Source organism: Mauremys reevesii, linkage group 9 (assembly GCF_016161935.1).
Source record: "Mauremys reevesii isolate NIE-2019 linkage group 9, ASM1616193v1, whole genome shotgun sequence".
Classification (NCBI taxonomy): domain Eukaryota; kingdom Metazoa; phylum Chordata; order Testudines; family Geoemydidae; genus Mauremys; species Mauremys reevesii.
The window spans coordinates 45,565,300-45,709,478 of record NC_052631.1 but is presented as its reverse complement, the minus strand read 5'-3'; the positions used below and the strand labels follow the sequence as shown (position 1 = coordinate 45,709,478).

At 43.8% G+C, this 144,179-nt stretch overlaps 1 protein-coding gene across 4 annotated transcripts; it reads left to right on the top strand.

Annotated features, from left to right (window-relative positions):
- Positions 1–75,056: 75,056 nt before the first annotated feature.
- Positions 75,057–141,635, top strand: LOC120372461. Of its 4 annotated transcripts, none has more exons than XM_039489612.1 (5): positions 75,057–75,139; positions 117,314–117,438; positions 120,404–120,511; positions 123,817–123,966; positions 133,537–134,016. In XM_039489612.1, the coding sequence occupies exons 2-5, from the start codon at positions 117,316–117,318 to the stop codon at positions 133,846–133,848; spliced, it is 693 nt and encodes a 230-aa protein (XP_039345546.1). In that variant the 5' UTR covers positions 75,057–75,139; positions 117,314–117,315; the 3' UTR covers positions 133,849–134,016. The 4 variants fall into 4 exon arrangements, with proteins under 4 accessions (XP_039345546.1, XP_039345547.1, XP_039345545.1 ...); XM_039489613.1 differs by having other exon boundaries at positions 75,087–75,194; XM_039489611.1 differs by lacking the exon at positions 75,057–75,139 and adding an exon at positions 103,187–103,304.
- Positions 141,636–144,179: the final 2,544 nt, after the last annotated feature.

The following is a 144,179-nucleotide window of genomic DNA, read 5'->3' as shown; positions in this document are numbered from 1 at the left end:
CTGGCTAATCAGGGCACCTGAGTTAAAAAGGACCTCACTGCAGGTTGTAGTGTGTATGTGAGGAGCTGGAAGCAAGAGGCACTAGGAGCTGAGAGTGAGAAAACATATTGCTGGAAGACTGAGGAGAACAAGCATTATCAGACGTCAGGAGGAAGGTCCTGTGGTGAGGATAAAGAAGGTGTTGGGAGGAGGCCATGGGGAAGTAACCCAGGGAGCTGTAGCTGTTGCACAGCTGTACCAGGAGGCACTCTAGACAGCTGCAGTCCACAGGGCCCTGGGCTGGAACCCGGAGTAGAGGGCAGGCCCAGGTTTCCCACCCCCCTAACCTCTCAACTCCTGATCAGACACAGGAGGAATTGACTTAGACTGTGGGTTCTACCAGAGGAGTAGGTCTCTGGGCTGTTTCCTGACCCACATGGTGAATCTCTGAGGCGAGCAAATCTGCCAATTAGTGCAGGACCCACCAAGGTAGAGGAGGAACTTTGTCACAGTACTTATGTACTTCTACATTTAGAAAGGAAGGAAAGAGTATTCCTAACAGGGCTGCCCAGAGGATTCAGGGGGCCTGGGGCAAAGTGGGGGAGCTGCGGCGCTTGTACTCACCTGGTGGCGGTCTGGGTCTTCGGAGGCATTTCGGCAGTGGGGTCTCTGCGTCTTCAGCAGCACTGAAGGGCCTCTCGCTGCCGAAATGCCGCTGAAGACCCGGACTGCTGCTGGGCCAGGGTTTGCGGGGCATTTCGGCAGTGGGGGGCCTTTCAGTCGCTCTGCATCTTCGGCTGCATTGAAGGGCCCCCTGCCGCTGAAACGCTGCTGAAGACCCGGACCGCCGCCAGGCCAGGGCTTGCAGGGGCCCGGGGCCTAGGGCAAATTGCCCCACTTGCCGCCCCCCCCCCTTGGTGGCCCTGATTCCCAAATTTGTGAGAGATTTACAGCTGAGGGATGGTCTCGTGGAGAAGTCACTGGACTGTGACTTGAAAAAATTGCATTAAGTTCCTGGCTCTGCCATTGATTCCCAGGGTGATCTTAGGAAGCTCATTTAATCTCTCTCTTTCCAGTCCCCCATGTCTGTTTGTCTTGTGTATGAATGGGCATGTGCACAACCAAGCCTAAGGGGTTCCGCATCTTGATTGGGGTACAGGGCTTAAGGCAGGGGCCTGGGGTGTGTGCAGGGTGTAGGGCTCAGGGCATATACAAATAGTAAAACAATTAAAAACAAACTGAGAGTAAACAAAATGTGTCTGGACAGGCCTTACGCTCAAAGGAATGGCAGGACTGTGGTTATGGTAGGCCAAAGTGTTCCACTAGAGGAAATGCCCCTCGCCTCTTTTATATGCCACCCACTCTATCATGTATCTTGTTATGTTTTACTTAAGCTGAGTCCCCATGACTTTGGTAGCTTGAGCTTCAGTGGCATTCAAGCTCTTCTCTCTTGACCCCTTGCACTGCCTTTCTAACGAGCTAGCTACCCTGAGCTTATAGACTTACTTACCTCAAGGTAGAAATGTTTGGATGTAGTCAGGCATTGGGGTAGGGGTAAAACTTGAGTTGTCCCCTGAACAATGAATGCAGTTAAGACATACCCCTAAACTTTTTTGGCTTCTGCTGTTCATGCCATTTTCAGATGGTTCAGGATCCATATAGTACCCATAATCTTTGTAATTCCCCCTCTAGTAGATTTTCTGGGCACTAATCAACTTAATGAATCAGCAGTCCCCAAAGTGTACTTTTACTGCATGCAGTACTTTCCTTCTGACACTTGCTCTCATCAGCATTTAAAACACTGATATGATGATGATTATTCAACCGTGGATGCTCTCCAGATTTTTCTGGTGATTTAATCATACTTTGTGCTTTTTATGAACCTCCACTCTGAATAGCAACATCCTTACAGGTCGTCCACAAGCCATATAAAGGCAAGGACAAGCCATCTCTCACCTTCAGGCATTTTCTTCTTCCTTGTAGTTAGTGAATAAAAAGCAAAGCTTTATGCTTTGAGTGTTGGATTCCTCTTCAGCTATGTGACTGATAGAGTAGAATGGAAAACCTCAGGGGGTTCCATTATGTAAACATCTCAAACAAGAAAAGTTTTAAGCAATGCAATTCCTCTGTTACAGTGAAAATTCTCCCTGGTTGCCTATGAACAGGCTTTCTGCATAGCAGAGAATTTGAGTCTATCTTTCATGACTCTATTCATATAATGTTGGACAGTTTATGTGCATTTTTCAGCTCTGCTCTTTAATTTTTGCTACTGTGTTAATTTTCATTTGGACCCTCATGACAGTGGTTGGTGAGTGGAGAGGGCTAGAGTTGCCTGTCTTACAATAATGTAACTGTTCACACCTATTTTCAGAGTTTGGGCCAGATTCAGCCCTGGTGTAAGCAGGTGCAATTTCCACTGACACATCTGAATTTTGTGGCTATATCTATCTAAACAGGGAAGGTCTTTATATAATGCCTCTTCCCCTGGTATCTAAGCCCTATATGAACAATCTTTCCTCCTAAAGTGGCATCATTAGCTAAAATACAACACAGCAAACTGGAATACAAAGAGCTTTCCTTGTGCATTTGCTGCTTTATTTTATTTTTACAATTCTCCTTTCTTTATGTGATGGCTGTTTACCAAAGTTCTCTGGGACCCCCACAAAGATAAGTTCAGCTCTCCCGCATCCCAAACTCCAATATATACCCTTTGAGTATAGCATAACCTTGTGTTTTCAAAGGCTTCAAACTGAGAACATGTATATCTGTCACATATTTAACCAATTTTAAAATAATTCACAAAGTGGAAAACATACTCCAAGACCAAAGTCCAATCCCTAATTGTTATTTTGTTACTAGATAAGCTGCATCATTTTAAATGAAGAGATGCAGTTGGCTTAGGATATGTAAATACTGCTTAAAATTTGTTTAGAGCAAAGTAGAGAGGCAGGTTTTGCTACCATGCTTTGACCTTCCTCTGCAAACATGCCAATCAAACTCAGCTAGAAGAAGCCAGCCCCTTCCATTATTTCTACATAACCGCAGGGAATGTTAACTTAACAATGCTACTCGACATGAGAAAATAACATGTCTTCTACAGCTCTATTTTCAAAGTGAATGTATGCAACAACATATGACTCTTGTACAGAATACGGTGCCTCCAGGTTCAATTGATATTTACAGCTATTGTCTGTAATGCAGGAAATGGTGCATATGGTTGAGCTGGGAAAAACAGGCAATTTAAATTTTTACTATCCCCAAGGTGCAAGTAGGGCAGTGAACTTGGAGTCAGGAGCCCTGTCTTCTAGTCCTGGCCCTGTCACTTATTTTTGTGTGAACCTGGGAAAATTGCTTCACCGCTCTGTGCCTCAGTTACCCCTTTGTCTCGTTTGTTTCAGTTTTAAGCTCCATATAGCAGGGCCTGTCTCATATGTGCCCATACAATGCTTAGCATGATGAGGCCCTGATCTCAGTGAGGTGCTACCATAATGCAAATAATAGATGGGAGAGGGATAATCACAGGAGTTCTTTGATATAGTACTGCATTCCTTTTATTATCAGCCAGTGTTGTTTAACATTTTATTGATGCATACGTACAATTCATATTACTTTGAAACAAATACATATTGCAGATGCCTAGATGAAACACATACATCAAATCCTTAACTGTGAAAGAGGCTCAAGCCTGGTATGGTTGGTGGTAGCAAAGAATTCAGGTGCAAATATCCAGCCAGTCTTCATCAGAAAATCATTTCCCTTCCAGTCTTGTTCAAAACTATTTCTTTTGATGGCATTACTCTAGGCATCACCCAAGCATTCCTTTCTACTGAGGCAGCGAACCCAAGATCAGAAGGCTAGACCCAAATTTTCAAATATCCACTAATTTAGAGTGCTCATCCTCCTACCTTGTTTGCTCAGCAGTTCTGAGCACTGACACCTCCAGCTGACTTTACAATGAACTGCAAGATGCTGAGCTCTGAATATCAGTCCCAAAATGTCTCAAGTTGAGCATCCCCAATCGGAAGCACACAAAATTACCAGACCCCTTAGAAAATTACCATACCCCATGCTATACTGTATAATAGTAAATGACACACAGCTAGTATGGCTGATGTTTGTATTAGAGATCAGCCCAAACCAAAGCCCCAGACTTTGGAAAACTGAGACTCTCTCTAGCACAGTATGAATAAGGGGCTTGATCCTGCAAGGTGCTGAGGGCTCTCAGTGAAATCAGTGGGAGGAGGTAAGAGTGCTCAGCACAGCACAGGAGTGTTGAGCACCTGGCAGGAGCCTCAGAACACCTTTTGGAATTTGCTTCCCCTAAATGTCCATTGCAATAAATATGGCCTTTTCTTTTCATGGCCTCAGATTTCTACAGGTCCTATCTATGCAAGACCTTAGCACAGGGAGAACCGTGCTACAAATACAAAGAAACCTTGATCTTGGCATCATGGTGCATCACTGTAGTTAAATGGATTGTTGTCACCCTTTTTAAAGTGATGACTTTCTTACCAATCACGTGACTGGTTGGAGTAGGGGGTATATCCTCTGTAAGTATTGTAGGTAGTTCTGAACGTTTTCAGGTACTTCCAAGAATGGACTCTGCTTAAATATCTTGACAACTATGACATCTGGGGAAAAATCCATCACTTTTTAGATATATAGCTCAAATGCCTCAGCTCTTTTGATTTTGTTTCTGATATATTGCCAGGCATAAGACATATCCCAGATCTGAGCTGAAAAGAACACTTTTCATCTATGTTAATGGAAGAAATTATTTTAGTGTGAAGTACAAGCAAGGAGTTGGTGTCTGTGGGTTGTCTTGAGCTAAACAAGGTCAGTGAAGTTAAATTATACAGCATGTGAGTAATCTGAAAAGTTAAGGAAATCAGAAAATCTGCAGATTCTATTAATGTGAGCTATTCTAGATGCTCTCAGCATACAAAATTAGCAAGAACAAAAAAGGCTTTTTGGGAAGAGATGTGCTGCCTCAATGCAAAAACATAAACAGACTAAAACAAGCAGAGATTACCCAGATAATAGTCTCAGCTGAGAATAGCTAATTGGGCCAAATTAGCCATTATGGCGTAACGGCTGTATGACTAATTTGAGCAGTCTATGGTGGGTGATGATTATCTTATGGCACTTGTACATGTATAACAAGCAAGTGTGAGCGAGTCACAATCTGCTAGAGGAGAAGAAAACAGTCTAATGGGGAAAATCAGCTGCAGTATGGAACTTTCCAAATAAATAAGGATTTTGATGGTAGAGAGTGGACGTTTCTAGGCTTGATTCCCAATTACACTAAGGCCCATCTATACCACTGTGGTCGTGTAAAAGGGCATTAAAGTTGGCATAAATTTTAAGGCTCCTTTTTATTGCTAGAACAAGCTAGAGGGGTTTAGTATAAATGGAATCAGTCTCTCCTTTCTCTAAGTATTTTATAAGGGCCCTATCTTAAGCTTCTCTTTACAGTAAGGTTTGAAATTAACCTGGAGAAATTGTTTGCTTTTGTGTAAGGTTCATGTCCTTTTTAATGCCTTGCAGAGCATGGTCCACATTAGACAATTCTCTGCTGTGTACTGTCTCCAAGCAATCAGCCAAATAGAGAAGGTGACCTTTAACCGTCCTCCAGCCTTTCGGATCTTTTTATGTACTGTAGATGTGACGTTTTCCCCAGGTAGACAGCTTTATGCTTTAATTCCTATCTATAGATTTTTGTTTCCATTTCTTCTAAATACAAATACAGGTAAATGGGTATATAGAGCTGTAGCTGTATTCAGTGCTTTGTAAACACACAGGGATGGCACCTGACTCTGATTTACACTGAGATCACTTTACACTGCTCTGGCAGTGGGGTGAAAGGGCCCGTCACAGAGTGACACTGGCTCTTTTAAAATGTACCTACACTGCAATTAAACATCCACAGCTGGCCCATGCCAGCTGACTCAGCCCAAGCTCTGCAAGCCTAAGGGCTGTTTAATTGTGGTGCAGACATTCTGGCTAGGGCTGCTGCCTGAGCTCTAGGACCCTCCTACCTCACAGAACCCTAGAGCCCGAGCCAGCCCAGCCCAGACATCTACACTGCAATTAAACAGCCCCTTAGCCCAAGCCACACGAGCCTGAGTCAGCTGGCATGGGCCAGCCATGGATTTTTAATTGCACTGTATATGTACCCTAAGAGGGAGCAGGTCCAGTGCACCTGTGACTCATCAGCTACCTCCCAATTTGGCTTGAAAGAGGGCACCTGGAACTGAAAGGGGGCAGAGAGACCTGGTGAGTTAGGGCTTCCTACGGGCACAGAAAGGGGCAGGTGAGAGCTACCTACAAGAGATGGAATCTGCAGAGAGCAGATGTCCCTTCCTGGGAATCAGGAAGAGATAGCTAGGAGACCAACAGAGGGGTTCGCATGGTAACCTTCCTGAATCGGAAAGCCAGTGCTGGGAGACTGAAAAGGCTGAATTGTTGGGCTGTGTTTGAGGTAGGAGTCATGACTTGGTCACTCAGGTGCATGGCATGGAGAGTGGAGGCCCCAGAACAAGGGCAGACAGGAACTGGGAGCAGAGAGTGGGTGGCCTCATGCCTGAGTGACCTGGAAGTGGTGTCCCTAGAGAGGGGAATGAAAACCATTGTACCTTCACAAGTTTACTGTGGGTTTGTTGAGAATGGCTTTACTCCAAGGTTTTGGGGGAGGGGAGGCTCATACACTGGTGGGCGTGAATACATTATGCCCAGAGGTGGGACTTTGTGTTGAATGCTGAGGGAGTGTTCCTTTTGTGGTGAAACAGAAGGGGAAACTGAAATAGGCACACCTGTCATGCCATGGCCTGCCACAGGAGGCTGCCCCAGGTGGGGCCACCTTCTTACAGGGCCATAGCATGAATATAATGTATGCTCACTTCCAGGTTCCTTTATGCTGCCTAAGTGTTGTAAAGGGGCCAGAGTGGGGCTGCGGATCATGCTTATGGTCCCTCGCTTGAAGCACTTATCCATATAACACAGATAAAACAAAAGATAATAGTTCAGGTATGGAAGGTGTTGGATGGAATAAATGGTCCCAAAGAGTCAAAGGTGTTAAAATGACCCTGTGACTGACTATAAAACTGTTTTAAACAAGGTTCAGGGTTTGGTATGCCGAGGCCTCAGCCTGCTTAGTCCCATGGCAAACATACCATTACAAATTTCTCTTTAATTTTTTTATTAAAGATACAGAAAATGAGGGAAACACAGCTGAAGCATTTGAAATGAAAGCAGTACAGAATACTTTACATTTTGATGACATCCTTTGTTCTCTTTCTCTTTAGCTGCAGTGTTGCTAGAAAGAAACCCCACTTAGCTGACAGGAGATGGCAATAACTGTCCTTTTTGGGGAAAACAGAATAAGTTAGTTGAGATGGGTGGAGCTGCCGTTGTGGTTGGAGTCTGATCCCATTTCCTAGAAGACAACAAGACAAACACACACAAGAGGGGAGGGGAAAGAATAGCAAAGGGAAAATATAGAACTTCTGTCTCTGGTGCAGACTTTTACTTGCCATCTCCCTGCTGGAAAAACACAGGCCTGGCATGAGTCTTATCAGCCACTTCAAGACCTAGCAAACTTGTACCGTGCCAGGCTGTTTAGGGATTGCTCTAGCTGCCTCTTTCTGGTTGCAGCTGACAGCAGTGTTTTAAAATATTCTGTCTTGGCCAGCAAAGCCAGACTCGTATTAGACAGAAGGCAAAAGGAGAGGAATAGGAAAGAGAAGAAATAAGGTAAGGAAGGATGGGCTCCCACGAAGAGGGACAAAGTCTCTCACATCCCAGGTGGTGGTTGGGATTGAGCCAGAGTTGGCGATGTCATCTGGGGCCCACTCTATAGCCAAATGTGGTCAGGATATCTCTGGGGATCAGGATGGCAAAGGCACAGTGGTGTCTCTCTGGATCCTTAGGAGAAGTTGGGGGTGGGGGGGTTACATCCATGAGGTGAAATTTGTTCATTCCCCATCTCTTGGCTTTGTCAGCCAGTTGTAATCTCCCGGGTCTTGAGCCCAGAGCTGGGAGTTCCTAGACAGCTATTGTTGCCGTCTGGCCTCCACCCAAAGTTTGCTGAAACCTTGAGGGCCAAGAAGGTAGTAGCGCTACAGCAGGGGTCGGCAACCTTTCAGAAGTGGTGTGCCAAGTCTTCATTTATTCACTCTGATTTAAGGTTTCGCGTGCCAGTAATACATTTTAACGTTTTTAGAAGTTCTCTTTCTATGTCTATAATATATAACCAAACTATTGTTGTATGTAAAGTAAATCAGGGTTTAAAAATGTTTAAGAAGCTTCATTTAAAATTAAATTAAAATGCAGAGCCCCCTGGACTGGTGGCCAGGACCCAGGCAGTGTGAGTGCCACTGAAAATCAGCTCAAGTGCCGCCTTTAGCATGTCTGCCATAGGTTGCCTACCCCTGGGCTACAGCTTCAGCCAAAGCACCACCCACAGGACCCCTGATTGGAGGATTGCTCAGGCTCCACCAATTGGTCCAACTATGCATTTAAGCCAGAAGGAGGCACAGGAAGCTATTGGAGGAGCAGGGTCATTTCCTGTTGTCACTGTATTGCACCCTGCTTGTTCCTGCTTTGTGCACCCAACTCTGTTTGTGACCAGGGGCGGCTCCAGGCCCAAGCACGCCAAGTGCGTGCTTGGGGTGACAAGCCGCAGGGGGCGCTCTGCCAGGCTGTGACTCCTGCTCTGCTCCTGCCTCACCCCTCCCTTCGTTTCTGCTTCAGTTCCTGAGTCTGACTCTAGCTTGACTCCTGGCTCTGGAAATTGTTAGTTGACTCTAGTGCTGAGCCTCAGACTCATTTTCCCCAACCTGGACTCCTGCTCTGTCTACTAGGCCAGACCACCTACATCCCATCAATAACACTAGTGTTCGCAACCACCCCCAAAAGTCTCCTTGAAGAGTCATGGGTGGAATAGCTTGTCCTGTCATTGTTTTGCCTACCAATTAGGCCTAATTACCAACCCACCAATTTTGGTTCATTGACTTCCCGTTTCACACTTATTTACTAGGCATGATCCTAACAGTCCTTAAGTTATAACCATAGGCCTTTTTGTTTAGGCTACTTCACTCTGACTTCCTTTTGCATCTTTTTCCATCATTTGTTGTTCTAGGTTATTGTGACATTTAATGAACTGCTAACAATAAAGGTAAATTTGTAAATCCAATTGTCATAACATAATGTGAGGAGAGATTGGTGAGGAGGCTGGTGTAGGAAGGATTTCTGGAAGAATTGGATTGTAGGAAGGCATTTGACAAGGGAGAGGGTGTGTGGTGGACAGGCAAAGATACAAGACTGGAACGAGGGGTGGAGATAAGTACATTTGAGATTCATGAGCACAGAATGATGTGGGAGTGAATGTCAGTGTGTATAGAGAGTGAGGAGGAGAGGATCAAGGACAAACCTGAGGGATGCCTATAGAGGGGTGTGGGGAGGGGAAGAAGATTTATGCTTAATGCAATATGTAGAGTCTTGTTTTCCTTTTAATAAGAGACATTTCAAAGATCTATTCTTTAGCAATGCAGGCTTATTCATTGCAGAGGAGGAGATATGAAACGGGAGTATAGCATTGTCTGACAATATTCTCAGCCCTAGCTAAAAAAAAATTGTCACATAATCAAGCAGAACTTTTCAAGTTCAACTGCAATTTTTGTATGAAAAGCAAGAGAACTGTAATTGCTGACAATGTAGTTTTCTGGGGCTTAGTTGTTAAAGTGTTAGGAACCTTAGAAATATGTTAGACTAAATTTTTTTTGTGCAAAAATTTTTTCTTCAAAAAGTAATTCTTCCCCTCACCCCCCCCCCCGCTTCGGCAAATTTTAAAACATCTAGTTTTGCCCAAGTGGGTATAACTGTGGTATTTCAGAGGAGGGGATTCTGTGTTTGGTGGGATGAAATGGCAAAATTTTGCCTTAAATCAATTAATGGCTTGACTATTTGAAAAGTATCACTTGTGGAAACTTTAATGGAGTAAAAATGAGCAGACGTGCACAGCTCTCCAGTATGGGGGAAGGTTAGATAGCAATAGTGGGATTCATTTATGCAGAGCGTGCTATGAAATCAGGGCTCTGAGACTTGGGTGATTTTGCGGTGTAGAGGGGCAAGGAAGAGGTAGACTGTCTGAATCCAGTCATGAAAAATAAGTCCTGAAATGAATCTTCACTTCAAATTTGCATTGAAACCACAAACACTTCTGAGGTTTGACAAGCTTAAGAATAGAACTGGTTGACAAATGCAGTTAAAAAAATGAAACCTCAATTCCACAATTCTCAGCCTCTTCCGTACTAAGCCTCTTCTCCATCCCTGATTCCCATCTATTGAGCTGGAGTCCCCTTCCCAGTTAGCAGTTTTGAGAACCCCTGGTGTGAAAGGTGGTGGGATAGAACCCTATTATTGGAATTGTATCCAGGGAGATGGACTGGGGCTTGCTCCAGCCACTCCATGCATCGACCTGGTATTGCAGTATCCATGTAGGCATAGCCTGTATCTGCATGGAACCCAACTGATGTTAATTCACTGCTTCAACAGTGCTCTGCATGGGTGCAGGGGGCCTACCTGCATGAATCCAATTGCAGGATTGGGGTCTAGCAGGGTTTTAGTTTGGAGGGAGCCTGGAAATGACTTTTGAGTGGAGATACATAAAAACTCCTGTGAAAGGGATTACTGTTGTTGGGAGAAGATTAAATAACTGTGGAGTTTAAACTGGCTGGGTATAGTAACTGGACAGGAATGCAGGAAGGCAAATGCAGATGATGGAAAATGGGAGAAATTAAGAGAATTTTCTATACAGAACAGACTAAAATAGGGAAAATAAACAAGTTTCCAAGTGATTTTGCTAGTGGTGGGTTATTAGTGTGCATGCAATGTTAATATTTTGCACATTGTCTGAGACCTGAAAACAATGAATGCCTAATTAAAGATTAGTCTCTTTCAATGTGTCTCACTTACACTGGATTGGTTGTCATCTTCCAATAAACTGCTGGCTATAAATTCAAAACCTACAGTAGGAGGATGAATATAATTAAGGAAAATACATAAAAGATGAGTAAAACATTAAGAAATCTGATGATACTGCAACTGAACTATAGTGAGCCAAAGAACTAAGACTAAACCATGGGAAATGTTAAGTACTCTCCAGTTTTACAAGCAGCACAGAGGATAGGCAAAGTGTCAATATAAGCCGTGATGTAGTGAGACTAAAAATGTTAATAAGGAAGACTACACAAAACCTCAAAGAGTATGTTGCCTCAGTATTCATAAAAAGAAAATGATGGTTGAACTCTAGCATCTGTGTGTGTGATGCTGGCGGGCCAGATGCCAGCTCTTGCCCAGGCTGCAGGAATTAGCTAAGAACTGACAAACTCATAGACGGAGACCAGAGTAGATCACCGGTGTGTTAGTTTTGCTGAAGATAGATATTTGTCTTATAAGAATGTAGTTAGTGTCTAGACTCTCAGAAATGCTTGTAAGTTTCTGCATGTATTAATCCCACCTGTAATGTCAGTATTCTGTGACATAAGAAAATATGAAAAGTTTTGCTCTGAACTTGTGAACTCGGGCACAAGAATCATCCCTCTGCCCCCACCTATCCAGAAGGACTATCAAAATCAGATGGGCCGTCAAGAGTCATCGCAATACAAAAGATTGGTTAATGGCCCTATCACACTTGGGAAATGCTACAGACAAGGAAGCTGAATGAAGGAAATAAAAACAAAGCCACAGGAAAATTTTCCATCTTTTTGGCTCTTTGAACTCTGAAGAGTCAGACTCTAAACTGAAACCAGAGCTCCCCAGGGCCTGCCTCATGGGTTCTCCCTGAAGGACACTTTGAATTGACAACTCACTACAACTTTGTCACTCTTCGGATTTAGATGGTAACTCATTGTGTATATATACTTGTACACTTTAACCTGTAAATAAATTGTTTCTTTTTCCTAGTTAATAAATCCAGATTGGCTACAGACTTGGTCTTTGGTGTAGAATCTAGGTACCAATTAATCTGAGGTCAGTGACTGGTTACTTGGAACTGGAAGTGTGTGTGTGTGTGTGTGCGCGCGCCCAGTTTGTCTGGATGGCAAGATAGACTGGAGAGTTTGTCTGTAACTCCTTGGTAAGACTGTTATAGTGATTCAGGAGTTCATATTTGTTACTGCCTTGGTAAAATCGAATTATAGAACACATCCCAAGCGCTGACTCTGCAGCTCACGTGGCCGTGGTTCCCAGCCAATGGGAGCTGCAGAGGCAGCGCCTACTGGTGCGGGCATTGCGCAGAACCGCCTGGCCACTCCTGCACCTAAGAGACGGACATGGCAGCCATTTTCAGGAGTCGCACAAAGCCAGGGCAGACAGGGAGCCTGCCTTAGCCCCACTGTGCTGCTAACTGGGAACCGCCTGAGGTAAGCGCTGCCCGGCTGGAGCCCACACCCCAAACTTCCTCCCTCATCCTAACCCCTGCCCCAGGTCAGAACCCCCTCCTGCACTCTAACTCCCTCCCAGAGCCTGCACCCTCAAACCCCTGTCCCAGTCCTGAGCCCCCTCCTGCACCCAAAATCCCTCCTGGAGCCCACACCCCTTCCCATGCCCCTGAATCCCTGGAGCTTCCTGCCGCACCCTGAATCCCTCCCTTCTGGCCCCACCCCTTTGCCTGCAGCTCCTGCCAGAGCCCTCACCCCCTCCCACAACCCAACCACCTGCCCCAACCCAGTGAAAGTGAGTGAGCATGAGGGAAAGCGAGTGATGGGGGATGGAGTGAGTGGGGATTGGGGCCTCAGAGAAGAGGTGGGATGGGGTGGGGCTTCAGGGCGGGGTAAGGGTGTTCGGTTTTCTGCTATTAGAAAGTTGGCAACCCTAGGTGTCTGCAGGCTTTCAAAAATAGGGCACTGAGGTAGGCTTTTGTGGTCCTGAGCCACTCTAGACAGTGTGATACCATGATGTACATTTTCCAGGAGAGCGGGAGGGAAATTTTAAAAGGCTGTATTGTCTAACTGCTGTGCAACAATCGTATAATTTAAAGCTAACAAGACACTAGACCTAGGGGAATTATGTTGATGAAGCAGTAAGGGAAACAGGCCTTTGGCAGAGATTTTTCACTGTCTGTGGGGGAGGAGGGGCAGGGGAGTGGAGGTGTAATCTAATTTTAAGATCCGCTTTAGAAATGGATCAAAAGAACAGCCAGGGAACAATAGACCCACACCTAACCTAATTACAGGAAAGGTATTGGTAGAGTTCCCCAGGTCTGCAGGGGAAGCATGTACTAAGCCACACTTAAAGACCCTGGACCACACCATCACCCCGACTGCCAGAACGATGCTGGAAAGGACTCTGAAAGATACCATCCGCTGCCACTATGCCGAGAACCTCAAGAGGAAGCTGGACCAGGACAAGATGTTCAAGGTGTCCAGCAAGTGGGATGCCAGCAACCACTTCCTCTCCGGGGGGAAGCTTCACCAGGTTCGCCAATTTGGCGGTTCGTCCACAGGGCCGGACTCAACTGCGTTCCCCTCAACAGAGCCATCTGCCACAGCAACCGGGACAAGTGCTGCAGGAAGTGCGGCTATGCAAATGAGACTCTGCCCCTCATCCTGTGTGGATGCAAACAGCACTCCAGAGCCTGGCAGCACTGCCACAATGCCATCCAGAACTGGTTGGTGAAAGCCATCCCGCCATCCCTGGGGAAGATCACCCTCGACTCATCCATCCCCAGGACAGACAGCAGACTGTGACCTGACATCGTCATGACAGACGCAGAAAGATGGCCCTCATAGTAGACATCACAGTGCCATTTGAAAACAGGTCACCAGCCTTCCACAAACCTGAGCACAGAAGGTGTTGAAGTACACCCTGCTGGCCGAGACCCTGAGAGTCCAGGGCTATGAGATCTAGATACACGCCCTGGGCTCGTGGGCAGGGCTGGCTTTAAGCCGATTCCCCGGAATTGGACCCTGCGCCCACGCCTGAGGGGGGCCCCGCTCCGGGGGGGTCTTTGGCATTTTGGCAGTGGGGAGTCTGCTCTGGGGGTCTTCGGTGGCATTTCAGCAGTGGGGGGGTCCTTTGATGCCATGGAAAACCCAGAGCAGACCCCCCACTGCCAAAGTGCTGCTGAAGTCCCGGACTGCCGCCGAGTATTCCAATCAGGCCCCGTGGGTCATAAAGCCGGCTCTGCTCATGGGACCCCCGCAATGAGCTGGTTCTGAGAGCGTGCAGAGTCGGTCAATGCTACGCCTGGCTCATGAGACAGCTCATGGTGTCTGACACCATCAGGTGGTCCAGAGACATTTATACAGAACACATCATAGGACACCATCAATACCACATTAAGTAATTGAGACTGCCAACCAGGGAAATAACCCACTTCCTTCTCTGACAAACCAAGGGATGCACCCCACCCATGTACTTATTCGCTACACCGATACTGACTTGGACTCCTTACCATAATCCATGGGTGGCGTACCCGAGCCCACTTATCCACTGACACTTTAAAAACTCTTGCACCCCAATCTGGGTCTATGCTGGTTATGTGATATGTATGCATCTCTTCATCCTTGCAACCGATACCTGTAATCCCTCATAACTCAAGCCTGACCCCAGATGTACAGTACCTCCCCTCTTAACTTGCATATATTTAAATTTAAACATTAACTCTAATTTTTTTTTTATTCCTGTGGATGAGAGAGCCTGCTGCCCTCAGTACTGCAGGGTAGTGCAGAGCTGGAGACTGGGTCATATATCTGCATCCTTCCCACACCTTCACATATACTTCACGGATGATTGAACACCCAGTGGAGAATGCAGGCACCTCCACACACTCCCAAACTCACACCAAGTGCTAGGACAGCTATTGTATTCCTAAAGACAAGAGCCAGGCACAAGACACGTCAGCGTTAGGGCCAGACACAATCTGGTTCTGTAACCAAAATGCATTGTCAGCATATATCAGTAATCACCAATAACTTACTCAACCATGGGCACACTATTGTATTATTTAATTGGGAAACAGGATTTTAGCCATAGCAGAGATTTCACATGGACAAGAGAATGCATGGTATTGTATCTATTGTGGCAAGGCACCTTCTCAGTCCTACCAGACTCAGCTGTTTTTAGCCTTGCTGATACTGGCTTGGGGTAAAATAGTCCCTCTTGGCTGCACAGGGGCAATCTGTTCCTTCTCTCAGCCAGTCTTTTGGACTTGTTTTTCTCTCTTATGGGAGGGAATACAGCCTCCCCTCCTGGTGAGGCTTGCGCTGCTCCTTGCCTACTGGCAACTTGACTCCTTCTTTCTCTCTCTCTCCTTCCCCCTCCCCCCATCCCAACAGGAGAGGGTTTAAAAAGGTCTTAGGCAGCCCTTAGTTGGAATCAGCTAATCCTAACTGACCTCAGGTAACTCCCTTTCATCTGATCCTAATTGATCTCTGGTAGCCCCTTCTCAGGTGAACCTGATTGACCTGTAGTCACCTGTCCTCAGTTGATAGGGAGGAGGGCCTTTTCACCTTCGGGGACTGTTTTCTATGCCTCCCCCACAGCTATCTTTCCTGAGTTTCACACTATATACAATAGAGAATGGCACACAATAGACAGCATTACATGTACACAGAAAGTGCCATTCCCTCACTCCTTTAATCACAAATACAAATGAGCCCTGCTGCCACCAGAGCCATAAAGAACCTTTAACAATATTTCAAAAGAAAAGAATTTCTATCCCCATGAGCTTTTCTTCTTGAAATGCATCTAACAGGAAAATAATAAGCAACACGCAGTAGTAAAGAAATAGCTAATATTAACACATCTTAGTAGCTTACAGGTATAATCAGACTTCACAAACATTATGATCATCATGTCATAGAAATGTCAGGCTGGAAGAGACCTTGAAAGGTCAAGTCCAGCTCCCTGCCCTGAGGCAGGATCAAGTAAACCTAGACCATCCCTGACAGGTGTTTGTCCAACCAGTTCATTAAAAACCTCCAGTGGTGGGAATTTCCCTAGTCCAGGGGAGACTATGGAATGTCCTCACTTAATGTGCATGCCTCAGTTCTGCATCTGTAAAATGAGGATATAATCTTTCCTTTCTTTCACTCTGTTTTTTCTATTTGGTTTGTAAACCCTTCAGAGAAGGGATTGTTTCTCACTGAAAATGAAAGGCAGTGTGGTCAAGTGGAGAGGATACGCTAGGGCAGAGTTTTTCAATGACAGGTCCATATCCGCCTCCTTGCTGGTCTCTGAGATTTCCCTGACTGAATATTAACATTGTAAGTATAACTTTTTTTTATATCACTGTATTATTTCAATTGTTTCTGAACATTAAAATTAAAATGACTGGGTTGACATCAGTTGCCATAGTGCTGATATGCAAAGCATGTTCACATGTGTTTTTTGGAAGGAAATAGTTAACAGAAAGGGAGTGAGTGAAATTTTAGTTAGTTTTACTTAGCTAAACCAGGCAATGTCATTGTCAAAGTAGTTAGCTCTTTATCGATTGTTAGTTCAAAAAAAAAAAAAAAGTTCAGAAAAACATAATAGAGATGCGAGTGACTTTGAACATGATCAGGAAGAAGGGTTAGAAAAGAAAAGGAAATATTTGGTTGTCAGTCCAAAATACGGTTCTTCTTACATTAAGTATGGGTTTGTTGCAAGTGAGAATGTAGAATGCCAGACATTAATCTGCATTGTGTGTGGCATGACTCTGAGCAATGAGGCTATGAAACCTTCAAAAATAATTCCATATCTTGAAACTAAACATCTGAATTTAAAAGAAAAGCCAGTACAATTCTTCCAACAGAAACAAGAAGTGAAAGTACTGCACTCTGCCATGACATCAAATGAAGGTATGTTAAAAGTAGGGCTGTCCACCAATTAAAAAAGATTAATCACTTGATTATAAAGATTAATCACAAGATTAATTGCTTGACTAATTGTACTGTTAAACAATAATAGAATACCATTTATTTAAATATTTTGGATGTTTGCTACATTTTCAAATATACTGGTTTCAATTACAACACAGAATATAAAGGGTTCAGTGCTCACTTTGCAAATATTTGTAATAAAAATAAATATACTGTTAAACAAAAGAAACAGTATTTTTCAATTCACCTAATACAAGTATTCAAAACTAAAGAAATGTAAAACATAAGTCCACTCAGTCCTACTTCTTGGTCAGGCAAATACGTTTGTTTACATTTAAAGGCAATAATGCTGCCTGATTTTTGTTTACAGTGTCACCCAAAAGTGAGAACAGGCATTCACATGGCATTGTTGTAGCCAGCATTGCAAGATATTTACATGTCAGATGTCGTAAAGATTCATACTTCATGTCCCTTCATGCTTCAACCACCATTCCAGAGGACATGCATCTATGCTGATGACAGATTCTGGTTGATAACGATCCAAAGCAGTGTGGACCGAAGCATGTTCATTTTCATCATCTGAGTCAGGTGAAAGTTGATTTTCTTTCTTGGTGGTTCAGGTTCTGTAGCTTCTGCATCAGAATTTTGCTCTTTTAAGGCTTCTGAAAGCATGTTCCACACCTTGTGGTTCTCAGATTTTGAAAGGCACTTCAGATTCTTAAACCTTAGATTGAGTGCTGTAGCTATCTTTAGAAATATCAAATTGGTACCTTATTTGCTTTTTGATAAATTTGCAGTGAAAGTGTTAAAATGAACATGTGCTGGGTCATCATCCAAGACTGCTATAACATGAGATGTATGGCAGAATGTGGGTAAAACAGAGTAGGAGACATACAATTCTCTCCCAAGTAGTTCAGTCACAAATTTAATTAACGTATTTTTAACGCTCATCATCAGTGTGACATTGCACTCTATATAATTTTATGAAAATATGCTAATGAGTGTGAATATAATGTAACTGGAAAATGCTGCATGCAAAAGGTCTCTTGTAAAGTATCATTACAAAGCTTATATACTGAGTGTGGTCATCCTATTTATATGTATATATCATTCTTGTATCTGAAACTAAAAATATGAAATATAACTCTGAGGACCTATTGTAATTATGCAAAGTGTGGGCCATTAATGGTGGTTTGGAATCTTGATGGCTCCCATCAACCAGGACAATTGACTGTGGATGGTCTGTTTGCTTTCAGGCCTTTCTGTGAGGTCAGGCTGGAAGGAATGAAGGCTTGGGGTCTCACAGGACATGTGACCTGGTATTGAAATCCATCTTAAACCTAGTTCTCTTCCATTTAGAAGGAGGGGTGGTACCCAGAGAGACAAAAGATTCCCGCCTTGTGCCAAAGATGTATAAGAGGGGGAACAGAACAAAGGGGGCTGCAATCATGAGAAATCCCCTAGCTACCACCTGAGCTGGAACAAGGGCTGTACCAGGGGACAGGATTGTGCCCAGACTAGGAAGGCATCCACTATGTGAAAGAAGCTTATTGACACATCTGAGGGTGAGATTTTATTGATATTCAGTTTTCTTACTGTACTAGGCTTAGACAGAACAAAGTGAATTACCAAGCAAAATAAAATAAAACATGCAAGTCTGTTATTACTTGGAACCACTTAAATTCTACTTTTTGTATTTAATAAAATCGCTTTTTACTTATTAATTAACCCAGAGTATGTATTAATACGTGGGGGTGGGAGAAGAACAGCTGTGCATATCTCTATCAGTGTTATAGAGGTCAAACAATTTTTATGAGTTATCCTGTATAAGCTTTAGGGTTTGGACCCCATTGGGAGCTGGGCATCTGAATGTTGAAGACAGGAACACTTCTTAAACTGTTTTTAGTTAAGCCTACAACCTTTTGGGGGATGTTGTTCAGACCTGGGTCTGTTTGCAGCAGGCAAGCGTGTCTGACTCAAACATGGCAAGGTTCTGGAGTCCCAAGCTGGCAGGGAAAATAGGCTCAGAGGTAGTCAGTTGGCAGCCCCAAGGGGGTTTCTGTGATCCAGACCATCACAATCGGCATGGAAGCATGCTCGCTGAAGCATGAAGCAGCATATGAATGTTTAGCATATCTGGCACGCAAATACCTTGCAATGCTGGCTACAAAAGTGTCATGTGAATGTCTGTTCTCACTTTCAGGTGACATTGTAAATGAGAAGGAGGCAGCATTTATCTCCTGTAAACAGACTTATATGTCTTAGCAATTGGCTGAACAAGAAGTAGGACTGAGTGGACTTGTAGGCTTTAAAGTTTTTACATTGCTTTGTTTATGAGTGCAGTTATGTAACACAAAATCTACATTTGTAAGATGCACTCTTACAATAGAGATTGCCCTACAGTACTTGTATGAGGTATAATTTTTAGAGTGCAAATATTTGTAATAAAAATTATAAAGTGAGCACTGTACACTTTATATTTTGTGTTGTAACTGAAATCAATATATTTTAAAATGTAGAAAAATATCAAAAATTAATACATTTCAATTGGTATTCCATTGTTTAACAGTGTGATTAAAACTGTGATTAATTTTTTGTTAATTGGGTGAATTAATTGTGATTAATCAACAGCCCTTGTTAAAAGCATTGTGTGCTGTCCCTACACATAGCTAAATGCAAATCGCCATTTACAGATGAAGAACTAATCATGCCTTCAGTAACAGATGCCTGTTGCAAAGTCTTGGGTGATGCAGTAGCCAAAAAAGTGAGTTGCATTCCACTGTCAAATGATACTGGCTCACATTGTACCACTGATATTGCAAAAGAGATCGAAGCTCAGTTGATAGAAAGGGTGAGAGCATCAAAGTGGTTTGCAATTCAGTTGAATGAGTCAACAAACATTTCTAATGCAGTGGTTCTTATTGTTTGTGCACGCTATGCCTGTGAAGGCACATTTCATGAAGATCTACTCTGTTGACAGCGCACCTGCAATGACAAGCAGACGTTCAGGTGTAGGGGTGAGAGTGATGGAAGTTGTACAGACTGCTCCAGCAACACACTGCTTTATTCATCGAGAGGTCTTGGCAACCAAGAAATAGTCTCCGGAGCTTAATGATGTCCTTGGTACAGTTAAAATTGTGAATATTGTGAAATCAAGTGGACTCAATTCCCATATCTTTGTACAATGTGTGAAGTAATGGGACCCTAAGTGATGGTGTTTGGACATTTCTCGACTATGAAATTAGATCGATTTTATAGAAGTCGATTTTTAGAAATTGATTTTATACAGTCGATTGCATATGTCCACACTAAGCGCATTAAGTCAGCAGAGTTTGTCCTCACTACCATGGCTAGCATCGATTTACAGAGCAGTGCACTGTGGGTAGCTATCCCACAGTTCCCACAGTCTCTGCCACCCATTGGAATTCTGGGTTAAGCTCCCAATGCCTGATGGGGTAAAAACATTGTTGTGGGTGGTTTTGAGTACATGTCGTCAGTCACCCCTTCCTCCGTGAAAGCAACAGCAGACAATTGTTTTGCACCAGACACCGGAGAGATTAGAAGAGCACAGCAAGGCACGCTGTGCATCAGAGGCTTTGAAAACCAGTTTCATGACTGGCCAGGCTTTGGAGTCCCTATCTTGGCACCGGACCACCTTGCTAATCAGTATGTAAACTGCAAGGGGTACTTCTCAATGGTGCTGCAAGCACTGGTGGATCACAAGGGACGTTTCACCGACATCAGTGTGGGATGGCCAGGAAAGGTGCATCTTTAGGAATTCTGGGCTCTTTGAGCAGTTGAAAGAAGGGACTTACTTCCCAGAACAGAAAATTACTGTTGGGGATGTTGAAATGCCAATAGTTATCCTTGGGGACCCAGCCTACCCCTTGCTCCCATGGCTCATGAAGCCTTACACAGGCAGCCTGGACAGTAGTAAGGAGCAGTTCAACTATAGGCTGAGAGAGTGCAGAATGGTGGTAGAATGTGCCTTTGGACGTTTAAAAGTGCGCTGGCGCTATTTGCTGACTAGGTTAGACCTCAGTGCAACCAACATTCCCATTGTTATTGCTGCTTGCTGTGTGCTCCATAATATCTGTGAGAGTAAAGGGGAGACATTTATGGCGGATTGGGAGGTTGAGGCAAATGGCCTGGCTGGTGATTTTGAGCAGCCAGACACCAGGGCGATTAGAAGAGCACAATTGTGCATGCTGCACATCAGCGAGGCTTTGAAAACCAGTTTCATGAATGGCCAGGCTACGGTGTGACAGTTGTATGTGTTTCTCCTTGATGCAAACCCACCCACTTTGTTGATTTTAAGTCCCTGTAAGCCAACCATCCTCCTCCCTTGAAAAATAAAGTAACTATTGTTTTGAAACCATGCATTCTTTCCTTATTAATTAAAAAAAAAAGAGACAATGGACAAGGTAGCCTGGGTGGGGTGGGGGAGGAGGGAAGGACAAGGCTGCACTGCTTTTTATAGCCGTACTAAAAATCAAACTGTTTGAATGACAGCCTTCTGTTGCTTGGGGCATCCTCTAGAGTGGAATGGCTGGGTGCCCAGAGCTTCCCCTGCCCCACGTTCTTGGGCATCTGGATGAGGAGGCTATGGAACATGGGGAGGAGGGTAGGCAGTTATACAGTGTATGCAGCGGGCATCTGTGCTCTTGTTGGCTTTCCTGCAGCTCCAACAGATGCTTCATCATGTCCATTTGCTCCCCCATTAGCCTCAGCATCGCATTTTGCCTCCTCCCTTCTTGCTCCCTTAATTCTTTCCTGACCTCTGCCACTGAATGCCTCCATGCATTAAGCTGTGCCCTATCAGTGCGGGAGGACTGCATGAGCTCGGAAAACATGTAATTGCGAATGCGTTTTTTTTTTTTTTTTCCCGCTTTCTAATCTGTGATAACCTCAGGGACGGAGATGATAGGGGAAGTATAGAAACATTCTACAATTCTGGGGGGACTGCATGGTCACCTGTGCTGCTGAGTTCGTCACGCTGACCAAACAGGAAATGAAATTCAAAAGTTCCCAGGGCTTTTCCTGTGTACCTGGCTAGTGCATCAGAGTTGAAAGTGCTGTCCAGAACGGTTACAATGGAGCATCTGGGATAGCTCCCAGAGGCCAATACTGTTTGTGTCCACACTGCCCCAAATTCGACCCAGGAAAGTAAATTTTAGCGCTACTCCCTTCGCTGGGGAGGAGTACAGAAGTCGATTTTAAGAGCCCTTTAGGTCGATGGAATGGGGTTGGTTGTGTGGACGCATTCATTTTTAAATCAACTTAACGTGGCTAAATTCGACCTAACCCTGTAGTGTAGACCAGGCCTTACTCTTACATACTGAAGTGCAGTGGTTATCCCATGGCAAAGTATTAAACTCAACGTATGAATCTTGATGTGAACTTGCTGCCTTTCTGTCTGAAGAGAAGTCTCCTCTGGCAGCATGCTTCCAGGATTCACAATGGCTTGCCAAACTTGCATATTTGGCAGATACATATCTGATCTCTTCAATCAACTCAATCCCTTTACGCAGGGAAGTATGTTGAGTGTCAAATTGGCTGACAAGATGATGGACTTTTGGGTTTTAAAAAAAAAAAACTCCAAGTCTGGAAAGAGTCAGGTGCAACTGTTATGATGTGTTCCCATCTTTTGCATTTCTGACTACTGATGACACTAAAGCCATGGATCTGCCTCTCCTACATGAAATAATTGCATCTCACCTAAAATCAACTCTGCAAAAGTTCAAGGACTATTTATTTCCCATCAGACTCTAATCCATAGAAAGGAAAGCAATGGGTTTGTGATCCAGTCTCCTCTCTAGAAACTGAGACCTCTCTGTCACCGTTATTGGAGGACAAGTTGCTGGAACTGTCAAGTGATGAGGATCTGATGTTAGAGTTTCATGAAATGACTCCTACCAGTTTTCTGAATCAAAGTCAGAAGCAAATACCCACAGCTCAGTGAACTTGCTGTCAAAACTTTGCTCCCATTCCATTCCACTTATTTCTGCAAAATTGGATTTTCAGCGATGATTGCAATGAAAACAAAATAAGCAACTGGCTGAAATGCTCCTAGTGTCCCCGTCAAACATTCATCCATGGATTGAAAGACTTGTGTTTACAAGACAGGCACACACATCTCATTAACAGTATGGTGAGTAACTCCACCCGATTTTTTAAAATTATTTTTAAAAACTAAATCAGTTAAATGATCTCTAGTGTACAAAATGACACATACAGTTGTAGACAATTATTGGTACTCTTCATTTGAAACAATGTTTAAAAATCAGGTTAATATTTTTGTATCCCTCAACTGAATGAACTGGATTTTATTTTAACAAATAAACAGAACTGGAGTATTGGCCCTGTGTTGATGAGGAAGTAAGAAATGCCTTACATGCAGATAGTTCTTGTTGTTTTTTCCTCAATACACCCAAGCATCTCCTTTTGTGTACTATCAGTGAAACACTGTTTTCCCCTCCCTCCCCCCTGCCCTCAGTGGTCCATGACAGTTTAGGAAGGCAGCAAGACAGTCTCTGGTATCAAAAGGCTGCGAAACACTGCGCTAAGATATTTGACTGGAAGCTGGGATACCTGGGTAGTATTCCCAGCTCTGCCATTGATCCTGCTGTTTGACTTTGGATAAGTCACTTCAGCTCTCTATGCCTCTGTTTCCCCTCCCTCTTGTCATGTCCATGTAGACCGTGAGCTCTCACTAACAGGGATGGTCTCTTGTGTTCTGATTCTGTAGGACCCCAATCAAAAATGGTGCCAATGGCTGCTATTTTAACACACTAGCTATTTGTATTATGTTAGCTTCTAGGGGCCCTAATCATGAACCAGGATTAGTACAAATACATACCAAAGAGATTGTCCTTGTCTCAAAAAGCTTACAATCTAAATACAAATAATCAATACTCATGGAGTTCTTTGAGTGAGCATATTCACCAGACATAGATAATGGAGCATAAGACTCTGTGTTGTTAAGTAATTACCTATGGGAACACAGCACTGTAACAGCCCATTGGCCCCATTTTTGTTCCCAAAGTCAAAGGTGACAGAGAATAACGAAGCATAGCTGTTACTCTTGATGCAATATCCAATGCACAGCACTAGCTCCCAGTATGGAAATGTGGATGGGAAGGAGGTCTGAGGGAAGAAGTCTCCCTCAGGATCTCACTGTAGAGATCACAACCCATGTCCTCCCATTGGGATGGTATGGTTTCCTCTATGGAAACTGTTGTAGGGCCTTCTCCCAAACCTGCCATATTCCCAGGGATTTGCGTGGATCTTGAGGAGATTACATAGGAGGCCAGAGTTTTTTCTGTATGTGGGCCCTTTGTCTTCATGCCTATGCTGGACTCCCCCGAACACAGATCCTAGTCAGCACAGCTCCATTGGAGCCATGCTACTAGGACCACCTCTCCCTAGCTGAATCTCCCCTGGAAGACCCCAGGGGTTTCATCTGAAAAGATAATACAGCCCTGGTCTGTTACATTTCTGACTAGTTTCTGTGAGGCTGGAATGGGCCTACCCCTCTAGACTACCCTCTTCACCTTGTGGCATCTACTCTCCATCCCTTCAAAGCAGAGAGGTGCCCACGGGGTCTGGAGGGATGAGAGGTGGGACTGTTTTGCAGAGGCAGCTGTGCAACTTGTATTGTGGCTGGTGCATCCCCTCCTTGTGTGAATGTAGGGGGCCCAACCTAAGCCTTTGAAGAGATTAACACATCCTGTTCCTTTGACATCCCAGAAGCCTCCATTTGTTGGCTAAAACAGCAGTGATTTTTTTAATGAGGTCAAGGGACATGAGGCAGTAGGGGAATAGTAGCTGAAGCAGGGCCGCCTCTAGGTTTTTTGCTGCCCCGCCCACCAGTGCCTACCCACACCTCCTGCCGCCCCAGGGCTGGGCTCCCCCCCACACCAGTGCTGACTCCGCCTGCTCCCCCACTCTCCTCCAGCCGGTCTGGCACTGGCAGGGTTGGGGTAAGCAGCGGGGCTCCCAGGCCGTGCCTCAGCCCAGGATCCCTCCAGCCAGGGCTCCTGCCTCCAGGACTGGCCAGGACCTGGGAGGGCAGGGCCGGGGGACCGCCCCAGCAGGGGGCAGAGGAGCCGGGTCAGGGTAGCCCCAGAGGGAATGGAGCCCCAGAGAGCGGGACACTGCCCCCGCCCAGCAGCACCCTGACCTCTATGGCCCCGCTGCTGCGGCGCTTCTGGCTTCCCTGCCGCGGTCCCTGGGCGGCTCGAGCCACTTCGCCCTGTCCTGGCTGCAGCACTGAGGGATGGCTGCCCTGCAGCACCTGCAAGCGGCTCTGTGTGCCCCGTGGGGCAGCCCCCAGCCCAAGTGTCCCCTGCTCAGAGCCTGCCCGGCCCAGCCACAAGGTGCAGGTGCTGCTCCCCCATGGTGCAAACCGCAGCGGCCCCAGGGCACTCCCCGCACACAATGCACTGCAGCTGCCAGGGCTGTCTCTAGGCTTTTGCACCTGCAGCAAAAAAAAAAAAAAAAATGGCCAGAATGCTGCCCCTGAAAATGTGCTGCTCCAAGCACGTACTTGGTTTGCTGGTGCCTAGAGCCGGCCCTGAGCTGAAGTGCCTCTGGGAAACCAGGCAGGCTTTAATTTTGACACTAGACTTGCTTCTAATAAGTCAAGTGAAACACTTCAAGCATTCCTTACAGCATGGTGTCTGGGTTGGTGTGATTTATGATAAAAATTAGGCAGACTTGGCCCAAATAGAGTAGAACAACAAAGGACACTCTGAATGATCTCAAAGGCATGTGGAGTGGGAGAGATCCTGGAGGGGATAGGAATAGATGAATGTGAGCAGGGTTCTTAATAGTAGTAAGTAAAGAAACGCGTCTATGGGTTAAACTGAAGGAGACTAACCCATATGCCACTCACAGAACATTTCTTTATATTAAAGAGTTGTTAAACTGGCAAAAGCAATCCGCAGAGCAGTTCAGTTGCACAACCATTTTTGGATAAAGGAAGCAACAGACTCCACTTCCAGGGAGAATATTTAAAGAAAGATGGATTTCTAGGGCAAATCTTCCACTCTGTCTCCGTTGCGCTGCCAGAGTGGTGCACAGGATGGAAAGGTGGCTTAAACAGCAGAGGATTCCTTGAGTAGTGTAAAGCTGGCATAACCTGGTTTAGGAGGTATGCCAGGTGCAGGAGGGGCTGTGGCCAGAAGGTGCTGTATTCTATAGAGACCAGGTCAAAGGAACAGTCCAGAGGAGGCTGTTACTGGCTGATCTCAGGGTTGGTCTACACCACAAATTTATGTCAGTATAACTACGTCACTCAGGGGTGTGGAAAATCCATGTAGTTCTACTGACCTACTCACCAAGGTAGCCAGCACTATGTCGATGGGAGGGCTTTTCCTGTCGACACAGCTACTGCCTCTCGGGGAGGTGGTGTACCTATGCTGACAGGAGAAGCTTTCCCATTGGTATAGGTAGCGCTTTCACTAAGTGGTACAGAGGCAGCGCTGTATGTAGGCAAGCCCTGAGTAAGCACAAAGGAGATGGAAGTAACACCACATTGTTTCTCCACCCCGGATCCTGTACTAAGCACAGCTCAAAGGCATGTACTGCACCCAAAGATCTGGCTAGTGGTTTCTATAGCTAGCCCACTGACGCCATTCAGTTTAGATGTGCTTCTCTGTGAGGCACAATCCCCACAGTGCTCCCTCTGGAATGGTTTATTGCTGAATGACCCATAATGCAATGCTATACTTGAAAGGCATGAACAGTTGAGCCCTATATTTTGGCGGTACTTCTGTGACAGTCTTTTAAGACAGGAATTTGCATGGTAAGAGTGGTCTGTTATGCTGGTTTCAGTGTAAATTACTGTTTTCCTTGAAAATCTGCTTAACTGGTTTCATTCTATAATGCTTGGGTTTAAGTTGTTATGTCTGTGGCCTGTAAACTTATGAGGTACTCCAGTAACTTTTTCATCTTGGTGCATTGTTCTGGCCTTTAAAAGTCTTCTTGTTCCTAAGAATAAATATGCAGATACAGTTATGGTTTAACATTGCTAATGGCTCATCTGGAAGGCATTGTAAACCAGAAATTTAGTTCCTGTATTTGGACTACAAATAGGAATATTCTAATGAAAGGGCACAAAGACCCACTAAAACCAAGAAGGAAACAGAATGAAAAATAAAGACTCAAGGTAAATTTTCAGTCATTTTGCCATATTCCTCCACTGCATTATATTAATGGGGGTCCAATTTATATAAGTAAATTCTTAGGCATCATGGTGACAGTTAACCCCAAATAATCCCCAAAATTATTTTGTTAATAATATGTTTGTGGGTCCCAAAGTATGACCTACAGGAAGGTGACTGGTTACATGTTGCTGGTTCTTTCTACTTCAGGATAAGATTTTTTTTTTCAAAAGTGACTACTACAACTGGTTGAAATTTTCCAGGACAACCCCCCTCCTCCCCCCCCCCCACTTTTGACATATGATTTGGATTTTTTGACCAGCTCTAGTGACTAATGACTTGGTTGCGTCAATTTTTGGGTGCTCAATTTGAGACACTTCCAAGAGGGAGTTGATTTTCATGAAGTGCGGAGCCACTTCCCTTCTGAAAATCCGCATCCCTTTATAAGGTGTCCCTGGTTACCACCAAAAGTCACTTGAAAATCTTGTCCTGAATCCTTTCCTAATATTGCTTTCCCACATAAGCCATTGCTGTGGTTGTCACAGGGATGTTATAAGATTGAAGGGGAGGAACTTCATGTGATTTGGAATAGGGCAGGAAGTAGTTCACTTGGCCATGTACTGGATAGGACTGGAGGTTACTCACAAGACTATTAATATGATCCACACTATGCAAAATTTGATAGCCTTGATATTTCTAGTTTATTACAATTTACTAACCCAAATCCATCCCAGGAACTCTACTGAGTTCAATGGAATTACACCACATATGAATTTGCCACATTGTGTGCTCTCTTTCTGTCTCTCCCTTTTAAAAAAGTTTTTTAGCTTAACTAAGTTCTTCAGCTCAAAACGTTGTTAAATATTTTTTGCTATTAAATATTTTTGCTTGATTGGAATTTTTCCAGCATAGCAGCTGGAGTGAAGCCAACTAATAACTAACCCCAAGAGAAGGGACAGAAACCTTCCTAATGATCAAAGGAAGAGGCAGACCAGCAACTGATCTGATGAGACGATTAAGAATCAAGCAGCCATGACAAATAGCCCTTCAGAGGAAGTTAGCTTTTGTGGGAACAACTTGAGCTGACCCTGAGGTAGGACAATTATGCTGCGATGACATGAATGGCCAATCACACTTACAAATATTTCGGTTTTCTTGCCTTTCTGACTGTAATTAAGTAGCTCTGCCAGATCAAAAGCTGATTTTGCTCATTTGGAAATGAAATTACTGTGCCTACTCTACTGTGTAAATTTTAAGAGAACCTTAATGAAACCAGCTCCGGCAATGGAGCCTGCTTTATCATCCCACGATGTTTAGTTTAGTTCAAATGGTTGTAGAGTGCATTTTTCCTGAGTTTCCACAAGAACAAAAAAACAAACAAACAAAAACAAACCTCATTCTGTAGAGATGGTCATAGAACCAAGCAGTCTTGAACTTTTAGGTGTTGCAAAATCCACATCCTGATTTCCAGTTTGACCACATATACAGAACCCTTCCAGCCTTCACCTCATAGCAACATTTTGTTGCATCTGTACTTTGAAGTTAATTATCTCAAACACTGTGATTTACAGATTGTTTGAAAGGACCTGACCATTCTGGAAATTCCAAAAGGTGCAAGGATTGCTCCTTACAAGAGCCATACAGCACTGGACCAGAGTCCATTGATAGGTTTTTGTGTTGCACTTATTAGAAAAAGAGCACATTACTTACATGGAAAAATAATATTGACACGTTTGTTGTTTTTCATCAAAATGTTGGTGCTAATCAGTTCTAGTTTTGTGCAAACATTTTTCACTTTCCATTTGCATTGGTTTGTATTCCTTTTTCAATCTGAGTTCTAGATGCTAATAAATGCCAAATTTCAAACGAAAATTCTGTGGAAACCATCACAATTTCCATATTTGGTTGGAAAATCATGATTTTTTTTGTTGTAAAATTGCCACCTTCAAGTCTGTCACTGAGTGGTTAGAGAGGTTGAAGTGTTCTCCTACTGGTTTTTGAATGTTATGATTCCTGATGTCAGATTTGTGTCCATTTATTTTTTTGCGTAGAGACTGTCTGGATTGGCCAGTGTATAAGGCAGAGGGGCATTGCTGGCACATGATGGCATATATCATGTTGGTAGATGTGCAGGTGAATGAGCCCCTGATGGTGTGGCTGATGTGATTAGGTCCTACGATGGTGTCACTTAAATAGATATGTGGACAGAGTTGGCATCGGGCTTTGTTGCAAGGGTAGGTTCCTGGGTTAGTGTTTTTGTCGTATGGTGTGCGGTTGCTGGTGAGTATTTGCTTCAGGTTGGGGGGCTGTCTGTAAGCGAGGACAGGCCTGTCTCCCAAGATCTGGGAGAGTGAGGGATCAATCTACATATGAAATGACAGACTTTGGCCTGGTTTTCCCCAAATTCATAACTTAGTCTTAGCCTAAAACTCTCATTGTCCTAGGTGAGGCCTAAAAATTAGGTCGACAAAGCTACGGGACTTAGGGACATGAAAAATCCACAGTCCTGAGAGCTGAAGCTATGCCGAGCTAACCCCCAGTGTATACGCAGCTAGGTCGACAGAAGAATTCTTCTGTCAACCTAGCTACTACCACTTGGAGAGGTGGATTGCCTACAGCAACAGAAAATCTCCTTCTGTCAACCTAGGCAGTGTCTACACTATGGCACTGCAGCACGGTAGCTGTGCTGCTATAGTGTCCATAGTGTAGGCATGGCCTTAAATCTCAAGCCAGGCTTGTTTGGAGTTCTGTTCAGGTTCATCAAAAACTTTTGTTGACTGACTTAGCCCAAACTTCAGGCTTGTTTTAGGGGTTTGGTTTTATACAGCTGTCCCTTCCCTCCTATGTAGGTGTGTTGAAAATTATTCTTGAAATCTAGGGCAGGCCTCATCAAGGAGATGAGGGTTTTTTTTTTGTTTTTTTTTTTTAATTAAAATATGAATGAAACTTTCTACTTATAAAATGGAAAGGTAGATAAAAATAACCTTATTGAATATTGTTGTTTTAAAAAAATTTAATGGCTTTGTGTGTTCATGAAAACCGCTAGACATGTGGATATTTGCATATAAAAACATGGGTAAAGTAAGGTTGGGTTACTTCTGAGACTTTATTGCTCTTTAAAAACAATATTTAAAAAATACATAAGAAAGCAATCTGGAGTTAAGTCAGATCTGATTTTCCCCCCAAAGTACTGATATTTCAACGCCAGAGTTTTGATTCTTCCATCAGAAAGCATAAAGCCATCTACAATGTCTGGATCTGGATCTAGATCAGGATTCATATGTTTTGAAGAGATACGATTTTTATATCTGAGGTTTTGGTTCAATGCCATGTCTACAGCAAAGGATGGTGGCACAAGAAATTTATTTAATCAGTTGAATTAGTTTTGTTTAGTTTTTATTTTTAAGCATGTGGGACAGAAGACTCCAAACTTGTCATTGTTTGGGAGGGTTGGGGAGCACCATCTGGTATCGGACTGTGCCCTCATTTGAACTCTCCTCATCAGTGACCTCCCCCAAAGAGTCGCTTATCATTCCACGGCGAATTTAGCAGACAAAATGCCATGGGATTTTTCAAGAAGTCTTAATCACTCCTCTAAAATCGTCATAACTCTTCAACATTTGCAGTAAGTGGTGAAAGCTATTGACTAATTTCTTATCGAGATATCTGTTACTTAGCTAACCACATTAAATACCACACAGAAAGCTGGACTTTCTTGGCCTTAACTACCAATTACTGTCAATTCTTAAGCACAACATTTTGACAAATTGTCCTTGCCATCCACAGCAAAACATATGCCACTTATATGCTAGTGGAAGAAACAAATGTTTGCTAGAGTACAGTGAAGCATTCAATAGCTCAGGCATATGCTGCAAGAGTGCAGAATAAGATCTGCCCGATAGTGCATAGGTGTGAGACCATGAAGAAGTGTTTCTTCATTCGTTACCTATAACTTGCCTCATGCTAACTCATGTTCTGCATTATTCTTTCTTGGTATGGTCCCTCATTATTATTCTGACACAAGCAATTTTAGTGCAGAAGCCTTCGTGACCCTCTGGGACTACTTGCAGTTAGCTTTTTTGTGCCTTCAGACCGCAGAAGCAATAATGCATAGAAGTAATCTCTGAAGAACACTGTCTGCTGTCAAAATGGATGTTTCCACATGACTAAGTATCAATGAGCCTTTTGCACAGTGCCGGGATTGGGAATGTGGCTATCTCTGCCCCACACTGTGACGAGTACTTAGCGGGTGCTGCTCCGCTTGTGAAGCGGAGCTAAACTGCTCACCCTCAGGATAATGAAAGTGAGCAAATTCCCTGCTCTCTCCCCCTGTCTTGTGAATAATTTTTTTTTTTACTGTTTATTGCAAAGACTCATCCTCTGTTCCACTCCTCCACAAAAGTGGGCACCCACTCCCTTGGGAGACTAGACCAGAGAACTTTAAAGAGAATGGAAACAATACAAGTGCATTGTCTGCTGAAAGAAGTTCCTTTGTGTAAACTCCCTGCTCACTACTAGACATGCTGCCTATTTATTACTTGGCCTGGCTCAGAAAACTAGTCCAGACAAAAGCAAGTACAACTGACAGATACAAAACAAAGTGAGGTTGCATAGGTCAGAAGAGTGGAGGAGGAGGGTTTTCCTTTCACTCAGACTGAATTGCCATCACCACCCCTTCTATCTTAAATGCACAATTGCTTTGACTAAGGATAATGACATTTAAAAGGTGCTAGAATTAATACCTTTTTGCTTCCCACGTATCATTATGTTGCTGCAGAAAGTACAGTACTGTTCATTTTTTTTTTGAACAAAGCTTAGGGCCTAGCATTCGCGGGAGGTGGGAGGGTTTGGGGGAGGAGGGGATGAGATGTTGAGCACCCAAAATCCCAACTGAGTCCAGTTTCGAGCCTCTGAACACCAGATCCATTATGTCCCTAGGACACAATCTTTAGACAGAGGCAGCACAAGAAGTAAATTGTAACCCAGGGAGCCACAATATCTCCCCACTAACCCCTGCATTCTCCCAGGGATAGTGATTTATTGCTGGCCTATGTGAGCAGTAACTTACTGCCCCCAGCGTGCTGACTATATTGCGCTGGTAGGTGCATTGCTGGGAGGTGGAGCCAAGGCTCTGCCCATTCCCACCCAACTATAGTAACTCCTCACTTAAAGTCATCCCAGTTAAGGTTGTTCTGTTGTTACATTGCTGATCAATTAGGGAACAAGCTCATTTAAAGTTGCATAAGTCTCCCTTATAATGTTGTTTGGCAGCCGCCAGCTTTGTCCACTCCTTGCAGCAAGAGCAGCCTGTTGGAGCTAGCTGGTGGGGGCTTGGAACCAGGGTGGACCAGCAGCCCCCCCTGGCAGCCCCCTATCAGCTCCCTGCTCCCCTAAGTTCCCTGTGCAGCAGCTGCCCAGCAGGCTATCAATTGCCGGCAGTTCAGCTGTCCCTTCCCCCCCACTGCCATGTGCTGCACCTGCCCTCTGACTTGGAGCTGCTCCCAGGAGCCTCCTGCTTGCTGTGCATGGAGGGGAGGGGAAGGGGGGCTAATGTCAGGGTGTCCCCCTCCCCCTGCTCCTGCCCCCCACTTACCCCTTCTCTATATAGAGCAGGGTAGGGACACGACAGGGCTCAGGATGGAGAGAGCTTGCTGGCCACAGCTGCTGTCTCAACTTGCTGATGTACTTAAAAAGGCAATGGACTTAGAGTGTGGTCAGTGTACTTAGAGAGATAGAGATGCGCATTGCCACTGTTTATATCCCACACACAGGGTGTGTGTCTCTATCTCTGGAGGGACAGCTCAGTGGTTTGAGCATTGGCCTGCTAAACCGGTCCTTCCAGTTCTAGGAGATTGGTATATCTCCAATTATTAACTTTATTATTAATTTATGCTGCCTTGTAGAGTGTGAGACTACATTAACAACAATGTGTTAACCCTTGAGGGCTCAACTGAGTGCTAGTTCATCATTTAGCAGTAAGGCATTCCCTGGGAAATATCTCACCCTCTTCCACCCTCTGACTTCACCACCTCAACCAAGCTTCACAATCATCACTGCTGTGTACAGTATTAAATTGTTTGTTTGTTTAAAACTTATAGTGTGTGTGTACATTATATATAATATATATATATATATATACACACACTCTATAAAATACAGTTTTTTGTCTGGTGAAAAAAATTTCCCTGGAATCTAAGGCCCCCCCCCCTTTTCATTATTTCTTATGGGGAAATTGAATTTGCTTAACATCATTTTGCTTAGTTGCATTTTTCAGGAACATAACTACAACGTTAAGTGAGGAGTTACTGTATTGAGGGGATAAATGAGTATGCAATGCCTGTTATCCTGCACAGATGGACTCAAGATTCAGGTAGCTGCTTAAGGCATAAGAGAGCTGGTCTAACTCCTTGCTATCCTGTGGGAGTACCCAGCCTTCCACACAATCTAGCCCTATGTTATTTGCACTGGCCACATGGTGCAGTATTAATCTCGCATATATCTGTCTAAGATTATGTATTTTCCCATTGATTACACTCTCTAAGTTGACAACTTTTATTGATGAAATTGTAGTGGCTAGAGTATCCACCTAAACCCAGCCATGTGGTTCAGGATACCTACTGCTCTTCTCTAGAGGAATCATTCCCCCTCTCCAAACACACCCCTTTCATTTAATCACTTTGCTGTACAGCTTTGGTCCTTTACCATGTGTAGGGCTTGGTGCCCTGGTTTTTAGCAGGGACAATTCCATTGACTTCACAGGAGTTACACTCACCTATGCTAGGCCTGAATTTGATGACACAAAAAAGAAGGCCTGATAACCATAATAGGGCCAAAATGGCTTCCGTGAAGCACTGTGGAATGAAGAACAAACAGAAAAAGCTCTGTCAGCCAGAGTCCTGCACTGCTCAGTTCTCTCTCTCCCACTCTGCTATAACAGTGTCCACTTCTGGTGCCCACAATTCAAGAATGATATTGATAACTTGGAGAGGGTCTAGACAGGAGACATGAGAACCATTAAAGAATTAGAAATCATGGCTTATAGAGAGAGATTCTCTAATGGAAGAGACCCCCTGTGTTCACACCCTACACACTATCGTAATAATTTACAAGCATGTCTTATAAAGTATAATTGAAAACTCATAATTTGCTGATCAGTATCCTCCTGCTGAAATGTGTGGCACCACCTAATATGAAGTTCTAAGATTCCCCTGTATAGTGGTGTTACTACGTGGTCAAAAGCCCACAGACCTGCCCAAACAGAAGTTGGCAAACAGGTCTGTCCTAAGCAAAGGAGGGAAACAAAGAAAGCTCTAGCAGGTGAGAAAAAAACAGCAGGGAGCATCCTTCCACATAGATTGTTTGTCTCCTAGGGCATGTCTATGCCGCAAATAAAAACACCTGGCTGGCCCTGCCAGCTGCCTCAGGCTCCTAGGGTTTGGACTGCAGGGCTGTTTAATTGTAATGTAGACTTCCAGGCTTGGGCTGCAGCCTGACCTCTGGGACCCTCCCACCTTGCAGAGTCCTAGAGCCTGGCTCCCAACCCAAGCCCAGAAGTCTACACTGCAATTAAACAGTCCCTTAGCCCAAGTTCCATGAGCCTGAGTCAGCTGGTGCAGGCCAGTCACAAGTGTCTAATTGCAGGGTACTCATACCCCTAGTGCCCAGGTGGAAATGTTTTTCAAGAGGGGAATTGAAACTATAAAAAGGAGGGACAAATGCCCCAAGGGACCCTCCCCTCCCACCCATCACGTTCACTGCACCTGACGAGGCAAAGGAAGCATTTGTTGGATGGAAGGGGTCCCAACCTACAGGGTTTGGTCAGTAAGACTGCTGAAGGGCATGTGGTGAGAAACTTTGCTTGAATCTGATATAGTTTGTTAAGCTAGGCATTAGTAAAGGTTTTATCTTCATTTTCCTTCTAACCATTTCTGACTTCTATGCCTCATTACTTCTACTCACTTTAAAACTCTCTTTGAAGTTAATAAACTTATTTTACTGTTTTATCTAATCCAGTGTGTTTTAAATTGAAGTGTCTGAATAACTATTTAGCATAATGAGCTGGCTTATTACTCCCTTTAAGGAATAACAGACTTAAAATATTTGTACTGTCCAAGAGAGTGCTGGGCAGTACAGGATATATATTTGGAGTGGGGGGGGAAATCTGGGACTGGCACTATGTTGGGGTCACCCTTCAGAATAACCAAGGCTGGTGAGAACCAGAGTGTAGCCTCTAGGTGGCTGGCAGGCTGCAGCTATACACAGACACTCAGGGCTTGCATGCTGGAAGGCTGTTTATGAGTGGCCAAGGTGGGAACTAGTTCATTAAGACATTGTAAGGCACCCAAGGTTTCAGGGCAGGGGTGACACTAGTCATTAGTCTGGATTGTACCCTTGTATGTCACAGACTCAAAGAGCTCAATCTATTAAGTTCAGTGGTTCTTAACCAGGGGTGCACACCCCCCCTGGGGGTGTGAGATGCCCTTTCTGGGGGTTGCGAGACGTGCCAGATTTTTTTGAAGGTAAATCATCAAAAACACAAATTAAGCACAGGCATATAAGTACAACTACTTTGTTTCATCAAACCTAGGTATTTATTAACATTATACATTTTTTATCAATTACTGTAATATACAAACACAAAATGTATCTAGGTTTAAAGAACTGACCTACTTCAATGATTTTTGATAAGGGGTGCGAGAACATATTTTGAGAACCAAAGAGGTGCAGGCTTCAGTAAAGGTTAAGAACCACTGATTTAGTTTAAGAAGAGAAGGTTAATGGGTGACATGATCATAGTCTGTAAGTACCTCCAGGGGGAACAAATATTTAATAATGGGCTCTTCAATCTAGCAGAGAAAGGTATAACCGGATCAAATAGCTGGAAGTTGAAGCTAGACAAATTCAAATGGAAAATAAGGCATAACATTTTAACAGTGAGGGCAACTTACCATGGTGGATTCTCCAGCACTGACAATTTTTAAATTGATTCCATGTTTTTCTAAAAGATCTGCACTAGGAATTATTTTGGGGATGTCCTATGGCCTGAGGACAGCATAAATGATCACAGTAGACCCTTCTGGGTTTGGAATCTATGAAATGCCACAGACTCCGGTGCCACCCATGGGTAGACACTCGGGCATCTCCTCCACTGATACAGCCTCTGCCATCACAAAGATATTTAAATGAATGTTAGATCAGCAGGTGATGGAAAGCAGCTGATTCATTCTTCACCCAGGAAGACAAAAGCAAGGTGATTTCCCAGTGTTCAGTTCATGTCTCATCTGCAAATTCCAGTTGCTATGTGTCTTTCCCTCACATTTTCTGAGAGTCCTCGCAACCTGCTTACCCTGCTAGCATAGGCATTATTGACAGAGAACAGCAGTACCTCTCTTGAAGTAGACTAATAAGCTCGAAATGTACAGGGTCAGATCCTTGGCTGAAGTATAGTGGCATAGCTCCCCCAGGTGAGACTCTGGCCTGAAATTTGAGCCTGGCTCAGCTCTTACTCTGGTTCTACAACAGTCTAACTCCAGTAACTTCTGTGAAGTTTAGTTACATCTGATTCTCACAGGCATGAGCTCAGAATCAGGCCACACTATTTACATGTTTACATGGACTACACCTGATCCTTCTGTTCTTTCACTACAATTCAGCTCTTCATGAGGAACTTAAGAGAGATGACTTTTTGTGAAAAATAAGGAAAACTTGAAAGCTATGACAATACCAGAGATGATGTGTTCATCCTCATTCCCTTTCATATATGTACCCAAGTGTTTAATTAAAATTCATGCTGGAGTGCTGCAGTTTTGATGAGACTTGATGTGGTAGGCTTTGATACTGCTCGTTTTAAGAAACTCAATTAATAATTAAGGTGCTTGTTAATATCATCCATGAGGTTCCTTCAGAGGCCATTACTGCAACCTACATATCTGATCCAGACAAAATACTGATATGTCTCTGCTTTAACCCCTTCTGTCCCTAGACAAAGGACATGGAATTTCTGATCAGAGAATTAAAGATTAGGCGAGGAGAGAAGAGAACAAAATATTAAATAATATATTTAGCCACCTTATTGGCAGTGTCCACTTATTCATTAAGGGAGTTGTATATCCCTGCAGAGATATTTAAGGATTCTCTTTGAATAAACGCCCAGTATTAAATCAGGTTGAAAGCATGCTGTGTATTTTGTTCACTTTTGAAAGGGAAATTCTTCTAAAACAGTCTGGGGCCAGATCCTCAGCTGATGTAAAGTGGCATAGTTCCATTGAAGTCAGTGAAGTCAGTTTACATCAGCAGGATCTGGTCCCTCAAGTCTAATCAAATCCTTTTGTTTTGCATGACATCATAACCCTAGGTTCTTGTTCAAGTGAAGTGCCCTCAAACTTTAGCCACGCCTCCTCCCTGTCCTTCACAGAAGAATGTGTTTGGGCTGTTGTTTTTTAATTTCAGATGTAATACTCTTTTCTCTGTCTAGCTTCCCTCCACGCAAAACTTTCCAACTTGGCCACTAACCCACTTCGTCCTCATTTTGAAAATGTGAGGTGAAGCATTATGGCCTTGTCTACATGGGAAAAAGCCCACAGTAGCTGCTCCGCGTTAGCTATCCTGCACTAACTCCCCAATGTGGGTGCACTTAATGCACACCAAGTGTTTCTTTGTGCGGATTAGCTTCATGCACTTTGGAAGTGCATTAGGCTAAACTGCCTAAGGCCACTCTTAGTGCACAGTAAACGTGGCCACATGGGGAGTTAGTACAGAGTAGCTAGTGTGCTTTAAATTCACACCATAGATTATTGCATGCTAACTTCCCCATGTAGACAAATCTCCATAACACCTGATCCAGCTCATGATCTTCCATAATGCAGGCACAGAGTACTTGATCCAGGTCATCCTTTTATACCATGAAGGTAGAGCACTTCATATGTGTACCTTGGGGCTTGTCTACATGTAAAAAGTGACAAAGAGTCCTGTGGCACCTTATAGACTAACAGAAGTATTGGAGCATAAGCTTTTGTGGGTGAATACCCATTTCGTCAGATGCATGTGGTGGAAATTTCCAGAGGCAGGTATAAATATGCAGGCAAGAATCAGTCTAGAAATAATGAGTTTAGTTCAATCAGGGGGATGAGGCCCTCTTCTAGCAGTTGAAGTGTGAACACTTAGGGAGGAGAAACTGTTTTTGTAGTTAGCTAGCCATTCACAGTCTTTGTTTAATCCTGAGCTGATGGTGTCAAATTTGCAAATGAACTGAAGTTAATCAGTTTCTCTTTGGAGTCTGGTCCTGAAGTTTTTTTGCTGCAGGATGGCTACCTTTAAATCTGCTATTGTGTGTCCAGGGAGGTTGAAGTGTTCTCCTACAGGTTTTTGTATATTGCCATTCCTAATATCTGACTTGTGTCCATTTATCCCTTTACATAGGGATTGTCCAGTTTGGCCGATGTACATAGCAGAGGGGCATTGCTGGCACGTGATGGTGTATATTACATTGGTGGACGTGCAAGTGAATGAATCGGTGATGTTGTGGCTGATCTGGTTAGGTCCTGTGATGGTGTCGCTGGTGTAGCTATATGGGCAGAGTTGGCATCGAGGTTTGTTGCATGGATTGGTTCCTGAGTTAGAGTTACTATGGTGCGGTGTGTGATATATATTTTTTAAAAGTTACATTGGGATAATTACTCCAACCAGGACAGATTAAGCCAGGGGTAGTCAATAGCTGGACCATGGGCCAAATCCAGCCTGGTAGGCACTTTTGAACGGACCCCGAAATGTTTTTATTTACTGGCTATCATTGTTATTTTTTATTATGGTCTCTAGCATCTGGACCTTGACTGTACAAGAAATCAGGACTTGCCAAAAAATAACTGACTACCCCTGGGTTAGGGATTTTTGAACTCACTACTCAAAGAATTAAATTTAAGCATGAGAGAGAAATAAAATTATGAAATGCATTGACCAATCAAAAAGCTAAAATAACACACTTTGAAAGAATACATTTACAGAGAATATATGTGCATTGCAGGAAGTATCAAGAAGTAATAACAATAGTACAAGTATGTGTTGGGAGATAAGTGTGAAAGACAGAATGTGTGTTTGTGTGACCGAGAGATACACAGTGTGTGTGTGTGTATGTGTATGTGTGAGAGAGAAAGACCACACTTTGTGTGTGTGTGTGAGAGAGAGAGACATGTGCTGCCCCTTTAAGTAGATCAGCACTCACCAGTCTGAAGCCTGCTTGTTCAGACACAGCAGTAGCTGCTGGCAAGCTCCATCCCACATCCCACTCCTAAGCCCTTTCATGTCCCCACCCCTCTCTGTGGAGATGGGGTATGGGATGGGGGACAACCTGACATCACTGCTCCTGTCTACCCCCAGCTCTGCAAAGCAAGCAGGAGACTCCTGGGAGCAGCTGGCCAGGGGCTCCAAGCAGGGCCGGCTCTAACTTTTTTGCCGCCCCAAGCAAAAAAGATTGCCGCTCCGCCATACCCCCCCACGAACACCGCGCCGCCGAACCCCCCCCAGTGCCATGTCACCGAAACCCCCACCCCCTCGAGCACTGCACTGCCCGAAGCCCTGCCCCCCGAGCGCCATGCAAGCCCCCACCCTCCCAGCGCCATGCTGCCCGAAGCCCCCGCCCCTCTGAGCGCCACGCCAAGCCCCCTCTGAGCGCCACGCCATGCCCCCTCTGAGCGCCGCGCCACGCCCCCTCCGAGCGCCATGCCACGCCAAGCCCCGCCCCCACTCCGAGCACTGTGCCAAGCCCCGCCCCCCCGAGCGCCGTGCCGCCGAAACAAAAAAAAACAAACCCTCCAGCGCTGCCCCGATGAATCAAAAAAAAAAAACCCACCAGAGCGCCGCCCTGCCCCAAGGTGCCACCCCAAGCATGTGCTTGGTCGTCTGGTGCCTGGAGCCGGCCCTGGCTCCAAGGCAGACGGCAGGAACAGTGCGACAGTGGGGGAAGTAGGGTGACCAGATGTCTCCATTTTATAGGGACAGTCCCGATTTTGGGGGCTTTTTCTTATATAGGTTCCTATTACCCCACACCCCCTGTTCTGATTTTTCACACTTGCTGTCTGGTCACCCTAGGAGGGAGGGGCACCTGAAGTGCATGACACTTGATAGACTGCTGGGCGGCCGCACGGCTTAGAGGGAACTTAGGTGATAGATATTACATACATATGGAATATCCGAAACCTATAGTATCATCTTTATGTTAGCTGTATCTGTATGCACTAGGGATTGTATTCTATTTCCATGGGACAATTACAGGAGTTCACGGCTAAAACTGAAATCACTGGGTGGTAATTAATGCAAATCTGTAGGCAGACAACAAGTGTGGAGAAGCCTCATCCCTGGGGGAAACTGCATATCTAGTTTGATCTGGTTTGGGAGACTTGACATACAAAACTGAAAAATGACCAGCCTGGCATAGGGAAGGAAGACACTCTTGCCCAACCCAAGAAGTGGCATATACTGTGATCAAGACAGACAGAGCCTGCAGGACTTTGAGCCTGCAAGCATTTCCGTGTGGAAGCTGGATAACTGCCTGGTAACCTAAGATCTGAATATCAGAAGTTTTATTGTTTTTAGGATATGTTTTTGCAGTAATTCTTTTGTTCTGAATAAGTAATATTTTGTTTTAGTAAGGCAGGCTGGTTTCTGGTTAACGTTGTCATTACCCTTGAGAGAGAGAGCAGACCTGTAGGTGCTGAACTAAACTCACACCTGCAGGGATAATCACAGTGAATTGCCAAAAGAATTGCAGCCTAAATCCCTGGTCAAGGGGAAAGAATTGTGGGGACTCTGCCCTGAGAAAGGTGACAGCTAGAGACCTGAGACCTAAGAGGGGTGCCCTCAATGAGGCCGTGAAGAGGTCCAAGTGGAAATACCTCCGAAACTGTGACAAGTATCAATGGTTTCAATGGGACACATGGTGTGGTAAGGAACAGTAATTGGAGAACAGTTCTCTATCCCTTGCTCTTTCCCTATCTCCCTCTTAAATGGTCTTAGAAGGCTAACAGTCTGTATGCTATTGCAATATGTGAAACTAAGTTGGGGTGCATTGGACTGGAACAGATTTCATAGCTGTATGATAACACAGGACAATGACCAGCTGTATATTTATATTATGCAAGCTTCCATCTTGACAGATGTAGCCAAAACACACTTCCTTCAGGAAACCTAGTTATTCTGGACACCCACTCTCCTTGGTTCTTGAAGTGTGTATACGCATGTATACATACGTGTATACTGCAACTATAAAATATTTGGCGTTGGCTGGCTTATAACCATTGACTAATGTGTCTTGACCCCATGCAGCTATGCTTCTATAACTGCACATTTGGAACCTTTATGGGCCAGTCACTTACATTTTTCTCAATATCAATTACTACATTACTACTAGCTACATAACAGAGACCACCTAGCTCATTAATTTGTAATTTTACTGAAATATTGAAGTCTTGAAAGCTGTTTAGTTCCTTAAATAAATTAAAATGCAAATACAGTGACTGCACTGTTGTTAAAGGACAATCTGAAGAATATAGTAACTGTTAAGTTGTGCATTAGCAAAGATTAGAAAAATTGGTTTGACATTTTGGGCTTCATAGTTAATTGGATCCTTTGTGATGTCCCGTGTTTCTCAGGCTCGTTTGTGAGTGAGATGAAAATACGTGTCTGTCACACAGACATGCCCAGGCATGTTCTGGCAGGTATATTATACCTGTGTCCCAATGTTTTCTCAATATTACACTGAAGGGTGTTGTGTGTGGTCTCTGCCGAAAGCTAAGAGAGCTGACCCAGTCAATATAAATAACCATGAACATGGAGACAGCCTAGGCTTACTCTCTAGAGCTGATGGGAGATTTACAAAGACAATCGAACTCCAAGAGCATTCTTGGAAGAAGCTGCGTCTGACGAAGTGGGTATTCACCCATGAAAGCTCATGCTCCAATACGTCTGTTAGGCTTACCAGCCGGCCGGTCGCGTGTGTTGACTTTTTTAGAGTTTTGAGTCGATCCTAATCTGGCTGACGCTGAGCAGAATCTGGAAGCGAAGCGCGCGCCGGTAACCACCACCCAAAAAAAGGCAGTGGAGTCGGAGTCTTGGAGCGGAGGATTCGATCGCGCGTGCGTGGTGGGGTGAGTAGTTTTGTGAAGGGTACTTACTTTGAATCAGCTATTATATTCAGCTGACTGAACGGCGTCTCTCTCGCGACCCCCGCTCTTAGTGTAGACCTGCCCTTAGTCTATAAGGTGCCACAGGACTCTTTTCTGCTTGGAAGAAGAAGGCTCCTGGGCTAAGGGATAATAGCCTAGGATTGCATAAGAGGAGAAGGCTGGACCAAGTGGTTATCCATTACATGAGGGAATTCTTTTTCATTGTGAGTGTCTCAAGAAAAGGAAATCCCAACTTTTAGGATTGGTCAAGTGCTTCAAGAAACAACCATTGGGTGAAAAATACCTTATTAGACAAGCAAGTAACTTGTTAATAAGTATTCACAAATTGAATATGAGTCAACAGTGTGATGCAGTTGTGAAAAAGGCTAATATAATTCTGAGTGTCATATGTAAGACATGGGAAGCAATTTCTCTCACTCTACTTGGCACTGCGGAGGCCTCAGCTGAAATACTGTGTTCAGTTCTGGGTGCCACACTTTAAGAATGATGTGGATAAATTGGAGAGAGTCCAGAGGAGACCAACAAACATGAAAAAGGGTTTAGGAAAAACTGGGCATGTTTAGTATTGAGAAACAACACTGATAACAGTCTTTCAATATGTTAAGGTCTGTTATAAAGAGGACGGTGATCAAATGTTCTCCATGTCCACTGAAGATAAGACAAGAAGCAATGGGCTTAATTTGCAGCAAGGGAGGTTGAAGTCAGATATTAGGGAAAACTTTCTAACTCTAAGGGGAGTTAAGTTCTGGAATAGGATTCCAAGGGAGGCTGTTGAATCCCCCCATCATTAGAAGTTTTTAAGAATAAGTTGGACAAAAACCTGTCAGGGATGGTCTAAATTTACTTAGTCTTGCCTCAATGCAGGGGGCTGGACTTGATGACTTCTCAAGGTCCCTTCCAGCCCTACATTTCCATATAGATTCCATAGACTTTTCTTTTACTTGTATCCTTATGTTTCCAAACCCTTATACTTGCTGTTATTTGAATCTTACTGAGAAGAATAGACAGGCCTGTAACTAGAGCTGATCCGGAGAACAGAAGGGTGTGCTGTCTGCTGGATGCTAAGATACGGGATGTGGACCTGAGGCTGAAAAGGATCCTAAGGGGAGCGGGAAAGAATCCGCTTATTGTCCTTCATGTGGGAACAAATGATACGGCTAGATTCTCGCTGGAACGTATCAAGGGAGACTATGCCAGACTGGGGAAGACTCTTAAGGAAATCAAGGCTCAGGTGACCTTCAGTGGGATTCTGCCTGTTCCTAGAGAAGGGCAACAAAGGTATGCCAAAATTATGGTGATCAACAGATGGCTCAGACAGTGGTGCTATAAGGAGGGCTTTGGGATGTATGGCCACTGGGAAGCATTCATGGACAGAGGACTGTTCTCTCGGGATGGACTTCACCTGAGTAAGGAGGGAAATAGACTTTTAGGATGGAGGCTGGCACAACTGATTAAGAGAGCTTTAAACTAGGAATCTGGGGGAGATGGTTGGGAGATGTCCAGGTAATCTCCATGCCGGAATTTAACATTGAGAGGGAAGAAAACAAAGTAAGAAAGGATACAGCCGTGGGTATGAGAATGGACATAAGGAGGAAGGGTAGTGTAGATATCAATCTAATAGGTGATACTGGTGGTAGAATGTCTGTGCCTAATCGGGTAAAGAATGTCAGTGAAGTCAAACGGCAAAAATTAAGATGTTTGTACAGTAATGTGAGGAGCCTAGGTAACAAAATGGAGGAACTAGAGCTAGAAAGACAATAAAGGCAAAGGTGGTGGAGTAGCATATATATATAATGATGAGGGTAACTGTAAAAAGAATAAGAAATGATGGATGGGATAGACAGAGTCTGTCTGGGCAAAAATCACATTGGGAAAGAAAGTGACTAAAGGATGGATATGGATATGGATAGAGACCTCTTAATTTTTTTAATTAAGTAAACACTAATGGAATTTGTGTGATCATGGGAGACTTAACTTCCAGATATAGACTGGAGAACAAGTGCTAGTAATAATAATAGGATGGATTTTTCACCAAGTAGTTGAAGAACCAACAAGAGGGGATGCCATTTTAGATTTGGAAGAAATGGTTGTGTAGGGTATAACCTTGATTCGAGTGATCATGAACTAATTCAGTTCAAACTAGATGGAAGGATAAACAAAAATAGATCTGGGACTCATGTACGGATAAAGTGAGAAAATTAAAACCAATAGTAAGAGGTTTTATAGCCATATAAATAAGAAGAAAACAAAGAAGGAGAAGTGGGACCGCTAAACACTGAGGATGGAGTGGAAGTTACGGATAGTCTAATCCAATATCTAAACAAATACTTTGCCTCAGTCTTTAATGAGGCTAATGAGGAGCTTAGGGATGACAAATGGGAATGAGGATATGGAGGTAAATATTACCACATCCGAGGTAGAAGCCAAACTCGAACAGCTTAATGGGACGAAGTTGGAGGGCCCAGATAATCTTCATCCAAGAATATTAAAGGAACTGGCACATGAAATTGCAAGCCCATTAGCAAGAATTTTTAATGAATTAGTAAACTCAGGGCTTGTACCGTACGACTGGAGAATTGCTAACATAGTTCCTATTTTTAAGAAAGGGAACAATGTGATCCGAGTAACTATAGGCCTGTTAGTTTTACATCTGTAGTATGCAAGGTCTTGGAAAAAAATTTGAAGGAGAAAGTAGTTAAGGACATTGAGGTCAATGGTAATTGGGACAAAATACAACATTGTTTTACAAAAGGTAGATCATGCCAAACCAACCTGATCTCCTTCTTTGAGAAGGTAACAGATTTTCTAGACAAAGGAAATGCAGTGGATCTAATTTACCTCGATTTCAGTAAGGCATTTGATACAGTTCCACATGGGGAATTATTAGTTAAATTGGAAAAGATGGGGATCACTATGAAAATTGAAAGGTGGATAAGAAACTGGTTAAAGGGGAGACTACAACGGGTCATACTGAAAGGTGAACTGTCAGGCTGGAAGGAGGTTACTAGTGGAGTTCCTCAGGGATCGGTTTTGGGACCAATCTTATTTAACCTTTTTATTACTGACCTTGGCACAAAAAGTGGGAATGTGCTAATAAAGTTTGAGGATGACACAAAGCTGGGAGGTATTGCTAACACAGAGAAGGACCGGGATAACATACAGGAAGATCAGAATGACCTTGTAAACTGGAGTAATAGTAATAGGATGAAATTTAATAGTGAAAAGTGCAAGGTCATGCATTTAGGGATTAATAACAAGAATTTTGGTTATAAATTGGGGCCACATCAGTTGGAAGTAACAGAGGAGGGGAAGGACCTTGGAGTATTGGTTGATCACAGGATGACTATGAGCCACCAATGTGATATGGCCATTAAAAAAGCTAATGCGGTTTTAGGATGCATCAGGTGAGGTATTTCCAGTAAAGATAAGAAGGTGTTAGTACCATTATACAAGGCACTGGTGAGACCTGATCTGGAATACTGTGTGCAGTTCTGGTCTTCCATGTTTAAGAAGGATGAATTCAAACTGGAACAGGTACAGAGAAGGGCTACTAGGATGATCCGAGGAATGGAAAACCTGTCTTGTTTAGCCTAACCAAAAGAAGGCTGAGGGGAGATATGATTGCTCTTTATAAATATATCAGAGGGATAAATATCAGGGAGGGAGAGGAATTATTTAAGCTTAGTACCAATGTGGATACAAGAACAAATGGATATAAACTGGCCATCAGGAAGTTTAGACTTAAAATTAGACGAAGGTTTCTAACCATTAGAGGAGTGAAGTTCTGGAACAGCCTTCCAAGGGGAGTAGTGGGGGCAAAAGACATCTGGCTTCAAGACTAAGCTTGATAAGTTTATGGAGGGGATGATATGATGGGATAGCCTAATTTTGGCAATTAATTCATCTTTGATTATTAGCAGGTAAATATGCCCAATGGTCTGTGATGGGATGTTAGATGGGGTGGGATCTGAATTACTACAGAGAATTTTTTCCTGGGTGCTGGCCGGTGAGTCTTGCCTACATACTCAGGGTTTAACTGATCGCCATATTTGGGGTTGGGAAGGTTTTTCACCTTCCTCTGCAGCATGGAGCACGGGTCACTTGCTGGAGGATTCTCTGCACCTTGAGGTCTTTAAACCACGATTTGAGGACTTCAGTAACTCAGACATAGGTTAGGGGTTTGTTCCAGGAGTGGGTGGGTGAGATTCTGTGGCCTGCATTGTGCAGGAGGTCAGACTAGATGACCATAATGGTCCCTTCTGACCTTGTCTATGAATCTATGAATCTTTACCTCAAGCTCTGTTAAATAAACTTCAACTTGGTTTTGCTATAAACCAATCTAAGTGCCTTGTGCAGAGGAGAGTGCTGAACTGAGGTGAAACTGATAAGCTGTGGTGCACTATCTCCATAGAGAAAGCAGATCGGTGTGCATTGCAAGTGTGCAGAAGGTAGGGGATTGGGCACTCAAATGTAACAAGGTGGATGTGTAAATTGGTAGCCTGTGCTGGAAAAGAGCAGGGGTCATGCAGCCTGGAATGGAATGCCTGTGTTGCTAAGCAGTTGGGGGCTGGGGAATGTTTCCCCTATGGGTACAGACAGGTCTCCCTCCTGCTGTGATAAGGTGGTACAAGTGATTCACACAGGTCCACTCGGGTTACCCTGACAAGTGTCACACTTGGCATAGTATCTTTCCTATGCACAGTAAACTGTTCTATGGGAGTTTTCTCATTGACTTAATTCAGTGTTTTTCAACCTGTGGTCCACGGACCCCTGGGGGTCACAGACTATGGCTAAGATTTCCAAAGGGGTCTGCGGCACCATTTGAAATTTTGTAAGGGTCTGCAAATGAAAAATGATTGAAAACCACTGACTTAAATGAAATTAGGATCAGGTCTTAACCCACTATTCTTCTTCCTAGAATTTGGTGTGTGGGGACAGGTTCCCAGGTGGATATAGAACTGCATTTTGCCTAATGAAAACATCAGAGTGAAACATACATTTTGAAGGAAAACTTACAATGTGAAATTTTACTTGGTCTTGTCAAATTTTCTAAAGTCACCATTTAAGGTTTTTAAAAGAATTATTGACACAAGTTTGATCATACATGGGCACACACCTGTGAACTGATTCTGCAATCTGTTACTCGTGAATAATCCTTACATATGTGTTCCCATTGAAGGCAATAGGACTTTTTGCATGAGTTGAAAACTACTCCTGTGAGTAAGGGCAAGTGTTTTATGGTGAGAATATGCAGGCAAGACAGAGTTACTGCTCATGTTAGTTACAGAGGCAAACATTTTGTTTGCTCATGAATAGTATAAATTAGTCTTGTCAAGCTACAATCAGTATTATTGCATCTATTTAAATTAAATTATTTCTTTTGTGAATGGTGGTTTTCTCTTTGTTTTTTGTTTATAAGTAGATCATTGCCTCAGTGACAGAGGCTTTGTGAATAATTGTGTAGATTACAATTTGATAAATAACAGTTGGAAACTTGTGATTATAGATTCATTTCTTGTATTTCCATCAGTTGTTATCAGTGGAATTGGTTTGTGGCAGCAGTGAAGAATGGAAAATACTTTCTCCTGCTGGTTTTTTTTTTTTTTGGATTGCAGTTGTGTTAGGTTCAAGAGGCTTAGAGGGGATCCATGTATTTTAAGTTTAGGATTGTACATATCACGGAGTAAGCAGAGAATTAGCAGTTTACAGTTAAGTTTGAAATATGAAATAATTACAACATTCTTATCACCAGACATGAAATGAAATTTATATTCCTAGAGTTACTTTTTTTGTAGAATGAAAATTAATCCCAGATATATTATCCACCATATTTTCCAGTTACTGTATTTTATCACATTTTTAATTGACCATTATTAAATACCTGATTTTTTTTGTTTTCTGTTAAACTGTTATAGTATCTCCCCTATCTGATGTAAATTTATTCTCATTATCTTCTAATACTTCAGGGGGAAAAAGTTGAGGTGCTGCAAAGTAATGCGTCGTGGTGTTCCCTAATGACTGAAAATGACAGATTAGAATTGGGAAAGGGCAACAAAAATTACTAGGGGTATGGAATAGTTTCCATATCAGGTGAGATTAGAAAGACTGGGACTGTTGATTTTAGAAAAGAGATGACTAGGCGGGATATGATTGAGGTCTATAAAATCATGAATGGTGTGGTGAAAGTGAGTAGAGAAGTGTTATTTACCTCTTCATGTAACACAAGAAGTAGGGGTCACCTGAAGAAATTAATAGATAGCAGATTTAAAACTTTTAAAAGGATGTACTACTTCACACAATACACAGACAACGTGTGGAACTCATTGTTGGGGATGTTGCTCAGCACTGAAACTGTTAGTCTCCTCTTACAACTGTTTAATCACAACTAACTCCACTGGTGTCAAAGGAGTTAAATCAGTTCAAATAACATCAAAATCAAGTCCATTATTTCAGCTGAAGTCACACCAGGGTTGCTAAGAGCAAGACTACTGAGTCTTTGCTAAGTTCCACAATAATTCTGCATGTGCAGCCCAGAATCCATTTGCCTTTATAGCAGCTGCGATTTCCGGAAGCTGGACCCTGAGGTTGCTGACTAGCTCACACCTTAGGTAGATATTAATTTTCCAGACTCCAGACACCTTTTAAAAACAGCAAAAATCTTCTCCCAGATCTGTCTCTGGGTTCTTTTCTGGCTTGTCCCTTATGCATGGAATAACCTGCCTATCCCAGTCACCAAGCCACCCCCCCTTCTACATCCACATCCTTCCTAAAAGCTCACGCTTCACAACGTGCATAAGAAAAGAGCCAATGATTAAAAAACACACAAGTTATTCCCTCCCCGTGTTTTCCACTGTGTCCTGCCTTTTTATTGTAACCTCTGTGGGGCAGGGACTGTCTTCTCCTTTTGTGTCCCCGTGTCAATGCCAAGGCCTTTAATAGGGATGGTCTTCATTTTCAGAGCTTAGCAAGTCAGAATAAATACTGATTAGGTATAGATTCTGCCATGTAGAGAATCACAGGCAGGAGAACTGGGATCTGGACTCAGTATTCTTGTCAGGAAGGACGTCAACATGGAGAGCAACAGAACCAGACCCACAGAGGGAAAGCATTCTCCTTCCCCAGCTTTGCTGCTCTCCCACTCACTCCCCTGCCCTGCCACATATGTCCTGTACTCTCCTGGCAGCCAATAGGAGTCAGGCCTTTATACCTGACTGTACCTGTCATTCATATCAGGACACCGGACTTGGTAAATTCCAAGAGGCAGTTGTAGCAATTCATGGCTGGGTTGGGGGAAGTGATAGATGCAAGTCAGTTGCTTAGAGTGCGTCTGGTTTCTGGGAAGTTTGCAGCTACTGTTCCCCTGACCTCTTCTCATCAGCTGTGTGGTGAAGGAATTGGCGGGGGCTAAGGATTATCCAAGGCTCAGGTAGATGGTGCTGCTCATATGGTACCTGGACCTTTGTGGTCTCTGAGAGCAGACTTCTGGGAGCAGATTTTCTAGATCAGTTAGACAGGGAGAGTCGATGACTCTGGTGGGATGAGTTTCATGCCAAATTAGTGACTGACACCCATGCGTCGTTCCAACTGCTTCACTCATACAACAGTGAGGGCTGCGGAAGACATGAGTGCCTTTTTTTAAGTTGCAAAGAGATCCTTGTGAAACAGCCCACTGCAAAACTGGGACAGACACTGACACCCAGGCACTGGTACAGTAGATACAAAGCTAAGCAGCACTGAAAGAGTTGACTGGAGGCCTCACTATACTGGGAAGTAGTGTTTGACTCTCTGCATCACTTTTGGGTTATCTATAACTGAGGTCCACTTCCTGGCTCTGCCATTGTTTTGCTGGGTGACCTTGGACAAGTCATTTCTGTTCTCATGCCTCATTTTCCTCATCTGTAAAATGGGGATAACAATACTGACCTCCTTTGTAGAGCGCTTTGAGATCTATATATGAAAAAATGCAATAAAAGATAGGTATTATTAATAATAATGACTTATCCCTTTTGGAAGCATAGGAGCCGCTTTGCTCTTGATTTCAATGGGAGCAAGAGTGAGTTGCTAAGTAATACTATGAAGTCAGTTCCATGCTATGTATGTTATAGACTCACAGACTTAAGGCCAGAAGGGATCATCATGATCATCTAGTCTGACCTCCTGCACATCGCAGGCCACAGAACCTCACCCACCCACTCCTTCAATAGACCTCTAACCTCTAGCTGAGTTACTGACGTCCTCAAATCATGATTTAAAGACTTCAAGTTACAGAGAATCCACCATTTATTCTAGTTTAAACTTGTAAATGACCCAGGCCCCATGCTGCAGAGGAAGGCAAAAAAACCACAGGGTCTCTGCCAATGTGACCTGGGGGGAAATTCCTTCCCAACCCCAAATATGTCAATCACTTAGATGCTACTACCTAACATTTTGGTTTTGGCTATTGAGTAGTCAGGAATAGTGCTATTCTCGGATACTCATCAATAGATAGAAGCAAATAATGGTAACCCAAATAGGTCAGATATTTAGCTAAAGGTCAACTATCTTTCATGGATCAGAGGGGTAGCCGTGTTAGTCTGGATCTGTAAAAGCAGCAAAGAATCCTGTGGCACCTTATAGACTAATAGACGTTTTGGAGCATGAGCTTTCGTGGGTGAATACCCACTTTGTCGGATGCAAGTAGTGGAAATTTCCAGGGGCAGGTATATATAAGCAAGCAAGAAGCAAGCTAGAGATAACGAGGTTAGTTCAATCAGGGAGGATGAGGCCCTGTTCTAGCAGTTGAGGTGTGAAAACCAAGGGAGGAGAAACTGGTTCTGTAGTTGGCAAGCCATTCACAGTCTTTGTTTAATCCTGAGCTGATGGTGTCAAATTTGCAGATGAACTGGAGCTCAGCAGTTTCTCTTTGAAGTCTGGTCCTGAAGTTTTTTTGCTGCAGGATGGCCACCTTAAGATCTGCTATTGTGTGGGCAGGGAGGTTGAAGTGTTCTCCTATAGGTTTTTGTATATTGCCATTCCTAATATCTGATTTGTGTCCATTTATCCTTTTCCGTAGAGACTGTCCAGTTTGGCCGATGTACATAGCAGAGGGGCATTGCTGGCATAAGATGGCATATATTACATTGGTGAATGAACCGGTGATGGTGTGGCTGATCTGGTTAGGTCCTGTGATGGTGTCGCTGGTGTAGATATGTGGGCAGAGTTGGCATCGAGGTTTGTTGCATGGATTGGTTCCTCAGCTAGAGTTACTATGGTGCGGTGTGCAGTTACTGGTGAGAATATGCTTCAGGTTGGCAGGTTGTCTGTGGGCGAGGACTGGCCTGCCACCCAAGGCCTGTGAAAGTGTGGGATCATTGTCCAGGATGGGTTGTAGATCCCTGATGATGCGTTGGAGGGGTTTTAGCTGGGGACAGTATGTGATGGCCAGTGGAGTCCTGTTGGTTTCTTTCTTGGGTTTGTCTTGCAGTAGGAGGCTTCTGGGTACACGTCTGGCTCTGTTGATCTGTTTCCTTATTTCCTCATGTGGGTACCGTAGTTTTGAGAATGCTTGGTGGAGATTTTCTAGGTGTTGGTCTCTGTCTGAGGGGTTAGAGCAGATGCGGTTGTACCTCAGTGCTTGGCTGTAGGACAATGGATCTTGTGGTGTGCCCAGGATGGAAGCTGGAGGCATGAAGGTAGGCATAGCGGTCGGTAGGTTTTCGGTATAGGGTGGTGTTAATGTGACCATCACTTATTTGCACCGTGGTGTCTAGGAAGTGGACCTATCGTGTAGATTGGTCCAGGCTGAGGTTGATGGTGGGGTGGAAGCTGTTGAAATCGTGGTGGAATTTTTCCAGAGTCTCCTTCCCATGGGTCCAGATGATGAAGATGTCATCAATGTAGCATAGGTAGAGAAGGGGCATGAGTGGACGGGAGCTGAGGAAGCGTTGTTCCAGGTCGGCCATAAAAATATTGGCATATTGTGGGGCCATGCGGGTGCCCATAGCGGTGTCACTGATCTGGAGATATATATTGTCATCAAATTTGAAATAGTTGTGTGTGAGGATAAAGGCACAGAGCTCAGCAACCAGTTGTGCTGTGGCATCATCAGGGATACTGTTCCTGACCGCTTGTATTCCATCAGTGTGTGGGATGTTTGTGTAGAGATCCTCTACATCCACGGTGGCTAGGATGGTGTTTTCTGGAAGGTCACCAATGCATTGTAGTTTCCTCAGGAAATCAGTGGTGTCACAGAGATAGCTGGGAGTGCTTTCATGGGAATCATAAAAGGAACTTCCCTTCTTTAAAACATTGCTTCTAAAGCATACACTGAAGTGCCCATGAGCAGCTTCTGAACCTCCAAGGAATACAGCCAAAAAATTATTCCCTGCCTTCACGTGGCGATTGGTGAATGTCTGGAAAAGAGATATTACAGCCAGTCTGCTTACCTGAATTCATTTTAATATTTCTTTGTCTCGATGGAGCCTCTGTTGATGGATGATTTTCTGTTATATACAAGTATAGAAGAAACTAGGGGAGAGAGGGTCACATTTCAGTCCCAACCAAATTCTCTTATATTGGCTGACTTTTATACTGGGTCGATTAATGTGTTCCCACAGGTTGAAATTGAAAATTGTTTCTAGTACTAGAAAAATCTGAAGCTTCCTTTGAGAATTCTGCTCATTGTTTCATATATTGTAAGCTGAGAAGGAAAAAAAAAGGAACGGTTATTTTTTCTATTAGTACAATTCGAAAAGGCTAATAGGTTCAGACAAACCAGTTAGATGACAAGCACTAATCAATATATTTTGTCTCTATTCATTGTTTGTAAAGGTATATTCCCCTGGCTTTAGGCTGGCAGCTGTCTCTCATTTCACTGAGTGCTCTGCTTCATGAAATGTTAACAATATCCCTGCCTTTGACAGCTGTATCAATATAACTTTATCGAATTTCAGTCAAACACAATGAAGACAGACTTGTCTGGCTGCTTGACCACTGTCGAATCGTCCGTGGATGTGAATAAAACCTCCACACTCTGTGTCTTTTACTTCTGTACAAGAATTGATGTGAGGAATAGAAGTATCTTGTTTTATTTTTAGTCCAATGGGCAAAAAACTGATTTAAAGTTTGGTTTTTAGGCTACAGCTAATGCTTTTAACGTAACAGCTTGCCCCGGAACTGGTGTTTATTCAATGAATTGTGTTCTAAGATTTTCCTGAACCTGAGGAATTAACTATTAGTCAGTCAAATTCTTCCTTTCATGGTCACAGAAACTATTAATAGAATAGGCCCTGGTTCAGCAAAGCATTTAAGCACATGGTTTTGACCTCAGTGGGACCTAATGCTGAACTCCACGTTTACCAAAGATGAGATGACAATATCATGGGAACTATGAGGGAAATAGGGGTTAGCTTCTTGGGGAAACTAATGACTTTCAGGCCATTTTACAAACTTAAATAACTTATCCTCATTAATAACGTGGATAATTTTCCAACATCTGCTGACACTTCACTTAAGTGCTGTGAGGTTTGTTTTAGTCACACTGGCCTAGATACATAAAAGTACTTAGGTGCTTCAACCCCAGGCTGAGGTGCCTAAGTCTGTGTTTAAGCACCTAAGTCCTAGTTTTAGGCTCCCCTGAGAGTCATAGAATTCCTGGTGCACCCTGTAGGCACCTGAACTCACTGAGCACCTATGTTTTTGCAGTAAAAAGTCCCCCAGGTGCCTATGTTTCTGCTTCTGGGTGTGTGCACTGCTGCCTCCCTCTGAGCATCTGGACACCTATCTCCTATCTAAGTCCTAGAGAGATTCACAAGCCAGGGGCAGATAGGCGTTCGGCCACCTAACTCGCATGCAAAGCCTGACCCAGTAGGCATGCTCAGAGGCCGCCTGCCACATCCTGTGGTTAGGGTACTCACTGAGGATGTGGCAGACCCCCAGTTCAAGTCCCCCCTCCACCTGATGAGGAGAAGGGATCTGAAGAGTGACCTGCTGCCTCTCAGATAAGTGTCTTCACCAATATGCTATAGGGTATCTTGATGTGGGGTCCCCTCCATTTCTCCTGTGGAAGCTGTTGCATGTTGGATAAGTAATTAAAGGCTCATTGGCACACGGGCACTGGCTCCTGGGTCTCCCACATCCTGTGTGAGTGCTCCAACCACCAAGCTATAGCGTCATTCTCATGCTTGTTCTCTCTCGCTCCCTGACCCAAATGACACTATTGTTGTTTATCCACAGCGGAGCAGCTTCCACAGGAGCAATTGAGGGAGACCCAAATTGGACTATCCCATAGCCCAGCAATTAGGGCATGCACATGAGATGTGGCAGATCTCTGTTCAGATCCCTTCTCCTTAACAGGTGGAGGGGGAACTTGAACCAGGGGTCTCCCACAGCCCGGATGAGTACTATACTGCTGGGCTAGACATGAAAAGGGAGCTAGTTTTCCTCCGTTTAAAAATGCCTTAGCTGCCTACCTCCCAGCTGTAGATCGCAAGCAAAGAAAGACGTCTCCCTGCAGCCCTGGACATAGGCGGTGTGAGGGGGTGGGGCTTAGCATATACCCCTCTCCTTGGCTCCCCACCTAGCCTGCTGGCTTATGAAAATCACAGTCTAAGGTGCCTGTCTCTCCCCAGGCATTGTATAGGAAGCCTAGGCACCTTGCTCAGGTGTTGTGAATCACAGTGTGTGCCTGTGATTTTCTAGGCACCTACAAATTAGGTGCCATGATGCTCAGCATCTCAATGCGTGGGTATCTCTGTGAAGCTAGGCCATTGCCACGTAGCATATCATTAGTAAATACTGAACATCGATACTGGCAAAGTAACAAATCTCTTTGAAGCCAGGGGGAACTATAAGAGTTCAGCAACTTTGAAAATCAGTAATTTAGGTGCCTAAATATGGATTCAGAAGCCTAAGTTTAGGTACCTAGGTATCAAAATGTTGACCACTGTACAGCTGCAATGAAAATGGGATCTCTGTTGTAATTTAATGGGAAGAAATAGGAATTTGGAGGAGAGGTTAGAAAGGTAATATTAGAAGGCCCAGTGAAATTAGACAGCTTGTCAAGCCATTTGTCATAGCATGTGGAGTTCCCATTTCATGGCGGATGAAACGGTAATAGTGAGCTGAGAAAGTTGATCTGTATCCAGAGAACTGTGATGAGTAAAGAGGAAGAGAAAGATGCAAGCCGTGCTGCTGACTTCTTGGTTTTATTGAGTATTGATGGACTGGACTGACTAATTCCACCATTCATCAACAGGGAGAGCCTGATCTGCTATCCCTCTGTGCACAGAGCTCCTGTCTTTTCACTTCAGTGGGCTTGACTCTGCCCCCTGTAGCTTGAGTAGCTCTGTCTCACCCGAGTATCCCACTGAGGTCAATGGGAGTGCCTGGGTGAGTGGGCGTTGGTCAGGGGCAGTAAGGATTGCAGAATCCAGCCCCAAAAAACTAGCTCCAGATAGCAATGTTGTCTTAAGCTACGCAGGAAGAAGGGTGGCCATGCTAGGGCCTCCCACAATAGCAGCCCATGTATTCTGTATTCTGGGGCGCAGTAGGACTGCTCACTCCTGCTTGTCCCGCTTGGGAAGAAAGATTCCAAAACGGGGGCAGAAAGCAAGCAAGGCTGTGGCCCTGTCCCCCTCTCCTCGCTGTCCCACAGAGCTGTACCAGGGAACGTCTGCTCAAATGAAATGGAGAGCACAGGTTAGGCACCCTTTGTGCACGTGGCATGGGGAGGAACTGTGCCTGGCTGAGGCACTCTTCCCAGGGTGGTGAGACGCCGTGGCTGCTCCCACTGCAGAGCTGTGGCATTAATGGCACACTCTAGTTCTTGGTTGCTAGCAGGACCAGGCTCCCAATATTCTAGCATTTCAACCTAATGGGCACATCTTCAAAGCTGTGCATGGCTCAAACACGTCTCATTAAATCCAGTTGGAGTGATGCAGATAAAACCCATCATATGTATTTGGGAAACTCCCATGGATTTTAGTAGGAATGAAACTGTTTAGAGACTGAAAATGGGATGGATGACCCCTTTAAGGCAAGGTAGTGATCAGGCACAAATCCGAGTTCTCATTTGAGACTGAACAAGGGGCTATAATCTGATAGACAGGAGGCGTTGTCCAGGAACTAAGTGGCTGTGAGCCTGGATTGCAAGGAATGCTGGGAAAGGCACAGGGTAGAGATTTAAAAGCAATCCCTGGCCAAGAATTGGGGATATGGCTTAGGAGAGACTGAGGAAAAAGGTCCTGTGAAGATGCAGGAACTCTGCTGAAGGAATAAGTTTTTCAAGGCCTGACAAGAGGAGGCTTACGAGATTGCAAACAAAAGGTAAGGAATTAGTAGAGTGAAGGAATAGGTTCTGGGTCAAGGGAGCACAAAGGGCTGGACATGGGAACTGTGTTAGCATCCTGTTCTGAAGCCCATGGCTGGGGCTTCCCAGAGGACAAGGAAGACCTTCTTCAACAATAAAGAGGAGATCAGGGTGGACCCTGGGAGAAAGCACTGTTGAGCTGTTTCCCAAGGGGGATGAGTAAATAAACTATTAGTATCAGGTATCCATGAACAGGAGTGATGGCTACATCTTTTTTATTTGAACTTTTGTTTCTCTGGAAGGGAAAGAATTTTGCTTTTCCTGGTACACAAGTGTGCCGAGACCTACCCTACTACAAGAGGAGAGAGAAAGGCTGAGGAATGACCACACCTGATTATAGAGAGGTGAGAATCCACTACAGGATTCCATAGAAATGACTAAATGTCCAGGAAAATAATAATCTTTCTTTAGAATGTTTAAAAACTTCTATAAAAGAATGTAATTCAGAATTACATCCCAGCCATAGGATTTGCTGTAGATTTTATATCAAATTGTTCAGGACGTCACTCTCAGGAACCAATTTACCATGATAAATATGGTTTGTAAATTCAACTGAACCTTAATTCCATCTTAACCTTGGTACTCAAGTAATCATTCACCTACATTACTGTAGCTCGGTAGTCAGAATGCCTGTGGAAAGCTGTGTAAACAGCATACAAAAGAAGTTGTTGCAATGAAAGTCACAGTTCCCTACTGCTAATTATACTCTGCGCAGCATTTGTCTGCATAATGTGCAATTACACTTAGATTTACAGAGGTGCCTATTTTTTGCCTGCAAGACAAAGAAATGGAAACAGAATGGGAGGCGGGAGAATCTGAGCCAAATCAGCCTAGGGGAAACAATCCGTCTACATGTACAATAAGTTGGTAAATTTTGCATTGTATTTTTCATAAGAACGGTGCCTTTCTATTTAATACTGATTTTAATTGATCTCAAACAAATGTCTTGTACCAAATTGTGGACGGACAGAGTATTTCACATAGGCATAGACTAACCTTCTATTTTTGCTTATATGGGCCACATAATCACTACATATCGAGGCTCTCAGGCGCTATTATCTCAAGTCTCCTGTTTTCTCTTAGCAACACACCATGCTGCCTCAGCCTACTAATTCTGCCTTTCCACACCACATTGATATTAGCCTTCTGAGTCAAAATAATCTACTATTCCTGTTTTGTATTGGACTGCTTTCCTGCTCCTGTTAACACATTGCAGTTATCAGGAGTAAAAGGAATATGATTTATTGATAAACGTTGGATGTACAATAGTCTGCATGAATAAATAAAATAGTTTATTTAGTGAATTAAATAACTTTGGAAGGAGCATTTGTGCAACCAAATAGTACAGGTTTCTGGATGGACAGCGGTTCCGTTATGGAATACAGTTACTTCACAGGGCCAAAATCTCTAGTGCGGGGACTCAACCTGGAGGTTGCAAACAAGTTCAAGGGGACGTGACCACCTTCTCAGTCTACCCTAGTCAGTGGGGAAGGGGGAAAGTCTTCTACGTGGGGGTCACAGTATGGAAAATGTTGAAATCCACTGATCCTAGTGAAACGTTGACTTTGTGCAATGCTGATGACTCTGTTTAACACGCTGTGACTCCCGCTGTGTTGGATAAAAGTTTTTGGCTGCATACATGTCTTCAGTGTGCGAATAGTGTCAGCACTTATTCATGTCTGTGGCTCAGTGATGGATAGTTCACCCATGGGTCACTTATTTTCAGTGTGCAATAGAACTTTCAGGTTGAAGAGTTTTGTTTTCCCCAAGACCAAAAGGGGACATCTTGCTCCCAGCACCAAGCCCAAGTAGCCAGCCTGGTTCTAAGGGATCTCCATGGAGAAACCTCCTCCTCAGGCTGCAGAGCAGCAGCAGAATCACCCTGTTGCTGTTACTCCATCATTGAGGATGGAATAGCTGCTCTAATTCATAATCCTCTGCCAAACAGAGGTCAGTGGCTTCTAGAAGCCACATGAAGCCCTCTGGAATGTAGTTTGTCGATGTGCAGACAATGCATGTAAAAGTAACCATGAAACCATGTCTCCTAAAGTCCTGCTGCCTCCCCCACCCTTTGCTGAGGAATTCTGACAGTCCCACAGCAGACAGAACCTTCATGCCCATAGAGGAGGGAGTGAGATTTTGGGCTAAAAGCAAAGGTTAACTCTAACACGGATGCTAACGTGCTTATTGCAGTGCATTAAAACAATCCAGAAAACACATAAAGTCATCACTGGTAAAGTCTGCAGATGAGCCAAAAATTGGGGGAGTGGTAAATAATGAAGAGAACAGGTCACTGATACTGAGCGATCTGGATAGCTTAGCAAGTTGGGCACAAGAAAACAATATAAATTTTAATTTGGCTAAATATAAATGCGTACCTCCTAGGAGTGAAGAATGTAGGCCCTACTTATAGGATGAAGGACTCTATCCTGGGAAGCAGTGACTCTGAAAAAGAGTTGGCAGTCCTGGTGGAGAATCAGCTGAACATGAGCTCCCAATGTGATACTGTGGCCAAATGGGCTAATGCAATCCCTGGATGCATAAACAGGTGAATCTCGAGTAGTAGCAGAGAGGTTATTTTATCTCTGTATTTGGCACTGGTGCAACCACTGCTGGAATATTGTGTCCCACTTTAGTGTCCGCAATTCAAGAAGGATGTTGATAAATCGGACAGGGTTCAGAGAAGAGCCAAGAGAATGATTAAAGGATATAAAAAGATGCCTTATAATGATATAGACTCAAGGGGAGCTCAATCTATTTAGCTTAATAAAGATAAGATTAAGGGTTGACTTGATCACAATATATTTGATAATGGGTTCTCCAATCTAGCAGAGACAGGTATAACATGAATCAATGGCTGGAAGTTGACACTAGACAAATTCAGACACAATGAGGTGAAAAATTTTAACAGTTAAGGTAATTAACCATTGGAACAATTTATCAAGGGTCATGGTGGATCCTCCATCACTGGCAATTTTTAAATCAAGATTGGTGGTTTTTCTAAAAGATCTGCTCAAGGAATTATTTTGGAGAACTTCTATGGTCTGTGCTATACAGAAGGTCAGACTAGATGATCACAATGGTCCCTTCTAACCTTGGAATCCATGAATCTGTTTGTTATAGCAGAGAGCTGTGGGTAACCACTGATAATGGGTGAACTAGTAATAATAGATCCCACTGCCAAATGGTTACTTATCCTGGAACCCAACTCAATACTTTTAAACCTTGAATGGCATTCATACCTTCCTGTGGTCCCATGCTACTGCCACCCCAACCTATTTCCCATGCACCTACCATCTCCTAAACACAGATGTGTCCTTTGCATAACGTCCCTCCTCAGGAACTTCTTCTGTGTGTAAATTACCTTTTATGGGAAATACTATACCTCTTACTTCTATCTCTTCCAATTCCCTGGTTTTTAGATTGTTTCTCTTGTGGACTTTTTTGCCAGTTTTAGCAACCCTGAGACTGAAGTTCACCATCGCTAGGACAAACTGATCACCAGTTTGATACATTCCTCACAATCTGCTTCCTTTACTGTTAGTTTGGCAGAGTGTGAATTGTACACTCAGTGATAGTTTGAGCCTAAGTTCTTCAGGGAAACCAAGGGCAAGAGGGCTCTGACCAGAGGGAAGTTGAATTAGTACAAGGGGACCACAATCCCACTCTGCAGGGGAGCCTGCAAATGGTCATACAGACTCAAGGAGTTGGTAGGTCTAACATGAGGATGGAGTAGGGCCTAGGCAATCATCATCTGCTGATTTACTGTATTCCCCCCAGGCAGCCTCCACCAGCAAGAGTGGTACAGAACCCTGGTTACAATGTAAAGCTTTTCTGCCCTAGCAGAATGTCAGAGGGATTGGACATTTATATGGACAACCAGAATATCCTGATGTAGAATAGTATGTACTGGAAGGGATCTAAAGCCTCATGCTTCAGGCCTTAAGTCAATTTCTAGGTGGAGACTATTCTGGAGGGCAGATTATCCCACATCTGCCTATTGTGGGGCTTCTTTAATCTTCCTCTGAAGCATCTGGTACAGGTCCCAATCAGAGACCACATACTGACTTGATAGGCCACTGGTCTGGCTGACTATGCAAATTCCTAATACCCTGGACTGAGGGAGGTGGTACTTGCCAATCCCTGGGGCTGCAGTAACGCTTGCTGGTACTAGGTGGTGCAATCTGAAGTCCCTGCATCCAACAGAGGGACTCAAGAGTCTAGTAAATATCATGATGTAATGCTCATGAATATACGGATGCTGCAGCCTTAGAGCAATCCCTTGAGTTTTCTTTGCATCAGTTTAATAGTGCACTGTAAAGAGGTGAAAAAGCCAGATCCTTAGGGTGTCTTATAGCTTTGACTCCACCGGACAGGGCAAATCTCTTATGCTAAGATGAAAATGACATCCTGCCTAGTTCAAATGAGTGTAGGTAAAATACCCTACATGTAAGTCTGAGATAAAAGCCCAGCCTTTCTCCGTTTCTGCACCTGCTCCTTGTCAGGCTGCTAATGTTCTCTGACTGCATCTTGTACTTTCAAAGTTACAGCACTGTAAGCTGCAGTTGAATCTTTTTCTTTAAAAAAAATAAATTTCCACACTGTGTATTAATTTCTAATGATTTATTGTTACTTATTTGTATTACTGTAACACCAAGACCCCGATCAGGGTTGGGGGAGCACTCTTGGAGGGTGCAATACATAACCCCAGAATAAGACAGTCCCTGCCCCAAAAATCTCACAACCTATGTTGAGACAAGATGCAACAGGTAGCTGTAACTAACAAACTAACTAGGGGAACTGGAGAGGGAGGGCAGTGTTGAAAACACATGGCTGTGTGCACAATAAGCTGCGTCCAGATCATTCATAGTATATTTTAAACTATGAAATGTATTCAAAGAACATTATTAAGCCAAGCCAAGCACACAAAAGTTAGGAAATGCCAGAATTAAGGTTGTCTGTGAACCCTTAATACAGCTCCTATGCAGTAAGGTGCGGTCTTTAATGACATGATCACACATTGTTTCTTCCACAAGACCCTGCCTTGTTCAGTGCAGAGAGATCAACAGTGCTCAGTTAATGAGCAGCTATTCAATATTTTCTTATCCTCATTCAGTGTGTCACCTAGTGCCTTATGTACTGCACACTAACCAAACCCTACTCTGAATACAAGAATTATTAATTTCCTCATGGGCTTTTCTGTGGTGCTTATCACTAGTATCTGAGTGCTTCACACACATTAATGAATTTATTTTCACAATACCCCTGTGAGGTGCAGAGGTATTACCCCATTTTACAGATGGGGAAACTGAGGCACAGCAATTAAGGTTATGTCCACTAATTTTGGATGGCCAATTTGAGACACAGTGTGATTTTTCAGAATACTTAGTGTTTATAGAGCTTTGTGTATGTTCCCAGCACAGCTCCCACTGACTTCAGTAGGAGCTGTGAGTGCAGAGCACTTCTGCAGATCAGACCATAGGGTCTCAGATTAGGCACCCAGAAAATGAGGAACACACAATTAGTGAACACCTATGAAAATATTGATTTAGCAACTTGCCCAGCATTACACAGGAACTCTGGGAGAGACAGAAAGAGAATCCAGTTCTCCAGGGCAACATTCAACTACTTTAACCATGCACTCATCCTCTCCTCCTTCAATCCCCTGCCTTGTTCACGACGACGTATCTTCCAATCCTCCATAGAGCTGTGAGCATGGCGTATACCTGGCATGGTTCACAAACTCCTCCAACACCTGATCTTTCTGCAGCAAGAAGGAGGCTTTGGTGCACATCTACATAGAGTGCATCAGGTTGCAGCCTGTCTTCTGGCTCCTCCAGAACCTCTTAATGAGGTTCTGGCTGCACTTTTCCCTGCATCTCCTATTTCGTGCACACCCCATCCGTGGTCCCACAAAGTTGTGAGATGACCTCATCAACATCCTCCTGGCCCTGGCCAACATGGCCGTCCACCAGATGATGAGGCAGAGGCAGCTGTGACTGGAGAGCCTATTTCTAGTCCCTTATCTAATCATGCCTTCAGACAGAATTCCTCTGGGCAGTATCCACTGACTCTTACCCATGTTTGAGGAGCAGTGGGTGCTTCTGGGGGTTCTCTACTCCGTGTCCCACTCTGGCCCCTAACTTTTAACATTCACTCCCATCCCTGTTTCTTCATGTGTTGTCCCCAGTGAGGTCCTTTTTAAACTCAGGTGCCCTGATTATCCAGCCTGTCCTAATTGATTCTAGCAGTTTCTTCTTAATTGGCTCCAGGTGTCCTAATAAGCCCGCCTGCCTTAATTGGTTCCAGCATGTTCCTGCTTGTTCTGGAATTGCCCGTTACCTTACCCAGGGAAAAGGGATCTACTTAATCTGGGACTAATATATCTGCTTTCCAACACTCTCCTGTAGCCATCTGGACTGACCCTGTCACAAAACATTTAAGCACCAAGTCAGGTGAGGCCCCTAAAGGGTTAGGTGGCAACAGAATGGAGGGTATCTGGCTCACATTAGTGCTTGAAACTGGGACTTAGGCTCCTAAAACTGGGATTTTGGTGCCTAAATCCCTTTGTGGATCTGGCATCTAGTCCTAGTCCCAATCCACTTGCTCTGCAGCGCCCCTCCATTCCCCCCAGTATGGCCAGAATGGTGGGCCAGGGCAGTGATCTCAACAGCAGGGTTTTGGGTGGACCCGATGGCAGCAAGCTGCATGTCGATATGGCCAGATAGAGGCAGGTTGCTGTAGTCAAAACAAGAAGGTCTGGGTGAATTTTAATGGTGTAGACAGAGAACAGGCTGGTGTGGACCAAGTATAGAGAAGAAGAGGCATCATGATCCAGATACATCCTGGATATCTGAGGCTAGATGTAAGGGGGAGTCAAAGATGACAGTTGGATTATAGGTCTGGCTGACAGGGAAGAGGATGCTTATCTCAGCAGAGTCAGAGAAATGAGGGGAGGAAAGAGTTCTGTTTTGGCCATGTTAAGCATGAGTTGAAGTTGAGACAATATGAGAAGATGTCAGAGGGAAGGTGAGATGTGAAATTAGATAGGAGGCAGAGCAGGGGAGGGAAGGTAGTTTTTGAGTCATAGAATCATAGGATTGGAAGGGACCTCAAGAAGTTATCTAGTCCTGTCCCCTGCACTCATGGCAGGACTAAGTATTATCTAGACCATTCCTGACAGGTGTTTGTCTAACCTGCTTTTAAAAATCCCCAATGATGGAGCTTCGACAACCTTCCTAGGCAATTTATTCCAGTACTTAACAGGAATAAGTTTAGGTTGGACAGGAAGTTTTTTCCTAACGTCCAACCTAAACCTCCCTTGCTGCAATTTAAGCCCTTTGCTTCTTGTCCTATCCTCAGAGGTTAAGAACAACAATTTTCTCCGAGAAGATGTCAGAGGGAAGGTGAGATGTGAAATTAGATAGGAGGCAGAGCAGGGGAGGGAAGGTAGTTTTTGAGTCATAGAATCATAGGATTGGAAGGGACCTCAAGAAGTTATCTAGTCCTGTCCCCTGCACTCATGGCAGGACTAAGTATTATCTAGACCATTCCTGACAGGTGTTTGTCTAACCTGCTTTTAAAAATCCCCAATGATGGAGCTTCGACAACCTTCCTAGGCAATTTATTCCAGTACTTAACAGGAATAAGTTTAGGTTGGACAGGAAGTTTTTTCCTAACGTCCAACCTAAACCTCCCTTGCTGCAATTTAAGCCCTTTGCTTCTTGTCCTATCCTCAGAGGTTAAGAACAACAATTTTTCTCCCTCCTCCTTGTAACAAACTTTCATCTGCTTGAAAACTGTTATCATGTCCCCTCTCGGTCTTCTCTTTTCCAGACTAAACAAACCCCTTTTTTCAACCTTCCCTCATAGGTCATGTTTTCTAGACCTTTAATAATTTTTGTTGCTCTTCTCTGGACTTTCTCCAATTTGTCCACATCTTTCCTGAAATGTGGCACCCAGCACTGGACACAATACTCCAACTGAGGCCTAATCAGCGCAGAGTAGAGTGGAAGAATTACTTTTTGTGTCTTGCTTACAACACTCCTGCTAATACATCCCAGAATGATGTTCACGTTTTTTGAAACAGTGTTACTATTGACCCATATTTAGCTTGTAGTCCACTATAACTCCCAGATCCCTTTCCGCAGTACTCCTTCCTAGGCAGTCATTTCCCATCAACAGAAAGATGGTCTCAAGTCATGTGAGCGAGTGTCAAATATTTTCTGTGGCTACTTTTATGTCTGATGGTGTCTCTAATATGGGACTTGCAACTGTGGGGCTCATTTCTTTTCTGCCCTTTGCCTCAGTGGCAGGGAACTGGAATAAGCAAGCATGTTTACCTCCAGGCTCACTCTAACGTGTCCTTCGGTGTCTGTGAGTACATCCTGAACACACAGACTTGGAGACCAATCCTGATCCCTGCAAACACTCTTATTAAGCAGGCTGTGACCAGGGGATTCCGTGGAGTTCAAAGGAAAGAAATCCTCCCTCTTAGGCAACCATACCATCCTACAGCTCCCTGGGTGGGAGCATCCTTTCCCTAAGTGTGCACAGAGGGGTTCAGCCACTGGCCCCCTGTTGGAACTCCTGCCAGACACTATCTGCGGCACGTGGGGTCTGGCTTTCCAAAAATCATACAAGTTTTGTAAAAATGACACCCTTGGGGAACATTAAGACAACTTGGTATGTTCAGTACAGTGGGAAAAAAAAGACTGGCAGACACAATAGCTTAATATACACAGGGATGTTCTAAAGAGGAGTCTTTTTTATTCACATTAGTGTTATAGGTTTATTTCCCACTTTGAACTTTAGCGTTCACAAGATGGGGACCTGCATGGACTCCTCTAAACTAAATCCTAGTTTAGATCTGGTAAACGCTGCCACCAGCCAAGTTTTTAGTGTTTGGCACACTCCCTGTTCCCCCAAACTTTCCCTGGGGAACACAGATCCAAACTCCTTGAATCTCAACACAAAGGGAAATAATTTATTCCCCTCACCTCCTTCCCCCCTCCCCTCTCCTAGTCCTTAGGAGAGATTGTTTGATTCAGACTCATTGAATCAAACAAAGAGGGATTCACTTCCCCCCCCCTCCCCTTCCCCTGAAAATCCAAACAAGGGAAGAAATCAAGCAAGTTCTAAAAAGAAAAGATTTTATTAAAAGAAAGAAAGAAAGTACACTATCTCTGTAATACCAGGATGGAAAAATTTATGGGGTCTAACTTATAAAAAACTGGAGAGACTGCCCCTCCCTCCTCCTCAGAATAATCAAAGTAACAGCAAACAGAAATAAAGATATTTCTTCAGCAAACACACAATTGGAAATGTAGAAATCAATTATAAGACTAAACCGCCTTCTAATACTTACTATACTGAATAGAAGAAAATACTTCAGGAAACCTTGGAGAACTTGAAGAATGTGTCTAGCCTCTCTTAAATCCAAAGAGAGAACGGCAATCCAAACAAAGGACACAAAGACCTCCCTCCACAGAGTTTTGAAATTATCTTGTCCCTTGATTGGTCCTCTGGTCAGGTGTTCATCAGGTTACTGAGCTTGTTAACCCTTTACAGGTAAAAGAGACTTTAACCCTTAACTATCTGTTTATGACACGCCCCCCAAATCACAGATAGTGGGGGAATCACACTGGCGGTGATTTCCTCCTAGAACTTTAAAATAAACAGATTAATAAAATACATGCACTATTACATATACTACTAAGTATGTAAACAACGAGATTTTTCACATTTCAAGAACACTTTTTAACCATTTGATTTTGGGAAACTTTCACGAGAGAGTGCATCAGCTACTTTGTTGGAAGCTCCTGAAATGTGTTGAATTTCAAAATCAAAATTTTGGAGAGCTAAACTCCATCGGAGAAGTTTTTTGTTGTTTCCCTTGGCAGTATGAAGCCACTTTAGCGCAGCATGGTCTGTTTGTAGCTGGAACCGTCATCCCCAAACGTATGGGCGTAGCTTTTGCAAGGCATACACAATGGCGTAGCATTCTTTTTGACTGATGGACCAGCAGGCCATTGGTTTGGTGGTGGTACGGGGTGGCAACCAAGTGATTCACCCCATGCGTTTCCCACAGGTCTTTCATGGCCCCTGACAGGAAATTTGTTCCCGAATCTGTAAGAATGTCGGAGGGCCAACCTACCCTTGCAAAAATGTCAGTTAAGGCCTGGCACACAGTTTTAGCCCTGGTGTTGCCTAGAGCTACTGCTTCCGGCCATCTGGTAGCAAAGTCCACGAAAGTTAGTATGTATTGTTTTCCTCTGGGGGTCTTCCTTGGGAGAGGACCCATAATATCCACAGCTACTCGCTGAAATGGGACCTCAATGATGGGGAGTGGCTGGAGAGGGGCCTTGACCTGGTCTTGGGGCTTTCCTACCTTTTGGCATACCTCACAAGACCGGACATAATTGGCAACATCCTTGCCCATCCCCTCCCAGTGGAAGCACTTCCCAAACCTGTCCTTGGTTCTGTTCACCCCAGAATGACCACTGGGATGATCATGGGCCAAGCTTAAGAGCTTTTCCCGGTACTTAGTTGGAACTACCAACTGTTTTTGAGGATGCCAGCCTTCCTGGTGTCCACCAGAAATAATCTCCTTATATAAAAGTCCTTGTTCTACAACGAACCGGGATCGGTTAGAAGATCTGAGAGGTGGTGGGTTGCTCCGTGCCGCCGCCCAAGCTTTCTTAAGGCTGTCATCTGCTTCCTGCTCAGTCTGGAACTGTTCCCTTGAGGCTGGAGATATCAGTTCCTCCGTAGACTGTGGACTTGGTCCCTCTGGAAGCGATGTAGGTGATGAGGTTGTTTCCGTTGACTGTGAACCGCTCTCCGCTGGTGCACTAGGTGATATTTCAGGCTCTGGCTGAGCCTCTTGGGTAGGGTTGTCTGCTGCTTCTGCCAGTTCAGGCCCGCTGGCGCCCTCTGGCGATGAGGTTGGAGACGGGTTTGCAAGCGCTGGCGTCAGTGCTGGCAATGGTTCTGCTGCTGGTTGCTCTTCCAGTTCCGATTCTGGGACTGGATGTACTATGGCTGTTGTAGTTGTTGGCATAGGATCCGGTTCCACCACCTCTGTCTGGGTCTCTGGTAACATAGCCGGGGTCCTGGTGGACAGCTCAGGAACAGGGATGGGAGTGGAAACTTGTTTGGCCTGGCTGCGGGTGACCACTCCCCCCCCCCCTTGGCCAGCTCCACATGGTCGGCCAAGTCCTCCCCCAGTAGCACGGGGATGGAATAATTGTCATAGACAGCAAAAGTCCACTTTCCTGACCAGTCCTTGTACTGGACAGGCAATTCAGCTGTAGGTAAGGTTACAGATCTTGATATGAATGGAGAAATTGTGATTTTGACCTCTGGGTTGATGAATTTTGGGTCCACTAAGGACCGGTGGATAACTGACACGTGTGCCCCAGTGTCTCTCCACGCGGTAATCTTCTTCCCGCCCACTCTCAAGGTTTCCCTGTGCTTCGGGGGTATTTGAGAGATATCTGGGCCTGGGGATCCTTGGCGTGATGATGGTGTAATGGACTCTACTCGATTGGGGTTCTTGGGGCAGTTGGCCTTTATATGTCCCAGTTCATTACATTTAAAACATCGCCCAGCTGACAGGTCACTGGGCCGAGGTGGGTTGCTGGAGACTGGTGAGGTGGGACTGTAGGTAGTCTGAGGCTTTCCTTGGGTTGTAGCAGGGGTCTTGGGTGGCCCCCGGTGGTAGGGTTTATTGTCAGCTTGCCCCTTGTTATATTCACTTTCCTTGATAGTAGCTTTTTTTTTTTCCGCTAAGTCCACCCATCTGGCTCCAATCTCCCCTGCCTCGGTAATAGTTTTGGGTTCTCTATCTAGGATGTACTGTTCTATTTGCTCAGGAACACCATCTAAGAACTGTTTCATTCTCATCAGGAGTGACAGCTCTTCAAAATTTTGAACCTTTGTTCCTGATATCCATGCATTCCAATTTTTGTTGATGTAGTAGGCGTGTCTGGGGAATGACCCATCTGGTTTCCACTTTAGGGCTCTGAATCGCCAACGGGCATGCTCAGGTGTTAGCCCCATTCTGAATCTGGCCTTTGTTTGAAACAGTTTATAATTGTCCATGTTTTCCTTAGGCATTTCAGCTGCCACTTCTGCTAAGGGTCCACTGAGCTGTGGCCTCAGCTTTATCATGTACTGGTCTTCAGGGATGCTGTACCCATGGCAGGTTCTTTCAAAATTTTCCAAGAAGGCCTCAGTGTCATCACCTGCTCTGTAGGTGGGAAATGTCTTGGGGTGGGGAACAGTGCCTGCAGAAGGATTGTTAGGGTTGGCTGGAACATTCTGTTTAGCCTTTTCTAATTCCAGTTCTTTGTCTTTTATCTCTGTTTGTCTCCTGTGTTCGGCCTCTTGCTTCTCCATCTCTCTCTTGTGGTTAGCCTCCCTCTCCATTTCTTTTATTTCCATCTCCTTGAGTTTTAACTGTAATTCCTGTTCTTTTAATTGCAGTTCTCTTTGTCTTGTTTCCAGTTTAGATGCTTCTTTGGCACTCATTTTTTCTGCTTGCTGGTGCTGGCCACACCCCTCTGCAGTCAGTGAATTATCTGTGTTGCTTGGTTCAGTTGCTTGGATTACAAGTTCCTACCCCTTTCTTTTTATTCAATCAGGAGTAGAAAACAAAACTTTTCATTTGCAAATGGTGTTAGCTGTTTGCTGTCTGAGCAAAGACCAAAAAAACTGGTTTGTCCTGTTTCTAGCAATTTGCTAAGTACCTTCCAACGTAGCCCAGCTGGAAATCTCCTTCTAACAATACCTTGTTGGAAACTGAATACCTCTACCCCCCCCCCCACCCCTCTTCTCAGGCTGCCTCCCTGCTCTAGAGGGAAAGAATAGCTCTCAATGGCTCCTGGTTCTTAATACCTCCCACTGCTGCCACCATGTAATAGGTTTATTCCCCACTTTGAACTTTAGCGTTCACAAGATGGGGACCGGCATGGACTCCTCTAAACTAAATCCTAGTTTAGATCTGGTAAACGCTGCCACCAGCCAAGTTTTTAGTGTCTGGCACACTTCCTGTTCCCTCAAACTTTCCCTGGGGAACACAGATCCAAACTCCTTGAATCTCAACACAAAGGGAAATAATTTATTCCCCTCACCTCCTTCCCCTCTCCTAGTCCTTAGGAGAGATACCTTAATTCAGACTCATTGAATCAAACAAAGAGGGATTCACTTTTCCCCCCTCCCCTTCCCCTGAAAATCCAAACAAGGGAAGAAATCAAGCAAGTTCTAAAAAGAAAAGATTTTATTAAAAGAAAGAAAGAAAGTACACTATCTCTGTAATACCAGGATGGAAAAATGTACGGGATCTAACTTATAAAAACTGGAGAGACTGCCCCTCCCTCCTCCTCAGAATAATCAAAGTAACAGCAAACAGAAATAAAGATATTTTTTCAGCAACACAATTGCAAATGTAGAAATCAATTATAAGACTAAACCGCCTTCTAATACTTACTATACTGAATAGAAGAAAATACTTCAGGAAACCTTGGAGAGCTTGAAGATATGTCTGGCCTCTCTTAAATCCAAAGAGAGAACGGCAATCCAAACAAAGGACACAGACAAAGACCTCCCTCCACAGAGATTTGAAATTATCTTGTCCCTTGATTGGTCCTCTGGTCAGGTGTTCATCAGGTTACTGAGCTTGTTAACCCTGTACAGGTAAAAGAGACTTTAACCCTTAACTATCTGTTTATGACAATTAGTCAACAAAAACTGATGCCTTAAGTCAAGAAAATGTGGGTTTAACCTTTAAATCAAACTTCGTGTTTCAATGCATGTTGGCAAGCTATTCCAACAGACCTGTAACATGCTGCATTGTGTAACTAAAATAATGAGTCCTATTGTTATGTTTAGATACCAGAACAGTTTACAAAATGGATACACATTCACTTTACCCATGCTCTCCCTTACTGGTTAAAATAAAAAAAGGGCTTGCACAGAAGGTAAAACCTGGAATGAAACGCACAAATGGCTGGAATACAGAAAAGATCTGTCAGTCTTATTTTTAAGTGCTATATTTTGGTCCAGCTTGTACACAGTTATGAAGGTAGATGTGAAAGCCTGCAAGTAACTGCAGGGCTGTCCTTCCCTGCAATCACACCAAAAGAACCAACAGAGAGAGAAAAGCTTGTAGAGGAAAATCTGTTAAACCAGAGGTTTCCCTATGCAAACTTGAGAACCAGGTGCTAATCCTGTCACCCATCTGGCTGTTTTGCAGTGCTTATGTTGCAAAGCTGCTTGAAAACTACCGTAATGGGCTTGTGGGGGATTTCCATGGCATAGTGGAATTGCTGGCTGTCACAAAGTCTGCATGACTAATTCTATGCACCTGATCCCAGCCCAATGGTGTAGAGGGGATGTTAGGCTTGGCAAGGAATGGGACCATTCTACTTGGCATACTTTTGAACAGCCGTTGGATTAGTCTAAATTATATCAGGAGCTAGACTGGCCCCTGTTTGTCCCCAGAGTCAAGGCAGTGGCAAGGTAGATTACAGCCATCTTCCTGCTCTGTTCCTGTGCCAAAGACCTGGCCCCCATGCCTAAATTCATGAGCAGAGCTCATGGATTGTTCATTGTGAACAATTCATTGAGCAGCTGTATCCCTCGAGTTAGACATACACCTCAGATCACTTACGTTAACCCTCTTTAAGGGGTCATGCTGCTATCCAAGAACCAAGTGAGGAATCTTTGCTTCCACTGAACTGAGATTAAGTAATTGTGTATTTCCAATAAGCAGAAGAGAAAATACTCAGTTTTTGTCAGTCACTTAAGGTATCCTAATAGAACAGACATACATATACAAGGGTTAATATACCAGAAAGTTAAAAGTGGCTTCAGTTACTGTATTTTTGGCAGCTAGCTCCATGGATTTGGCACATATTAGAGATGGATGCAAAGGAAAAATACTGGGCTTGGGCTCTTTACTGCTACCTGATGATGTATGAAGATAGCCTCTGTGATTAACTGTGCAGTTTTAATGGCCTTTTATGAGCAAATTTCCAAGATTTTTAGAAAAAGGTAAAATACAAAACTCTTAATCTGGAACTAGTTAGCTAGAGTATTGCAGCCCTGCAGGGTAGACTGCATTGAATGTGAGGGTTCTTCCTAGCCACTACCCACTGCTCTCCATGCAGCTGTCTCAGCCCTCCTCCGTCTATTGTTTTCCCATACTGCATTCCACAATTGTCTCGCAATGTTCAGTAACTCCACAAGAGAGCAACAATAGGAACTATGCGTTCTTGTGGCATTTCAGAGTGCTCCAGTCCAGAGGATACTTTGTAGTTGCTCTTCTACAAAGTTCCCAAGCATTCTGGAACCCTACTGCACAGGAAGGAAGGAAAGGCTTCTCCAAAGCATGGTAGAAATGGAATTGTCCCAGCTATATTCCAGATGTGTGCTGTGCACATTTCAAACTCATAATTAGCAAGTTACCCACATTTTGAGCAATTCATCTTAAGGCACTTGTCACTGAAGATTATTTCCTTGCTACCATACAAATTCTTATCCCAAGTTATTTCCGTTTAAGCATTTGTTCCAAAATCTTCCTTTTTATAAGAGACCAAGCTTGGAAAATTTCAGTCTGAAAGGTATAAATTTCAGAAAGTTCTGATCAATTGAAAGTGGGTATTTCACAGGGAAAATGTTCATTGCAGCCATCACTCCAGCTGCTGCTAGTGCTTCAGCCACAACATGTAGGTACAATGCAGATGGGGAAGGGATCAAACACAACTTCTCTCACCTTGTGCTTACTGATGCTGGCGTAGCCCTAACTCTAAGGCTTTTGGGGCAAATCCTCAGCTGGTGGAAATCATTAAGCTGAAGTTGGTAGTACTATGTTCCCCAGCTGAAATTCTGGCCCTTTGTATTTAGTAACTGCAGGTTTTCCTCATTCTGTTTGTGTAAATATGCCTGAAAAGCAGAGTGAGGTAAAGGTGGGGAAAATATAGAACAGCTGATGGTTTTTTCTTTCCTATCAGGTACATTTCAGTTGCTATCTGAAGCATTTCTAAGGTGCTACTATACGACTCCTTCACCTGTACTGTTATGTTATTATGTAGGGAGAGGTTGGACTGCCACATTGACTTGGCCCTATTAGTTATTTAAGAGCAGCACTGAACTACAGCACCAGACAGGCAAGTGCAGTTCGATTGGCAACCTGGCATCATTAGCCATAAACTATAACCCTGGGCTCTGTGCGGCAGTTTTAATCAACTGCTTCCTCAAGGTCACCCTGGCTTCTGAGTTATAGGAGTCCTGAAACCTGTCGTGATTTATCTTGATGAAGGTAAATCAGTCTATGTTTTCTGCAGTTTGGCTGTTCTGTGATCTGTAACTACACTACATCACCTCTACGACTGAAAATATGCTCTGAACAAAGAGTTGGGGATGGGTAGCTCAAATAATAGCAATCCGTCTTAGCAAGTGGCACCAGATCTTTCACTTCTTACTTCAGTCAACTTCTTACTTCATAAGAGGAGAGGAGACGATCATTACTCCTAGAGGAGGTTCAGAATGACAATTTTTGTCAGAAAAACTGCTAGCTGTCTGTTCGGCACCACTTAGATGGTTCCGGAAGTGATAAAGGAATCTGTGAAGTTGTTGAGATATTTGAATTAGAATTGAGGGTATGTCTACACATCAAATGGCATACTTCGATACTGTTGTGTTATTGGATTTGGAACCAAATTAAAGCTCACTTGAGTTAGATGAAATGGAGCTAAAAAGATTGCTACTGCCTTAGCATTGGCCATCAGGTTTGCTACTGATTACCAAAGTCCTCCCCAATGGAAGATTAAAATTGAAATAGAATGACCTTTGCACAAACATTTCCCATCACAGCATTGATCATGTCAATCCTCCTGGGAGGAAATGCACCCAGTTTTGAGTCCTGAGAGTTGTGGCCACTCTGGGATGGGTTGTCTGAGGTTCTCAATGTCTTTGCTGTTTTGTCTAGGCCCTTCACCCCAAATAGCTTATTCATTTGTTCTGAGCTGCCAAGGGTAAATGATAAAGTAGCAGTGTTCATAATTCCTTTTATTGTTAAACAGCTGACATCAGCATTAAAACTGGGCAATATTACCCACTTCTCCAGAGAAAAAATTTGACAAATGGGGACTCACATTAGTCCAGAAGCTACAGCAATGAAATCTTCACCTCCTCTTCCTTACAAAGAGGTGGAGAGGATGGTCTAGCACAGTGGTTCTCAAACTTTTTTTTCGCACGGACCACTTGAAAATTGCTGAGGATCTCAGCGGCCCACTTACTTATCTTTCCAAATGTTGTTTGTACCATTAGCTAACTATTGTAAAGCGCTTTGGATAAAAGCGCTATATACAAAAAACTAAATAATAATAAACTTTTTGTTGTTCTAGAAATAAAAGCACACCACTCATATTTTCACATCAGTAGTTTTACCTTTCTAATATGATGGATTAGCATGCCTGCCGTGGCAGTCCCTGAGGTGGGGCTGGGAAGGAGGGGGGTCTCTCCCCCACCACAGCAGCCACAGAGCTGAGGCTGGGAAGGAGGGCCATCTCTCCCTGGCAGCCGCAGCCCTGGAGCTGGGGAAAGTCACCTCTTTCCCTGGCTGCCGCAGCCTTGAAGATCTCAAACTTCCCCCCACCCCTCTCTTCTCACCCCACGGCCCCCTCCCACCTACCCCCTATTCCTCCCAAGGCCACCACCTCACCTTACATGTGCATCTTCTCCAGGGACCAGGCACCTAATTAGTGGAGCCACGCCTGCACAGCTCCACTAATTAGGGGAGTGGCCCTTCATTCTCTTGTGTGCAGCTGCCCTGTAACGGGTCAGACTCACCCCTGCGGCACCTCCTGCTGGTGACTCTGGGAATTAGCTCTGTCCAGCGCTGGAGCGCCCTCTGCAGGCCAGTGATCCACCTGTCTTCGGGCCACCCGTGTCCCTCCCTGGACCTGGTGCCCCTTTCTCTGGGGGGCTGCCCCCTAGCAGTAACCCCTTTCTCTCTGGGTCTCCCCTCTAAGGGAATCCCCACCCTCTATCCCTACCTTGCCTCACCTCAGTATAAGGCTACTGCCAGTCATTGTCTAGCCCCACGCCCTGGGGCAGACTGCAGTATCAGCCAACTCATCACTGGCAAGGAGGGTTTGGACCTGCTGCTTTGGCCTACCCCTGGGCTGCCCTCTGAAACGCCCAGTACCTGTTAGCCCACTGCTAGGCCACAGCCTGGGGCTTTCTAGGCTGGAGCTCCCCAGCTCCTCAGTCTTTCCCTGCTTCATTCAGGTATTCAGTCTCAAGCTCCCTGCAGCCAGGCCCTTCTCTCTCTGAAGGCAGAGAGAGACTGACTGCCTTCCCTGGCCTTTTATAGGGCCAGCTGTGGCCTGATTGGGGTGTGGCCCAGCTGCAGCCACTTCCCCAATCAGCCCAGCTTTTAGAGCCACAGCTCTCAAGCTCTGCCAGGCCGCTTTTTAAACCCCTCAGGGCAGGAGCAAGGGTTCACCCTGCTACATGCCCACAAAGGGAAACTTTCCCTTTGACTGTTCTCTCTGGGGTGATGGGTCAGAGCAGCCATGCTATAAGCAGCTAAGCCAGGTATGATTATAAGTCATCAAATCAAGCCTAGAACGACTTATCTGAACTCCACTGTGTAAGTAGATCAGAATTTTTAGCTAAATGTGATTAGGGTTATTTCTTTTCTTTCTTATTGGCTTGTGGACTCTTCTGTGCTAACCCCAGATGCTTTTGTTTACTTGTAACCAGTGGTGAGCTGGAGATAGTTCGCACCAGTTCATGTGAACCGGTTGGTAAATTTAGAAGCCGGTTTAGAACCGGTTGTTAAAGGGGTGGGCAAACTCCGGCCTGCGGGACCATACCGTTTGGCCCACCTGAGCTCCTGGCTGGGAGGCTTCCCCAGCCCCTCCCCCGCCTTCCCCTCTCGCAGAGCCCGGCGCCAGCGCTCTGGACCGCTCCTGGGCAGCTCTGCAGCTCCTGCTGCTTTGAGTGGCATGGTAAGGGGGTGGGGCTGCGAGCTCCAGCGGGCCGCGCGGCATCCATACACGCTGCCCTGAGCAGCATGGTAAGGGGGCCAGGCTGGGGCTGGGAGGATAAGGTTGGATAAGGGGCAGGGAGCGGTTGGAGGGGATGGAGGTTCTGTGGGGGTGGTCGGGGATGGGGAACGGAGGGGGTTAGGTAGACGTGGGAATTCCAGGGGTCTGTCGGGATGGTGGTGGATGGGGTCGGGGCAGTCAGGGGACAGGGAGCAGGGCGAGTTGGGAAGGGGGTGGGATCCTGGGGGTCAGTTAGGGTGGGGGTCTCACGTTTGTACTGACCAGGCAGTGCTTAATAACCGGTTCCCTACTTGGTCGGTGGCAGCACTTCGGTGGCGGGTCGGTCACTCACTCTGGGTTTTCGGCGGCACTGAAGGACCTGCCACCAAAGTGCCGCAGAAAACCCGGAGCGAGTGAAGGACCCGTTGCCAACGTGCTGCCGAAGACCCGGTGGGGAACCGGTTATTAACATTCTGGCAGCTCATCACTGCTTGTAACCTTTAAGCTGAACCCCCAAGAAAGCTATTTTGGGTGCTCGATTTTTGGAATTGCTCTTTTAAAATCCAGCAAAAGCCTAAGTTCCAGATGTATTTTCTTTCTTTTTATTTTTAATAAAATTTACTTATTTTAAGAACAGGATTGGATTTTTGGTGTCCTAAGAGGTTTGTGCATGTTGTTTGATTAGCTGGTAGCCACAGCTAATTTCCTTTGTTTTCTTTCTCAGCTCTTCCCCGGAGTGGGGGTGAAAGGGCTCGTGGGGACCCCACAGCGAGGAATTCCCAAGTGCTCCTTCTTGGGTTCAAAGGGGGTTTTGTTGCATTTGGGTGGTGGCAGTGTTTACCAAGCCAAGGTCAGAGAAAAGCTGTAACCTTGGGAGTTTAATACAAGCCTGGAGTGGCCAGTATTAATTTTTAAAAATCCTTGCGGGTCCCACTTCTGCAATCGGAGTGACAGAGTTGGGATTCTGCCTTAACAAGCCCTGACTGGTGGATTGTCCAAGCTCCACCGATTAGTCCAAACATGCTTTTTAAGCCAGAAGGAGGCACAGGAAGCTGTCTGAGTAATGAGGTGATTTCCTGTTGTGGCTGCATTGCATTTGGCTTCCTGCACCCAACCCTGTTCCTGATTGCTGCTTTGCTCCTGGCTTCTGCCTTGCCCCTGCTTTTGTTTCTGTTCCATGCTAGTTCCTGCCCTTATCTCACTTCCATCTTCAGTTACCAGTCCTGTTTCTGTCCCCAGCCTCTGACTCTGACTTGACCCTTGGCATCTCACCTTGGCTCTGACCCTCAGCTTTGATTCCTGTGTCTGACTCTGACTTGGTCCTGGCTCTGGTAATTGGCAGTTGACTCTTGTGCTGACCCTTGGCTTTGTTCCCCAACCTGGATGCCTGCTCCACCCAGTGGAGCTGACCTTTGCCCTGACTACTAGGCTGGACCGCCTCCATCCTGATCCATAACAGTGTGGTGGAAAGCTACAGTTACTCCACTATTGCAATCTTACAGTTAAGATTTACTGCAAAAATACAAACGTGATTCATTCGGATACTGCAATGTTGTAGCCTTAAGCTAGTTCAGACCTGTTAAATCTTCAAGTACCCAATGGGAGTTTATTCCAGCTCAGCTGTGCTGAATATGCCAATGGCTTTCATCCGGTTAACAGCTTTGGGAAGAGACTTTTCTCCTAAATTCTCTCTGTAGCTTTTAAAAGTGAGGGTTACCCCGGAGCGCTAGTCTCCAGTTATGATATCCTGAAGAACCTCACAGGTATCTTTGAAAAGAAATACCATTGTTTCTATGTTTTGCTCTGAAGGAACTTGGAACCTACTCACTAGTCTAGAATGATTTTTCTTACACTAGCAGACAATGGACACTTCATGAATCTGATTTTTTTTCAAGTACTCGATGTATGTCAGAGTCAAGGTTCCTGACTTACAAATTTTTTATGCACATTATCAGCTTGATTGTCTCTTTTCTAGATATTTGGCCTGATCACTGAAGTCAATATGTTTCCAGTGATTTAGCGGGCCTTGGACTGGACCCCTCTAGCACAAAGTGTTTTGCAAGAATAACTCATCTTGTGCTAATGGGGAGTTCACACACTTGACTGGCATTGATTAGAGGTAGATATTTAATTCTTAAACACTCATGAATGACTTATAGTTCTATGACAGGGTTGGCCAAACTGCAGCTCGCAAGCTACATGCATGGCTTTTTTACAGTTAAAGTGCAGCTCAGGGAGCCCCTCAGCACCACCCCCATTCTCCGCCTACCAGAATTGGGGGGGAGGAGGAACAATTCAGGGCTTCTGCCTTGCAGTGGGACAGTAGGGCTAGGGGCTTCTGCCCCACAGGAGGCATCTGCTGGGGCTTAGGGCTTCAGCCCCGCTCTTGCCCAAGTCCCAAGCCCCGGCAGACACCTCTCAGGAGGCTGAAGCCCCTAGCCCCACCACCCTGCTGCAGGGCAGAAGCCCTGGCAGGTGTCTGGCTCTCGACCCTCTGAAGATTATTGTATGAGGGTCAGTAAGTTTGGCCACTCCAGTTCTATAAGATGGGCAAACAAAAAAAATTCTATTTGTCAAATTCTTTTCAAAAATATTGAGAAATTCAAACTAATTACTTTAAATCAGCAGTTCTCAAACTGTGGGTCATGACCCCAAAGTGGGTAGCCACTCCATTTTCACAGGGTCACCAGGCCAGAAAGCCTTGAGCCAGGAGGGAACCCCTCAGGTGGCAGGGGGCTGAAGGTAGGGAGTCACGATTTTTTTAAGTCAAAATGGGGCAAAAAGTTTGAATTCTTATTTCTTTAGAGCAGTGTTTCTAGCCTTGATCCTGGATATTGTGAAGAACTTCTTCAACCTGGTCTTGAGAGGTATCTGCAGCTTCAAAGGACACAATCCTAGAAGGTTTTGAATACTTCCAAGAAGCACTGAGAGTCTGAACCTCCCTTTAATCTTTGAGAGATGAGAGCACTCCGCCCAGCCTGGGAGTACTCAGCTAAATTCACCAAACAAACAGGGCAGATGAATTGTGAAAATTTTGAAGCTTTCCCTCATCCATTTGGATGAATTTTTTTTTTGAAAATTAAAAAACTTCAAGCAACTCTACTCAGTGCCTGGCAAGACATCTGAGCTCCCACTACCTCCCATCATGAGAGCGCTAGAGCCCCAAATCAGCAAAAATTTAAGTAAATGTTTAAATTTGTCCTTATTTAGGAAAGTACTTCAGCCACACAGATGTGCTTAAGATCTTTCTGAATACTTAGTCAGGATCTATGTCAACAAGGGATCCCCCATTTCTTATGTTGTGGCCCAGGAATATAGAACTCCATCCCTTCTTATCCACTTCCCCCAACCCCTCCTTACTTTCAAACATCTCTGTTTGAAAGATGCTTTAAAATACCGCTACTGTTAGCCTCGTTGATTAGTCCCCTCCTATTCATGTCTTGGGCTTTTACTGTAATAGGCTCTCTTCACTCTATGTTTTGAGTGAATGTTTATTATAATACTTGTATTTCATTGTTTAAAATGTTTTGCTGTGCCTTGGACATGTCAGTGGAGGCGTCCTTAAATTATGTGGCTTTTATTTTTAAAGCTCTTCTCCCTCCCCAAACACTTCATCCTTCCTCCATACACACCTGAGTAAGAGGAGACATAAAAAGTATATAAAACAACCCAGTGCTCCTACTCATCTTGGCTCATAACACAAGAACAAGGGAACACTCGGTGACACTGGAAAAAGCAATAGGTTTGAAATGGATTCAGGAAACACTTATTACACCAGATATACAGCATGAGGCATTCACTGCTGCAGGGAATCATTACGGCAAGCGGTGTGGCAGGACTCAGAAAGGTCTGAGAGAACAATAGTGTAGGGACAGTAACACTTGTAGCTGCAGCAGGCAGGTCAAAAAGTTACTCTACAAGGAATAGCAGAAGCAGAGCCCTAGTCAGACAGTGGAAAAATAATTTGGGGAATATTTATGAAATGAAAAGTTGCCCAAATGGTCACATACTGCTCTTTCCCTATGTCAAAATGAAACAAAGCTATAAGCATAATTTGTTGATGAGTTCTACTTCATGGCATAAAAACCCACCACCACTTCCATTATTTAATGCTGCAAAACTCGCCAGGTTCATGGTGGAAGATGGAGGAGGAAGTCTGCTTCATCTAATCTGCCTGCCAATGGATATCTGACATCTCCCTGGAGGGCAACATCGCGCTCTGATAAGGCAGAGTCTATGTTCCTGGCGGAAAGGGGTTTTTTTGAAAGACTAAATTCCCTCTGTATTCAAGCTTTGGCTTGCAACCTCTATTTTCCCCCCTCTTGATCCTTCCCCACGAAGTATATGACTATGGCCATAGATACAAACATAAAAGGGTGGTTCCGTGTGCCTTAGACTGACAAAGTTTGCTGCTGTGCTTGAAATATGGAATTTGGCTACAGTGAAATGAAGTAATATCCTGGATTGGGGGGTGAGAGGGGAAAGACTGCTCAGGCGGGGCTCTGACTCCTCTCTATATCTAACTAAGACAGGCTAGAAGAGTGTGACGAAGTGGGACTGTTCCTACTGGGGTCTGGGAATGCTGTGTTGGTGCCTCAGTGCCCCCTGTGCAGTTCTTAATATCTAGGTGGTGGATCAGGGTGTGTGATTGCTGCAGAGGAAGGGGCCAGTGCACCTGAATGCCTGGCACTCTGTCTCCTAGCAACTGATGGCCTGGGCCCCTCTTCTGCAAAGGTGCCGGCTGAAGGTGTTGGAGACAAAGGGGTCAGGTGACCTCCTGGCCCGGGAGAGGGTGTTGGGCAGACTGGAGCTGGCTGGGGAAGGAAGGGAAGGACAGACAGGGCTCTGAGTTCCCAATGGGGGCTGTGGGGCTCCTGGGACCCCCAAGATGGACCTAACAGGGGGGATCCTGTTATCTGTGCCTGCAAGACCCTGTCCTGGACTGTGTTCCTGTCGTCTAAATAAACCTTCTGCTTTACTGGCTGGCTGAGAGTCCTGGTGAATCGCAGGAAGCGGGGGGTGCAGGACCCTGACTCCCCCACACTCCGTGACACAGAGGAACTGAAGCTTACACAGCTTCTGTAGCTATTGTGGGTTAAATTCTACCCAGATGTAAGCAGGTTACACCAGGTCTGCATTTGACCCAATATCAGAAGACAAGGGTAACACAGGTTACTAAAGTAGTCTATTACAGTCCCCTACTATCTAAGATGCCTATTACCTTTGTGTCTAAGGTCCAGCAGTTACAGCCAAGAACAGTGCATGCTAAGTCCTTGCTATGTGCTTTATCATAGCATAGTAAAGCACCATTATGGAGAGCAGTCAAGCATGTTCCCGATAATAGGAAGCAAGGAACTAGCTTTCCTGTGATCAAAGGAAGCACTGCCTCCCAGCAAATAGCCCATCAGGTAGGCTGCTTTCAAATGCAGAAACATCCCAGGCAAACTGGAAGAGGAGCTGGCAAATTCATGTGTCTTAGGGTATGTCTACACTACGAAATTAGGTCAATTTTATAGAAGTTGATTTTCAGAAATCGATTTTATACAGTCGATTGTGTATGTCCACACTAAAAACATTAAGGCATTGGAATGTGTCCTCAATACCGTGACTAGTGGAGCAGTGCACTGGGTAGCTATCCCACAGTTTCTGCTGCCCATTGGAATTCTGGGTTAAGCTCCCAATGCCTGATGGGGCAAAAACATTGTTGCGGGTGGTTTTAGGTACATGTCGTCAGTCGCCCCTCCCTCCGTGAAAGCAACAGCAGACAATCATTTCATGCCTGTTTTCCTGGGTTACCCATGCAGACGCCATACCACGGCAAGCATGGAGCCTGCTTAGCTCACCACCACTGTTGTGAGCATTGTAAACACCTCGTGCATTATACTGCAGTATGTGCAGGACCGGGCTAAGAGACACCAGCACAAGGACGATTCTGATGAGGACATGGACACAGACGTTCCTGAAAGCATGGGCTGTGGCAATTGGGACATCATGGCAGCACTGGGGCTGGTTGATACAATGGAATGCCAATTCTGGGCCTGGCAAACAAGCACAGACTGGTGGGACTGCATAGTGTTGCAGGTCTGGGATGAGTCACAGTGGCTGCGAAACTTTCGCATGCGTAAGGCCACTTTCCTTGAACTTTGTGAGTTGCTTTTCCGCACTCTGAAGTGCAGGAATATCAAGATGAGAGCTGCCCTGACAGTTGAGAAGCGAGTGGCAATAGCCCTGTGGAAGCTTGCAGTGCCTGACTGCTACCGGTCAGTCCGGAATCAGTTTGGAGTGGGCAGGTCTACTGCGGGGACTGCTGTGATCCAATTAGCCAATGCAACCATTGATGTTCTGTTATCAAGGGTAGTGACTCTGGGAAATGTGCAGGTCATACTGGATGGCTTTGCTGCAATGGGGTTCCCTAACTGTGGTGGGGTGATAGGCGGAACGCATATCCCTATCTTGGCACTGGACCACCTTGCTAACCAGTATGTAAACTGCAAGGGGTACTTCTCAATGGTGTTGCAAGCACTGGTGGATCACAAGGGACATTTCACTGACATCAATGTGAGATGGCCAGGAAAGGTGCATGGTGCTCGTATCTTTAGGAATTCCAGGCTCTTCGAGCAGTTGCAAGAAGGGACTTACTTCCCAGACCAGAAAATTACCATTGGGGATGTTGAAATGCCAATAGTTATCTTTGGGGACCCAGCCTACCCCTTGCTCCCATTGCTCATGAAGCCCTACTCAAGCAGCCTGGACAGTAGTAAGGAGCAGTTCAACTATAGGCTGAGCGAGTGCAGAATGGTGGTAGAATGTGCCTTTGGACGTTTAAAAGTGCGCTGGCGCTATTTGCTGACTAGGTTAGACCTCAGCGCAACCAACATTCCCATTGTTATTGCTGCTTGCTGTGTGCTCCATAATATCTGTGAGAGTAAGGGGGAGACGTTTATGGCAGGATGGGAGGTTGAGGCAAATCGCCTGGCATCGGATTTTGAGCAGCCAGACATCAGGGCGATTAGAAGAGCATAGCTATGTGCGCTGCACATCAGAGAGGCTTTCAAAATCAGTTTCATGACTGGCCAGGATATCGTGTGACAGTTGTGTGTGTTTCTCCTTGATGCAAACCTGCCCCCTTTGTTTATTTTAATTCCCTGGAAGCCAACCACCCTCCCCCCATTGAAATAAAGAAACTATTGTTTTGAAACCATGAATTCTTTCTTTATTAATTAAAAAAAGTAAGATAACTGACAAAGTATCCCAAGTGGGGTGAGGTGGGGGAGGAGGGAAGAACAAGGCCACATTGCTTATTGTAGCCACACTACAAATCAAAACTGTTTGAATGACAGCCTTCTGTTGCTTGGGCCATCCTCTGGAGTGGAGTGACTGGGTGCCTGGAGCCTTCCCCCCCTACATTCTTGGGCATCTGGGTGAGGCGGATATGGAACTTGGGAAGGAGGGCAGGCAGTTATACAATGGATGCAGTGGGGGTCTGTGCTCTTGTTGGATTTCCTTCAGCTCCAACAGATGCTTCATCATGTCTGTTTGCTCCCCCATTAGTCTCAGCATCGCCTCCTGCCTCTGCTCTTCACGCTCACTTAATGCTTTCCTGGTCTCTGCCACTGAATGCCTCCATGCATTAAGCTGTGCCCTATCAGTGTGGGAGGACTGCATGAGCTTCGAAAATATGTCATCGCGAGTGCGTTTTTTTTTTTGCCTTCTAATCTGCGATAACCTCAGGGACGGAGATGGTAGGGGGAGCATAGAAACATTTGCACCTTGGGGGAGATAAAAAGGGAGAGTAAACTTTAAGATGATACATTTCTGAAAACAAAAGGGAGACTCTTCACAGTGAATGAAGCAATTCACAGCAGATAGCACATGTGCTTTAGGTACAAGGTCGCATTTAGCCTTTTATATTGAGCGCCTGCCGGTATGGTGACACACCACACACGGCTGAGCAACAGAATTCGGTTTCCAGGCAGCCATGGTAAGCCTTTTGGTATGCAGGGTTGGCTTCTTACGCCTTCATAACATGTGGGAATGGTTTCAAACTGCAGCACCATCCTTTCCCATAGGGAGGAATGCCAGTTGGGTTTCACATTTAAAAGGAGGGGCTGTGGTTTTCGGGTGGATGTGCAGCACACACCTCCTCCCACCCCACCCCGTGGCTATTCTCTGGGATGATCCCTTTTAGCCAAGTGCAAACAGCCCAGGGTCCTTTTACTGATCGCTTACAAAAATTCCTCTATTTCAACCTGGTGACCATGAATGATATCACTCTCCTGAGGCTAACACAGAAAGATATAGACTGAATGTTGCTTGAATGTGACCAAAACCCAGGACCATTCGCTGCCATGCTTTGTGCTGCAGTGATTCCAGACTACTTGCTACTGGCTCGGCGTGGTAAAGTGTCCTACCGTGGAGGATGAAATAAGGGAGCCCTCTCCAGAAACCTTCTGCAAAGGCTTTCAGAGTACCTCCAGGACAGCTTCATGGAGATGTTCCTGGAGGATTCCCACTCCATCCCCAGACATGTTAACAGACTTTTCCAGTAGCTGTACTGGCCGCAAATGCATCCCAATTCTTCAGGGCAAATCAAAGATTAAACGCTATTGCTTTTAAACCCTGTACTGTAGTTACAAATGTGCACTCACCAGAGCTGCCTTCTCCAGCTTCAGGGTCGGAGATCTTGCCTTGGGAGAGTATTGGCTCCAGGGTGATGAAAAGGTCCTGGCTGCCGGGAGAACGGATTCACTGCTTGCCTGCTGCCTATTCTCCTCCTCCCTGTTGCATGAGACTCCCCCCTTGCATTTGTCCATGGACAGTGGTGGGGTAGTGATAGGTTCCCCCTCTGCAATGTCATGCAACTGATCATAGAAGCGGCATGTATGGGGCTCTGACCGGTAGCGACTGTTTGCTTCCTTCATCTTTTGGTAGACTTGCCTGAGGTCCTTGACTTTCACGTGGCACTGCTGTGTGTCCCTGTTGTAGCCTCTCTCCACCATGCCCTGTGCTATTTTGGCATATATATTAGTATTTCTTCTTTTTGATCAGAGTTCGGACTGCATAAATTCTTCTCCCCATACAGCAATCAGATCCAGTGTCTCCCATTCGCTCCATGCTGGAGCTCAGTTGAAATTCTGGGGGGACTGCATGGTCACCCGTGCTGCTGAGCTCACCACGCTGACCAAACAGGAAATGAAATTCAAAAGTTCCCAGGGCTTTTCCCATGTACCTGGCTAGTGCATTGGAGTTGGAAGTGCTGTCCAGAGTGGTCATGTTGGAGCACTCTGGGATAGCTCCTGTAGGCCAATACCGTTGAATTGCATCTGCACTATCCCAAATTCAACCCAGCAAGGTCGATTTTAGCGCTACTCCCCTCGCCAGGGAGGAGTACAGAAGTCAATTTTAAGAGCCTTTTAGGTTGATGGAACGGGGTTGATTGCGTAGACGGAGTCATTTTTAAATCAAACTAACGTGGCTAAATTCGACCTATCTCCGTAGGGTAGACCAGGGCTTAGTGAGAAAGAGACTGCACAAGTTACTGCTCTGCAGAGGTAGCAGCTGTAGTTTCAGAGACACCAGGTGAGCTGATTTTCAAAGGTGCTCAGCAGTTGCAGCTCCTACTAAAGCCAAAGTTCAGCACCTTTGAAAATCAGGCCACAGAGCTACATACTCCTTACAAGGTGGAAATTCTTCTTAAAAGAATGGGTGTAAAAGAATAAAAGCAGCACAAAACCTCCTAAAAACCTGGGGCGGGGAAAAAGTCCTAGCTTTTTTTTTTATCACCAGAACATTACACTGCATACCATGGGCTAGTCAGAAAAATCATGTATAAAGCTATCTGGCCCATAGCCTAGTGCTGGAAAAGTGGGAATACTTTTAACCCTGCTTCAGGAACATATGTGCTTCAAGTCCCATTGACGTCATTTCTTGAAGCTGAGCATATTTTAGTGCTGTCCTGAACTGGAGCCTCTCTTTAAAAGAGCCATACAGAAGAGATGTGAATATTTATTCTAAAAGTGCAACAGAGACTGAGACCCCGATCCTGCACTGGAATCCACCATGCAGAGCTGATTTCAGGATGAGGGACTCTAGTGGTTTAGTGCCTCTAATGGTCTAGTGAGCTGGAAAACATCTTCAAAAACCTACATGCAGAACATGTTAAAATAATAGGTCTAATTAATATTCATTTCTCTGGTGTTTACTCTAAGAATATTAATCACAGGGAACTCATTAGGCATTAATGTAAATGTTGTAAGTATGTCTATAATATTTTCACTGTAATTTAGTATTCATTAACTGGACCATTATTTTAAAATGTTAATAGCCGGAGCAGACAAGGTGCTTGAATTTATATCTTTGATTGGACCAACTTCTGTTGGTGAGAGAGACAAGCTCTTGAGCTTTCATGGAGCTTTCATTTAGCCAGAGCTCTTCATGTCATAGCCAGAATGGTAATTCAATCAAGCTAATAACATTTCAGTCAAAACCCAAAGCAATTGGTAATCAAGACATAAAACTAGAATGCAGCCATGTACTTCCAAACCAAAAAACCATCATGGCAATGTTCTGTCCTTGAACATAATAAAATCTTAGTGTGTTTCAAGCACAATATAGTCTTAAAATACAGTGTTAATACTGTTGCATATAACTCTGAGAATTCTCGGCTCACTATCTTATATTATAAATTGCATTATATGTTTCCTCTGCTCCTGTCAAGGTTAATTTTCACAATCTCTTTTCTCTTTTCCCCACATTGGTAAAAAACTACTTTATCAGTCTAGTGTTTATTTTTGGTTTTATTCTCTAATTCAAAATGAATTTTCTGTACCAATTTATTTCTGAGATCCAGAAGCGCAGGTGAAGTATGGGCTGTCTATAGGCATCCACCCCTCTAAACTAGTTCAGAGATTAAGGGTAAATTTCCAGAGAACTACTTAGAATTTTAGCTACATGATGCCCATAGACTTTAATGGGTGGAGAGGCATATGGCTGAAAACCTGGATAGTAATTTGAAAAGTGTCTCATCGTATTTATTCTGGGGTCTGTGTAAGATCCTCACATCCATTTATGAATTTTGGAAGCCTACCTTTGAATGCCCCACTAAGGGATGCACTTTTCCATTCATGTTTATTTAATTTGTACCCATAATTTGCTCTAGGTTCCCTGGCTGCAACCTAAAAATACATTTGAAATACCCTAAAATGCAGCAGTACAACTCTGTTGAAACCACCAGCAAGCCGAGCAATTTTATATGCTTAAATCACCCTTCAGTGATTTTCTCCCACAATTTTCAAAGGCCTGCGTTCTGCAATGTGAGGGATTATGCCAGTTACAGGTACCTGTCATTTGCGCACCATACCATTGTGCAAGTCTCCTATCAGCAAACTTCAAAGAGCTTTTCCACCAGCACCCGCAGCTAAGTCATAGACAGCAAGAAATCCTCTGTCCCCTTTCCTTCCTTGCAGCATTGATTTTTTCCACTCCCTTTCCCCTTGCTGATGCCCATGAACAGAAGTCAAATACACTAGTAGCTGTGTTTATTTTGACAGTTCCCTTTTCAGAGCTAATGCAATTCCAAGTTCTCCTCTTCTTGAATTGCTTAAAATCTAATTTATTCATGAACGAGTTTTGAGAAGAAAACTAATTAAGTTACAAATACTGAATTATGGGGGAAACTACCAGAGAAAACCACCATAATTTAGTGACTTCTATAACCACCCAATCAGTGGCACAGCTTTCTCCATTTTTGTAGGCAGCCTTTGGAGGTCTTTCATTGTACAGTACTAACATAGTCTGTTTGCAATGATTGTAAGCAGTGCAGGATACCACTATATCTTCACTGTATATGGTCTAGGAGTATTGCACATTTATTTTTTTCTAGTGTGGGTGCACTGTGGTACAGTAGGTGAAACAAGATAAATAGAGTTAATTTATGCTGCTGGGTGGTTATTGGTAAGGCTAATTATTGTCAGGGTTCTCCATTTTTGTATGGGCATTCTTTATTAAATTTGAAGAAACACAATATAGTGAGATGGTCCAGGGAAAATTTAGAAACACATTCTTAAAGGAATAGATGTGAAGCAAGCACTCTTCACCTGAGAGTAGCTAAGATGTCACTGGGTTGTGACTGCACTGCAGTTCCTATTGTGTTAGATGGGAGGCTAGTCTCATTAATGAAAAGATAGCCAATCTGGAAAAGACTGAGGACAAGGGCTAAGGGCAAAAGGAAACCAATTTAACTTACAAGCTGCACTATAACTGTATTGGGGTTTGTGTGACTGCCCAAAACTGAGAAGTTGTCCAAAGAGAGTATTAATTCTGAAGAATGCATATCGCATTTGCTTAGCTCCATTTTTATTTATCATCCTGTATCAAACAAAAGTGTTGCATTGATGCTGGTCTGGGATGTGCACCAGAACTGTGGGGCCTTGACCGTGGTCAGTGTCCCTGCCATGGGCATGGGGACTCGCTGCTTAGAAAAATCAAGGCAGTGATGTTGGCAACTACATTTTTGTAGGTCAGAATATCTGTCTGAGAAGAAGACACAATAAAACCAGTGCTGCCGGATCGGGGAGGTGGGTGGGGCAGGTGGATTGAGGTAACACTTGGAACCTGTTTGCAATACAGTAGGCCAGTTGGCCTATCCCACAGACTCTTCAAGCTGACATGCTATTGTATGGAAAATATTTATGGTACATTGAAAATATTCCTCTGAATGCACACACTACAGGGTGGATGGACTGAATATTAGCTGTATCAGATTGTAACCACAGTCAGCTAAATGAGGGGGGGAACCCCCAAACGCATCCCCTGACACAAGCACTAATTATGCTGAAGAGCTCTGCTTTTGTTCCCACATACAGAATGTAGTGACCCAAGAGTGTGGGAGGATGAGGTGATGATCCATAAAATATTGAGCTCTTACGTCTCGTTAGTCAAGAAAAAGACAAACAGAAATGAGTTAATTACAGATTATGAATAACTGGGTGATGATCAACAAATCGCATCCTTAACCACTTCGCTACTTGATAGGCACTATTGAAAATTTTATCCAGTAGCTCTAAGTCCCATTTGCAGAAGTGATAATGAAAGAATGAAAGTCTGAGACTAGGAAACTTAAGTCACTTTTGAAAATGAAATTTAGGCTTGCAAGTCATTTAAATGAGTTTGAAATTTTCCCCACTTTAATGATAGACAGTAGCTCTAGACCTAAAAACCCCTCCCAGAAGACTTTACTGGCATAAGTATCCTACTAAAAGTAATTGCATCAGAGTAACAACACAATACACATTGTGCTAAAAAGAACTTAGCATATCATCTTTAATAGCACCATCTGGTGGCTCCTGGGTAATGTTACATTGCTCTTAGTTAGACCTGCTCATTGTGACTTTTTAGAGGAGGAGAATATCACAGGCTGTGATAAATGCTTGCACCACTCTGTACACCAAAGAAAGTGCAGATACTAAATGATTGGAGTGGTATAAAAACATAGCTTAGACAAGAACCTCAAACTAAGCTCCTACACATTCTGGCTACCTATGGCAAATTAGTGCAGAATGTATACATGTATACATGCATTAATATTTAACCATGCATTAATATTTAACCTGCATAAATATTTATCTGAGTTTTAGGCAAGAGAGATTTCTCTCATTTCTGTAATCCTAGTTCCCAACAAGAATGGAGATTTTATGTTCAAAAAGTGTTTTGAGCTTGCGTCTGGTCTGTTTACATGGATGTAAAGTCAAGAGAAAGTCTACTGCAATCAATGGAGGTACACTGGTGGAGGAGATTAGAATAATCAGCCCTTTTGTAGATCACTGGGGAGTGGGGAGGAGTACAGGGATGTGAACTGAGATTTTGATTTCTTCATCTTCACTGAGATGAGGAAGCTTTAGGAGATCAGAATCACAAATGAGTGATTCAAAGTATCTTCGGTGTTGCTCAGCCAGGAAACTTCGGAAGATGGGTAAACCAAAGACTATCTGACTCTGGCTTGAGATGATGAGACTTTTACATTCACATTTGAAGGAGAGAACAGAACTAATAATAACTTCTGCAGTTAATGGGTGATAAGCATAACTAACGTCACAAGAATTCCTTGATAGGGCAAGTAGACAGACAAAAAACATCCTGTTTGCTTTCTGGACTCCTGAATTTGATACATTTGTATTTCATATCTGAGTCCAAAATATGTTACTCCATATGGTCAGCTATGTCAGAGCATAGGTATAAAGCATAAAGATGGACACAGATTTAAAGCTCTCTTCCTGTTGTAATGTGACCTGATGATTCAGCACGGAGCTTTTTCTAAAGGCTTTTAGAATTTAGAATCTAATTTTGGCTTTCAATGAGCAATTTACAAAATCCACTTTTTTCTTTCTGAGCTAGATGATCCCTCTGATCAACGCTAAGCATGTTGTCAGCATTTACGTTTGTGTATGACGTTGGGCATCAGCAGCTTTGATACATGCTTCACTGATTGGAAATGGTCAAGCAAAGCTCGCTCACAAAAACTTTGCAGAACGTTTGTGTCGTTGACAGAGCAGAAGTCCACTCTCTGCATAAAGATTTCCTAGAAAGCATAAAGCTCTTGCCATTGCTGATCTTTGTGTGTGAAGACTGCAGATTGTCAGGCAAGAGGAGATGAGAATTCTTGCAGCATGTCCATGGTTTATATGTTCCAGAAGAATCTAAACTTGAAAATCTGGAGAGCCAGTGTGCTCTAGTAGACAGGACACTGGACTGGGAGTCTAAAGATGTGAGTTCCATTGTCAACTCCGCCATGGCCTGCTGTGTGATCTTGGGCAAGACGCTTCACCCTCCCGTGCCTCTGTTTCCCCTTCAATCCTTTGTCTTGTCTATTTAGATTGTAAGCCCTTGTCACAGGGCTGGCTCTTTAAGGGGAGTCAGCTGCCAGCCTGCCCGTGACCGCTGCCCTGAAAGGCGTGAGCCAACCCAGCTCCACCTGGGGCTAGTTAACTGCCTAAGTGGCTGGAAGATAATGAAGTAAGGGGCACCAGGGCCCAATGAAAGGCTTAGCAGAGCTCAGCTGAGAAAAGGCTCCTAAATAAACCAAATCTCTGCTAGGATTTTTATTGGCACTGTACTACAATTGAATACAATGTGAAAATAGTTTCCCTCACATCACAGCAGAAGAAATTATTTTTACCCAGGCTACCAGCTCAACCATATTAATAAAATATGTGATAGCCCAAGCTGAATTAAAAAATCTCCTGCACATTCTACAGAATCAAATTTGGTTGCTTGAAATATCATAATGTGGGATTATGAACTAGACATTAGCCAGAGAATAAATATAGCTTCCGGTATTGTGATTTAAGCATCACCAGTGTGAGCCAATACGGTGGAGTGAATCCTGACACTTGAAATAGAATCTTCTAGAGTCCAAAAGTCCAGCAGCACTAGAACGAGGGTTAAAGGCTCTTACCTCAGAACCCACATGAAACTTAACAGTCCCAAAACAGAAGTCTCTAGCTGCCAGCAGCAGTTCCTTCTGCTGTACAGCCTCAGGCTTTGCTGCTACCTACAGAGCTGTGCAGTGTCCCCTGTTTGGTTAGGGTGTCCCCTAGGGCACCCTGCCTAGAAAGCTTCCCTGAAAGGGGGTTCCAAAGAGGATGGAGCTCAGCTGTTCTTAGTGGTGGCAGATGACAGAACAAGGAGCAATGGTCTCAAGTTGAACTGGGGGAGGTTTAGGTTGGATATTAGGAAAAACTTTTTCACTAGGAGGGTGATGAAGCACTGGAATGGGTTACCTTGGGAGGAGGTGGAATCTCCTTCCTTAAAAGTTTTTAAGGTCAGGCTTGACGAAGCCCTGGCTGGGATGGTTTAGTTGGGGATTAGTCCTTCTTTAAGCAGGGGGTTGGACTAGATGACCCCCTGAGGTCCCTTCCAACACTGATATTCTGTGATTCTATAATTCTATGATTAGGGTTGGAAGAGACCTTAGGAGGTCATCTAGTCCAACCCCCTGCTAAAAGCAGGACCAACCCCAACTAAGGGCTTGTCTACATTACCCGCTGGATTGACGGACATCGATCAATTGAGCAGGGGTCGATTTATCGCATCTAGTCTAGACACGATAAATCAACCGCTGGCACTCTCCTGTCAACTCTGGTACTCTACCAGGGTGAGAGAATCATAGAATATCAGGGTTGGAAGGGACCTCAGGAGGTCAAAGAGGTGCAGGCGGAGTCAACGGGAGAGCGTCAGCGGTCAATTTACCGCAGTACAGTAAGGAAGACACAACAGTAAGTAGATCTAAGTACGTCAACTTCAGCTATGTTATTCACATAACTGAAGTTGCGTAACTGAGATCGATTCCCCCCCCCCCAGTGTAGACCAGGCCTTAATCATCCCAGCCAGGGCTTTGTCAAGCCAGGCCTTAAAAACATCTAAGGAAGGAGATTCCACCTCCTCCCTAGGTAACCCATTCCAGTGCTTCACCATCCTCCTAGTAAAATAGTGTTTCCTAACATCCAGTGGAGGCTCTACATATTTAAAGCTCGATAGGCTCGATGAGGAATTGGACTACTGTAACTGAGGGGAAAATTGGATGCTAAAACTACATAAGTACTAAGTTGGTTGTGCATCTAATGATGAAGTTGAAGGTATTTTGAGCTACCTTCCCCATGTCCTTTGGTCTTGGCTCATTGTAGACTGCTTGACCTTCTATTCCAAATACAGGTATTCATTTTACCCCAGCACTGCTTCATTATTTTTTCCTCCCTGTGCCTTGGAATTAGAGTTTGTCTTACTGTTGTGACCCTGAATCTTAGCACTTGCCTTTTGTAGCAAAGAGTATTGTGAAAGCTCTGAGCTTCCTGATGTGTTTGAAAAGGCATGTTGAGCTGTTTCCAAGAAAGCTACCACAACACACACTAGCTACCTTTTAAAGTGTATCAGCAGGGTCTACACGGGGCACTTAGAGCACAATGCTTTAGCACACTCTACAGTTAACACCCTTCTGGTGCATATTGCTGCACTGTGCAGACAAGCCTAAGGTGCAGGATCTGTTAATTTAGGTGAGGTTTGGATGGCGGGGGGGAGTGGGGTAATGTTAGTGTGATTCTGAGATTTTCATCTTGAAGTTCAAAGCCTGCTGTTTTTTGAGCGAGATCCTGTCATTAGCTCTGTGTGGGTGCAGGGGGCTGCCTGGGCACAGCTCGTAGCAGGTGGAATTCAATACACGTGGTAACTGTTCAGCAGTGTATGTGAAATGAGTTGATTGTCTCAGCCTGATTCTAGTCTGCATCGCTGAACCCCAACTGCGGCTGGCACTAATTGGAAGCCATGGTGACAGTCTGAACACTAGGCCAATGACTTCATGAACATAGATCCTGACTTTGTTCTTCCAACGAGTCTCTCTAGGTCACTTGGGACTTGAGGTACACTGGCAGGACAGCATGGCGAATTTGCACAGCCACTGCTGCATCTGTTCTGTGAATACGTAGAAGAACTCTCTCTAGGGCTGTCAACCTGTCACCTTTAGTCTTTGCTAAATCACTTTCCAAAACTTTAGGCAGGTGAGAGTTGAGAGAATTCTGGAAAAGTCCATTTTCATGGCCAAACTTGTGCTAATGCAAGAAGTTGCAGGAAGAATTAACTAGTTTTATCAGGAACACAAACCTAAAGCTAGCCTGTGTATGGGGGTGTGTAGTTCCGAAAGCTCTTGCAGGCAAATGTTCAGCAGCCAGATCTCCTCCCCTACAACAGACCGAGATTCTGAATCTCTAATGTGGCCTTGCTGATACAAAGTGGTGTAGTGGTAAGGAAAATATAGCCTTGAGCAATGGAATAGGGTGTATATATGTGGGTTCTTTCAGTAATTCGTATATTGTTTTAATAGCTTTTTGAAAATCCAAACTTTGTACATTGGTTTCTATGCTCTTATAAAAATAAGATAAAAGCTGTAGAGAATCCCATATGTTTATTACAATGGATATATTAATGAGCTGCAGCTGAAACTGGATCACTGCCAGTGATTATCAAACCACATTTTTGCATTCTCTAAACTACAAAGGAATAAATGACAAAGTCGCTGGAAGGGTCAGAACATTCACTGTAAAAGAGATAAAATCTCCAAAGGCCTTCAATTTATTTTCTTTGAAGAGTCTTCCCATGCTTCTTTCTTTCAGTGATAACACTCTGAACAGGCTAGAGGAAAAACAAGAGTAAAGGTCTATCTATGCTGCAGCCTCCCAACCCAGACAGAGAGAAAGCACTAAGAAAGTTGTGACATGGGCTAGCCACCCGAGGGGGTTGGGCAGGCTTGTATTCAGGCAGCTACCCTGTGCCGTCAGCTCTGCGACAACATCCATTGTGCTACTTTTAGTGCACTAGCTTGAGCAGAGCTAGTGTGTGTCTTTCTACCCAGGCTGGGAGACCCGTTCCCAGCTGCAGTATAGACATACCCTAAGAATGAAAAGAAACAAGCCTAGAATGATTGTTAATCTGGGTCAAGGAGGAAAATGATAATCCTGGTAAAGAACTGCACAGAGGAAGCCGTTTGCAGTGAACAACATCTACTAGTTTTACAAAGCCCTGGAACTATGTTATGTATTCTTGAGCACCACCTACTGGTCCCTCTATGTATGGGCCGAGGACTAACAGACATCTTTGTAAGATCTGACAGATGGTTTTCAGGACCCAGAGGATGTCCTGCTTGGCTTTCATCCTGGCAACCTGAACCTTGGGAAAACCCTTCTACTGTTTGCTTCATTGCAGGAAACTCCGGGGTGTGTCTCCAGTGGAAAGGGCACAAGACAGGGAATGCGTGTAACTGGGCACAAAATTGTGTCCATTGAGCTTTAAATATGTACAGCCTCCATTGCCTGCAAAGCGGGTGTAAAATGCTACCAAAGCAAAATTCTCAAGGTGTAGGGCAATGCAGAATCATGCCCACGCACTGAGACCTTGGCCCAGTATGTCAGAATAAAATTTGCAGCACATTTCATTGACCACACAATACAGCTACTTTGCATAATCAGGGGTAATGAAAACGTAAGACCTGGTAGCAACTCAGGACTTTAACTACTCAGGCATCTGTTGGAAAAATAATATGGCAAATCACAAAATGTCAAATACCTTCTTGTTTCAGAAGGTAGAGGAAGTAACTGGATGCAGCCATTTTAGACTTGAATCTGAGAGAGAGAAATTGGTTCTGAATCTGAAGATTGAAGGCAATTTGCGTGCAGTAATTGCATGATTCCAAGAAAAGAAAGGAGTGAGAACAGCAGAATAAGGACCATGGTCCTTAAAAAAATAACAAACAAAACAACAACCAGGTCTTAACAAACTCAGAAAACTGGTAATTAAGGTTCCATGGGAACAAAATCCAAGGAATAAAATGATTCAGGAGAACTGGCAATTTCTCAGAGCCAATATAAAAGGCATAATAGCAAGCTATCCTGATGTGAAGGAAAGATAGGAAGAATAGTAAGAGGCCACTATGGCTCCATCAGGAGCTCTTTAGTGACCTGAAAATCAAAAAGAAATTCTACAAAAAGTGGAAACATGGAGAGATTGCTAAGGATGTATCTAAGCACATAGGAACAAAATGAGAAAGGCTAATGCACAAAATGAGTCACACCTAGTAAGGGACACACAAAGTGTTAAGAAGAGGTTCTATAAATTAGGAGCAGGAGAAAGCAGACCTACACTTTCCTTCATCTACTTAGTGAGGAAGAAAAGCTAATAACAGATGATATGAAGAAGTCTGAGGTGTTCCATGCCTGTTTTGCTTCAGTCTTCACTATAAAGGTTAATTATGACTAGAAGCTTAACAATATTAATAAAGAATAAGGGGGAAGGAACACAAGCCAGACTAGAAAAAGAACAGGATAAAGAATATCTTGATGAGTTACATGTATTCAAGTTGTCAGGGCCTGTTGAAATTCACCCTAGGGTACTCAAGGAACTAGCTGAAGCAATCTTGGAACAGTTAGCTATTATCTTTGCGAACTCCTGGAGGACCGATGAGGTCCCAGAAGACTGGAGAAGGGTAAACCTAGTTCCTGCCTTTTAAAAAGGGGAACAAAAAGGACTTGGGGAGCTATAGTCCATTCAACTTAACATCAATACCTGGAAAGATACTGGAACAAATTATTAAATAATCAATTTGTAAGCACCTAGAGGATAATAGGGTTATAAGGAATAGCCAGAAGGGATTTGTCAAGAATAAATCATGCCAAACTAATCTAACTTCCTTCTTTGACTGGATTACTGGCCTGGTGGATGAGGGGAAGCAGTAGACATGATATGCAGTGTTTTTTAGGAGAGCTTTTGACATAATTTCATGTGATATTCTCATAGGCAAACTAGGGAAAATGTCATTTAGATGACACAACTGTAAGGTGGATGCAAAACTGTTTGAAAGACCATACTCAGAGTGGTTCATTGTCAAAGTGGGGATGGATGTATCTTGAGGGGTTGCAAGCACTTTGGAGGACAGGATTAGAATGTAAAATGACCTCGACAAATCAGAGATGTGGACTGAAATCAACAAGGGAATATTCAGTAAAGGTAAGGGCAAAGTACTTCATTTAGGAGGGAAAAATCAAATGCACAATTACAAAACAGGGAATAGCTGGCTAGTCAGCGGTGCTGTTGAAAAGGATCTAGGAGTTATAGTGGATCACAAATTGAACATGAGCCAATATGGTGGAGTTGCAAAAAAGGCTAATATCATTTTGCAACATATGAACGGGAAAATCGTATGTAAGACACGCGAGTTAATTGTCCTACTGTACTCAGCACCGGTGAGGCCTCAGCTAGAGTACTATGTCCAGGTCTGGGTGCCACACTTTAAGAAAGATGTGGACAGATTAGGGAGCATCCAGCGGACATCAACAAAAGCAGAAAAGGCTTAGGGTACGTCCATACTACCCGCCCGGGTCGGCGGGTAGCGATCGACTTCTCGGAGTTCGATATATCGCGTCTCATCTAGACACGATATATCGAACTCCGAACGCACTCCCGTCGACTCCAGAACTCCACCACCGCGAACGGCGGTGGCGGAGTCGACGGGGGAGCCGCGGACTTCGATCCCGCGCCGTGAGGACGAGTAAGTACTTCGAACTAAGGTACTTCGAGTTCAGCTACGCGAATACGTAGCTGAACTTGCGTACCTTAGTTCGAACCCCCCCCCCCCAGTGTAGACCAGGCCTTAGAAAACCTGACCTTTGAGGAAAGATTAATAAAATTGGTATGTTTAGTCTTGAGGGGGAAAGGGAGGAAATAGACTGAGCTGGGCACCTGATCATCAAAGATGCTAAGGGCTGTTATAAAGAGGATGGTGATCAGTTGCTCTCAGTGTCCACTGAAGGTAGAACAAAAGCAGTGGGCTTAATATGTAGCAATGGAGACATAGGTTAGATATTAGTAAAAACTTTCCAACTATAAGGATAGCTAGAACACTGGCATGAGGTACCAAGAGAGGTTATGGAATCCCCATCATGGTGGTTTTTAAGAACTGGTTGGACAAACATCAGTCATGGATGGGCTAGGTGTACTCAGTCCAGCCTCAGCACTGGGGGCTGAACTAGATGACCTTAAAGTCCCTGCCAGCCCTTCGTTTCTATGGTTCTATGTGACCCAACCTGGAAACAGTCTAATTCTGCTGGTGCTCAGCTTGTTGTGAAATGATCCACACTTTTAGATCCAGCAAGTTCACTTCCCTGAACAGAAGGGTGCAGTTTGTTTTCCTAGGGTTATAATCTGCCAAGAGGAAGCAAAAGATCAGAAATGGAGCATTCTGATGAGAAGTCATTTCCCTCCCCCAGACACAGCATGGGAGAGCAACCCAAGCTGGAACTGGAAGATGTCACAGAAGCAGTTAAAATATACTGTAGGCTCTCCAGATGGGATGCCATTTACTGCAGCTCACAAAGGGGCAGTTCTGGCAGCCTGGCAGGCATCCAGCAAGGGATGGGGTCTTTCGAGCATAATAGCTGAGGTTGGAAAAAGACCAAAAAAGGGGGGCAGGGGGGGGAACAGGAAAATTCCCACTAATGCCCCGGTCAGTAAAACAGATCCTGAGGTCAATTGATTTACAGATAAAGGAGAGTCTCACTCTAGGAGCTCTAACTTAAGCTTAAATAGGTTTCCAAAAGATTGGGAGGAAGGGGGTGAACATATCTGGTTGTCTGCATCAACTGTCTCCTAAGAAAGACTCTAGAGAAGATTGTGTCCCTGACTGGCATTATGCACACAAGCTGCAAGCAGCTTCAGGGGCCTTACTGATCACAGTGCTGTACAAACACTTATTAAAGGGCAGACCCTGCCCTAAACAGCCCACATTCTAGGCTACATCAGGTAAATGAAACACACAATATTGTTTACAGCCTGAGTCACCCATGAAAAGAAACTCATGAGCTTTTTGCGTTCTGAGATGAGGGAAAATCCAAAAACTGGAACAAGGAATGTCCGTCCTATCATAAAAGAAATCCCCCAGTGCTCTTTCCTCAACTGAGTGCAGAAACTTGGTATAAGAATGCAATTACCAGGTGTAATCAGGAATTGCCATACTAGATCAAAGCAGTGGCTTGTCTAGCTCAGGATTCTGTTCCTGACAGTGGCCAATACAAGCTGCTTCAGAGGAAGGTGCAAGAAATGTTGCAGAAGGAATAAGCAGCCTTCATGGAAAGCTTCTTCTAACCCACAATAGTTGGTGTACACTCTAAAGCAGAAGAGATTATATCTTTGCTAAAGTTGGAGGCGGAGCGGGGGAGAGTGTTGCTCTTTACTTATGTAACTCTGGAAATTCTTGTTCATATGAATATCCAGTCCTACTTTAAATCCCGCTAAGCTCTTGGCCATAGTAATATCTTGTGGCAATGAGTTCCACAGGCAAAGGTGCATTAAATTTTGCAGTTATCAATTTCACTGAAGGGCTAGAACAGCAAATCTAAGTTGTTTACAGAATAAGCAGAAAAAAATCCTTAAATTATTTGGAAAAGCCCTAATCTAGAGACCATGACTGCACTCTGAATGTAAAGCTTGTATTTGCAAGGAGCAAACAAAAATGCACGATGAGAACAGTGTCAAAACTATGAAAAGCAGAGTGGAAGTAGTTTATTTCTAGTTTCTTTTGTGCTTATATAGGAGCACTTAAGGGTTCAGTTAAAATAAATTTTATATAAGAGAAGCATTAGACCTCATGCTGCTGCTTGCTGTGAATGGAGAGCTCACTGCTTGAACGAAGTGGAACTGTGAACAGTAGGGATACCATATTTTAACATTAAAAAAAGAGGACACTCCACGGGGGTAGCCCCACCCCATCCACTCCCTCCCACTTCCCGCCCCCCTGACAGCCCTGCCAGAACCCCTGACCCATCCAACCCCCCTTGATCGCTCACTCCTGGAACCCCTGCCCCTAACCACCCCCCAGGACCCCACCCCCTATCTAAGCCTCCCTTCTCCTTGTCCCCGACTGCCTCCTCTTGAGACCCCCCCCAGCCCAACTGCCCTCCTAGGACCCCACCCCTTACCTGTACCCTGACTGCCCCGACCCGTATCAACACCCCTGCCCCCTGACAGCCCCCCCAAACCCTGACCCATCCAACTGTCCTTTGCCCCCCAGGATCCCATGTCCCTTCTCTAAGCCCCCAACCCCCTTACTGTGCCACTCAGACTAGCGTGCCTGTCTCCACGCAGAGCCAGACACGCTGCTGCACTCCCCCATGGAGTGCCCAGCCCCATCCCCCCAGAGTGCTGCCGGTACAGCATGCTGAGGCTGCAGGGGAGGAGATGGGGGGAGCAGGAGAGGGGCTCTGGCTGCTGGGGGCCCTGATGCAAGTGGCTCAATCCGGCCAGGGCGCCCTGTCAGCCGTGCCACACTCTGCATTGGGAGGGAAATCCCGGACCTTTTGAGAGTTTTACAAATTCCTCCTGGACGACTATTTAAAACCCCAAAAGCCGGACATGTCTGTGAAAATATGGACGTAGGGTAGGTAACCCTAGAATGGGGAACAAGTACGCCCAAGGAGTAGAAGGCTTTGGCCCAGATATCCCCTTCAGAAGACATCCCCAGACTGGATTAGGGATACTGGTGTGACCTCACCTTGCAGCCCCCAAAGAAAGAATTGGGTGGACTAAATGGACAGTGTACCTCTCTTTCTGAAGCCTAGCAAGGGAGGTACGTGGATCCCACTAGAATTTAAAATGAAAAGTAAGGGAGGGGAGGCTCTACTAGAGGATCTGGGCAGCTTTAGGTACAGTACCAGGCACGCAGGCTTATTGCACTGGGATATGTGTGTGTGTGTATACACACACACACACACACACACACACACACACACACATACATATATATCCCAGTGCAATAAGCCTTTATTAAATGGCAGTTTTAAGATCTGGTCCAAAATGCCATTTTTTGTTTGGAGATTTGAAATAAATTAGTTTTTAAATTTCCTGCAAATTTTTTGGTTTTCAGCAAAACTGAAAATGAAATTTTTCCAGGGAGTTTTTTTTATGACAAGATAGGTTTTCCACCCTACAATTTAGTTAAAATTTTTTTATCAGTTCTAATGATTCTATTGGCTGGAATAATGAGGTCTCGATGTTACACAGACTTCAGTGTATGGTGATCAGTCCAGGAAAAGCTGCTTTGGTTTGGTTTTATTGTTGATCTTGTTGCAATGATTAGTATATGCCTAGAGGAAAAGGATATGAAAATATGTTACTATGGATCTGTGTTCGCTATTAGATTCCAAAAAATCAGATTAGATATGTTAATAGTTGGTGAACCTATTGATAAATTTTGTCATGGACCATAAATGACTTGAATAATCCCAATTAAGCATTGAAAATTACTTAGCCACATGAAAAAATTATGGCCTGACACTGATAGCTACTAGTTTTATTGTGTAGCACTTCATTTTCTGCCAGCTTTAAAGATCTCCTGCTTTCCAGTTCCTATGACCAGTGTTTTAAATTATGAACAGTAAGACTATCTTCTGATTGTGTTGCGTTAGCTAATAACTTAATATGCTAAATAATTCAGCAGTTCCCAATCCAAATTAATTGTCTTGCTATTGTCATCATAGCAAAAATATTTAGGCCTACATTTTTATAATTTTTCACATTCTTTTATAAGTATTTCACACTTTCACTCCCCTTCTTTGCTGTGTGAAATACATCGCAACAGCTGGAACAAATATTCTGTTCGTAATCACTAAATTATAAATTACATCTGTCAAGAATAAAACATTCAGCCACCGCACTCAGGGAATAGATTTTTAAGAAGTCTGCCCATTTATCAGTTTAGATATTGATTATCTGTTTAAGGTCATTGAATCAGAGCTATAATGAATGGAATATATCTCTCATATCCTAGACTAAGGGTGTTCATAAGTTTGCATCCAGGAACTTCATAATACTTAAAGATGCCCCAAGCCATTAAGGAACTAACCACTTATGCACTGGCTTTCTGATTACCAATCACAGGTTTGCTTAATGGGAAAGGAAGAGCAATTAACCTGCCATCAGCCCCTTATCTGTCAAGCTCCTAGAGTATCAAGTATGCTTAGATTAGTGGCCTAACTTTTCAAAGGTATGGACCACCTGCATCTCTCACTGACTTCAGTGAGATTTGGGGCTGATTGGAACTTGTTAGGATCCAGAAGTTCCTGGTCTGACTCTTGTTCAAATTGCTAAGGCTCCTTTTCTTGGTAATACTGGTGCTAGAAGTGGGCTGGGGAAGAGAGAGCTTTAGGCTTATTAAGTCTGTAACTTCTAAAATGGATGTGGTCTCCACTCACAAAATCTGTCATCATAGCAAGCATCTGTTTATGACTGTGCTGTGGTTCACTACCAGGCCATCAGTTTAAATCTGACTCTGCATTTTTCCAGTGTCAAACCTGGCAGCTTTTCAGAGGCTTGTCTCAAATGAGTTGGTGGTCTCGGTCCACTCTGAATGGAGAGGGATCCAGACCGTAATACCTTTGTATTTGGCACCCTTGTTGGCAGTATCAAAGAAGTTATAAACAAGGTGACAGAGAGTATCTATCAGCACAGCTGATTCTGCTAGACATTTGAGGATGTGGGGCAGCAGCTTTTACTGCTACTTTTGTGCTCTACCGATCACTATGATGTGCCCTTTTAAAGGAAAGAACAGCTAAGATGTACTAGAATGTGTTACTACATCTTTTTTCAAAAGATGTAGAAAGAGAAATCTATGAAATAGGTGTGTGTGTGTGGGGGGAGGGGGGGGGGTTAAAACCGCCACAACACACACACTAACCCAGGAGCCTAATCATTGGCTTTTTGTTCAGGATAACTTATTTTTTCTTTCCAAATACATTGGTTTTAAAATCAATATGAATTCGTACCTGTTTGACACACACCTACACAAACTGTTGTCTGTTAAAATGGACTTTGTGTGGTGTACTCAACAGTTCTTTGAGAAATTGATCATATGGACCCTTGTATCATGCTAGAAAATTACTATATTTTTCAGTTATGTAATTGCGTAAGTCAAAAATTCTAGGCTGATGGGAAATTAATATTAGCATTGGAGTCAAAGATCCTGAGGTTATACCTGTTAGCAAGTGTCTTCATTAAGTATAATCCTGGTTTGAAGTAGAGATTAAATATTTCAAAATAGTTTTTTATACTGAAGTGTAATGGTCTCAGGCATTCAAAGCACAAATAAACTATAGAATTATTAATTCACTGCTCATTTGGCCAGAGTCACTAGAGTATGTAGCTGCTTTTAGCCACTCCACCAATGGAAAAAAGCCATAAATCTGCTTGGTTAAACCAGATTTATGGATTTCATATAATTGTAGGGCTGGAAGGGGTCTCAAAAGGTCCCCTAATCCAGCTCCCTGCGTTGAGGCAGGACCAAGTAAACCTAGACCATCCCTGACAGGTGTTTGTCTAAGCAATTCTTAAAAACCTCCAATGACATGGATTCCACAAGCCCCTTGGAAATCTATTCCAATACTTAACTATCCTTAAAGTTAGCAAGTTCTTCCTAATAACTAACCTAAATCTCCCTTGCTGCAGATTAAATCCATTACTACTAGTCCCACTCCTACCTAGAGTAGAAACAGAAAACAATTTATCACTGTCCTTTTTATAACAGTCCTTAAGGTTTTTGGAGATTTATCAGTTGCCCTTTCAGTCTTCTTTTCTCAAGATATACCATTTTTTAACCTTACCTTATAGTTCAGGTGTTCTAACCTTTCATCATTTTTGTTGCTCTCCTCTTGTCTCTCCAATTGGTCCACATCTTTCTTAAAGTGTGGCCACCAGAACTGAGCACAGTGTTCCACCTGAGGCCTCACCTTAGCTGAGTAGAGCAGGATAACTATTCACTCCTGCCTGACATACAACACGTATCAGTGGGACAGTCCATAGCAGCTGGAGTGTACCAATGAATCTAGCCCACTCATAACCTGATCCAAAGTATGCTGAAGTAAGTGGAAAGACTCCCAAATCCTAATTTTATAGAATACACATCCCTGCTCTCTGGTAACAGCCAATCAGGGCAAGAGAATAGATGGAGTTAATAAATAACCACACTAATGCAGATTTCTCCTTTGGTTTGCTACTGGCCTCAGTTCCCCCACCCATAACACATATGTTGTCCTCAGCTTCTTACCAGCTGCTCATCCTGGCCTATTCCTCTCTGGCCTGCTCCCTAGGGAGAACTAGTTATCCAGTTCCAGTGGGAGCTTGTAATGGTATGTGATGTAAAAACTCACCTTCCTTTCCCCCTCTTCTTCCCCTCTATTTTATAACTGTCCTTCCCTGTCCTATCTTCCTGTCTCCTGTGCCTTATTTCTCCCTTCCTCTACCCTGTGGTAAAATTATTTTCTCCTTTACATTGTGTTTGCATGCTCCCCAGTAAGCTTCCAAGACTCCAGGTAAAGACCATAATTGAACTGAGCAGAGGCAGTGGATCAGGGTTCTGTGCAATGAGCAGCTCAAAGGAGTGGAACCGCCACAGGCTCCAATAGGAGCAGAGGCATTTTTAACTGACCACCTCCAGCTCCCAGGCCTGCTCTGGGGAAGGGGGCAGTGCTGGAGGAAGACCAGGAAGTGAGACTAGAATTGGAGGAACGAGGAGCAGAACTGGAGCTACTAGGGAGGAAGGCAGTGTTCACGTGGCTGACCTGGAACCTCCTCTTAAAAGGGGATGAGATCCTCACTATAGGAAGACTCTGCAGAAGAGAGAACACAGCCCTGGGATGGATCTCTTCCAAACTCTGTGCAAGTATATTCCCTCCCCTCAGCCTTGCCCAGGGCCTGTCTGCTCCTCCCTTGCCTGCCAAATCCACCCCCCGACACACACACACACACACACACACACACCTACACAGACTCTCCCCACCCAAGAACAGCACTGAGGTCTACCCAGGGTCTTCGGCAAGGGGAAAATGATACTACAGAAAAAGCTAAGGTCCCTTTCCAAATAGGAGGCGAAAGGCAGAAGGGTCTCACTGAGCACAAATTTGGAGGCATGATCCATATTGAAATTTGGTTTGAGTTCGGTTTAGCTCTGGGGCCATGGCAAGGAGGGATTTATCTGAATTGACTTGTCCATCCTTATAAATCAAGAACATTTATTAAAAATAGGTCAGTATTTCAATCAGCTGCAGGGCCAGGTCTAGTCCCATCTGTCTTCAAAGTGTGCTGAGCAATAACAGGTGAGTAGAGAAGGAAGTGTTTACTATTCACTAGGGGTAAATGAATAACTCGGCAGTGTAATAAACCAATTGATCCTTTTTCTGCCTGTAGAATATCTTTGAGCAGTTCAATTTCCATCACCTTCTGTGTTCAGATATCTCTTCCTCTATGCATGGGTGACACTTGTTCTAAATTCAAAGTGTGTTTGATTAATCAGAATATTAATCGCGTGATATTATTTCTGTTCCTGGATTGGATGAGCAAGCAAGCACTGTTTGCCCAAATTACAGTTTTTCACTTAGAAATTAGCTTTTTGTGACATTTCTGCCAGTAAATTATATTATGTCAAAAGTTTGTATAAAACTAGTGCACAAGTGGTGACCAAATGGGCAAAGGGAATTAATTAAGAAATTCAGCTGAATATTTAGTTATTTTGTAAATTTCACCCAGCTCAACTATTCATGCTGAACAATAAATATTCTCACTTCTCTAATATGCCCTGTGGATCCTGTGAATTTAGTGGTAGAAAGGCTCCTGTCAGATAAAGTTGATATCAATTGTATGATATCAGTTATAGTTATATATGGCATCACTCTGGAGTTACTAGTATAACTGGCATCAGCATTTGTCCCTGTAACTTTATGTTCTACTCTATCTTATACCTTTAAGCCATTTGTAATCTTGCTTGCAGACCATTCATTGGTGTTTCTAAAACAACTGATTCTGTATCCTTATATTACAATACTATAAAATTGATTAGTTATTCCTGTATAGTCTGAAGACTGGCATCTAAATTTCATACATTAAATCTACATTTCACGTGTTCAGTAGACAGAAGTGTACACTGGTTAGGTAGCTGAAAAGTGTTGTGTCCTCATTTAAGCTGCCATGGCTGTGACCTGAAAGGAACATGATTAAAGGCAAGTAATTCAGGCTCTAGGCTCCTTCAATTCTTGCCTTTCTGAGGATACTGCTGGCGAGGGTGTCAATTGTAGATGGGTTTGTGATGTGGACACCAGTCTACTAGGAGGATGGTAACATTTTTTAGTTGATTTGGGGCAGATTAGACCTGGGAGAAAATACTCAAGCTGGAGTCAGAAAGGTACTTCAATAGTGCCGAACTTCAGTGGGACTTCTCATGTGCTTAAATATCTTAATTCATTAACTTTTTATCCCTACTCCTAAGAACCCAGCTATCCACTTGTCTAACTTATAAACAATTTATTTCTAAAGATACTACACATGAACAATATATCTCCTTATAAAAGTTTATATATTGGGTTTCAGAAGCATGAATAGCTGCAGCAGGGATACAGATATTTCAAATTGTAGGCCCCAATTTCAAGCACTCAAGCACAAGTTTAAAACATTGCACTGGTGCTTAAGTAGCTGCTTCTTCAGCAAAGAGTATGAGAACATGCTTAAGTAGTATGTTGTTGTTGTTTGTCTTGTTCTACAATAATCATATCAGACCATGAAGTTTGAGAATGAATGTGATGACTCTGACAGGGTATTTTTGTAAAGAATCGATCCAAAGGGTGAAATCTGAAGATCATTACTTTCCTTACAATACTTCATTACAAAAGCACGGCCAGGTGTAAAAGGCCTGCTCCTAGCACAACCTGCAGAGTTGATATCTCGGTCCCATCTCTACTGACTTTCATTTCGGTGGTGTGCCCTGTCCGACAGTGAACGTTATTTTCTGAGATGCCTTCATATCAATCAAAGGATCTTTCATCTTTTGACCATTTATTTCAGCTAATATTTTTCTTGATAGGGCAACAGTATCTTCAACTATAGTCATTTCTACCTGAGTTTCTGATCTTCCAGCTTTGGCCAGCTCATCAGCTACCTCAGTCCGTACACATGCTTCAGTGTTTTCCTGAATGAGAGTTTCAGGTTTGCAACTGCTGTATTTGTAAAATTTTACTTGCAGTGAATTGTTGAATAATTTCCTCTTTACTCAGCAATGATAACATATAGGAACCACTTGAGCTCAGCACAGTTTGGTAATCATGTTTACTGAATACAAATATGCAAGGCCTAGCTACCACGATACTGATGCTATGGCTCTTTTCTGATAGCTTCTAAAAACTAACACCTGGTGTGCACCACCAGAGGGCTCACAACCCATTTAATGGGAACCTCTTGTATTCCTCTACACTGCAACAGTTTTGTTTCTTAGGTTACTAGTTAAATTTTTCACCATGTTTCCATTTCTCTTCCCCATATTTCCCTTTGAAGGTAATTACTTTTTTAAATTAGTGCTTGAAACTTTTTGGGGAGTAAATTATTCCTTCTTACTTTGAACTAAGGGAAAAATAATTAAAGATGTGCTGGAATGAACAAATATCCATTACCTTCAGGTACCATAATTATTTGCATAGGCTTTTTTTTTTTTTTTTTTAAGATTAACCATGCTGCAAATTACCTGGAAACCCCTCAGGTAGACCTTCAGCTAATTATCTGAAATGGCTGCCTGGTTTTAACCAAGTTTTGTTTCATTCTCAATTGAGAAACTATGCTGTAGCATGGGGAATCAAAATAAAGCATGAGCAGGAGATGAAAAGGGCTATCTTGTAGATCTTCTTCCTAGGATCTCACGCTGAAATCAAAATGTGTTGAGGTTTGGAAAGATTAAAATAACAAACTCAAAGTTGGCTAAGTGACAATGTGTTTTAGTCTGGGGAATAGTAGAGAACCGTCTGCCTATAGAAATTGGAAAAAAAATACTTGGTGATCTAATAAGGTATAACTAGGGATCATGGGATGAAATTAAGTCGAGGGAAGTTGGCTAAATGTCAGGAAAAAATATTCAAACAGTGAGGTCTGTCTATTATACTGTGGTGTAATGTCCCAAGAGGACTGGTAGAAACCCCATTGCATGAGTCATTGAAAAGTCAAATCACTTGAGAGTATACCAGAAAAGATGACCTAATAAGATTTTTTTTCTCCTCACCTTCAGTTTCTGTGGTTTAAGTAAGAAGCATATAGCGAATTGTGCAGCTGGATCGACAGCTGGGAGTACTGGCACACAGAACTTGTATTTGCTAACGAATAGATTTTTCTGGGTGAAGGGATACCCCACAGTTTTGGCGAGCACTGAGAAACATAGCCTATTAATCATTCTCACATCCTTCTTTGCAGACATGTTCTTGGAAGGTATACATTTTACTGGCAGATGTATAATCTGGGAAGTTTTCCAGATTCATCCAACAAGTTAAAATGCTCATATCTCAAGATGTTCAAACTGTACCACAGAAACACCATTTTGTAACCATTGCAAAAATCAGAGCTTTTCAGGTAAAAATCTGTCTGCTGAATGGGAAAACAAGTCAATTGACAATGTATAGGGTTTCTTCTAAACTAGACCGTTATTTGCTCACAGATCAAGGAAGGAAATGATTTGAGCCCAACTCTTAAACAGACTTAGTAACATAAGTAAACAAACATGGATTTCAGTGTTTTAGAGTTAGAAGTTCTAGAAACCAGAACTAGAGAAATTCCTGAAAGTGGAGCAGAGAAATGAGAAGTCCAAAGTGGAGATTTAAAAACTATTCTTTGAATCAATTCATTTCTCATCAAACCATCATGGAACAACTCAAATAGTGCTGGAAGTTTCTGATCTTTGTTTTGGGTTTTGCCAAGGCCCAGCGACTTACACAAGAGAGAGGTTTATAGTGCTTGTTAAAAATGAACTTGGAAACAACCTTGACTAGGGTACAGCGACTGCTATATCACAGAATGTGTTATTCCCCAACAGAATATTTTGAGCTGATCTTAAGGGTGTAACTGCAAATCAGTCACTGAAAGGGTTAAAAACCTTACAGCACTGGCCTTTATGATGAACTCACGGTGCTACATGTTTGTTTTATTCAGCCTACAGGGCAGTTAAGCTGATGCAAGAAGCTTTCTGAATATTCATTTAAACAAATGTAAACTCCCTCTGGACTGATTTAGGGTTCAGTCCTGCAGTGGTGCTGAGCGCGGGCCCCAATCCCACAATTTAAGCATATGAGTTGTCCCATTTCTGTCAATGGGAAAACTCATGCTTAAGGTTTTGCTGGATTGGAGTTACAGTGCTCAGTCTAAAAGGGTTTGATACTACAAGATGCTATTAGACTTAATTGCTCAGAACTACAGCATCTTCCTTTAAGCAGAACTTGCCCTTGGCTTCAGTAGAGAGTTCCTTAGAACTGGGTGGCATTATATTCCTCTAGTCTCCTACCCACTTAGCAATATGAAATGCATCTCCCACCCCCTCTTACAAATCACTTCTGAATTTAGACTGCCCTGCACTTGGTGAGCCAAGTTGGTGTAACTCATACCAAAATGCCCGAAGATAAGGGGATAGCAGGAAAAGCAAGGACAGCAGGTGTAGTAAGATGATTGAAGTTGGAGTAACTTAACTGTACCTTTCTTTCATGATAAGCAGGGGCGGCTCTAGGTATTTTGCCGCCCCAAGCACAGCAGGCAGGCTGCCTTCGGCGGCTTGCCTGCGGGAGGTCCCCGGTCCCATGGATTGGGCGGCACGCCTGCGGGAGGTCCACGGAAGCCGCGGGACCAGCAGGCATGCCGCCGAAGTCAACCTGCCTGCCTCCCTCGTGGCGACCGGTAGACTGCCCCCGTAGCTTGCCGCCCCAGGCACATGCTTGGCATGCTGGTGCCTGGAGCCACCCCTGATGATGAGGCAGCTTGCAAAGGTGAAAGCTTACCAACTTAGACTCCTTTCCTGGTCAGTACATGTGTGCAAGTGAGCCTTAGTCTCTTGGATTCAGCAGGACTCCCTGACTGACTGTTAGGGAATCTAACCTAGCCCATCAAACACATCAGCCCTGAAACTTGGCCCAGCCTTTAGCAAGAGTCTTTCCATTTATGTGTCTCTGTGACCCAGGATGCTCTTGGTTCCAACTGTGCATAGAGTTTTACAGGGATCCACTGGGTTTGGTATATGTACAATAATTCACTAAAAGGTGGCATGTGAGGTCTCTAATTAGAGCCAATAGCCTCCTGGTCATCATCGTCACTGCAAGATGTATTCATGAATATCCCTACTTAAGGGGTTGTCTCTACTGAATTATGTTCCCAAGGCAGGTAACCAGTAGGTGACATGTCCTGGGGAGGTTCCTTCAAGCAGGAGGTAACTGTTCCTTTCAAGCAGGAGGTAACTGTTCTGTCTGTCTGCTTTGTGTATTGGGCATTGTCTGCCTCACAGTGGAGGCCTGTTTGCATCCTGAGCCAAGTGCTAATCAAGAGATGGTAAAATTTTCGAGAGGAAATCTACAGGAAGAAATAAACAGCAGGAGGATATCCTAATTGCCCGTAAAGGCAATGGATTGTTGGGGCATGTCTGGGGGTGCAGAGGTATTCACTGTGTCTTGTACTGTGGAGGAAAGTTGACAACTTGACTTGTCTCATGAATGGAAGATCACAAGCCAAGCCTGGTTGTAAAATGCTGGAAGGACATTGGGTGAGGATTACTGAGTAACACATGAAAGCATCTAGGAAAGTAAGGTGGGTGAGGTGGGCAATACATTTATTGGACCAATGGCTGTTGGTGAGAAAGACAAGCTTTCAAGGCACACATTCTCACCAACAGAAGTTGGTCCAATAAAAGATATCACCTCACCCACCTTGTCTCTTTAATACCCTGGGATTGACATGGCTATAACTACACTGCATACCTGAAAGCAGGGGCGACTCCAGGCACCAGCACGCCAAGCATGTGCTTGGGGTGGCAAGCCGCAGTGGGGGGGTGCTCTGCCGGTCGCCGCGAGGGCGGCAGGCAATTTGCCTTCAGCGGCATGCCTGCGGAGAGTCCAGTGGTCCCACGGCTTCGGCGGACCTCCCGCAGGCATGCCGCCGAATTCGCGGGATTGGGGACCTCCCGCAGGCAAGGCGCTGAAGGCAGCCTGCCTGCCGGGCTTGGGGCAGCAAAATGCCTAGAGCTGCCCCTGCCTGAAAGAATTGAATTAAGTAGATCTAGGGTCTAGAATGCATGTGTATTTTAATATGTAACAGTTTGTTTCCAATACTGCCGCTTGTTATCACTTGAATCTCTTCTCTTTGTTAAATAAACGTATACTCATTTTCACTATAAACATATCTAAGTGCTGTGTGTTAAGCAGAGCAGTGTCTGAGGTAGAACTGGTAGAGCTGGGCTATACTGCCTTCTTTTTTTTTTATAAAGCAGCGAAACTGTGAACACTGTGAGCATCCTGTGAACTGAGGGCTGGACACTCCAGGGAGATGCCTCGAAGGCTTGTGTGTCTATTGCTAACCTGCAGAGACAGGGCAAGGCCTGTGTAGGTCTAGCGGGGAGCGATTGTGTTGTCTGCGGCTGGTGGAGTTGGGGAGCTGACCCCTCCGGCAGGCACAGACAAGGCTTCCTCATGCAAAGGGCAGGGGTTAGTGAGGTGTCTCACAGCCCTGGGGACCCCCTGGGAAAGCGTCACACCCTCCATGGCAATTTCAGGCATTTCCAGTTCCTTTTTTGTAAAGGGGCTACTATCTGTCCTTCCTGGCGTCTCTCTTTTTCCCCTTCCTCTCCCCTATTATACCCAAAATCAGAGTGAAGAAACCTGCCTTGGAAAGCCCTGCCAGGACAAATGAAGTTATTTCTCTGGTGTGCAGGGCCTCATGTATGATAGAGGTTCTTTGCAGAGCCGCTTAATGTATTGGTGGGATTTAAAGTTGTGCTGAATCTATTCTTCGGGGAGTCAAGGAAACATTCATTTGAATGCATTGTCTCCTGCTGAGCTGACCTTCAATACCCTTCTGAAATGCTCTGCAGTTTTTCAGCTGTCTTCCTTCTATCCTGCTTCCTCAGTTGCTAATAAACCTGAGATATTCTGTGTGACCAGAGCTGATCTTCTTCAACCTTGATACTTTTCTCACAATGAGGTTCCTGCCAAGGCTGCTGCACTTTGGTACCTATGGCTTTAATTATTCATCCTCTTTATCATGACTTCTAGTTCTGACAGGCAGTTGCCTTCTGTATGGCCCCAGTGACTGGGCACTCATTTTTTGGGCTCTCACACACTAATTATATCCTAATTCTTATATTTGTCTCTTCCACAGGAAAGTTCCCATAACATCAGACTGCTACACAGGGGCGGCTCCAGGCCCCAGCACACCAAGCGTGTGCTTGGGGCGGCATGCCATGGGGGGCGCTCTGCCGGTCGCCGGGAGGGCGGCAGGTGGCTCTGGTGGACCTCCCGCAGAGGTGCCTGCGGAGGGTCTGCTGATCCCGTGGCTTCAGTGGAGCATCCGCAGGCACGTCTGCGGGAGGTCCACTGGAGCCACGGGACCGGTGACGGGCAGAGCGCCCCCCGCGGTGTGCCACCGTGCTTGGGGCGGCAAAATGGCTAGAGCCACCCCCGTTGCTACAGTCTGTATCCCTTGCAGAGGCCAATTCTCTTAATCACCATGTTATTGGGAACTAATTATTTTATGTTTTAGCTTACAAAATTAGGAAGACTCTAACAGTCCTAGCTGCTCTTATTGCAACCTTGTGATCCTAACACATGTGCCAGTATAATGGTCGTGATTTGTACCGTCTGCTGCTCAATAGCAGATACCTTAGAGAGTTGAGGTACAAGGACCATTGTGGTGCAGCTCCCACAGATTAGCTCTGTAGTATCAACTCGGTTCTATCCCACTGGGGGAGCTTTTTGAAAGAAGAAAAGGAAAATCACCGTAAAACTGATCCTCAATCTTTTCAGATTACTGTACCCCTTTTGGGAGGCTGATTTTTGTCTTGCCTCCCCTCTCCCCCAGTTTCACCTATTTAAAAACTACTTGCTTAAAAAAATCAAACATAAAATACAGAAGTGTCACAGCACACTATTACTGAAAAATTGCTGACTTTCTCATTTTTACCATATAATTATAAAATGAATCCATTGGAATATAAATATTGTACTTACACTTCAGTGTACATAGAGAGCAGTATAAACAAGTCATTGTCTGTATGGAATTTTAGTTTGTACTGACTTTGCTAGTGTTTTTATGTAGCCTGTTGTAAAACTAGGCAAATATCTAGTCCCCTGGAAGACCTCTGTGTACCTCCAGTTGAGAACCACTGCCTTAAAATAAAAATTTTTATAAATGTACTACAGTGCTAATCTCCAGCACTGGCCACCCATCAACACGTAACCCTCTGTTGTTCCCTGGTCAACTGTTCTTCTGTTTGGAGCAATGCATTTATTACTTTCATTACACGTTCTTTGAACTATAGGTCTGACCTTTGCTGGATGTGTTTCCAAGTCAGAACTTGGAGCCAGACCCAACACAGCTGGGTCAAATCGCTGAGCTCAAGCATAATCCCCGTAAACCTGATTGGGGTGAGGAATCCTGCAGTTCAGTTCTGAGTTTAGGACATTGGGTTACATCTTTGCCTTAAATAAGCCCTTTGAGGTATTGCCCATCACTCGCTGAAAAATGAGACATGGGAATAGTTGTAATTAGGATCCTGCTCGCACTGCAATAATTATAAGATAAAGTTTATTAAGCAGGGTTATTTATTAGTCACAGCAATCAAAGCTACATTTCAGATTAGTCACAGGCAGACCTGACAGAACATGGATGTTAACATTAGGCTTCCAATGTGTTTAATTTGTAAACCTGTCATATTTGTCATGGTCGCGAGAAATGGTGTTAAATTGCTTTTTCCACAGCTTATTAGTGATAACCTTTTGGATCTGAACAGCTGCTATAGTCTTTGCTATATTTCCTGATTTCTTTTTTTCTAAAACAAGATTATTAAGATTTAAATCAAGCTCATTAGAAAGAGAAATTGGGGTATTATCAAATTTAAATTAAGAAAATTCTTAAATTGCTTTGGAATGTAAAATACCATGGGTAATGTATCTCATGCCTTACCTTAAATCCTCAAAGCAAGAAACATTTATGCTTCAGCTCACAAGAAAGAACTCAATCCTTCACCTACTGAACACTACGAAGTATGGCATTGACATCAAAGTTCTCAAAGTATGCAAGATGGAATGCTTTGTTTGCAGCTAGCACTAGTAGTAGGTGTTTGAGAAAATAATTCTCTGGGAATAGAGTAGAACAAAACTTTTTTCTATGCCCCATTTCATGACATATGGCATGTTATACCACTCTGGCCATGTTTGTCATGCCAATTTTGCCAGCCTAGGTACATTACCCAGTAGCCTCTTTGTAAGTGTGCAGCTCCATTCTCACCCTTCTTTGAACAGCATCTACACATGCTGGGTCAGAACATCAGCTGGTGTGAATTGGTATAGACCCATTGAAGTCAATAGAGCTGCTGATTTACACCAGCTGAGGCTCAGGCTTGTGATTTAATCCAAGCTTGGTCCCTCATTAGCTTGGTAACTTCAACAAAATCTCAGCCTATCCATATGTGTATTGTTCCTCTGCAGCCACTTCTGTCCTGAACTCCAGTTTCCTCTGTCTAAAGAGCCACTCCCACTTCCCTACCTGCAGAGCAGAGTGAATCTTCAGCATTTGCTGCAATAATTAACACTTAGCTTAATATTGCTCTTTTCATCCATGGCTTAATTTGTCCCTCGTCTTGCCAGGACTGAGTAAATCTGCTGTGAAAAGTGACATTTGTATGCTTGTTGATATCACTTTTCACAGCAGACTTAGTAGCTAGCTGGGAGGCTTTGAAAAGTGATATTAACATACAAGTATCACTTCTCCCAGCAGCAGGCTTACTAGCTAGCACATTTAAAAAAAACAACCAAAAGAAACAATGACAATGTTAGTGCACCACAAATCACTGATTTTCAAACTGTAAGGTGTGCTTCCCCAACAAAGTCATCAGGCAGGTAAGGGCTGGGCCAAGGCAGCAGCGTGGACAGTGCACAGGGAATCCCAAGTGGTGAGAAGTCAGGGATTGCAGCCCTGCCCTGCCCCACTCCACCCCAGCAGCAGCCAGCTGCTCTCCACCTCCTCCCTTCCCAGACTGCTAGGGACTCCCTGCATGCCCTGCCCTGGATACCCACCTGGCTGTAGCCCTGTGTACTTTCAACCCTACAGAGCCTGTGGGAGCAAGAGGCTTTGGGCAGGGGGAAGGGAGAGCAAGGAGCCCCAACCTGCTGCATGCTACATTGCCATGGGCTTCTGAGGGGTGGAGTCAGCCAGATCCTGCTGCCACCCCAGCATTACCCATGTACTGCCTTTGGTGAGTTACCTTCTGCCCCAGACCAGTGGTAATGGGAAGGGTGGGGATCTTATGTGACTCCCATGGAGAAGAGGCCATGCCTCCCAAAAATGTTTGGTAACTCTGTACTAAACCATGTTAGCAAGATTTTTTTTAAAACCTCTACAAGTAGGTGTGCAAGATTATCAGTACAATGCCACACCAGAAATTGAAGTACAGGCACAGATACTCTCTGTGAGCCTGATCCAAAGCCCACTGAAATTAATGAGAAGTGAGAAGTCTTGAGCATTGGATTGATCCCTGAGGCACTCTGAGTCTGCCTGATGAGCATAGTATAAAAACTTGAGTATGAGGGAGGATGTTACAAACTCCAAACTACTTGAGTTAGAGATGAAGATTCTGTTGAGGTATAAAATGCCATATACTGAAAAGTATCATCATGGCAGAGCAATTACATGTTTTAAATCAAGAGGCAGGCAGGATGTCACTAGAGATGGAGTCTGTCATTGCTACGTCACCACTTCATAACCATGTATCACTTTGCATTTCTGCTACAAGCTGTGAACAGTGTACCAAAGAAATAGAGGATTTCCAGCCCAGAGTAAATGGGCACCTTAATTGTCTCAAAAAAATGCTGCAGAGAAATAGAAATTAGTAATGGAAAAGGATCGGTGAAATAGTTACTCTTCCCTACCAATGCAAGATTGTGCCCTAGAATTTTGTCCAGTTTGTTCAAAGATCTCAGCCGATGGAGCTCCTAAGAGTTTCCTTGAGCGAGAGCTGAATACATCTCATTTATCATGAAGCTTTGCTTACTATTCAGCCTACATTTTCTTATTGCTAGTTATACCCTTTGAACCACCTTAAATAATTCTTCCATCATGGTTTTAAATGCTTCAGCTATGCTCTTCCTCCCTCATCATCTTTTGATGAAGCTATACATATCTTAATCTTTTCTTCTAAGAAATTTCTCCAGTCTTCAAGAAGACAGGTTGAAAGGATTTCCGAAAAGGCTTGTCAACACTTGTTTAGTGCTGGTTAGAAAAGGAAAACAAGAATTCACAAACACGTTCAATGATCTTACTTCTCAAAACAAAATTTGACTAGCTCTAGCACTGGCTGAGGAAAAACAAGAGAAATGTATGTGAAGGTCTCAATTCTCCCCCCCCACCCAATTTTTGTCAATTTGGAAAACTTCAACTTGTTCTATTTCTGCTAATTCATTGTCATTTGTTTAGTGTTGTTCTCAAGTTTCAGTCCACTTGACTTCAATCCAAGCCAACTGTAACTAACAGTTCCAGTAAGAACAAAGGAATTGCAGTCATGTTTCACTACAGTCCAGATATGTTACATGTACTGCAATGCACTCCTCCACTCAGGCTATGCACACACACAGGGCTATGTACATAATGAGGTAGGGATGTGCTTCCCCCAATCATGTACACGTGCTCATGCTAGTTTTCATTGAGCTAGTGCGAGGATAAATAGCAGTGTAGCTACAGTAGCACAGGTAATGGGGCTGTGGGGGCACAGCTGAGTACGTACCCAGTGGTTTCAGGGGGGTTTGTACTCCACATGGATCAGCCAGGCCTCCATTGCCACCACTGCTGTTACACTGCTACTTAGACTAGCATTAGCTTGATGACAGCTACGTGTACACAGGCAAGGGAATCAGACCCCTAACTCATAGTGTAGACATAGCCAGACACACGTTATACCAGTATAGTAAAAGTGGTACAACATCCCCCACTGTTGATGAAGTTATACCAGCATAAGGCATCTTTACATTGATATAATTGTTTATACTAGGGGTTGTACAGGTATAACTATTTTGGCAAGAAAGACACACCCCTAACTGTCAGTTGTAGTACCAGTAGACAATCTCTGTGTAGACCAGGTCTTGGTGCCATTACAGGGATGTACAGAGATGGGAAGGGAAGATGTGAGTAGATTCCCTTCATGCGGCTGCACTAGGGCCAGGCAGAATTGCAGTCCATGCACTTGAAAGTTTGGCGCTGAGCTCTTTGCAAAACCTGGTCCTTAATTTCCAGAGCTTTCTGTAAAGAGGCAGCAATGCAATCAGGTAGGATACAAAACAAAAGCAGCTGTCAATTCAGTTGTTTGCATACTGCAAACTTGCTATTTAATTTGGTCTCTTCCATAGAAGAACAAGTAAGGAGACTGAGTTGTAAAAGCAGCAAAAGACTTTTTTTGCTAGGTAGTATCATTAGGGAGCAGAGAGACTACCTTTAATATATCCCTTAATCAATTATTTAATTCTTCAAACAGGGTCAGGATTGAGTATATATACCGAGCAATATTTCTGTTCTCACAAAGTTTTTACTCTATATATGAGGATTTTTGTTTTCCAGTTTGTTAGGTCAGGTTGCCATTGTGGAAACCAGTTTAACAGATCTAAAGCAAACGTCTCTGCTCTGGGCTTGATTTATAATCTTAAACTGACAGTAAGAGCTTTAAAAGTAATTTTCTGCAGTACCCTTATTAGTAATGCATGATTGTCTCTAGGCTTAGAATGCCATCAGCTTGGCGAAATGCACATTGGCCATCTCACATTCATTACCAGGAAGAATAAAAAGTTTTCACAAGTACCCAACTATTTTAATAAGACTATAAAGTTCAAAGAATTAGGTGCTGTGGATTGTGTGGTAAGGTTACCATTACAGATTCATCAGGCAATTTAAATTAACATAACAATGCAAATTTTCTTCTTCTGAAAGAAAGATCAGCAGCTGCTCTAAAATGAAGTGAATTCTATTCTTAAGAAATACATTTCTTGTTCTCATTGGCTAAGGCCAATGGCCACATCATGGTCTAACAGTAATAAACACTCTTGCAGTGACACAGCAGCCCAGAATTCTATTATCTTGTAATATACCTTGCTGTCTGTAGGTATGAAGTCCCATTCCACTGGGTCTAAAGTCAAGTTTGACGTGCTGGGAAGTAGCAGACAAATGAACCAGAGAAAACCTCTTCTGCCTTTTGCTGATGTGGAAGGTCATGCTTTCTTAGGGGAGGTAAGTATGGCAGTGTCAGACCTTCTGGAATGTGAACTGCACTTGACTGCAAAGGGAAGCTTTTCTGGAGAGGCCTCTTGAGGCTAGAGGCCAGGAGCTGCAATGGTTCATTGTCTGGCTCTTTGAATGTGGTGGCCTCAGCTGACTGGGTCACTGTGGGAGAAGAAAGTAGGGTTCTAGGTACAGTAACTCCTCACTTAAAGTCATCCTGGTTAAAGTTGTTATGTTGCTGATCAATTAGATAACATGCTCATTTAAAGTTGTGCAATGCTCCCTTATAACGTTGTTTGGCAGCCGCCTGCTTTGTCCACTGCTTGCAGCCTGTTGGAGCTAGCTGGTGGGGGCTTGGAACCAGGGTGGTCCGGCAGCACCCTGGCAGCCCCCCATCAGCTCCCCGCTCCCCTAAGTTCCCTGTGTGGCAGCCGCCCAGCAGGCTATCAATTGCCGGGCAGTTCAGCTGTCCCTCCCCCCACTGCCATGTGCTACTCCTGCCCTCTGCCTTGGAGCTGCTCCCTGGAACCTCCTGCTTGCTGTGCAGGGGGGAAGGAGAGAGGGAAGCTAATGTCAGGGTGTCCCCCTGCTCCTGCCCCTCGCTTACCCCATCTCCATAGAGCAGGGGGTTGGGGGGACACAACAGGGCTCAGGATAGAGGGAGTTTGCTGGCAGCAGCTGCTGTCTCAACTTGCAATCTATTTTAAAAGGCAATGTACTTAGAGTGGGGTCAGCGTACTTAAAGAGACAATGAGCATCTCTCTCTCTCTCACACAAACACAGGGTGTGTATCTCTGTCTCTGTCTGCCGTGCTGTATCCCCTCCCTCCATTTGTGCTGCCTTGTAGAGTGTGAGGCTACATTAACAACAACGTATTAACCCTTGAGGGCTCAACCGAATGCTAGTTCATCATTTAGCAGTAAAGCATTCCCTGGGAAATATCCCTCCTGCTTTCACCCTCTAACTTCACCACCTCAACCAAGCTTCACAATCATCATTGCTGTGTACTGTATTAAATTGTTTGTTTAAAACTTATTCTGTGTGTGTGTGTGTGTGTGTGTGTGTGTGTGTATATATATATATATATATATATATATATAATATATGTAATATATTATATATATATATATATATATATATATATATATATATATAATATATGTAATATAGTCTTTTGGCTGGTGAAAAAAATTTCCCTGGAACCTAACCCCTCCTATTTACATTAATTCTTATGGGGAAATTGGATTAGCTTAACATCGCTCACTTAAAGTCACATTTTTCAGGACCATAACTACAACGTTAAGCGAGGAGTTACTGTACTAGAGCTCAGGACACGAACTTCCTACCCTGGCACAGGTTATAGCAATGTGTATGGTAGGTCATGCATTAAGGCCCTGATTCAGCGAATCACCTAAGCATGTGCTCCAGTCCCATTGACTTCACTGGGAGTACTCAAGTGCATTAAGTTAGGCACTTCTTTGCAGGATTGAAGCCTAATAGTTTATTCTGCATTCTTTGGCTGTGCAGTGCGAACCCAAGTGCCTTCAACTCTCTCAAGAAGTGCACTAGCAGCCTACCCGTTTACTCCCTGGAGTGGCTTATTGCTAGTAGAGTATGACCTTGGAATAGATTGTTCCCTGTAGTTAGCGTCATGAAAATTCATCTCCAATCTGGCAACTTTCAGGAACTCTAGACTCTCCAAAACTTACTTGTTGCTGCAGGCTTGCACCTGTTACCCATTTGCTTCTGTAACAGATTTGTCTGTACAATCCAAAATTTTTGAGGGGGAGGAGAATGGGGGGAAGGACCATAGCAATCTATTTGTGCTGACAGTTACACATTTAGATGTTGTTGAAACTTGTGTTTATTTGCAGTTTGTTTGTTTAAGCTTTGTATCAAATGGGAGAAAAAAGACCCCATTAGAAGAAAAATACTTGAGGTTTCTGTGTTTTTGTAAGAAAAATGTTAAGACTATTTCATCTTTTCTTTAATAACTGAAATGTATTGCCAGCATTATGCCCCTGCTGTCAGTATATTTCTCTGCAGTGTGGGTCATTTGTCTCATTTTGTTTCATTTACAGTTGTATGGAGTCTTTGAAAAAACAGCTTTGTATGCTTCTGTCATGGCACTTTGTTGCACCAATAAATCTTTAATCTGCTCACTAAACCACAGTTGACATTGAAACTCTTGATACAAACATTTTGTGTGCATGTATGTGGAAGTCTTCCCCGGAATCTGTTTGAATATCTTTTGGCAAATTCTAGAGTAGAAGCTAGTGAGCTGCAAACACAGAATTAGGTCTGAGCTCACAAACTGTACAAATTTGCCTGTGCAATTTCCTTATGCCAGCTTCTCTAAATATAGACCTTGAGACAGAGCATGCTAATTCTTAGATGTGTGTGTTGAGTCATGCATAACCATCCTTCAGCAAGTTAGGTAATAGGTAATAATTGGAGATATACCAATAGAACTGGAAGGGACCTTGAAAGGTCATCTAGTCCAGCCCCCTGCCTTCACTAGCAGGGCCAATTTTTGCCCCAGATCTCTAAGTGGCTGCCTCAAGGATTGAGCTCACAACCCTGGGTTTAACAGGCCAATGCTCAAACCACTGAGCTATCCCTCCCCCCCCAAGTTGTGCTTCTAAATTTACTAAAGCCTGATTTTTGGTATCCTCACAAGTTTATACCTGCTTTGCAGCAAGTGTACAGATAATCTGCAGTGTAGAAAGCGGGAGAAGCTAACACTCTTGGTGAGGCTGTATGAAGAGTGGAAAAGTACACACAACATTCTTTCTACATAAACACCGTCTTCCCCTCCACAGAAAAGTTAATGCGTCCAGGGGGAGATGGCACAGGAACCAGAAAATCCTCACTAAGCAACATGCAGCACCCTCACCATCCTCAGCAAAAACAAAATTAATGTTGCCTATAAGCAAAGTTGACTCTCACTGTATCCTTTGATTCCCTGCTGGAGGCAGAGAAGAGCAACATTAATGGTCCTACCATGGCTATGAGAGCTGGAGAGCATCATGAAGATTCCAGCACAGATGGCTTGGGTCCAGATCTCAGGGGTCCCCTGAAGGTAACTCATTTTTGTCCTCTAACTCCTGGCTGGGTTCAGGGGAAGAGGGTGGGGAGAAACTTTAGACTCCTAGGTGAAGGCCAGAAGGGACCACCAGATCATCCGATCTAACCTTTCAGATATCCCAGGCCGTCAACACCTCCACACTAACCCCATCAGCCCAAATAAGACCTAAGTATTATAACCTACAGGAGACTGGACTGTTATGTTCCACAGGCAAAGAGTAGGAGAGAGTAAGATGCACCAGCACTCAGGACCCCTACAGTGGCAGGGAAATGGAGTGAGCTGCACCCAGCTACTCCTGGCAAGTGACCCACACTCACATGCTGCAGAGGAAGGCAAACCCCCACTGTGCCCCCCCCCAAGGTCACTGCCAGTCTGATTTTGGGGGAAATTCCTTCCTGATGTCACATAGGGTGATCAGTTAGACCCTGAGCCAGCCCAAGTCAGGCAAGCACCTCAGAGTGCTTGGTGCCACCTCAGAGCCCTAACCCTCCCCGTCCCTGATGCTTCAGAGGAAGGAGATACAGAATACACTGCGGGGTGGGGGTGGGGGGGAGGATAGAAACAGAAAAGATTGTCTGCATTGAGCATGATCGGTTCCCCACAGTGCTCTTGTATACCAACTGAACCTCACAGGAGTCAGGTTACTGAGGAGCTGAGGATGAACAGAGCTGTAGAGCCAAGCAAGACATTCCTGGTAGTTGCTCCTCCTTGCTGCCAGAGGGAGCTGTAACCCCCAGGCACCAGAACAAACCTCAGGTGGCACTTTTGCCCCCATGTTGTGTAGGCCTGGGTACAGGATAGATGGCACAATGAGGAAACACTGGTGCACTGTCTACACTAGTATTGCACTGCCCCAGCAGCGCAGCTGCATCTGTGATAGCAGAGTGAGATATTTCCCAAAAGAGTCTAATATAGACTCTTCAAGGGCATGGAGGAGGATTTTGCAGGGACATAGGAAAGACTGACACAGGAATCTGACTCAGAGGTTGTTAGACAGATAACAGACTTGAGGGGATGTCCTTCGATCCTGGAAGCTTGACAGATTGGACAACTGGGGACACAAAACTCAAATGTCAGAACTTTTCCTTATTTCTCTACTGCATCTTCAGGGTTCACAGACCACGTGGGCAAGGCAAGGGCATGCCAGACCTAGGCATATTTTCATACCTCTAATATTTGGTTTCATTGAATCTCTCCATGTTGTAATAAGTTTTAAGACAATTCAGTCATAGGCTGTTTGGGAAATTCAGACATTTTCCTGTAAAAAAAACCAAACCTTTGATCTCTGAGGAAAGTTTTTGATGGAGAGTCTGCAGCTTAGGCCAGCTCTTCCTCAGAGAAAGGGATCCAGTCCCTTCCCTTAAGTAGTTGTCTTGATTCTGACTCCACTTGAGCCTGAAGCATAGGGAAAAGCAGAAAGCCCTTAGGAGACCAGAGCTTGAGGTGGAGCTTTTCACTGAAGAGCAAGAGTATTGAGGTACCTACTTGAACTAGTGTGATGAATCACCCATGGGTCAGGAGAGGAAAGTGTGCTGAGTTTGTCTGAATCTCTGCTGACTGCAGGGCCAAGGTTCCAGAACAGCTGGATGTTGAAGCAGCTGTGCTGAGTGCTTATTAGAACCCAGTAGGTGCTGGACCCTGTAGGGCCTAACAGCCAAAGCACCTTAAGCACTGCACCAGATGCACGGTGCACCACAAAGTACTATATCAAAAGAAACAGTGTGATGTCCCTCAGCACTCTTGTGACCCCACAATGGTGACCATTCACTTGGACTGTGTCCAGTTTCTCTCACAAAATAAACATGGATACGTATGGATTTTAGACCAACTTTGAAAAGACAAGGGAAAAAATACTTGATGTGTACTTTTACTGATGCAGTTCAATGAGTTTGTGCTATAAGGGATACAAATTTGTGCCAGAAACAGCTGCTTATTTTTATTTTAAATGAAAGCGGGAGTTGGATGTCAGTGGAGAAGGAGGGGAGCTGCAGGAACTGGAAGTGAAATGATAAATTCCACCGGCTTTGTGACATGTTTATGGTCTGAACTGGACCTGCAGAGCCTGCTCAGCATGTACCCAATGGGTAGAGTTGCCTGCACAATGGGAGGAATAGCAGAATTAAAATCAGCATGCTGCATATAAAATATGTCACACAAACTTGAGCAAGGGATGATCACCTGCTTAGTTTTAATAAGTCCAGTTGCAGTTACTCTCTTGGAGAGAAGGTAGAATCAGAATCAGAGGACCGAAGTGGTTTCAGGCGTCACAAGGACATATTGAATAGACCTTTCATTCCACAATGCTCCTACCTCCATGTTCCATGAAGGTAGGAGCATTATCTGTAGGAAGGAAGAGTCAACAGGAAGTCAGTCTGCACACACATGGCTAGAATGCTAGGCTGCAGCAGCTCTGTAAATAGTTGATTTAATAAAGATCCAGTTTAGTTTAATAAAAATGGAGTCCTGTCCTATTACCTAGAACATGGTACATGGAAGATTCCAAACTCCATGTTACTACTTCTTCATAACACTATTAGTCATGCCACAACTGGCCTGTGTGCTGCTAACAGAGCTCAGAGATTCTACTTCAGGATCTGCTTTGGGGCAGGAATTCACTGGCTAATGGCTGAAACAATGTGGAAAAAATGTAAAAAAAAATGTTGCAAGGGTCACTCATTTAAAAATCAAACCTTAATTACTTAATGATAGAACAGAAGGGCAGGTAAGGCTTATTAGTCTATCCTTGCACTAAGGGAAGTATATGATTGGATTAACACATGTAAGATACTATACAAGTGCTAAATAGGATCCTCTTCATATCAAGTAAACATAACATGAAGGTTACAATTGCATTGTACAGGCATGATAATCAAAGAAACAAGATTACATGGATATGCACAACAGTCTTTTAGTAGGGATGACTTTTAAATTTACTAATCACCACCATGGAGAAACACTAGGAAAACAGACTGCTAGCCTAATGAGAAATATGTACAGTCGTAGTCCAGGTTTATCCAACAACTTACTCTAGAATGTGAAATAATATTAGGATGAGAGCTTAGGAAAGTCAGTGAGATTTTCTTCTTATCTAATGAGGAAATGACAGAAGCAGGTTTGGCTTGATGGAATTTGATAAGTCACTGAAATGTAACGATTGGATAGCTCAGCAGCTGCAGTAACCCTGTGCACCCTGTTACCGAGTAGAGTCCAAAGCAGGGCCCAGGTGCTGATCAGAATTCCATGCTGCACACCCCAGACCATGCACTATAATGCACTATAATGTTCATTTGCCATTGTAGGGGCTGAGTTACTCGACTAAGGCCAGAGTGCTCAACACATTGAAGCATCAAGTCCTATTACACAAAGAACCAACAACAATACGCATTCTATTTTCCCAAAGAGTGCCATACCTTACTGAAGAAATTGAGGGTGAAATCATTGTCTTTCAGGTAGGAGAATCCCTCCCGTCTCTTACTCATGGGCTTACCCTGGTATCCTTTCCAGTGGCGTAAGATAGCACCACCTTCCTTCAAGTTGTCCTCCCCCAAAGTGCTTGTTCGGTCAGTACCTTGTTGTATACACTGGAAGAGTGTTGGGTGTTTGACTATTTCCAGTATTGGCTGTTTTGGCTGTTGAAAGGGTTAAGCACGATGAATGCTTGAGTGCAACACCAGCTTGTGGAAGGCTGGCCCAAATGTCAGCTGCCTCACTAGCTGTCCATCTCCATGGTTGGTCTGCGCTGGTGCGGTCTCCACTACATGCCTTACTCATAGAATCAGGGCATGTTGATGCTTAAAACGTTGCAGCAGCACAGCTGTAGCACGTCAATGTAGATGCTCATGACAGCAGCGGGAGGGGTTCTCCCATTGCTGTAGTTAATCCATCTCCCCGAGAGGCAGTGGCTAGGCCGACGGACGAATTCTTCCGTTGATCTAACATTGTCTACACAGGGGGACTGGTTGGTTGTTTCTCTCAGAGGCGTGGATGCTTCACATCCCTGAGCGATGTAGCTCTGCTGCTGTAAGCTCCCAGTGTAGACCAGTCTTCACATTCTCGCCAAACTGCATCTCCCTAGAATAAGGAAAGACCCAGGCTAAAGCCCTTCTTTGTGATATAAGAGCACAGCCTCAGTAGTCTTCAACCTGCAAGGGGCAAGACTACAGTGACTACTAGTTTGAGAACACCTGTCTGTTACCCTGTTTCCCCTCCCCTCCCTTCACCTCTCATTTCTCAGTGTATTGACCTCGTGCTTTTTGTCACACTATCAGAATATGGCTTTGCTGCAGCTTCAGTGGGCACAACTGTGCTACCTTTAGTCTAGTTTACAGGGCTAAAAATAGCAGTGAAGGTGCAGCAGCACAGGCTTCAGCACAGGCCACCCATAACCCTGAGTACATACTCGCATTCCTAGCCCACACTAGGTCTATGCCACTGCAGCTCCATTGCTATTTTTAGCCATGCAAGCTAGAATAAAGGTAGCCCTGGTATGCCCACTCCAGCTGCAATCACATCTCAGATTGCAGTGACATAGCCTTAGAATGTGTGCTCTGGGGCAGGGGTGTGTGTGTGTTCATATAATGCAATAGGACACTGGGGTCCTGATCCCCATTTGGCTTCATTAAGCAAGTGATAACCTCTGTTGAGTGACAACCCAGTTACACAAAATACTCAAGGTACAACCTGCATCCCACTGCCATCTAAAAGGGACCTGATTTTGCAGCCTTTCATCTACTAGATATCTCTTGATTTGAATTCCAACAGGGCTGCAACATTAGACATAAGCATGAAATCTGCATCTTGCCATCTCTCTATGTGGCATGACAAAGATCACAATCCAAAAAGTTATTTCAAATGCATGCTCCACAAGTAAACATTATATAACTGGGACTAGGACACTGCAGTGCAGTAAAGCTTCCCTGAAAGATCAAGGACTCAAGCAGCTACTCTGTAAGTGCTTACGTACCAAGAAGAGCAAAAAGTAGCATCAGGTTTTAACTTATGCTTCTCTAAAGATTGATTTTTATGCTTCAGTCAGCCTAATTAAATGATTTTTCCATAGTGTCACCAGATGGGAAAAGCAATGAACAGTGTCAGTAATGCAGATAATGCATTATAAGGACAGGCAGCCACAAAGATATATTTTTTGCACATAACTGATGTAAACAAAACTGTCACTTTTGGAGGGGAAGTTTATAAACAACAGGAGAGGGGTTTCATTTCTTACTGTCTCCTGGTGACATACTGCACAGAGCTGAGAAAACTGTAGAGCTTGGCAAATAATTCAGTGAATAATTTGATGAATTTCACCTCGTTTCTAGTTGAAGTTTGCCTACACGAAGCTTCTGATTTTCTCTAGTTGATGTGCTATGCAAGATTATTCAGTAAGGCCAAGATCCACAAAGGAGGTGAAATCATTTCAATCAAAGGAATTTAGGAGCCTATAAACCTTTGTGGGTCTGGGCCTATGTTTTCCACAATTAATTCTTGAGGCCTGATTCTCTGCTGCCTCATTGTTTACACCTGAGCAAGGCAGGTGCAGAATGCTGCCCACCAATTTTACTGACGTGTAAATGAGAATATGGGCAGTAGAAAATCAGGCCTACAGGTAACATAGCTTTGTTTGTGTACTCACTGGTTGATTATTTTTTAAAATCAGATTTCCTGCTGTAGTTTGAGTTCAGAATTTGCTTTCAGAAAATATACAGTAACTCCTCACTTCATGTTGTAGTTATGTTCCTGAAAAATGTAACTTTAAGTGAAACAATGTTAAACGAATCCAATTTTCTCATAAGATTTAATGTAAATGCAGGGGGTTAGGTTGCAAGGACTTTTTTGGGGGGCAGACAAAAGGCATTATATTCTGTACAGTGCTGTACTGTGGTGGGGAGGTGCCCCTGGCTTAGCCCACACAGGCAGAGCCCACTGCAGACAATGAGGCAGGCAAGGACGCTAGGAAGCACCTTGCACCGCAGCAGCTTCCCCCCAGAAGAACAGGTGCTGACTGTGCCGGGGGATGCTCCCGGCCTGCCTCTTCCCATCCCCGCTCCACTCCACTCCAGGCCCGCCTCTTCCCACCCCCACCCCCACTCCACCTCCTCCCCAGACCACGCCGTGTCCCCGCTCCTCCCCCTTCCTCCCAGCGCTTCCCTGCTGCCAAACAGCTCTTTGGCAGCACTTAGGACTTTCTGGGAGGGAGAGGGAGGAGCGGAGATGCATCGCTTCATTTTGGACCCTTCCCTGGGGGGAGAATTCTCTCTTATCTCACCCCTCCCCTCCGTTTTTCATTTTTTTCTCCATTCTCCTCCTGGGGCTCAGGGCTGGGGGTGCGGGTTCTGGGAGGGAGTTAGAGTGTGGGATGGTGCTCAGGGAGGGGGTGCAGGAGGAGGCTCAGGGCTGGGGCAGGCTGGAGGTGCAGAGCACTTATCTGGGGCAGCTCCTGTTTGGTGCAGGGCGTGTGCAGGTGGCTCTGCGCAGCACAGCACCACCCTCATGGCCGCAATTCTGGGAGCCGCAATTCTGGGAGCTGCCCCCCCCCAGCAGGCAGGGCCACCCAGAATGCAGGGGTTTGGGGCTGCAGGGCCCTGGGCTAAGGGGGCCCCGGGGCCCTGGCCTGCAGCTCTAAAGCCCCTTTCAGAATGCCAGAGCAATGTAGTTTCTGGCACCAGGTTTCATGCGACTCCACCTAGCTACCCCACATCAAGTGTGAATACATTTGCTGTTCCCTCAATCGGCCCTGGGTGCACAGCATACGTCTTCCGTTAAAAACAAATGTCTAAAATGACCCTAAATCCAACTTGAAAAGAGCTACAGCTATTGTCACAGATCTACTCAGGATCCACCTCTTCAGAGCTGTGTAGATGCAGTGCTTTTTAAAGCAATATCGGTCAACAATAAAATGTAGGACTGCTAGAGGCCAAATTCAAAGAAGATAAACTGAACAAATGACAGAGAAAATTTGAAGGACATAAAAACTAGCCTAGTGTGAAATTTCACACCAATAGTCCATCTACTTTTAGAGAAAAATAGGAATTTATGCCCTCTTTTAAGTCTCTCTTAGAAAACATCCCCAACTATGGAGTTACTGCCAGTTACCTTCATAATGCAGCACCTAAAGAACAGCAAGCAGTTACAGAGCAGCTAGAAGGCATGTTCCCTACCCCATAAAGCTCAGGGAACGCTGATCCTGTCAGAGACCACTCGCACAGACCCTTGGACCAGCCACACAGAACAGCTTGCAGAATCTGAGGCAAATTGTTTCTTGCCAACAATGAGTGAGGACAAAGGAGGAAGTGTGAGGAGACAAACAGGAGAGGGGGGAGGGAGGAGTCCCGCCAATTAGATGTGGTAATTTATATTTGTTACAAGAAAGTCTTTATGCTCTCACTATGTGCTTGTTTAATAGTAATGGTTTATAATCTGACTTTAAAAATCTGTTTCACTCAGTTTTCCTGTGCTACTTCCCTCTAGCATGGTGGTTCATAGAGCTGAACAAACATACAAAGAAAGAGCTGAAGTAGCACCCAGCTCAAATTGGGCTTCCACTGTACTCTGCTTTGTACATAGAGTGTGAGACTGAGCCAGAAGTCTACACTCTAAACAGACAAGACAAGCAGTGGCCCAAGAAGCAGAGGCACAAAGGTGAAGGGACTTGGTCAAGGTCTCACAGCAGGTCAGCTGCAGAGCAAGGAACAGAACTGAGCTCCTCTGACTCCCAGTCCAGTGCCTAGTCACTAGACATGAGTAGCATGTGATAGTTAAATGCATTATTAATTATACTTGGTTGCAGGAAACTTTTGGACACTTGCCAGATCATTATATCAAATGGTTTTATGAATTGTTATACAAGGGTTTATACATGATTTATAGTTTAACCTTTAATATCAAGGTTGATACTTTAATATTGTTTAGAAGGATTATTCTTTGTCTATCAGAGACTGTTTCCAGTTACAGACAGATAAATAAGCTGCCGAGTTGCTTGAAAATACTGAAGTTTAAAAAAAGGGGAAAAATGAAACATGATTCCCACTCCAGGCTGTTGCAATTGAAATACATCTTCATTTCTTCAGTGAAGCAGCTTAATGCAAAAACAAGATTACAAACTGTATACTACCCAAAATAAAACCTCAAGCCACTAAGTCAAGTAGGTAAGTTATAAAACAATGTTCCATCAACTACTATTAAATATTCAAATAAACACCATAAAAAATTCAGGAGGAATTTATGGGGACTTTGGCTGCAGAGAGTAAAATTTTTAAAGCTCCCTAACCCCAAATCAAACTACACCATTTGTCCAATCTATTCCAGGCATCAGTCAAAGCCACATACAAATGTCTTGTAAAAAAATAAATTCTTATATCTAATGGACGCAGTGTGTAATTCATCTCCAGCAACTGAATGCATTCTGCCATATACACATAGGCGTCTTCAAGCGTAGGATCCCTCTCAGAGAAGTGATATAGTGCATATGACACTGATGAAATGGAAAGGGAATAGTGTGTAAACATAGATCAGTATTTGAGTGAAAAGAACAAAGGAGTTTGCTGGTGTTCAGTCTAGAATGCTGTTATTGCCCTGGGTGCATACTGTATACAGTACCAGTGACAAGGGAATGATAAATTGCATGAGAGGAATTGGGGAAGTTCTATAATAATATGATTGTGTGGGAAAGAAATTATAATGGCAAGAATGTGAAAGAGGAAAGGGAGGCTGCTATAAAGAGCATCAAAGAACAGAGCATAATCTAGAAACTGATTTAACTCACTCTTGTTCGTGGTATATGCTTAGTGGAGAAGTTGTCTTTAGGAGGGATTTGAATGGCATCCAGTGTTAACTTGCTTTGAAAGCCTCTTTCAAAGCATTAATTTCATTCTGTTGCTGTCTGGTATTGTACTGCATTGAATTTCTATTGTTTGAAGCAGAGGCTTCCAGCAATGAACAGAGGTGAAAGATGGGTCACAATTGTCTACGTGGCTGTAGCGAACATAAAATGTCCAAAGCCTGGTTGCCCTTGAAGAAATGGCTAGAAAATAGCATATATCCATGACAAACAAAAGCAGCATGTACCGTAGCTTCACGTTACCGATCCACTATATTCGTCCACATGAAAGTCCATGTTCTGCCACCCTTAACATTGAACAGTGCCTTACTCCATGAGTAAGGGACAGAGACAGGTAGGAAATGTGAGTAATGGTGTCAAAGTGTGTTCGTGTAAGCTTTGAGTGACATGAAGCAGATACAAGAAGGGAAAATAGTCACTATCTTAAGCAGAATGGCGTTGATCAGGTTTAAGTTGTGCACTGTGGAAGCTGAGCTGAAACATCAAAGGTCCGAACACAGAGGAGTTTAAGATAAAACATGGAAAACATTACAAATCAGATTTTCTAGTGAGAGATCATACAAGGTAAGTGTGATTAAAGAGTGAATTGTCATTGGAAGATGTATTTTAATACATTCTTTGAGCTGGTGTTCCTTTAATCGAGCAACTGCTCTAATAGGTATTGCTACACCAGTCTATGTAAAGCTAAACCGAAACGCTTTTAAAGTAATTGAGAAAAAAAAGGATCAAGATCCTTAACTCTATCAAAATAGAAGCAACACATTTAAAAAACATACACTCATGTCCTCTATTTGTCTGCCAGCCTCTGAATTCCAGACTTTAGGATTCTGTTTCACTTGCTACATATGTCTTCAGGGCCATTCAACCCCTGAGGTGAGGGGCTGTAACTCTCACGGGCAGGAGAGGCTATTGTGGGGAGAAGGCAGTAGTCTGGAATTTGTGAGATTGAGTTCAATTCCAAGCTCTGCACCAGACTTTCTGCGTAGTCTTGGGCAAGTCACTTACCCTGTGTCTATTTCCTAACTATAAATCGGATAATACAGCCTTAATCTGGGTACGTCTACACTACGGGACTATTCCGAATTTGCATAAACCGGTTTTGTAAAACAGATTGTATAAAATCGAGTGTGCGCGGCCACACTAAACACATTAAATCGGTGGTGTGCGTCCACGGTCCGAGGCTAGCATCGACTTCTGGAGCGTTGCACTGTGGGTAGCTATTCCGTAGCTATCCCATAGTTCCCGCAGCCTCCCCCGCCCCTTGGAATTTCCGGGTTGAGATCCCAGTGCCTGATGGGGCAATAATCATTGTCGCGGGTGGTTCTGGGTAAATGTCGTCAGTCACTCCTTCCTCTGGGAAAGCAACGGCAGACAAGCATTTCGCGCCTTTTTTCCCTGGATTGCCCTGGCAGATGCCATAGCATGGCAATCATGGAGCCTGTTTTGCCTTTTGTGACTGTCACCGTATGTGTACTAGATGCCGCTGACAGAGGCGATTCAGCAGCGCTACACAGCAGCATGCTTTTGCTTTTGCATGACAGCAGAGATGGTTATCAGCCATACTGTACCATCTACCAATCCATAAATTGGTAATAAGATGATCGTGGCTACCAGTCCTTTGCACTGTTCCATTTGCTGCTGTCATAAGTGCCCCTGGCTGCTCTTAGCCAGGCGCAAAGCCAAAATTGGGAATGACTTCCTGAGTCAATCCCTCCTTTTTGGTATCTAAAAATAGAATCAGTCCTGCCTAGAATATGGGCAAGTGTACTAGAGAACCACTGTATCAGAGAACCAGAGAGCACAGCTGCTCTGTGTCAGATCCTGCAGAAATTATGAGCTGTATTCTATTCACATTGGGTGCTCCTGCAACAACCCCACCTGTTGATTCCATTCTTCCCTCAGCCTTCCTGGGCTACCGTAGCATTGTCCCCCCACTTGTGTGATGAAGTAATAAAGAATGCAGGAATAAGACACAGTGACTTGTTAGTGAGATATGAGTGGAAGGCAGCCTCCAGCTGCTATGATAGTCCAGACAGGACAGTAAGGAGTGTGTAGGAGAGGTGCCCAGCATCCCTCTGCTAGTTCAGGGGCACTTGAATCTTTTCTTTACACATGAAGGGTGGGGGCTGATGGAGCTCAGCCCCCTGTTGCTATGACGACGATGGTTATCAGCCATACTGCACCATCTACCAGGAAAAATTAGGACCAGGCGCCCTTGATCGACCTAACAGATGCTAGTCAGCATGGTTACCAGTCCTTTTGCACTGCCCCATGTGCCAATAGGCTGATGACGAGGACGGGTACCAGTCGTATTGTACCATCAGCCAGCCATAGCGTGGGGGGAGCAAGGATGTTGGTGTTGAGTGCTGCACCATCGCGTCTATCTGCAGCATTCAGTAAAGATAGGGTGACATGTAAAAGAGTCAAGAGAGGATTGTTTTCCCTTTCACTTCAGGGGGTGGGCGGGGGGGTGCGTAAATTGCCGAGCTATGCCCTGACCCACCGCGGACACTGTTTTTGACCCTAGAAGCATTTGGAGCTCAGCCAAGAATGCAAATGCTTTTCAGAGACTGCAGGAACTGTGGGATAGCTTGAGTCCTCCAGTCCATGAGCATCCATTTGATTCTTTGGCTTTCCGTTATGCTTGTCACGCAGCAGTGCGCTGAGTCCCTGCTATGGCATCTGTCTGGAGATATTTAAAAAATGATTTTGAATTTCGTCTTCTGTAACGGAGCGCTGATAGAACAGATTTGCCTGCCCTTACAGCGATCACGTCCGCATCGTCCATGCGGGAGCTCTTTCTTTATTTTGATTTTTAACTGCATCACCACCCGTGCTGATCAGAGCTCCACGCTGGGCAAACAGGAAATATTCAAAAGTTCGCGGGGCTTTTCCTGTCTACCTGGCCACTGCATCCGAGTTCAGATTGCTGTCCAGAGCGGTCAGTGGTGCACTGTGGGATACCGCCCGGAGGCCAATACCGTCGATCTGCGGCCACACTAACCCCAATCCGATATGGTAATACCGATATTAGCCCTACTCCTCTCGTTAGGGAGGAGTACAGAAACCGCTTTAAAGAGCCCTTTATACCGATATAAAGGGCCTCTTAGTGTGGACGGTTGTGGCATGAAGACAGGATTAGAGGTGGCTTTGGGGTTTTCCTGTGCAGAGTAGCATCTGTCCCATTATTAAGGGTCTTATTGACTCATGCTGTGGTGAGGAGAGTGATGCTATAACGATATAACACTGAAGTGCTGGTCAGAGTGTTCCTTTTCTGGACACCTGTTCTCAGCCACTGAGGTCAACCCACCACCAGGAACGTGCTCCTGCTGTCTTACATTATTAGTGACTGGATGGGCTTTTGTCAGCACCTGAGCAGTCCTGGATTTTGGGATGTCCTTATGAAACAGAGTCTGTGTCCTCTTTAGTTTGATTTAGATCATGGGCCTGATTCTGTTGCCCTACACCTTGGAGTCATTTACACTCATGCACAGTGAGTAAAATGTGATGTAAAATGATAGCAGGTCAGAAGTCTCCACTCGGGGCCAGATCCTCCCTACCACTGTCTCCTTTGGATGAGGAGCTGGAAAGCTGTTGGCAAGTGGAAAATACATAAGAGATGCAGAGTCGTCTGGCTCTTCACCATCCCTGTTCCTGGCCCCAGTGTAGGGGGATGACCAGGAGGAAGGTCTACAAATTGCACTCCAGCAGTTGCTGGGGGGAGGGGAGGGGCAGTTACGAGCTGAGATAATGTAGAACACCCACTTGTGAATTCTCATCTCCTTAGTTTTAAGATGGCACTAAACTACACCAGGGCTGGGGTCAGCTACAGACCCAGGCCCACTATCTGGGAGCTGCCAACAGGTCCTTTGCTACTCCCGCTCAGCTGTTGAGCCTGTTTATAGCACTTTACATACGTGTGCACCAAGTGGCTGCACCAGGTGCACAGCAATGGAGAATCAGGCCCTCTATTTTTGTTCCTTGTTTCCCTTAATCTAAAGTAAGATGTGCATAAAGTCAATCATAGCAATATCAAGTTACATTGTTAAAATAACTTGAGTCAATAACATCAGGAAGTTCTCTTAGAAAGCTATCAATATCATCTTCAGATTGTAATGTGAGGTTCCTGTTCTATTGGCTTTAGATTACTGGCCACTAGTACACTTTATTTTTTATATCTCAGGATGGAATTTTCAAGTGCAAACAGTGCTGTTCTAACTTCTGCTACCATTCATGTCAAGGGCTAGCTTTTCCATTTACTTCAATAAGAACAGAGTTAGCCCAGTGCTGTGTGGTTAAGAAGATATTCCTCAGTGTCCTGGCTATGGTTTATATCCATTTGTCTGTTACAAACCACGGAAACCTGAATTTGACAGAGGATGCAAAAACCTATTTTATAAAAATCCCTGAACAAAACCAAAACAAGTTCCACTATGCAGAATACCTAGAAAAAATGCTTTTATTTTACAGACAAAGACTTAGTCTTATATTTTAACTTGTAAACATCCCAGGATGGCTAAAAGTCAAAGGTGTAGACAGAGATAAATTGACTGTTTTTCCTCACTACAAAGCTACACAATGAGACGGTCATGAAAAGCAGTCTTTGTAAACGGTATTTATCATTGTTTCTACATTTTTATTGTTTGGTGATAAACAGTTTAAAAGCCACAACTAATTGTTTCTTGTATTTCATTAACTTGCTTTAATTAGCATTCTGTATAGTAAATGCATACTAGAGTTCATGAAAATATTCAATCCTTTTTAGGTAAGGTTATATCTGGAACAATGAGTCAGAATCTCATTGTGCTGGCTGAACATAAATTATGGGCAACATAAGAGAAATAAGCATTCATATTGTGACTCTTATCACAGGATTTCAAAGCACTATGTAAATATTAATTTAGCTCTATGGCACCCCATGAGTTTGGAATGGGATTGATATTAAGTATCAGGAAAACTGTCGATCAGAGATAGGGATTAAAAAAGAGTGGGATTTTCAAAAGTGCTCAGCATTGGTCCAACTCATTGACTTCAATGGGAGCAGAGTTAGGACAGTGCGTAATGCAGTGAAAAATTTGATCCAAAATATTGTCACTGCAGTTACTTGTTTAACACATGTGAGTGTTTATACTAGAACATGAACTGTGAAAATCCCTGGACAAGTACAGCCTAATCCTGCAAAGATTCCCGCAGGCATAGTCACAATCTGTACAGGTGTCTCTGACGCCACAGGGTGCAGTGTGATGGATAATCAGACTCCACATCTCCACCTGTGGACGTTTGCATGAGCCCACTTGCTTAGGGCTTGTTTAGACTAGACAAGTTTACACTGATGTGACTATACCAATGATGCAACCCCTAATAGAGACACTGCGCCAATTCAAGCTCATCTTACTTCAGTGTTGTGAGTCTAAACTGGGGTGTTGTGCTATCAGTGCAGCCACATTGGAGAGAAATTAGGATGATTAAAACAGTTTATGGCCAAATCCTGGTGTCATTTATGGTGATGTCAATCCAGGAGAGATGTAGGGCCCAATTTTCCACTGCCTTGATCTTTTGGAACTATTTACCAGTTTGCAAACTGTGCAAAGTGGGTGTAAAACCAGAGAAGTAGCACTTAGTTGCACTTTGCACACATGGAAGTCACTTTACCAGGCTCAGGGCCATGTTGAAAGGCGCACTGTCATTCCCCTAAAATGCTTGTGCAACTCCAAGTAATGCTAATAAAAAGCACATAAGCACATCCTGATGAGACTGCAAGTTCTTTAGGCTCTCTAGATTTGGAAGCTAGGTCAAGGTTAGGTCAGGGTTAAGGAACACTTGTTCTTTAACCCCAACTTCTTTTCCAAATCTAGATAAGAATAGTGAAATCCCAGTTTGTTTGTTTTTTCCAGGCTAAAAAGCTGAGGCTGGGTGAAGAATGCAAACTAGGAATTTGCACTATCACTTCTGCAGCAAAGAAAGGTGCACAGCTTCTTTGAGTCTCGCTTAAAACAGCAAAGGGACATGCTTCAAAAATAATTGTTTTAAAATTGGACTAGCATTTAGAAGTACAATATTATAGTTTAAATTATAGACTGGGAAGTTAGAAGAAATTACTTTTAAATCACTAGTATTTCAAAGATGGCTAATATCTTCTAGGGTCTTTTGTCTGTGTCCTTTTTATTGGCTGTGAAGTTAAAGACTAGAGGAAAATGAGCCAACATCTTTCAATTTTCAAAGTCATTTGGACCAAATATTCAAAGGCATCAAGTGTCGGACGTTTTATGGTTATAGAATTAAACAAATGCAATTTGTATGCACCTCTAGAAAGGTTTTATAATGAAATATGACTTTAAATACTGAATTTCATTGAAAGATCACACTATTCCTACTTCGATTAAATCGTATAAAAGCACCACTAGCGTTTTATTAATTTTTACATCCAGTGGAGACAATGTACAGTTTTAGACCAAGGACGCTTGACATGTCAAAGGAATTTCAATTAGTGCTTTCAAAAGCTGTCAATTTCCAATCAGCTGCTTCTTCCTGAGTTCAAAAGAAGGGTCCTTCTAGACCTTGTCATGTCTGCATGGGGGTGGTTTATGAAACAGTTTCTAAAAAAAAGTGTTGCTAAAGAAATTGATTTCTTGTCATTTTTAAGTACACCTCTACCTTGATATAACATTGTCCTCGGGAGCCAAAAAATCTTACCGCATTATAGGTGAATCTGCGTTATATCGAACTTGATTTGATCCGCTGGAGCGTGCAGCCCCGCCCTGCCAGAGTGCTGCTTTACCGCGTTATATCCAAATTCATGTTATGTCAGGTGGCGTTATATCAGGGTAGAGGTGTATATTGCACTAATTTGCTGTTCATGTGTCCTCTAGTTTTAGTGTTTGTCCTACAACTGGGTCTTGGAAGGTTGAGAGTTGTGTCCAGAGTAGAAGAACAGAAAAGTAATTGCCAAGATTTCCATAACTATTCTAGTGATTTTAGGGGCCCAAACTGAATCCTTAAAATGCTTAAATGATTATCAGGAAGTGTTGAACACTCATCCATTGAGAATCTTTTAAGTTATCTCAAGTTGGGCACACAAAAATCTCATTGTGATCTCTAAATAGGACTGGCACATTAATAATGGTAGATCTATATAAGGAAATGTATTTTTTAAAAAGCACCTTGCACTCATGCTTCAGTTCATTTTCCAAGTGTAGTTATCAGCTCAAGACGTTTAGGTACATTTTCTTTGTTCTGAGCATTCTATTAACAAACCTATTCTGGAAAGAGACTGCTTTTAGTGGCAAGTATAAAGAACTGTCTGATCTATGAGAAGTTCTTAACCTCTGCTCCATGAGCAGAATAAATTCATTCAGCGTCTAGAGGTTGCTTTAGTGGGCTGGAGATAAATGTTATCAGGATGTTACCTATTAAGGCAGCAGAACAGGAAATTAGATCAATTAAATAGCAATGAAGAATATTAAAAAAAAACCTACTTTAGCATAAAAAATGCATGGAACTATTGTATCTAGGTAGAAGAGTCACCTAACTGAAATATTGAATAGACGAAAATGATCTTATCAAGTCATTAAGCTATTTGACGGGATATCTGACAAACAGTATCTGTTACTCTTCTGCAACACTGCATGTATCCAAGGCTATGAACTCCTTGACTCAAAGAAGCCTTCATTAAACAGTAATCCTGCTGCTTTCTCCCCAGATGAAACAGTGCAAATTCCCTGAAGAGGATTCAGGGAGGCTGAGCAGTGAATGCATAGAGCCCCTGTTGGCTCTGCCCTTTCATCTGAAAGATCTTGCAATGAAGAGAATCAGCTATGTTCTTTCCCCAGAGTCCTTTCACAGTGGGGTCCAGCAGGATTCTATTCTGTCACTGCTCAAAATTTGTTTACCCTCTAGGGGAGATCGTGACACCTAAATACTATGGGGTTGGCAAAATATAAATTCATTTTCTGTATAAAAACTACATTAAAAGAATGTGAAGTTGCAAACTCAAGTGAGGAAATGCTGGAAATAAGGTTGCCTTGTACATATGAATTAATTACATGATCACATTCTCTCTTTCCCACACAACCCCTAGCTCATCCTGAGCATAGGATGGATAGTACACACTTCCTAAGCAGGTATTCAGTATTGACAACTACCATAATGTGGTACACAGGAGGGCTGAATTAAGTAACACTTACGTCCACCCTCAGTCTCTACTCCTCAGACTTCTCATCCCAATCCCAGTCTACTTGCCCAGATAGTCTGTCTTCCCAAGCCATGATTCCTTGCCCTCGTCTCCTTGTTCAGCCAGACCTGCCTGTGCCTTTCCCCCAGATCCTCATCCAATTTCAATGTTCTCTCCATCCAGCCTCCTTGCCCAGCCTTTCCCCTCTTCAGTTTCTTTTCCTCCTTCATTCCCACTCTCTTACACACATACACATCTCTGGTCCAGCTCTTGTCCCCTCTGCATTTGAATCATAAACCCTCCTCCTCCTTGCTGCTTGGGTGACATTGGGAGGGTCATCAAGAGCACAGGAGAGCCAGGCTCCCAGTTCCAGTGCCTGCCCCCATCCTAGCCTGGAGCAGCTGAGAACTGCAGTTGCAGGGAATGTCCAGCTTTGCTTCCATACCCCTGGCCTGGAACATGCTCAGTCACTCTGTGAGGATAGTGCATCCCAGTCCTGTTAGCACTAGGAGCTGTGAGAGACTCAGGCATACCCACTGAAGAGGAAATCTCATATTTTAGCTGCTAAAGTCCAGCAAGTGTCTACTGAATGTGTGTGAGCTACAATTCCCTTCCCCTCCCGACCCCCATCCCCCACAAAGGCTTATAACTTTCCAAAATAATTCAGGCTGAAGCTCAGACATGCAGCATGAAAAATTTCAGCCCAAACAGTTTATCAAACTTATAAGCAACTGAATATTGGTAACAATTATCTACTATTGGCCAGAAGCCTGTGCCCCAGCCAGGGTCGTCTGCAGGCTAGCCTACTAATGCAAGCTAGTTGCTATACCTAAGGCTGACCATGAAACCCCTCCTGGAAACTGAAGCATCTATAGCACACAGCAAACTATCAGATCATTTGGATTGCCTTGCACCATTGCGTCATGCTGCAGTGGTTTCTGCCCGCTTCCAAGGTCAGTACAAAGGTCTTGTCTGTATTTACAATTCCCTAAGTAGGCGGGGCCCTGGCTACCCCACTGTACTCCCTGGAATGGCAACTTTGTTCAAACCAGACACATCAGAAGGCAGAGCTTTGGACTTCTACTGACATTCCCTTCCCCTGTATGTTGTCTGTTTACGGTATTTATTTCTTGGGGAAAGTTCCTTGTTGTTTGAACATGCCCATGTCGGTCTCTAATATGCCAGGCAAAGGAGGAGCTGGAGTGCAGCCATGCGTCTGTAAAATCCACCTGATATTGGGCAGTCTTCATATAGTCAGAGCTTGATGCAAGACTCATCTTTTTCTTTAGGTGTTTTCCTAAGCATAGGCCTGACAATCAGCGTTAAATTCCAATGAAAGTCCATTGCTCAGTTCAAACGAAAAGACTCATCTGCCACCAGACCTGCAACAGGATTCCAGTCAAGTTAACATTTATCAAAGAAGTTTATTTTCTTGAATACAGTTAATACTCTATTATAATGACTGTTCAAGCGCCTTATCCTCAACAACAGTACCCCACATTTTCCTTAATGCCGCAGGTGATATCTGGGTCAGTCTCAGCTAATTGAAATCCCCAGTAAAATAATGTTAACCATATTAAAACAGTGTTAACTTATACATTCCACCGTATGCCTTTCCGTGCTGGCTGAAGGAAGATCGTCACTCTTTCACAGTCTCTCTAGAGACAGACCTGAACCTAAATTCCAGACACTTCAGTTTCTTTTGGTAGGGGAAGGGAGGGACTTGGGAATTTAAGATCTGGATTGCAATCTGTTTGCTATGCTTCAAGTTCATCTCTAGTTCAGTGCGTGATGGGCTGAAAAACATGTCAGCTTTCATGTTTTAATTATTCTTAAGCCTGAATCATCTTTGGTCTCTAGGGTCCTTTGTGCAGTTGATTCTTACTGTTGCATAAACAATTCATCCTATTGTTGAATGGATGAATTTCTTACTCATCTTCTCTGACTAGTTATTAAAAGTTTTCAGCAGGCATGCTCCTCCATTTGGGGAACAGAAGCAATCCATACATGTGAGTTACCAGACCAGGCACAAGTAACCAAGACAACTCATGTATGTACAGATAAGCATTGTCTGGCTGAGAGTGCACTGGGGTGGGAGGCAGGAGAGCTGGGTTCAATTCCTAGCTCTACCACCAACTTGCTGTGTTCTCTTGGACAAGTCACTTTACCTCCCACCCTTTGTCTTGCCTATGTAGAGTGTAAGCTCATTGTACAAACACACAGTAAGACAGTCCTACACAGTGGGACCTCAGTCCCTGATCTGGGACATTTAGGCTCATTTGCAATGCAAATAAATTAACTGTAATGATGCATAACAGAGCTGTTTACAATCCAGAGAGTTAAGAAATTTGTAAGACAAAAATCCATCAAATAATTTTGATCAGTACATTTAAGGAAAGCTGTTTGTAGATCAAAGATCCCATATACAGAAAAAAGGCTAAATTTACCAGAATGTGTTCATTGTGAATAAACACACCTCACAATCAGGCCATTTAACCAATGGAAAATACATTGGGAATAGAAGGAGTGCTCTAAGATCCTCAAACTTGAAAGGAATAGACTGACTAAACAGGCTATTTTTGACTGATGAATTTGGTGACAGCTATTACAAAGGTACTTCCATAATAACTCTTAAGGTATAACTTTTCTGCAAGGGTGGGGGAGAGATTGGAATATGGAACCACAGTAGATCAATTGCACTAGCACTAATTAAGAAATTAATAAAGTTGATGGCATAAGAAGATATGGTTCATATACACCCTACATATGGTCCATTCCTGCACCCAGTGGATAGACATGTGATGCACTTTAGGCCCTCATTGGCTTTAGCAGGTGACCTATTGGTCCAATTCCTTGTATTTTTGTTCCCCTAAATGCATGAATGTGAATGCTTAACATTTGTTTTCCCTGAATATTTGCACAAGCATTTGTTCTTCCCAAATACCCTTTGAAAATCTAGCCCTTTTAAGGGGCTGCGTTGAGGCACCCAAAGTCCTTAGTTGCTTTGGAAAATCTTGGCCTTCAGTTTTATAGAGGGTGATTGTGGAAAATGCATCTTGACCTATTGAAAAGAATAAAAGCTGACAACCTTTGCGTGCTAGTAAGACCTGAATTCAGATATTTATATGTAACTCACTTCATCTAAATCCCTAAGGTGTTACTTTCTCTGTTCTTTCAGACATTGACAGCAGGTAGAGGGAAATAAACTTCTTCCTGTGTCCACAGTTTCTTCAGTAGAAGCCTTAATTTTTTTTCCCTTTCAATTTCAATTAGTATCCAAACAAATTCAATATTTCTCTTTGAACACACATGCTGATCCTTCCAGATTTGCAATAAAGAATAGGGCCTTGTGCTCCATGCAATGAGTCTTTTCATTCCCGTACAGTCTGCCACAGAAATAGTCACTCTGGCTTCCTATTAATCTACCTTCTCTTCCCTTCCCTATTGTTCCTCTTGTTTAAAAAACATTTAAGAGGTTACCCACATCCACCTAGTTTTCAAAGCCCAGTTATGTAAACCTTCCTAGCCAATATTTTTTTTAAACCCCTCATACTTGGAGGCTCATTTCCCATTATCTTCTTTCCAGTACTATTTTGTTGTATTCTTCTTCATGTTACCTACAAACTCTTGCATAGATTTACTTTGGACACTTTGGCTCCTCAGTACCTCCTATTCTCTGCTTTTGGCACATACTAGTCTAGTCTCCTGTAGGGTGTAACACTTTGGTTAATTTTGGTTGTTAAGTTTACTGTCTGGGTGATGTTGGTGACCTATGATTTACAGGAGGTCAGACAGATGATCTGGTGGTCCCTTCTGGCCTTAACCTCTGACTTTATGATGCTCAATTAACTTTGCACAACAGCTCATGGAAAGCCTTGTGTTACCCCCCCCCCCAACCACAACAATCCTGCCGGTCCTTAACGAGCTTTGGTTTGACAAAGTAATGCTTGATTTTTGAATTGCAAATGCATCTTATAAATAAGATTATTATCTTTCAAATTGTATTATACTTAGGACGAAGAGGGAAGGAAGCCACCTGCTAAATGCAGTCGATAGAAGTTTTATCATTCATATACAATAGAACTCCTATGTTATGAACTAATTTGGGATTGAGGACTGCATAAAACGAATATTTCAAGATTCCCAGACGAATGCACATAAAAGTTATATTGACATAGGGTTACGGATTCAATTGGGAGCTCAGGGGGTTATAATTAGCATCTAACACACAAGGCTGGTTGTTGACCCCAGTTATACCACCAGCAAAACCTCTCTCCTGGCAGACTTAAACTGGGACATGTGCTCAGCCACCTGCCCGGAAATGAATTTTTGGAAGGAACATCAATTTACATCTATTTTTTCCAGACATGTTGACACAGTGTTGGGGAGAGGGAAGTAGAAAATTCAAGAAATATTATTTTTGGAAAATTACATTTTGACTTGTATTCCCTAACATCACAACCCAAACCTAGTAAATTAATATATACATTAGTCTTCCTTTCCATTGTTCTTCTCCATTTCATTGACATCTTCTCTCCCAGTTCATGTCATTGACAGATCAATAATGAAGCTCAAGGCAACTGCTCGGTAGGTTATAGACATAACCTGAAAACAAATTGCCCATGTTTTTGTCATCTTGTTCTTTAATTAAATTGTATTTGCTTCGTTGAAGCCATGCAGACTAAATCCTAATCAAACTGACTGAAACAAGTGTTAAATATCTTACACACACATATGGGACTATAAGAATTGCTATAGGTGTATCATACCTACCAACGGTCACCGGTATAATACAGTAGAATTTGACTGTTAGTGTTGACAGTGAAGACCAGTCATGAAAACATAATTGGGAAATCAATGCCATGCATTTAAATAGTACTTTTCATCTGTAAATTTAAAAATATTTAATGAATGGGGCTTCAAGTTGTCTGAGTTTCTAGGACCCTACCTACCTTCTCACCATCTTACATCTGAGGCAGTGGCCTTTCTGATCCCAGGAGAACATCATATTCTGCCTGTAGTTTGCATCTGTAGTCCCACATTTGTGAAATGCCCTGTCTTCAAGCCTTAAGTGTGCTACCAAATTAGCCACTTAAAAATATGCAATTAAGACTCTTCAGTCTGGAAAAGCCTTTGGTATAGCATCATGATCTGTTCTGATATTTGTTTACATATTTTATCTAAATTAATTTTTTTATTGGAGAATGCCTAGAATGCATAGGTACCATCAAAATAAAGTGTATTATTATTGTCATTGGAACAACTTTTCATATTAAAAAATTGTAAGTAAAATTCAGTGAACAGTTTTAAAAGGATGTACACCAATACAGATATTACTGCTGTATATTATTCCAGTTTTGATTTCATAACAACATGTTGTCTCGGGTATCTTATCACCTCAGAAAAATTCCCCCTGAATATTTGACAAATACAACCATTTCTATGCAAATATAGCCTATGGTGGCACAGCTTTCTTTTATTAATGGAATTTTTCATATCTCATGTTTTGCACTTAAAGCAATTCCATAATTTTGTTTCACATACCTTCAAACCACATTTAATCTGTATAAATATGCTTCACTTTAAACTTCCTATGCAGTCTGAAGTGATTTGTTAGTTTGATGCATCAGCTAACAAATATGAGAAAAATTGGATAATATTACTTTTCATCTTAACCAGGGAGAAAGAAATTTTGGTTTGAGGAAAAACTTAATGTAAAAATATGACTTTATTTTTTAGCTAGACCACTATCAGTTGTACCCTTCTGTTCCCAGAGCAAGTAACCCATAGAAACGTAACAGCTTTTTCTGATATTTTATCATGCATATTTCTGCAAGGCACATTGTCATTGCAGAGTCAGTGTGCATCATGTGATTTGGCAGAGGCAGAAGACCTTATTCTTAGTTTAACTATTGATAGAGCTGGCCTAGATCTTGACTGTGTGCTATATCCACTTGTAAGCTTGGAGAGAGGGTCTGTCTGAATGTACGTATATTGTCTTGTTTGTGCCAATAGCTGTGCTCTAAAGGTTCTTGGAGAAGCTTTAATCCCTAACCCAAGACACACATTAGTGGGCAGGGACTATTTATTCTTCATTGTATACACAAACAGCTTCCATTAATATTAAGATATAGTATATTTGCTATATTGGATAATAGTAATGTAGGACCTGACCCACTGGCTAATCATTGACTTTAGAGGTGTACAGCTGGATACTTGGCATCCTGTGAGCAATACCTGACATTTCCAGGAAATTGCCGCTACCGCCCTTCTCATTTAGCATACTGCAACCCTAAATGCTCTGTGTGTATGTAGGTAAGAGTAGAAACTACATACCAGACCTTCCCGAGCTCTGCAGGTGATCAGCTAACATCCTTAATATTAAAGGATAACTTCTTCATTCTGTTAGTTACTAGTGATGACACTGAGCTGCAAGATTTAGAAACGTGTCTGGATTTCCAGTCTTCTCTCTTCTCCAGCCCCCCAGCCCCCGTGAAGTTCTGGGCTATTCAGTGGCAGAGGCCAGTCCTGAAATTCAGAATTAAATCAGGGTTCAGATTCTGAACGCATTCTTCCTCTTCACACCGCTTCCTCCCTTTCCCCTAAAAAGCTCAGATCCAGGGTATTGATTCAGGCTCACCTCTATGAACTCAAAT

Excerpts from the sequence above, each read along its gene's own strand:
- LOC120372461 (XM_039489611.1), top strand. The coding sequence starts at position 103,202 with ATGTTGTCCTCAGCTTCTTACCAGCTGCTCATCCTGGCCTATTCCTCT. Across the intron at positions 103,305-117,313 it reads TCCAGTGGGAGCTTGTAATG|GTATGAAGTCCCATTCCACT; the intron begins GTATGTGATGTA and ends TGCTGTCTGTAG. Across the intron at positions 117,439-120,403 it reads GTCATGCTTTCTTAGGGGAG|GCAGAGAAGAGCAACATTAA; the intron begins GTAAGTATGGCA and ends TCCCTGCTGGAG.